This window comes from Chanodichthys erythropterus, chromosome 9 (assembly GCF_024489055.1).
Source record: "Chanodichthys erythropterus isolate Z2021 chromosome 9, ASM2448905v1, whole genome shotgun sequence".
Taxonomy (NCBI): Eukaryota; Metazoa; Chordata; class Actinopteri; order Cypriniformes; family Xenocyprididae; genus Chanodichthys; species Chanodichthys erythropterus.
The window spans coordinates 25,052,236-25,176,838 of NC_090229.1; the positions used below are offsets into that span (position 1 = coordinate 25,052,236).

The 124,603-nt window shown below is 38.4% G+C and overlaps 3 protein-coding genes across 4 annotated transcripts; 2 read left to right on the plus strand and 1 right to left on the minus strand.

Annotated features, from left to right (window-relative positions):
* The first annotated feature begins 55,542 nt into the window (after nucleotides 1–55,542).
* On the plus strand, nucleotides 55,543–105,153 carry si:ch73-138n13.1 (uncharacterized protein KIAA1671). Of its 2 annotated transcripts, none has more exons than XM_067395127.1 (13): nucleotides 55,543–55,682; nucleotides 65,043–65,136; nucleotides 66,153–67,467; nucleotides 68,053–68,131; nucleotides 69,495–72,692; nucleotides 72,957–73,079; nucleotides 97,701–97,816; nucleotides 98,541–98,694; nucleotides 99,267–99,438; nucleotides 99,594–99,733; nucleotides 102,080–102,216; nucleotides 102,340–102,429; nucleotides 103,576–105,153. In XM_067395127.1, exons 3-12 carry the CDS (start codon nucleotides 66,161–66,163, stop codon nucleotides 102,419–102,421), a joined length of 5,508 nt encoding a protein of 1,835 aa, XP_067251228.1. In that variant the 5' UTR covers nucleotides 55,543–55,682; nucleotides 65,043–65,136; nucleotides 66,153–66,160; the 3' UTR covers nucleotides 102,422–102,429; nucleotides 103,576–105,153. The 2 variants fall into 2 exon arrangements, with proteins under 2 accessions (XP_067251228.1, XP_067251229.1); XM_067395128.1 differs by lacking the exon at nucleotides 55,543–55,682 and adding an exon at nucleotides 64,357–64,723.
* A 2,026-nt stretch (nucleotides 105,154–107,179) lies between these two features.
* Nucleotides 107,180–110,072, minus strand: crybb2 (crystallin, beta B2). The gene is made up of 5 exons (XM_067393942.1): nucleotides 110,010–110,072; nucleotides 109,796–109,914; nucleotides 108,052–108,184; nucleotides 107,461–107,603; nucleotides 107,180–107,348 (listed from the first exon to the last, which is right to left on the minus strand). The coding sequence occupies exons 1-5, from the start codon at nucleotides 110,070–110,072 to the stop codon at nucleotides 107,180–107,182; spliced, it is 627 nt and encodes a 208-aa protein (XP_067250043.1).
* A 7,692-nt stretch (nucleotides 110,073–117,764) lies between these two features.
* On the plus strand, nucleotides 117,765–120,314 carry kazald3 (Kazal-type serine peptidase inhibitor domain 3). Its single transcript, XM_067393943.1, has 4 exons — nucleotides 117,765–118,266; nucleotides 119,331–119,491; nucleotides 119,973–120,120; nucleotides 120,220–120,314. Exons 1-4 carry the CDS (start codon nucleotides 117,765–117,767, stop codon nucleotides 120,303–120,305), a joined length of 897 nt encoding a protein of 298 aa, XP_067250044.1. The 3' UTR covers nucleotides 120,306–120,314.
* The last annotated feature ends 4,289 nt before the right edge of the window (nucleotides 120,315–124,603 follow it).

The following is a 124,603-nucleotide window of genomic DNA, read 5'->3' on the forward strand; positions in this document are numbered from 1 at the left end:
GTGTGCACTTGTGAGGGTGAGAGTTAAGTCTAGACTTGAATGACCAGAATTATTTTTAGCCCACCTCAAGCAGTGAGAGACCCCTGGAGAATGGGAACATTCAGAGAGAGCGAGAGAGAGATTTAATTATGGCAGAGGAGGGTGTGTGTATGTGTGAGAAAGAGAGAGAGGGAGAGAGCGAGCAAGCCTGATTTAATCAGCAATACATACAATTAGCTCAAAGGACATTTAAAACTGCGAATTAATTTGAAATCAGACAGGCTTTATTTGCTTTATTTGATCCAATAGTGGATTAGATTGCTTGAAATGTGTAATAGAATACATAATGTTGTGTGTTCAGCTGTGACCGTTATCCCACTTCCAACCAAGATCCATCGCCCATGCTTATAAGCCATTTATGGCACACCTGGTGAAGTATTCTTACTAAAAATAGATACTGTTGACTCAGACATGTACTGTATGTGAACCGACATGCAACTCTATGTATACTACGTGCTGTTTTTTTGTAAAAGGGCCCCCCCTGCTGGTTATACGTTTACACAATTACACAAAACAGGATTTACACAATTTAGTTAGTTTACCCAAAAATGAAACTCCTCATGTCGTTTCACACCCGTAAGACCTTCGTTCATGTTCGGAACACAAGCTTAATGAATCTTTCGTTTCGAATCAGTGGTTCGGAGCGTGTATCAAACTGCTAAAGTCACATCCCCCAGTGGTGAACCATTGAAATTTTGAAACACTTATGACGTGACGAAGCCTTGTTTACTGAAATCACATGACTTTGGCAGTTTGATACACTGTAGTCACATGAGCTGTTTTAAAGGATTAGTTAACTTTCAAATAAAATTTTCCTGATAATTTACTCACCCCATGTCATCCAAGATGTTCATGTCTTTCTTTCTTCAATCGAAAAGAAATGAAGGTTTTTGATGGAAACATTCCAGGATTATTCTCCGTATAGTGGTCAAAATTGAAGGTCAAAATTGCAGTTTCAGTGCAGCTTCAAAGGGCTTTAAATGACACCAGACGAGGAATAAGGGTCTTATCTAGTGAAACGAAATAAATTGATTTGTATATGCTTTATATAAACAAACGATCGCCTTTGTAAGTGCTTCCGCTTTCTGTATTCCTTCCGTAAGTAGAATAGGGAAGGCGAAGGACATACAGCGTAAACTTTTTAAAAAATACAGAAATGCGGTTTTGGCGGAAGCACTTGGAAGGCGATCATTTGTTTACCTCACTGAGCCATCGGATTTTATCAAAAATATCTTACTTTGTGTTCTGAAGATGAACTAAGGTCTTACGGGTGTGGACATGAGGGTGAGTAATAAATGACAGAATTTCAGAATGTATGGCCATTTTATCCACATATTATATAAAGAAAAATGGTATATCAATTAGTTCTGTATATCTTTCATAACATAGTTGAGAATAATCTTTAAACAAAGTTTGGTTAAAAAAATCCTGAAACCTATAAATTGATTGGTGAAAAAAAAAAAAAAAAAAAAAAAAATCCTATTGTTTTTGCATATGCATATCATTTCATGACATTTTATTTTTTAAACACCCGAGTCCCAGTGTCCACTTACGAGTACATAGCCTAACATATGAATAAAATATTATTTTTCAAAAATGTTTTTCCTCATTTGTTTCTCATACTCTAAAATATGTAATGACATGAAAAAAAAAATAATAAATCATGGGTCTTAGGAGGTTACGCATTTTTTTAACATTACTACCATTTGTGTAGCATTAATACTGATGAAGTGTTCTATAAAAATATCTGAACATAAGCCAGTAGCATTGACAGCCATTGTCACAGTCACATGGACTTTCAGTTTGTTTTGTTTGCATTGTCACGTGTTCCTGTTTCCACGTGTTTCCCCGCCACATTCAGTCACCATGGACACTCATTGGACCACGCCCCCTTGTTAACCTGTTAAGCTTGTTTGTGTTAGTGTATTTAAGTTCCTGTCTATGGTCAGTTGTTTGTCGGGTCTCGTTTGTACTTGGATGTTTTTGGTGTATGCTCTACTCTGGATTCTGTGTTTCTCCTTGTGGATCATCTAGTAAAGACTTATTATACGTTACTCTTCCTCGTCGTGTGTTTGATATACCAGCATCTGTAACAGCCATCCATTAACATTTTTAGTTAGGGTTTGAATTGGAAATAATAATCATTATTATTATTAATTAGAAGTAAAAACAAAAAGGTAAGAATAATGGGGTCTTCTGTCCACAAGTCTGCAAAAGAACAGAATTAAGGTAACATTGCCATACACTAGTATTGTATAGGTTACTGCTTATAAACACAAGTTACCTTGAAAAATCCACTTCATTCAAATGAATTGTCATTTTGATGATATAAAACGATGTCCTGCTCTTTCTGGAAAAACAACAACAGACACACACACAGTATAAATTAATAATTCATTACATCAAATCAAGCTTTTTAGCACAATTTAAATGCTAACCAAACAAAAGACAGAGAAAAAATCACTCACTGCTCTTGACTGAAAAACTTTAGTAGCTTTAATAAGAATAAATGTATATTCAATTCATACAGTGAAGACTATACCGTTTTTGTTTTTTTTTTGTTTTTTTTTCAATTTCTATGAAGAGTTTTGTTGCAAAACGAGATAACTCCGTTTTTAACATTGGTCAAAACATGTTTATTATTATGTTATGTTATTATTTTGTTTTATGGTGCTACTTAGCTGTATTTTTTAAGTTATGAAGGTTTAAATCAAAACAAACCAACTGCAATTGAATTGGTATTAATTGGAATGCACAACCAAAAAACAAGATTTTTGAAAAATTAAAAAAACAGAGTTATCTTTTTGCAACAAAACTCTTCATTTCTTCCTTACAATAGGGAAGAAAATACTATATCTACTTCCGTTTCATGACTTTAAATTTATGTGCATTTTCCCCCCTAGACTACTCAATTGATTGCATTTCATATTATGCTTATGCAAATCACATTACCGTAAAAACCCAGCTGCCTCCATATTCGTTCCACTTCCAGTCTCTCCATATCAATAAAATATGGAGCCCACCTCGCCCACTGTTGTTGAGACAGGGCCTTCTCTTTCAGAGCGAGGTCGGGCTTCAGTCCACGCATATAGGGCAGCCACCGTGCCCATATATAATTTTGTTTTGACAGGCCTATCTTTGTTAACATCTCCCACATCTTGTCAGTTTCCTTTTATTTGAAAAACTGCATTAGTTACTGTTGCTACGGAAGTTTTAATGTTCTATTTACATTTGAACAGGATTTATTCTCTGTCTCTGTGTATATTTAGTATGGAAATGAACTAAATCATGTCTAGGGCATTGCGGGGCATTGTGATGCAATGTTTTTCAGTGAAGCACTAGATAGTGGGCTAGCTGCATTTTACGCATCACATAATCAACCCTCAATAAGAATACACACCAAACAACACCTTTTTTAGGTGGTAAACCAATATTCAACTCTTAAAAATACAGTTAATGTAACATGAAAATATTCGTAATTGGTGGAGCCAATAGTTTTTGGCATCACTGACACTGATGTCAAATGTCAGACCAGCAGGTTTGAACATATGCACCCACAAATGAGATCAGAGAACTCCTCTGTCAAGGCAAAAAGGCCCTGGTTATACTTTTTTTTTTTTATACACGTACACTAGTGTACACACACAGTCGAATGCACAGCCTTTGAAAGTTCATTTGACTCATACGCATACACAGGCGTTCGACACATGCACAGTTTTGAGCAATTTCTCGCCACAAGTTGCAACCCATGTAAACATCTTTGTATACTTTCATGCTAGAGTTGTACAAATGAGGGTATTTTCTAACCTCTTCGTACAATCTCTTGTCTATGTAGGCCTCCATTGTAAGAGTACACGTAAAAAGTGAAGTATACTTTGGGCTTTAGCAGTTATAGGCAGCTCTTCCCTAAAAAGCAATCAGAAGCATCAGCAGTCAGTGGTTTGAGTGAGAAAATTCCTCACTAGTTTCAAATCTTTGGCCAGAGGAAGACTAAGCCTTGCCCAGCCTTACACACACTCCACCTATGAATAAAGTCATACAGGTTTGAACGACATGAGAGTTAGTAAATGACAGAAATTTTAATTTTTACCGACTCCAGTTCAGTCAGTGAAGAATTAAAGAAATCAGACAAGACAGAAACAAATAATAAAGAAGTAATGCTATTATTTACAACCCGAATTCCGGAAATGTTGGGACGTTTTTGTAAATTTGAATAAATTGAAAACTAAAAGACTTTCAAATCACATGAGCCAATATTTTACTCATAATAGAACATAGATAACATAACAAATGTTTAAACTGAGAAAACTTACAATTTTATGCACAAAATGAGCTCATTTCAAATTTGATGCCTGCTACAGGTCTCAAAACAGTTGGGACGGGGCCATGTTTACCATGGTGTAGCATCTCCTCTTCTTTTCAAAACAGTTTGAAGACGTATGGGCATTGAGGTTATGAGTTTCTGGAGTTTTGGTGTAGAAACTGATATAGGTTTCCAGTTGCGGAAGAGTTTGTGGTCATATTTGACGTATTTTTCTCTATAGGTGAAAGATCTGGACTGCAGGCAGGCCAATTCAGCACCCAGACTCTTCTATGATGAAGCTATGCTGTTGTAATAGCTGCAGTATGTGATTTTGCATTGTCCTGCTGAAGTACACAAGGCCTTACCTGAAATAGACATCGTCTGGAGGGGAGCATATGTTGCTCTAAAACCTTTACATACCTTTCAGCATTCATAGTGCCTTCCAAGACATGCAAGCTGCCCATACCATATGCACTTATGCACCCCCATACCATCACAGATGCTGGCTTTTGAACTGAACGCTGATAACACGCTGAAAGGTCTCTCTCCTCTTTAGCCCGAAGGACACAGCGTATGTGATTTCCAACAAGAATGTCAAATTTGGACTTGTCTGACCATAGAACACTTTTCCACTTTGAAACAGTCCATTTTAAATGAGCATTGTCCCACAGGACAGAATGGCGCTTCTGGACCATGTTCATATATGGCTTCCTTTTTGCATGATAGAGCTTTAGTTGGCATCTGCAGATGGCACGGCGGATTGTGTTTACCGACAGTGGTTACTGGAAGTATTCCTGGGCCAATTTAGTAATGTCATTGACACAATCATGCCACAATCATTTGATGATGTAATGCAATGTAGATGATGAGATTTGCAAAGCCTTTGCAATTTGACGTTGAGGAACATTGTTTTTAAAGTTTTCTACAATCTTTTTACACACTCTTTCACAGCTCTGCCCATTTTTACTTCTGAGAGACTCTGCCTCTCTAAGACATCCCTTTTATAGCTAATCATGTTACAGACCTGATGTCAATTAACTTAATTTGTTTCTAGATGTTCTCCCAACTGAATCTTTTCAAAATTTCTTGATTTTTTCAGCCAGTTGTTGCCTCCGTGCCAACTTTTTTGAGACCTGTAGCAGGCATCAAATTTGAAATGAGCTCATTTAGTGGATAAAAGTGTAAAATTTCTCAGTTTAAACATTTGTTATGTTATCTATGTTCTATTGTGAATAAAATATTGGCTCATGTGATTTGAAAGTCTTTTCATTTTATTCAAACATTTCCAAACATTTTTGGAATTCGGGTTGGAATTCGGGTTGTAGAAAATGGCCTACCTGAAACAACCTGATGACTCACACTTGGTTTTAATATTAATATTTTGCCATTTCTGCATCCTGCAGAACCAATAAAGTTGTCTCAAAACACCAGGAAAGGATAGCACTTATATTCATCAGAGAATAATGAACAAATCTAGTTTTTACATGTTAGATCAAAGCTCTGGGGAAGTGCACCGGACTGATTCCCAGAGTACAACCATTCATTTATCAAAGTGAGAACAGGATTTAATCCACACAATTATTTCAAAGCTGACATAAACTAATGATTGAACCCTTTAAATGTCAGATTCTTTCATGCAGTGAGTGAGAAGGATTCTCACAGCTAGAAGCCATCATGCATCACAAGGTTCAAAACTCATCAGCTTGAATCCCTCTGACTGCAAATCTGCAAATCACTGAGAGATAAGCAAATTTGATTTTAATGTTGTAAAATGTTCAAAGCATTAGGTGTGCTCAGATTCCCCAGACCAAGAGGAGATGAAAACAGCAACTGTATTTCCCACAGTGTTTTCTTGCAGAGTCATTAATGGTTCATTTCATATTATTAAAAGAAAGTGATGTAGCCTACGTCATCATCACATTGTGCAATTGTCTCAGGAACATAATGACAAAAATGAATAGTGCCAAACATATAGTGTCAAACATATAATGCTTCAAATTGCTTGAAATGAAACTGTCAATAAGGTTGTCATTTCAGCTGAATATTTATTCTAAAACATCATACTTTTGTACTACATTTTAAAACTTTCACGTGCATTTGATTGATAGATAAACCATATGCTCTTATTTGAGTGTGGTTGGTAATCTTGTGAATATTTCACCAAACAGTTTGCTTTGTACATTAATTTTAACAGCATTAAGTTAAGCGAGAGAAATATACCCAGATAGCAAGGTGACATTAATACAATGTTGAGTTTTGATCCAAAACATGTGCGTAAATGTTTAAAATACTGGATCAGCTTTGGATTTCTGATGAAAGTCGATAGCACACATGGGAGGAGACATTGAACAAACAGTGATTTGTAGTTGATGACCGATCATGCAGGAATGAATGCAGAACACTAGTGGGTCCTTCCCTCGCATCCTACAGGGGGTGGAGCTGAAATGTGAGGAAAGGAAACGAGGATGCACAAATAAGAAATGAGAAGCACCCATGATTTTACCAAATCTGTTAAAAAATGGTTGAAAAACACCCATTGTAGTTTGAAAATGCCCACTGATTATTAAACTCCTATTAAATGCCATTTTGGCTTTGCATGTGCACTTCTCAGTGGTCTAATTGATGCTGCTTCTTTAGAGAGAAAACACAGTTGCATCCTACACAGAAGTCTTGTGTATTGAACCACCTGACTTGCATTACTTCAGCACAGCCTGTTGGCTATTTTGTGATATTTAAAGAGATTAAGGTCTACATACAGAAAATCTGCAGCTTTAAAGATATTTTCATTGAAAAAACCTATACCCTTTTATTCGTCAAGATAAACTTGTCACTTGAATACTATGTAGTTTCATGGAAAATGAACTGAGATATACTTTATAGTAATGGCCATAGTTCAGATGTGTTTATTCCTCTTCATGCAATGTTTAACTCCAACACACCTGCCTGGAAGTTTTCATTGATCATAATGACCTTGATTAGCTGCTTCAGGTGTGATTAATTAAGCAGGAGATAAACTCAGCTGGAAAAATTGGACAGTCTGATGAAATCCAGATTTTTAAAACCTAAACCGTTGGTGTCTTGTAGTTACTTGTAGTAATGACATCAGACTTCTGAAACTAATTTTATTTTTAAAGATTGTAATGCTTTTGTTCTTTTTGTCCCATTTTTTAATTTTTTATTGTAAATAATGATCTTTTATTTGTTTACATACCATTGAAGTGTAGTTGAAGTATTAATGTTGTTTCAATCAATCATTGTGTGAATCAATCATAGTGGTTCAATGGCATTACCATTGATTGATTTGTTTATTTTTTAAATCTTACCATCGTTTCAGCGTTAATTGTTGGTGCAAAAGTGATATTGAACCAACATCACTTTATAATTCAATGACATTACCATTGATTTTTGTTGTTGAAATCTTACTGTTGTTTCAACATTAATTGAGGGTGCAAAAGTGATTTAGAACCAACATCACTTTGCAATTTTAAAGGTGCCCAAGAATGCTTTTTCACAATATGTAATATAAGTCTAAGGTGTCCCCTGAATGTGTCTGTGAAGTTTCAGCTCAAAATACTCCATAGATTTTTTTTAATTAATTTTTTTAACTGCCAATTTTGGGGAATCATTAACTATACACTGATTTTGGCAGCGCGCCGCCCCTTTAATTCGCCTGCTCCCTGCCACACGAGCTCTCGACTATATTACAGTGCATTTACAAAGTTCACACAGCTAATATAACCCTCAAATGGATCTTTACAAGATGTTCGTAATGCATGCTATATGCATGCTTCGAATTATGTGAGTAAAGTATTTATTTTGATGTTTACGTTTGGTACTGTATGAGTTTGAGGCTGTGCTCTGTGGCTAATGGCTAATGCTACACTGTTGGAGAGATTTATAAAGAATGAAGTTGTGTTTATGCATTATACAGACTACACATGTTTAAAAATGAAAATAGCGATTGTCTCCGTGAATACTGTAATAAATGATGATAACTTTAACCACATTTAACAGTATATTAGCAACATGCTAACAAAACATTTAGAAAGAAAATTTACAAATATCACTAAAAATATCATGATATCATGGATCATGTCAGTTATTATTGCTCCATCTGCCATTTTTCGCTGTTGTTCTTGCTGGCTTACCTTGTCTGTGCACAGATCCAGACGTTAATACTGCCTTTCCTTGTCTAATGCCTTGAACATGGGCTGGCATGTATGCAAATATTGGGGGCATACATATTAATGATCCCGACTGTTACGTAACAGTCGGTGTGATGTTGAGATCCGCGTGTTTTCCGGAAGTCTTTTAAACAAATGAGATTTACATAAGGAGGAAGCAATGGGGTTTGAAACTCAATGTATGTCTTTTCCATGTACGGAACTCTTGTTATTCAACTATGCCGAGGTAAATTAAAATTTTGATTCTAGAGCATCTTTAACCCTTAAATGCATGACTGTTTCGCCAATCATTCTTACATATTCGGGTCGTTATCGACCCGGATCAATATCTAACATGCAAGGATCTCTACCTGTCGCGATAATATAAAACTCCTCTGATATTAGAGTAACAATTACAGAAGAATAAAATAAATCGTATTTTGTTACCTTTTGGAGCTTGAAAGGGCTCATTCTGAGCAGATGTTTTATGCCATCATCACTGTCCTCATCAGAGCTCATTTCCCAGTACATTCAGCAAATAATGGGCTAGTTTTATGTTTCTGGTCAACGAATATGAGCCCATTCGCGATCTCAAACGTATTCTCAAAACTATTTCATTTTCAACATCTTCAAAATCAATATTTCGATCACTAACAGCTTCACCAGAACCATCCAGTAACAGTTACAGACATATTTGATTGCGTTCAGTACTTGTTTTGCAGTAAATTGCTGAGCCATTTCATGTTTTTCTCATTATTTAGTTTTCTGTCTGAATGAGTCGTCACTTCAGCATTGTGTATCAGACATTGCCACCTTGTGGAATAAAGGTGAATCGCACTTATTCCGTCATCTAAGATTAAATTATTGTTGTGCAGAAAAATATATGTACACTCATACACACCTCGGGTCGTTTGTGACCCTATACAATTTTTACAAAAAATGCATACAAAAATAGGCATTCTTTTATGATTTTATGATTTTTTTCTTATATTCTTTATAATTAATTGATTGAGGAATACCAAGAAAGTTGATGTCTAACTTTAAAAAATGAACGAGGAGGAGGGTAGTGAATGAAGTCCAGGGTCACAAAAGACCCGAGGTATGCATTTAAGGGTTAAATAAATACAATAAATACAATGATGCATCAACATTGACTCAACATATGTAATAGTTATGTGCATATTTCTAGATGCATATATTTTATGTGCATGTAACGTTCATGCATCTTCACTGTGCGTATTGTTAATGAATGAATGAGGCATTTATATAGCACTTTACTACTGTACACTCAAAGAGCTTTATAATCAAAGGGGGTCTCTCTCTCCTCAACCACCACCAGTGTGCAGCATCCACTTTGATGATGTGACGGCAGCCACAGAACAACAGCGCCAGTGCGCTCACCAGCTATAGGTGGAGAGGAGAGAGAATGATAGAGCTAATTCAAAGGAGGCCATGATTGATAAAGGGCAATGGAGGGAATTTGGCCAGGACACCAGGGGTTACACCCCTACTCTTTACGAGAAGTGCAAAGAGTACGCAATGTACACAAGTTGAGTAGGACCCCAAACCACTGGGGATCCCCATTGTTCTCAAAGATGATTTAATACCTAGGACTGTGTTGTTTTGTTCTGTTTTGTTTTTGATTTTGGCTTCCAACTATTATGAAAACACACTGCCGCATTCCTTTCCTTTGCTACAGCAGTGTGCTGTTACCTTTCCAACATACAAATCAGTCCGATCATGTAACGTGACTGTCATAATATACAGTCTCCTGCCAGATGTGCTCGATACTAAAAATAAATAAATAAAAAATAATAATAATATTGAGCTGTGAAAGTGGCTTTCTGTCCACGAGACAAAACACGGACAAGTATTTGCTACTTTGGGCTTTCAAATACGTGCTTAAAGCTGCAGTCCATAACTTTTTTGGTTAATAATGATCCAAAATAAATTTTTGAGCAAGTACATAAACAGCCAGTGTTCAAAACGATCTCCTTATACTGATTTACAACGGTAAGCTTGTAAAAATGTTTTCTAATTCGGGTGGTACTGGTGGGTTTCTGTGGGAAATTCGAGCATGCAGCCGCCTTTGCGTCATTATGTCACGTCTGTTTACATAAAGAAGGAGTCCCAGCTAGTAGGCTATATGGCATGTAAAGATGCTACAGGAAGTGAATAATTTATAGCTTTTTCTCACAGCAGCGGCAATAATTAAATTTATAATTTTGATGGCAGATTGCAATCCAGAAAGGTCCAAATGACAATCATCAGTCACAACTGGACATTCACCCATAGTCAAAAGCAAAAGACTTCGGAGTGGCTACAGAAATTGAAATCTACAGGTGACGCTAATACACATTAAATAGTCACGCAATGCTGATGTTGTTAACATTAACAATTTGAGAACAAAGTATAACAAAATATAAGAATAATAATAATATGCACGGTTTGACGTGATCTGAGCTAAGCGATCGTTAGATTTAATCACCACTGGCAGTGCGATATATTGTAATGCTTTTTTCTCAGTTCTGTCAGTCACCAGCTCTGTCACCTTTCCCGCCCTACGTTTCCCAGCATCCCTCCTGTTCCTCACCTGCACACAATCATCAATCATCTGCACCTGCAAGCCATCACCCTCATTAACACTCATCAGAACTCCCTTTATAAGCAGTCACCATCCTCACCATAGTGTCTGGTCTCATTGATGTGTATCACTATGTCCCTACCAACCACAAAGTCTACCTACTGGCTACTTACCTGAGTCCTCTGTCCTCTGTCCTCTGTCCTCTGTCCTCTGTCATCCATCATCTGTCTGCCATCTGTCCATTCTCCGATCCTGCAAAAGAGACACTGTATCAGTATTCAGCTAAGTCATACTGCAACGTGCTTACTATGATTTACTCGCCTGTTACCTCCTCAACCCAGAACCATGCCTCTGTCCCAATAAAAGACTGTTATTTATTACTTACCTGTCTGTTTACTTCTGTTGCATGACAAGTACTGTATCCACACCGATGTGGTGACTGAAAGCAAACAGATTAATCCACGCTGAGGAGCCTTGCCGATGCGCAACCCACGCAAAGATGATAATTCCCAGAATAACTGCAGTTTCTGTTTTCAAACAGAGATGGCGACAAAGAGGCAAAACTTACGGACTGCAGCTTTAAACAGACACATACACACAAAAATATATCAGAATGTCTGTCTTGAGTTGTTATTCAGTTATGTTGTTGGTAAACAAACAGTAGGGAAGTAATTGAATACTTGTCAGTATATTAGATCTGTGCATTCCGTCTTAAAGTGACAGCAGCCTGATAAACCTGCTGCTGTCTGTCATTTAATGTTTATCAAACAACAAAAGAAAATGAGAGAATCATTCACTGCTCTTCACTGAATAACTTTAGTAAATTTAATAAGAATCAATGAATATTTAATTCATACACTATGCAGTTTTTATTCCAAAACAAGGACAAAATTCACATTTAGAATATAAGCATTCACTTCCGCCAATTTGATGACATCACCTTCCATTTAAGCTTCTCATCAGATTCTATGTCCAATTAAAAGCTCTCTAGAATCTAAATTATCTATGGCAATACGATTTGCTGTATCATAAACCAATGAAATTGGGTGTGAGTGGAGTGGCACCTGTCACCTCATCCAGGCTGCACACTGGAGTACTAGGAGTCTGCAGTTTCAGGACTTCAGGACTGCATTTCTAGGACCCTAGTTTTTTGTGACTGCACCACCTAACGTTAACAAATTCTACTATAATAGAGGAGACCTGATTCAAACTTCAAACAGATGCAAAGACTACAACCATGTAAATTATTCTTTTTATTATTATCTTTTCACCTTATTTTTAACGTGAGAAAGGACGTGACCATTTTAAACTTAAATGTGTTAGGCTTTTGGTGTCAGCAGCCTCCAGATGTTATTTATCTGTGCAAAAACAGTTCATTCTGCTACTGGATGTTGTAAACCGGCATTTGTTTTCAAATTATTTAAAAATATTAACATACTAATAAACAGTGTTTGTTGTGCAATTATTTTAACGTTTACTGCACTTTGTTAAAGGTGCAGTAGGAGATCAAATGCTAACGTTAGCCTTCTAGCTTTGAAAGCATACAATGCCACCCTCATCCCAATGTGCATACTATCCACCCTAAATAGTATTGAATATTAATAATGTCATATACTATTTAGGATAGATAGTATGCACATTGAGACACAGGGATGCTATGCCACACTATATGCAAGTAGGAAATCTGTACTGTTGAAGGACTGGAACTGTGGATGCTTGGACTGTGAGCATATTAACTTGTATATGGACATTGCAGTGAATAACAACAAGGGTGTGCATGTCCATTAACAAGCCCTGGATATACTATGCTGTCAGTTTCCTGAAAAATAAATCTACAGATGTTGTTTTTCCAGCAAATCCAAAGCTATCTACAGTAATTTTTCCAAAGCTATCAACCATATCAGGAAAATGTTTTGGCCAATTTAATTTATTTATTTTATTTTTTATTTGTTTGCTTTTATTATGTCATTCACTATTGACTGTTTTAAATCCAAATGAATTCCTCAAACTTCTATGCAGTGTTAAAAGAGGAATTTGTGTCATTGAGTTTGTGTTGAAAATTGCACTGCATGTAATTAACATGTGTAAAATGTGTGACCCTCAAGTGTAAAAAGCTTCATTTTTTTTCCAAACAGTAATTCAGTGACAGTCACACAGTAAAATCACACATGGTTAATACATTGAATAAATTGTTTAACCATCAAGTGTCTTTCATAGAGCAGCCCTTAATGAGTAGTTCATGGACAAATTTAGGCACAAATGTTTCAGGTGTGATCCCCATTTTGTTTTCTTTTTTTAATAAATGTCATATTACTATCTTTGATAAAATAAAAACTACCAATTTATGTATTTCTTTTGTAATTTTTTAAAAATTATTTTTGATTTTTTTTTTTTTTACCTACCTTAAGTACCGTATTTTTTCATGTTTTCATGTAATGTATATATTTTACTTCAGTAAAATTATTCATTCCAGTAAGTTGAAACAGACAAAATTCGGCATACTTTGGTGACATCTGGTGAGATATGTTGGTATTTGCTGTTTGCTTTGAACTCATATCAAGGGCTAGTTGCTCAAAAGTAATGTGATCAGATTTTAGATATTTGATTGGATAAAATTTTGAAAATTGGTTGTTCAAAAGAAAAAAGGATTCTGAAATCAGATTAGATTACAAAATCCAATCCTGGTTTTGATCTGGATCAAATCATCGGATTGGGTTGTTCAAAACTTTTTTAGTAAGATTGGGATAGCTTTGATGCAATTTATTTAAAAAAAATAAACAAAAAGTAAGTAAATATATAAAAATTCAGGGTTATATAATCCCAATGGAAGGGTAGATTTCAGGAACAAAATTTAATAAAGCTTTAAAACTGGTAAAACAAAACAACAACAAAAAAACAACAAACAAAAAAAACAACATTTGTATCATATATACACAAATATTTTTATTTTGATTAGTTTAATTGTTAAAGTAATAATTAGAAGTAGACATACCTATTAGCCTTTCGGTAGCCTACAGTAAAGTAAAAAAAAAGATTTTGGCACCATAAAATAATCCTCAAACAGGTGTAAATATCAAACAAAAATATTATATTTAATTTAACATGTTTTTTTTTTTTTTTTTACCAGTTTGTAAACTTGGCACAATCAAAAAAGATGAACCAGTCAAAAGTTCTTTGTGAGTGAACATAAAGTTTCACTATGCAAAACTTTTCTGAGAGAATGCAAATGCATTGAATCTCATATTTTTTCCATCACCATGTCCGTAGAGCACCAGTAATCCAGATCTGGCAATCAGAAAAAGTGTGCCTCTGGATCAGAGTGATCCAATCCAATTTTGCTCTGAAAAACCGGGAGAAAAAAAAGTGAGATGGATAACGTCTCGGTTACGTATGTAACCCTCGTTCCCTGAATGAGGGAACGGACACGTACGTCAGTAGTGACCAACGAATTGGGATATCGCTTAGAGAGCCCTATCATCTTCGTGTAAACTAAAACAAGCCAATGGAATTGGCGTGCGATATTTGCATAATGCGCACCGCCCCCGACAGGTGTATATAAATAGGAAGCAGATGCAATCGCACTCTGTTTTTCGCTGAGGAGACAACTGGTGTCCACGCTACAGCGAGGGTACAGAAACTGTGGCGACGGGACGTACGTCTCCGTTCCCTCCTTCAGGGAACGAGGGTTACATACGTAACCGAGACGTTCCCTTTCAGACGAATTGGGATCCCAACTAAAGCGCCACAGTTACGAAACCCCTTCCAGTGCCCAGCGCAAGCTCAGCCGCCCATAGCACCGGCTGGCGGTGAAGGGGGCGAGCTTACACCGAGAGAGTCTACTGCTGTCTAACCACTACCCACTAAGTAAACTAGACACACTGGGGAAGCGAACCCGTAAGGGACGCTGCAGAGACCACTACCTACCCAATGGGGGAGGAGTTTACGTGGGAAATACACACATGGACTGGCCCGGGGGGCAGTACGCATATGGAGTCCCTGGGATGGCTCCACCTGGTAGGGGGAGACTCATCTGACAGGTGACAGCAGAGCTGGCTCTGCTAAGGGAAAGACACGGACTCGGCCCGTAGGGAGTTTTAAACCGTGGAAAATACACATATGGGACCGCTCACGTAGAGGGGTCAGGGCATATGGGCCCCAGCCAACAGACAGCGTCAGCGACGGATGTAGGCCTGGCATCAGACACTCCGCAATGTCCGAGCTGAAGGGGGAGGCGGAGGAACTCGACAGGGTTCGCCAAGCGGGGAACACGACTGGAGTGAAAGTATGCACGTATCCGGCCAGTGGCGGGAATGGCATTGCAAGCCGACACTTAGAGTGGGTACAACACGTCTACCGACTAGTGGATGCGAGTACACGTGAGGATACCGGCTCTACACATAGGCTATAAAACCTAGCGAACGTGTTTGGTGTCGCCCAGCCCGCAGCTCTACAGATATCTGTCAGCGAGGCGCCATGAGCCAGCGCCCAGGAAGAGGCCACCCCTCTGGTGGAGTGGGCTCTCAACCCGAGCGGGCAAGGCACGCCCTGGGATTCGTACGCCAAGGCGATGGCATCCACTATCCAGTGGGCCATCCTCTGCTTGGAGACAGCCTTTCCCTTCTGCTGGCCTCCGTAACAGATGAAGAGCTGATCTGAGGTCCTGAAGCTTCGCGTTCTGTCCACGTAAACGCGCAGAGCGCAGACGGGACAGAGCAAAGCTAGGGCTGGGTCTGCCTCCTCCGAGGGCAGCGCTTGCAGGTTCACTACCTGATCTCTGAAGGGAGTGGTAGGAACCTTGGGCACGTATCCAGGCCGGGGTCTCAGGATGACGTGAGAATCACCGGGCCCGAATTCTAGGCACGTTTCGTCGACCGAAAATGCATGCAGATCCCCTACCCTCTTCAGGGAAGCCAATGCAACCAGAAGAACCGTCTTAAGAGACATTAGTTTCAGGTCGACTGATTGCAAAGGTTCGAAGGGATGACCCCGGAGAGCTGTGAGAACCAGGGTCAAATCCCAAGAGGGTACGGAGGAAGGGCGAGGAGGATTCAGTCTCCTGGCCCCCTCAGGAATCTGACGATCAGATCGTGTTTCCCCAGGGACTTACCCTCAACTGCATGGTGATGTGCGGCAATAGCGGCAACATACACCTTGAGGGTGGAGGGAGACAGCCTTCGCTCCAACCCATCTTGCAGAAAGGAAAGCACGGATCCGACCGAACATGATCGGGGGTCCTCTCGGCGAGAGGCGCACCATTCGACGAACAGGTTCCACTTCAACGCATAGAGATTCCTAGTGGAAGGAGCTCTAGCGGAAGTGATGGTGTCTACGACCGCTTGCGGGAGATCACTCAGAACCTCCGCATCCCGTCCAGGGACCACACGTGGAGGTTCCACAGATCGGGACGCGGGTGCCACAGGGTGCCCCGTCTCTGAGTCAGGGGGTCCTTCCTCAGAGGAATCGGCCAGGGAGGTGCTGTCGCGAGGAGAATGAGGTCTGAGAACCAGGTCCGAGTGGGCCAGTACGGAGCCACTAACAGAACCTGCTCCCCGTCCTCCCTGACCTTGCTCATGAGTTGTGCGAGAAGGCTCACTGGGGGAAACGCATGTTTGCGCAGACCCGGGGGCCAGCTTTGTGCCAGGGCATCCGTGCCGAGCGTGCCGCCGGTCAGGGAATAAAACCACTGGCAGACGGCAGTTTCCGGGGAGGCAAACAGGACTACCTGGGCCTCGCCGAAATGCTGCCAAATCAGCTGGACCGCCTGGGGGTGGAGCCGCCACTCGCCCGCAAGTGGATGCTGCCGTGACAGCTCGTAGGCTGCACGGTTGAGCACACCTGAGACACGAGTGGCCCGAAGGGACCTCAGATCCTTCTGACTCCACAACAAGAGATGGCGGGCGAGTTGCGACATGCGACGGAAGCGTAGACCACCTTGACGGTTGGTGTACGCAACGGCCGCAGTGCTTTGTGAGCGGACTAGAACGTGCTTGCCTGACAACAGCTTCTTGAAGCGGGCCAGCGCAAGACGAACCGCTAGCAACTCGAGGCAATTGGTATGCCAATGCAGCTGAGGCCCCGTCCAAAGACCTGTCACTGCATGCCCGTTGTACGTGGCCCCCCATCCCGTGGCAGAGACATCTGTGGAGACCACAGCGTGCCTGGACACTCGTTCGAGGGGTACTCCGGCCCACAGGAACGAAGGGTCCAACCACCGGACAAGGGTGCGACGGCAGCTCGATGTCACGGGGACACGGAGCGTGCCGCACTGCCACGCCCATCTTGGGACCCGGCCGCGGAGCCAGTGTTGAAGCGGTCTCATATGAAGCAATCCGAGCGGCGTTACCGCGGCTGCAGATGCCATATGCCCCAGGAGCCTCTGAAAATCTTTCAGTGGAGCCGCTGTCCTGCACTTGAGCGAGCTCAGGCAGTTCAACACCGACTGGACGCGCACCTCGGTGAGACGCGCAGTCCGTGCGACCGAGTCTAGCTCGAGACCGAGACAAGAGATCCTCTACCCGGGGGCGAGTTTGCTCTTGTCCCAGTTGACCTGAAGACCCAACCGGCTGGGAGCTACAACCATGTCGGGTAGGACTTTGTACTGACATGCCCGACCCTCGAACGCAGACCGACCTAGGAAGGGTCTGTGTCGAGGCAGAATCGAGACATGAAAGTACGCATCCTTCAGGTCTATTGCTGCAAACCAATCCTGGGGACGGTCCAGGATTGGCCGTAGCCCACCGCCCTTTTACGGTACAATGAAGTAGGGGCTGTAGAACCCCGACTTCACATCGGCTGGAGGGACCGGCTTGATTGTATCCTTCGCCAGGAGGACAGCAATCTCCACCCGGAGAACAGGTGCACTGCCCAACGACACCGGAGTGAAGTGGACAGCCCTGAAGACCGGGGGACGCCGGGCGAACTGAATCGCATAGCCGAGTCTGATAGTACGAATGAACCAACTGGACAGGCTGGGGAGCGTGATCCACGCTTCCAGACACTGAGCCAGCAGGACCAAAGGCACCACAGACGCACCGGGGGTGGGGCAGCAAGGCAGAGAGGGACCCGACCCGGACGGCTTTGGGGCGGCCCGGAGTGGGGTCGGACTCTGCAAAGCAGCAGTGTGCATGGGAGACAGCGCACGGGACGCGGTCTGCACCATCACACTGCCACCTGCTGGCGAATGGGGAGGGAGCTGTCAGCGGCGAGGCGGAGCCTGGCACACTGGCAGACACCCCTTGTTGTGACCTGGAGTTTGAGGAAACTGCTCTTTTTGTGGCAAAGTGGGTACCGCTGGACTCCGGAAAGCCAGCGGCGGTAGATGGACAGCCGCCACAAAATCCCCCCCGGCCCTCCTCCGGGGGTGGGAGAGCAGATGGAATACTCTCCCAAAGGGCAGGAACCTTCCGCTCCAGGTCGCCCGTCTCAGGGCCGAGTTTTCCCCGACCGCTTGCCACCTGGCTTGGCAGAGACGGGCTGGGCACCACGTCCGCGACCGGCACCCTGCTGTTTGGCTGGTGTAGGCTGCTGCTTTGCCGACTTAGCAGGGGCGGAGGAAGACGCAGGCGGGTGCCCTCAGCGACGAACGGGCTGAGGCTGAGCCACGGGCGGCTGGGTGGAGGCAGCAGCGGACCGCCGTGGCTTGACATGTCTGATAGCCTCAGCCTGCTTCTGTGCAGCGGAGAACTGTTGGGCACAGCTCTCCACCGCGTCGCCGAAAAGGCCAACCGGAGACACGGGGGAATCCAGGAACCGATGTTTGTCGGTCTCCCTCATGTCTGCCAAGGTCAGCCAGAGGTGGCGTTGCTGGACTACCAGAGTAGACATCGCATGGCCAACAGAACGCGCTGTCACCTTCGTTGCCCGGAGGGCAAGGTCAGTGGCAGCGCGCAGCTCCCCAAGCAGCTGTTGGTCAGGACCTTCCTGGGGCATCTGCGACAGCGCTTTTGCCTGATAGACCTGCAAAAGGGCCATCGCGTGCAGGGCAGAGGCAGCCTGCCCACAGGCACTGTAAGCTTTCTCAGTCAGACCGGCTGAGAATTAACAGGCCTGGGACGGGAGACGCGGCTCACCGCGCCAGACAGCGGCCGTTGGACACAACTGCATCGCAACAGACCGCTCGACTGGCGGGATCCTCGCGTACCCCCTGGCTACCCCGCCGTCCAGGGAGGTGAAGGCGGACGAGGGACCAGGCCCTGTACGAGCCCCATACGGAGCTTGCCAAGACCTGGTCTCCTCATCGTGTACTTCCGGGAAGAAAGGCATTGGGGCGGGACGCTGGATTTGACCAGCGCGACCCCCCCCCCCCAAGTACCAATCGTCCAACCGAGATGGGCCGGGACAGGGTGGAGGGTTCCACTCAAGCCCGACGCACAAGGCGGCCCGGGAGAGCACAGCCGTAAGCTCGGGATCCGACTCGGGCAACGCTACCGTCCCGGGCGGCAGCGCGTCCGAATCTTCCCCCGAGGACTCAGGCTCGCCTTCCGATGCAGCGATCGACATCCGATCCGCCGCCGGCACACCAAAGGGCCGCCCTCCCTATACAGCGCCGTACCGTCATTCCGGTTCCCGGGGCCGGAAAAAACGGTCGTACGCGGCATAGGAGAGGGGACTCCCGCTTCCTGAGACTTCAGGAAGGAGAGCCTCGACCTCAGCACTGCGATGGTCATGTTCCCGCAATGGGAACATGAACCATCCACAAAAGCTGCTTCAGCGTGCAGAATGCCCAAACACGAGATGCAGCGATTGTGCCCATCAGCAGGGACCAGGGAACGACCGCACCCAGTAACGCACAGACAAAATGACATACTGTCAGGGTTCGTCTTGTAAAGCTCTTTTAGAAGGGGAAGTCAACTCACTCGTGCTGAAGCACCCAGGGAGCGACGCGATGTGTCAGGTACACCACTCCCTGACACACCGAGGAACCGGCCCAAATCGCTACACACACACACTCTTTGTGTTGCTGTGAAAACAGCAGTTTTAGAGCTTATAGCTCAGCTCCTCGGACACTCGCGACCTCGCTGAACGTGCCCTCTTCACCAGCACTGAAGCTTGCTGTAATCCTCTTCTGAGGCAATGTTTTAGAATAAAACAAACGAAGAAAGGAGTCTTCTAAAACAGGACACCAGTGAATGGCTCCGAAGCGAAAGACAGAGTGCGATTGCATCTGCTTCCTATTTATATACACCTGTCGGGGGCGGTGCGCATTATGCAAATATCGCACGCCAATTCCATTGGCTTGTTTTAGTTTACAAGAAGATGATAGGGCTCTCTAAGCGATATCCCAATTCGTCGGTCACTACTGACGTACGTCGAACGTGACCGACTGAAAGGGAACCTCATCCTTGGGGTGCTGATGTACTGTACATTATTATTGTCTCAGGAACATACTAACAAAAAATTAATAGCATTTCATTAAATAAAGGTGCATCAATATGGGGTGGTGCAGTGGGTTCTGTGTACATGTTCAAGTTTATGAAGAGGTTTGATGTGTGTCAAAACATGCATCAAATGCATGGAATAGAACTGTCCGTAAGGTTATCATTTCAGCCGAATCTTCTAAAACACATGACTATCATACATTAACCCCTTAGCATTCTGGTCAAAAATGCCTAAAAAGGCATATTCAAAGTAAACCGCATGCAGTTCTTGAACCATTTAGGCCCCCAGATGTTGACAGCCACGCCATCTATATCTTAGGCTGTCGGCACTGGGAAGCTCTGGGTCTGCGCCATCAGGAACAATCCATCTTCGCTGTCACATCCTGCCACCATCCCTTCACTTCTGCCTCTCAGTATCACTTAGTCATCTCCTCGCCCCCCTCCAAAGCCCGCTCCACCCCTCCCTATATGGTAGTGCCTTGCCGGGGATGTCACAGTCATGTTCAGTTTGTTTAGGTTTCATGGACTTTCTGTAGTCACATGTGTTCCTTTGGTAACTGGTGACTGTGATGAGTGTCAGGTGGAGCTTGTTAATACTCAGGGGAGGGAGTGCATTGTGATTGGGTGATTGATGAGTCTGGCGTGTCTTTGACATAAGTACATTGTACTTATTTTTTTTTTGTAAGTACATAGTAGTTACGGCCACCTAATATAAAGTGGGGACTTATATTATGCAAAATTGCAGGAAAATACAGCGCATTCAATTGGCTGAATGCAATGGAGACATAACAGTGTTACGTGACATCGGTGTAGTAAGGAACAAGGATGAATGAGAATACGTAGAGTAGTCTTTAATTACAAAACAGGCAAGAAGACACAAAACACACTCAACATCAATGAGAACGGACAAGGCATGAATGGAAACAAAGGGTATATATACACTAATCAAACAAAGAAACTAATGAGGGTGATAATGAGACACAGGTGGAAACTAATAACATAATTAACAGACTGACAGACAGAAACTAAGGTCAAACTGAGTAAGACAACAGTGAACGTGTAACAAATGGAAGATGCCTTTTTTTGGGGGTTGGGTTTGGATGGGGGGTAAGTAGCCTATAAGTGTATCCCATGCATACATTTCCTGCATGCATACATTTTCTCACAGTTCATCAAAATTAAATGTTTAATGTGAAATGGTTAGGATGATGTGTTTATGGGTTATGTATTCGAATGTTTATGGGTGGCGCCTCTCTAACCGAGGTCTAGGACGGTGTTACTCAAAAAATTATCTACAGGGAAATTATCTGAACTCAGAGCTAGAGAAAAAGAAATCTGATCATCTAAAAGTTCCCTGTTACTGTTTACTGAGTGAGAAAAAGTTCAGAATGAGTGTGAGTGATATCTGTCTGAATGATTCTGACTGTGAATCACGAACCATACGGATATTTGGGCTGGCACCTAGAGTGGCCAGTCAAATTTAGGGGTGGGCTTGTGTCCATGCTGCTGGTCTTATTTGAAGTTAAAGCAAATGGCCTGAGCCTTTTCTTGAATCATATCCTGAGTCAGTTGAATTGATAGAGCTGATGGAGTTCTTCTTTCCAGGTACTGTGAAGGAAAGGCATTTAGATCAACTTGTTTTTTTTTTTTTTTTTTTATTGCATTAGAATTACACATACTAAACAAAATGCATGAAACCCTGTGAAGTTTGTTTCAGGATGGTGTGGCATCATATTGTATGTTGTCAAGTTATATACACTTTATACTCAGTTACATACATAAATGATGTGTTTTATTGTTATACTTACACATATCAGATGTTCCCTCATCATTTCCTGCACTGTATCTCTCCTGTCTTTGGTTTTCATTTATTTTCTCTGTGTGCAAAATTTTTTTTAAATTATTACAAAAATATTGCTGAATGCAAATTATGCCAGTTATGTTTTTAAAACATGCCTTTTCAACATATCCTCAGATGAAGCACAGTACATTGACTCGCCACACAGAAAACCAACACACTTAGCTTAGCTTAATTATTGTTAATTATTTGATGCTATTGTATTTTACAATGTCATACGCACCACATTCAGATCTTAAACATGAGTCTTCTGACAATCTGGCATCTTTTATTGGCATTGTTGTGTCCTCACCGGAACTGACTAGAAAAGAATTCGAGACACAGGAATGAAGACAAAGAATATTTCACTGTTTTGATTTTATAGTTGTAAATATATACAGGTTTGCTTTTAGGTATTATATGACTCACAGTCTAAAACAGAGTTTTTGCTTTGTCTCTTCTTTTCTGACACAATGATATCACCGTTCTCTGCCATCATGTGACATTTGCTGATTTCTGTTTTGAAACAACATGTATTGTGAAAGGTGCTATACAAATAAATTTGACTTGGCTTGAAATTTTTCAGCTGATTACTAATTTCTCAAATATCATTAGACCATCATGATATATCAGATACTGACATAGTCCCGCAAATATGTCAGTGATGATATGATTATATGTATGCATTTAGTTATGACAATTATGTTTTTAAAATATGCCTGTTCAGCTTATCCTAAGATGAAGGACAGTAGATTGACTCACCACACAGAACCAACACTCTTAGCTAACAATTATAATTATTGTTAAATACTTGATGCTATTGTATTTTAAAATGTCATACGCACCACATTCAGATCTTAAACATGAGTCTTCTGGCAATCTGGCATCTTTTATTGCCATTGATGTGTCCTCATCGGAGCTCACTAGAAAATAATTCAAGACACAGGACTGAAGAAATAGAATATTTCACTATATTTTGATCTTATTGTTGTAAATATATACACGTTTACTTTTATGTATTGTATGACTCACAGTCTAAAAGAGAGTCTTTGCTCTGTCTCTTCTTTTCTGGCACATTGATATCGCTGTTCTCTGCCATCATGTGACATTTGCTGATTTCTGTTTTGAAACAACATGTATTGTGAAAGGTGCTATACAAATAGATTTGACTTGGCTTGCTGATCACTAATTTCTCATCATTTATCATTAGACCATCATGATATATCAGATACTAACAAACATAGTACTGCAAATATTTCACTGATATGATTATATGTATGCATTTACACTGTAGACTCCAAAAGTTTAAATATTATGATACTCTGTGGTACACTTGGCCATGTATAATAATGATGAAATAATTACCTAATAATAACTGTACGTTAGTGCTGAAAGATACTGCACAATGCCAAAAACAGACTTTCTGCTGATCAGTGGTCAAACAGTGGTCGTCAGTGTCAAAATGACTGAGATGGCCAAACAAATTTTAAAAAAGTGGGCATTACCATTACTGTTACAGAACCGAGCAGTCAGAAAGTGAGATGTACGTAGTTAGAAATGTTAAACCAACAGTAACTGGTTTGCAAACATCTTAACCAGAGCCATTTTCAGTGCTGGTATAATGAATGTGAATATTGTGAATGAATAGGATGAACTCATTTACACGCCGCTCAGACCTACACTAGAAAGGGATAGACATACATTACATTATAATTATTAATTTATATTAGACAGCAACTTGTCTTTCTAAAAAAAGACCCTAAATGGTTTAGTTCCTGTGTATTTAACTGATCTTTTATTGCCCTACAATCCATCACGCTCTTTAAGATCACAAAACTCTGGGCTTCTAGTATTACCTAGGATATCAAAATCTTCTAAAGGAGGGAGAGCGTTTTCACATTTGGCTCCAAAACTCTGGAATAGCCTTCCTGATAATGTTTGGGGCTCAGACACTCTCCCAGTTTAAATCTAGATTAAAAACCATTTCTTTTGCCAAGCATTCACATAATTCATCTCATATTCTTGTACTCCAATTATATCAGGTAAAATGCACACGACTATCTTTGCTTAATGTTATGAAAAGCAGATACGCTAATTATTCTCCATTTGCTTTTCTGTTTTATCTCAGGATGCCCGTCCCGAGGTGAAGAGTGAGTACATCAGCTCCAGTTTGGATCCAGGCTTTTATAAAGACTTCAGATACCTCGACACTTGTGAAGACATGACACCAACCCCTGTGGGGACTTCAGATGCAAACTCTGGATCAACATGCACCAATCCAAATTTTGCTATATTTCCTAATCATTGTTCCCATTCAGTCGGTCACGTTCAAAGTACTTTGGACAGACCGAAGAATAGGAATCACGCTAGAGAGGCCAATCTACTTTGAGTGTAACTAAAACGAGCCGGTGCACATTGGCATGCAATTATTTGCAGAAGCTGCTCTACCCTGCTCTGCATCGGTATATAATGAGCAGCAGGTGCATTGCATCTTTTGCTTGTCGCTTTGGAGCTGAGTGGTTCATTTTGTCTCTAATCTGCAAGCAGTGTTTCTAAAAAGAGCCAGTTTTTCAAATAAGAAGTTTTCTCTTCATTGGTGTTTGCGCGGCGGCGCTACGGCAGTGATTGAGTCCTCTCATTTGTGTGTGTGCACCTTCAGTAAGCGCAAAAAAGCTTTTATTAAAGTTGGTAAGAGCTGCGCCTTCAATGACAGTGAATGCACACTATAGGCTGCACTTTCCCTGTCAGTGTTGCTGCAATCTTTTCCCCATGTGCTTCAGCACCAAGAGAGAGCAAGACTCCTAAAAGAGCTTACATGGGTGTGAGTTGCGTCTTCCAAAGATGGCATTCCACCCGTGTGTTTCTGGATGCAGTCGTTTCCTGTCCTCACTGATGCCCACGATCACTGTTTCACATGTCTGAGCATAGCGTGCTGAAACGATGTTCATTGGTGGTTCATGTTTTCGCATGAGAACATGACCACGCCGACACACCAGTCGCGACTCTTCTTTCTCCGGGAAGCTTGAGTCCCCTGTGTTGTTGGCTAGCTGCTGCTTGTGTGTAAAAGCACAGCCGCGGATCTGCCCGACACTCTGGGAGACCATGGAGATCAGCGAGAGCAGACCTCTCGCTCCTCTGCGTGTTATGTGCCGTCAAGCTGTTGGGCTGCAGTACGGGTTGTCTCAGCAACCCAGTGCTTGCTCGGCACTCTAGGTGCGCAGTCTCCTTGCCTGTTCTCCATTGTAGTGCCCTCTCTGGTGACCAACAGAAGAGGTCTACTTTGGTGAAATAGGGTGACTTGAGGTTTGAGGGCTTCTCCTTCAGGGACCCAACCCCCCAGGGCCCCTCCCCCTCTAGTGCATTGCAAGCTGTGCAGCTTCTGGATGGTATTGCTGGTCCTTCTCTTAAGGGAATCTAGCATTTCATTCAGGGCTCCAGCTGAGGATCAGATGTCAACTGCTGCATTGGAGATAAGGCTGTTATGCTCTAGAGATGAGGGTGACTCTGAGCTTCCACTGCAATGGTGTGTGCTTATGCCAACTCAGATTCAGAGCGCACAGCTATGCTTTCCCGGAGTCTTTCCGGATGTTCATGGAAAACTTGGCAGTATGGAACAATATTGGTGCCAAAAATATGGAATGGCCAAAATCTGCATAAAGTTTTTTTCCACTCTCACTACTCTCAACAGTGGGGTGGCTGTGCGCAGACCACACCCTCCCTGCATGTGAGGCCAAGGCACTTTTACTGCACAAGTCACGACGCAGGCCCTTGGACAGACAATGCCCACCTCAGTGGTCCAGAAGTGCCTCTTGGCTTACCATGCAGAGGTGCGAGAGGTCGTCAAGCTAAAAAAAAAAAAAAAAACTTTCCCAATGCTCCCATCTCACAAGGTGAGAACTGAGCCCAGCAGTTCTCTGCAGTTAGTAGCAGACCAGGGAGCTTCCCCGACAAAGCATTTGAGTTCCTCATGGGCAACCCCGCAGTCTGCTCTTCGACAAGGGTGTCATCCCCTGCAAAAAAAAAAAAACTCTGGCACAGCCTGCTCTACTGTGTCTATTACAGGAAGACGATGCCCCCGTCTCTGCTGCTGTTTAAGTGGTTGGTGAAATATCATCCCTGAGACGGGCGACACGGAGATGGGTGGGGCTGCTCTTCCCCTGAGAAGGAGGGCCGGGCAGAGAATCTTTTTTTCAGACTGGAAAACACTCACACTGGAGTTACAGTGGTACCCATATTCTCAAAAAAAAAAAAAAAAAAAGAAAAGAAAAAGAGCAGTTCTTCTATCTCTGGGTCCCCAAGAGGGCATGGAGAGCAGTGGGAGGCCAGAAACCTCACCACGCTCATCCTCACTTTTATCACCAGCGGGCAGCAGCACTCAGTTCAAGAAGGCAACCAAAGCCTCTCCTGAGCCCCCTGCCCAACCGTGGAACCAGGTAAGTGTTGCACAGCACACTCAGACCCCGCAATGGGCCTGGGGCATATGTCAGCCACATCGGCAGCAACCCTGCTCGATTTGCTTCATATGAGATCACTTCAATGCTGGCTTCATGGCCGAGTCCCGAGATGGGCGTGGCATCGTGGCACATACTGAGTAGCAATCACACCAGAATGCCTTCAGCCCATGGTTGAACCCCTTTTTTTCAGGCAGGAGTGCCCCTAGAGCAGGTGTCCTGGGATGCTGTGGTGTTCACAGATGCCTCTGCCACCAGCTGGGGTGCCACGTACAACGGGCATGCAGTGTCAGGGGTGTGGACAGGCCCCCAACTGCATTGGCACATCAATTGCCTCTAGTTGCTAGCAGTACATCTCACTCTGAGCCACCTAAGAAGGCGTTATAGGGCAGACACGTACTGGTCTGTACGAACAACATTGCCATTCAGGTCCCCGGGGTGTCTCAACCGTGTGGCCGATGAGCTTTCAGAAGCTGCCCTCCTGGGAGAGTGGCGACTCCATCCCCCTGGTGGTCCGGCTGATTTGGAAAGAGGTCAGGAGGCTCAGGTAGACCTGTTTGCTTCTCCAGAAACCTCTCACTGCCAGCTGTTTTACTCCCTGTCCAAGGGGACACTCGGCACAGATGCACTGGCACACAGCTGGCCCCAGGCCTTCACAAACATGCATTTTCCCCAGTGAGCCTACTTGAACAGAACCTGTGCAAGGTCAGGGAGTACGAGGAGCGGGTCTTGCTAGTTGCGGCCTATTGGCCCAATCGGACCTGATTCACAGAACTTATGTTCCTCCCGACAGCCCATTCCTGATGCATTCCTCTGAGGAAGGATCTTCTTCTCAGAGACGAGGCACTCTTTGGCACCCGTGTCCAGACCTCTGGAAACTCCATGTCTGGTTCCTGGACAGGCAGACGTTCTAGGTGACTTACCCCCTGAGGTACTTAACACCATCACTTTGGCTCATGCATGGTCTACGAGACGCGCTTACGCCTTGAAGTACAACCTGTTCGTTGAGTGGTGTTCTTCTCGCCAAGAAGACCCCCGAAAATGTCCGATCGGTGTCATGCTTTCCTTCTTGCAGCAAGGACTGGAGCGTAGGCTGTCTCCCTCCACCCTAAAGTTCATGCTGTCGCAATATCTGCATAACACAACCACATAGATGGCAAGTCAGTTGGTAAGCACGACAGGGTCGTCAGGCTCCTTAGGGGGGCGAGGCGGTTAAATCCTCCTCGACCTCCCTCCATACCCTCTTGGGACCTTGCTCTGGTGCTTCGGGCACTCCAGAATCCTCCCTTTGAGCCCTTGCAGTCAGCAGACTTAAAGATTATCTATGAAAATAAAAGATGTCTATGAAGACTTTGCTGCTGGTTGCACTGGCCTCCATCAAGAGGGTAGGGGACCTGCGGGCATTTTCGGTAGATAAATCGTGCCTAGAGTTCGGGCCGTGCAATGGCGGCGTGGTACTCAGACTCCGGCCTGGCTATGTGCCCAAGGTTCCTACCACTCCCTTCAGGGACCAGGTAGTGAGCCTGCAAGCACTGCCCTTGGAGGAGGCAAACCCAGCCCTGGCCTTGTGACTGTACGTAGACAGATCTCAAAGCCTCAGGACCTCAGACCAACTCTTTGTCTGTTATGGAGGCCCGCAGAAGGGAAGGGTTGTCTCCAAGCAGAGAATGGCCCACTGGATAGTGAACACCATCTCCTTGGCTTACCAAGCACAAGGCATGCCTGCCCACTCATGTTGCATGCTTACTCTATGAGAGGTGTTGCATCCTCCTGGGCGCTGGCTCATGGCACCTCGCTGACAGATATTGTAGAGCTGAGGGACACATAACATGTTTGCTAGATTCTATAGCCTTCATGTTGAGCCAGTGTCCTCCTATGTTCTCACTTCAACCGGTCGGTGACACGGAGAGGCCCGGGCTTAGTGACGGCTTGCTGCGCTTACATTCACTTATTGCTCTAGAGAGTCCCTACAAGGCAAACCCTGAAGAGTCCGCAGATTACCCATCGGCAGCCAAATGTGGTGGAGCATCTGGCGCCAGGCCTATACTCTGGTGCATCCTTGAGAACCAGATTTAGGTTGGGTACCATATGTGTGACCCTACGGGGATCCCATATGTGTAGTTCCACGGTTCCTCCTAAACGAAGCCTGTGTCTTTCCCTTTGGGAGAACCCACCCCTTATCAGGTTGGAGTCACCCCAGTAACTTCCATATGTAGTACAGCCCTGCGGGGTTAGTCCATATGTATATCTCCATATAACTCCTTCTAGTACTGTCTTGACTAAGATATTTTACATAACAGATGTTTACATACAATCCACAAGACTGAGTTTATTAAAATGGCCCTGTTTAGTTTACATACCCTTGATTCTTGCCTTAAATTAATATATTAAATCATTGTTTCTGCCTTAAATTAATATATTGATTTAAATTAATACATTGTTAGTTAACTGCATGATTTGTATATCTGAAATTACATCATTTGTACACTTTCACCTCTGAAAACAGATTAAATTGTAATGTTGACATGCATTTTCTGTAAATCTGCTTTGAAATGATATGTTATTGTGAAAAGAGTTATACAAATAAATGTGAACTGAATTGAAGGCACAGGAGGATTCTTCATCTACAAAACAATATAACTATGAATCTATAAGTTTGTTTGTTGAATCTAAAAATTGTGCATAGGCTTTATTGAAATCAGCAAACCAATAGATCTTACAGAGAAACCCATTTTGAGCACAACTAAGGAAATAATTAGGACTCAAGCACACAAATGTCAACGTCATGTTAATAATCTTTTCATTATGTCAGTGCCAAAACACAGAGATGAGCACATCAGTGCCAAAGTTAACCAAGACATAAAACTAGCTGTTACTGTTTTAAACAGGTACTCATTGAAGGAAATTTGTTCAAATAATATTTACTTATTGAACGTATTGAAAGGATTTTGATGTATAAAATGTCTTACCTGACATTTATTGCTCAACCACTCTTCTGTGAGAGGTATCTACTTTCAACGTGTGTCAAGCAAATAGCTAGAAGGAAATGCAAATTAATGCAAAAACCTTTTTTAGTGCATCAAAACAGAAGAATCTATTCAGAAAAAAATAATAAGGTTAGGAAAAAAAATGTTATAAAATTGTGTACACTGTACAAATTTTTCATCAAGTAAACTAATAATTCATACTGTAGGCTAAATAAAAAAAAAAAAAAAAAAAAAAAGAATTATTAACTAAATCAACCTGACAAAGGTCAGATCAGTATAGTAGATCAAATATACAGTAGTTCCTTAATATATTTCATTTTAGCAGTGTACTTTCATGTTTTTAATGTATGGTAGTCTTTCAGAATAAAGATTCAGCTGAAATCACAAATTTATGGACAAAGTTTATATTCTTCTGTACAGGCTGTGTATTTCAGGCATTTTCATGCATTACTGACATCAAACAAGTATATTACTGTCACGTTTTGGTTTAGTTTCTGTTTTCATGGCCTTACAGTTTGTATAAACTTTTGAATGCGTTCAGTTGCTGTTTCCCTGAGTTTCCTTAGTTACTAATTGTTTCTTTCCTTAATGATTATTTTATTCACCTGTCTTGTTTGGTTGCTTGTTTGCTCTGGGAAATATTGCCCTGTGTTTTTAATTTGTCACTTATTGTCTTTGTTTAAACAAAGCTGTTACACTGCATTTTGATTGATTTGCCTATTTTAACTGTCTTTATTTATTAAAACTGCTGCAAAGGATCCTGTACTCAACTCTCCTTTTACCATTCTTGCTGCACCTTGAAAATTATATTAGTGTCTATTCAGTAGAATTATAGAGAGATTGAGCTTTCCCTTAGATACAAACCACAAAATGGGATGACAATTCACCACAAAAATTAAACAAATTAAAAATAAATAAATAAATAGAAAAATAAAAAAATCGAATGTTTGACATTATTCAAGAAGAAAAGTCTCTTTGATATTAAACATGTCTTTCATTGTTTTCTTAGGGGAAATGTACAAAATGTACAAATTTCAATCTTGTATTCAGAAAAACTAAAGTTAAATTTAAACATTACAAAATTATTTGTATTTTACTACGCACTGTATAAAATAAACATGCTGTTCAAATATTGTTTTCTTTTTTCTTTCAAACAAAATCATCAACACTCAAAATCCTTGCTTGGATGATTTTATTCAGTGGACACACACTTATTCACACACACACACACACACACACACACACACACACACACACACACACACACACACACATGCATGCACACACACAATAAACAACAATAACTGAAAAGTTACAGCTTATTTCAAATTCATCCACTCTTGCTCTCATTCTAACACAGCAGGTCTAATGCAGGTCTTTATATTTACAAAAGGGTGTGTGTCTGTGACCTTCAAGTTGTAATATCCTTCAAGCTTTAATGTACTGCAAAAACAGACTTGTTAACTATCAACACAGTGAATTAGTAGTGCACTTAAATTAAATCACTTCCAGAGGTCCTCATTACTTTTTCATTTATGACATCAGTTAATCAAGACATAAAAATAGCTATTACTGTTATTGAAAAGTTATAGACATATCATACCAATGCTCACGCTTAAAACAGTATATTACATATGAAAGGATTTTGTAAGCATTGTAATATAAAATGTCTTACCTAATTTTTATGGCACAATTCCTATAACTCTTCTGAGTTGAAAGGGTAAGCAACAAGCTAACAGAAAATGCAAACAGAAAAAACAAAATTACATCTCATATGACATGCAATACTGGTAATAACAGGATGCACGAACAGTCCAATCATCAGAACAAAAAGATCCATACAAGTATGTAACTGAAATGTAAAATCAAGTAAAAAAAAAAAATGTTTAATCTAAACAACAACAAAAACATTATCACCAAATCAATCTGACTACATTGGCGGTAACACTTTACAATAAGGTTCATTAGTTAAACATTATTGTATTAACTAACACAAACTAACCATGAGCAATACATCTGATACTGTATTTACTAATCTTCGTTAACGTTACACTGAAAAAAAAAGATTTTTTGATGCTGTTCACTTTATTTAAACAACTTATTTTGATTCAACACCATTGTAATAGGTTTCTGGTTCAAATTCAGTTGCTTCATGTTAAATTAAGTTGAAACAATTACTTTTTGACTTACCTTGATGTTTTTATATTAAAATAACAGATTCAATCAAGTAAACTCAACCAGGACTCAATCAAACAGAATTTTCACTTCATGCTTTGCAAAGGGGCTGAACTAGAAATGTTGAAATAAAGTGTTATTTTAAGCAGTTTTTAGGAAGATGAGAAAATGGAAAGACTTTTTAATGTTTACTGTTCTATTATGTTGGTATTTAAAAGTTTCTGTTAATTAGTTTTAGGGTGGTGAATTGTTGCACTCGTGCTTGGGTTGAGGACCTGCTAAAAAACTTTCAAATTACTTTAATAAGAAAGTTATCACTTTCTCTCACATTTCCCAAAAGCATTGATAAGCGTTGATTGTAAAACCATTGCATCAATGGACTTATGATCAATTTAGGCTTTACAATGTTTTTGGTTAAGGCAATTTAGGATGAATCCAGTATCACATCTAGATTTCTAACACAGAACATCACAAAAGTTATGTAAATCACAAAATTAAACAAGAAGAATTAATTGTAAAAATCAATGTATATGAAAACAAATTTTTTATTTATTTATTTATTGCTTTTTATTTTAAATGAACACAATTGATTCTAGTTAATTTAACATGGTTGATTCTATTGGATTTTACTTGTCTCAATCATGTGGAACCACTGTCCATGATTGAATTGAGTAAGTTCGACATAACTATTTTACATGGATACTTCCTTAGTCAGTTGTTTTGTCACAGCTCAAGGATTTTGCATGTTAATAAAAACTAAGAATTTTTGTGTGGAAACACTGTCCATAATTGACTTGAGTTAGTTTAAAGTGTAATTTTTTTGAGTGTATGGTAAAAAGGTTTTAATTTATTAACACTCAAAAGCTATTCTTTGAATTAATGTAATTAAATCATGGAAACGATTTCCGGGTGATTAAATGGCTTTCTTTCAGCATTAAGCACTTTTGTTAGGCTAACTTAAATTGCATAGATTGGATCAACTTAAGTAAATGAGTTGGTCCAAAACATTGCAAATTAGTTGGGCTGAAACTATTAAATTAAGCTGTGCCCAACCATAGTAAATAAGTTGAATCAACCTTAATAAATTAAGTTGACCCAACGTAAGTACATTAAATTGGAATAACAGAATTGCATAATGCTGAAATAAAGCAACTTAATCATGTGGAAATCCTTTCAATGATTTTTTTTATGTTCGTTCAAATGTAGTTAATGAATATTCAGCTGTTCATTGTTTGTTCATGTTAGTTCACATTGCATTAACTAATGTTAACAAGATTTTAATAATGTATTAGTAAATGTTGAAATTAACATTAACAAAGATTAATAAATGCTGTATAAGTGCAGTTCATTATCAGGTCATGTTAACTAATGTAGTTAATTAATGTTAACTAATGAACCTTATTGTAAAGTGTTACCACATTAGCTTACACTTACACAAGTACATTTTAACTACATTTATCTAACTTTTTGTTGTTGTTGTTTAAAATTAACACAATTTAAATAATGAGATTCTTCCAAAACATATTTTTGTCATACCCTGATGCACTAAGCCTATTATAAGTGTTTATATTTTAGACCTAGCGGTTTTTGAGGGGTCCCCCCTCGGTCCATTCGCTGCGTGGTCCGGTGGGGTCGCGTACCATCATACGTGACATTGCACAGTATGTCATTTCCTCTTTCCATATATGTCACCGCTAGTGTTGTCAAAAATATTTTATTCTTCAATATTGATACTGAAATATCTGAAATGATTTCAATACTCATTTCCTGCAGTATCTATACACAAATACCAGCTGCATTTTCTAGTGCTCTGTTCTCTCCGACAACAAGTTGACACACACCAGCTTCCTCTCACTTACTCAGAACGAGGATGGCGTCAAAACCCGAAAGATTAATTCGTCACTAATTTTCTAAATAAATAAGGATTAGCCTATTAATATTCTCTTTTTTTTTAAAACAAAATCTTCAAACTTGGACAATTGCTTGATCAGTTTTATTCAGTGGACAAAAAACGTAGGCCAGTATATAGGCCTATTTACATCACGACATGTTACAACAGGTACTTTTAAATTCATCCACACTTGCACTCATACTAACACAGCAGTAAAAAAAAATAAGGTTGTGATTTTTTACAACAGTATGTTTGTCTGTGACACGCAGTGTGATCTACATTGCACATAGCAATGTTTCATTTCAGTTGCCTGTATGCACTTTCCCCCCCAAGTTTACTTGATTTACTAATTTCTTGACAATGCTAAGGATGTCACAAATTCACAGATCCTGGGAGAAAATGTTTAAGGGTGGTTCCCCTCCAAAACTATAGCTAAGCTAACTGCTTTATTGAAAAACTGAGCAAAACCCAAAGAGAAAGTAGCTAGTTACACTACAAGAACATAACACATATCGCATAACAAATCATTTTCATGAGCTAAGCCTTGACTTTAGTCATAGCAACATACTCCTTTTCATGAATAAGGCCTACTGGATGAATATCACATAACATAAATAATTTTCATGAGCAAAGCCTTGACTTTAAGTAGAACTTGTGAATTACAACTTACAGACTTACAGTACATTTTACAGTTTATATGCTCTTCATCTGTTGACAACTGACAACCCTTTACAACTTTAATAAGTTTAATGAACATTATGCTTAGCAGTTCGTTAGTTAAGATCAATTTAAATATTTGATTCATGGATAATATCATGGATATTTATATTTGAATGTTCAATTAATAACCACATATAATTAAACATTAGTGATCTGCAATGAAATATTGATTAACTAAAAATGTCCCTAGTTTTCATTTCAGAAATCTGATCACTGTAAAGTGTGAGTGATCTGTCTGAATGATTCCAAATCAATCACAAAACAATAAACCCATTTTAGCCCACCGGCAAGTTGCCGCAGTGTATGGTTGTCATTTTCCTTTTGTACGTTTTTTTTCTAGATGTTTTCCATGTTTTATTTCTCAATGACATGCAAGAAAACATCTAAATAAAGGATTTCAAGAACAAAAAAAGGTATTCACTTCCTTCCTGTGATATGAGGCTGTCAATTTCCAACCCCTACTTCCAGGAAGCATAGCGAAGGCAAACCCTCCCAAAGAAAAGTAATTTTCATGTTAATATTAAGAATTTTTTGTTGATATATATATATATATATATATATATATATATATATATATATATATATATATATATATATATATATACATAATCATGAGGGTCTCTAGAATCATCCAAACAAAACAAATCTTACAAGAGATCTATAGTTTTTGTATACTTAGTCAAAAGTCAAAGCGGCAACTGGGCAAATGACTTGTAAGTACATATATCAGGGGAAATGGGGTACACTGTGTTTAATGGGTCAATAAATCAAGGTTATTGGTCTTGTTTAGTGCTTTTTGCTTTCATAATATTTTATATTGTTATATATTACATATTGTTATTTGTTAATTTATTTATTTTTTAATTTATTTATTTTTTGTTTGTTTGTTATATGTGACCCTGGACTACAAAACCATTCATAAGGGTCAATTTTTTTAAATTAAGATTTATACATCATCTGAAAGGTGAATATATATAAGCTTTCCATTGATGTATGGTTTGTTAGGATTGGACATTTGGCCGAGATACAACTATTTGAAAATCTGGAATCTGAAGGTGCAAAAAAAATCAAATAAACAAATTTGAAATATTGAGAAAATTTCCTTAAAGTTGACCAAATCAAGTCCTTAACAATGTATATCCACTCAGAAACATTTTGGCACAAATGGGTTAATATCATATAGTTTAGATATTGATGCTGGTACCTGAAGTGGCCATCAAATTGTAATGGTGAATTTTGTCTGTGATGCTGGTCTTATTTGAAGTTGACATATATTTGCTTGTTCTATAGGCTAGTTGCATGGCCACCATGTGGCCACAGAGACACTTCCGGTTTGACCTAACGCCAGTGCAGAGAGCGGGTGTGGTCACCAGAGAAAGCTGAAAATGATCTGTTTTATCACATAAAATACTACATAGCAAAATCTCCAGTGTTAAATCAACTCTTCTCAGAGTACATATGGTCCCTCTCTAAATAGTGTTAAAATAACACTGAAGCAGAGTTAAAGTTAATGAGATAATTAAGCAATTAATTAAGTGATGGTTGTGCATTAGTGATGAACACCTGCTGTTAACAAGCAGAATCACTGAAGAAAAGAGAAACACAAGAACTACAACTGACTTCAATCAGAGCCTTATAATTGCTTAATTATCTCAATAACTTTAACTCTGCTACAGTGTTACTTTAACACTATTTAGAGAGGGAACATATGTACTCTGAGCAGAGTTGATTTAACTCTGGGGATTTTACTGTGTACTAAGATCTAAATGACTATTACACAGAGGTGTAAAGAGTACATGAAGCGGAATATAAATATAAATAAGCAGAAATAAAAATGCACACACTCGCATCACGGAAGCTCATAGGCGCCATTTTGTTCACCTAGCCCATCCATCATCAAAGGAGTTCAGATTATTATTATTATTTTTTATTTTTTTCATTACAAGTTACAAGCAGGCTGCATAAATGATGTTTCATTGTCAGTTGAATACTCACATATATCATCAGATATTCTCTCATCCCAACTTGCACAGCATTTCTTCTGTTTTTGGTTTTCATTTATATTATCTGTGGAAATTAGTGATTGCAAAAATAATACACCTAATGAATGGAGATTGTGAAAGTATTTATTGCTTGTGTTATTTATTTATTTTGTAATATGCCCTTCAACATTAATTCTGAAACTCAGATAAAGGACTTGAGATTCACTCACCACATTGAACAGTTTATAATAGGCCCATTACTGTTAATTACTTAATGGCATTTGCAAGGTCATACACACCACATTTAGATCTTGAACATGCTGGATGTAAAATCCCAGAGTCACCTGACACACTGGAAACTGGTGATGTCTTCTCAGACAAGACTATAGAAAAAGAGGAAGAGACACAGAACTGATGAAAAATAATATTTCACTATGGTATAATGTTCTGTACTGGCCATACAATGTCAATTACACAAGAAATAGTTTTTTTTTTCTAAGAAACATTTAATCTATTTCTATTGTCTATTATTATTAGTGTTAAAATGAATACTTTAAGATCACAATGCAATTTAGAGTAGCATGACAGAGCACTTAATTTGGTTAAAATACAAAATAATGGTCAAAACATGAAAGCTGCTTATGGTCACTGTCTTTGGTTTTTATTCATATTCTCTGTGTGGAAATTGTAGATTATTATTTGAACTGATGTGTTCTCTGCACTGACTAGAAAAGACGAGACAGGACTGATGAAAGAATATTTCAGTATGATAGGAACTTAATGTTATGATGTAATATGTACAGGGTTACTTTAACATATTGTATGGTGTGACTTACAGTTTTCAAGATACTCCTTGCTCTGTCTGGGATTTCCTGGTACATTAATATCAGTGTTCTCTGCCATCATGTCCACACTCTCCAGCTCTTGTGACCTCTGTGATCAGGTACCTCTGACAACTTCTGTTTTGAAACAACATGTAATGTGAATGGGGCTGCAATAGTGCAGGGAAAAGGGAGATAGGGTGCAGGATGATAACAATGTTCACATTTGGCACAATATTTTACATATGAAATTTTGTATTTGTTAAGCAATGCAATGTAAAACATCTTACCTAGCTTTTATGACAGTTCCCATCACTCTTCGGAGTAGAGAAGGTAAGCAACAAGCTAGAAGAAAATGCAAACGGAAAAAACAAACTACTTCTCATGTGATGTACTGGTTTAGCAAGAAGAATGTGAACATGAAAACAAAAAAGATCTAAATAAGTAGGCCTACATGGTCACACTTCATACTAGGTGTTTTAAACTGTACTTACATAAAAAAAACATTGACATTGTAGTTATGACACTAACTAGGTACTAACCCTGACCCTACCCCTAAACCTTAACGTAACCCACGTAGTTACCTTACACCACTCAATACTTTTGTGGGCAAGTACACTGTAAGTACATTGAAAGTGCATGTACTGTAAAATAAAGTGCAACTGCTATTACTATATACAGGTTCTCCTAGACGGAATGATACCATGTTCAGTGTGAAAGTCATTATCTTGACTATATTGTTTAACATCCCAGTTAGAAATGTTATTGTTCTAAGAATGTTCTGAGGGCATTATGCTATGACTTCAGGGGCAATTTACATTTACACCTGTCACTGAGATATGCATTATACTGTATAATTTAAAGGGAAGACACCAGAAATAGTCTGCATGTTTCTCAACAAACCTCTTACATAAGTAACAATGTACAATCAGTCATGATCAAAGCGGGTGACTGGTAAAATAAAACATATATAAGACAATACAACATCTACTGTAGGTGCCATAAAATTTACTGATGACTTAACTTGAAAAATGTTCTATTTCGCTTCTGGTTTGGTTGTGAAATCGCTGATATGGTCCGGTTGGCATTTTCACCCCAAACTGGTGGCCGTGCTATCGAAGCGCCATCTAGTGGATAAGAGTTTCGCCTCTTGTGTCCTGTACTCTTTGGTGCCCTGGAAGGATTCTGCGATTGAGTCAGCCCTTAAAATGGCTCACTCCCTGATCAGTGCCCTGACTACTGAACTAGGGAGCTGACTGAGACACCCACTGTCATTATTTTTATGCCAGCAATAAGGCGCATGACATTAAAATGTAAATATAGGTCATAATAAGGTGTTTGAAAAAATGACCTATAGGGTCAATTTTTGGAGGAGGACAGTCTCCACGGAAATACTCTCAGATGGATAGAAGTAAACAGAATGGTCTTTATTGACAGCACACAGGTAAATCGTGGGAAGCAGGTAAATTAGCAGTTCAATACTTTGAATGAGTGGTAATAATTTTTGTGTAAAGTTAAATTTAAACATTTAATTCAAGAACATTCTCTTTTTTCAACAAAATCTTCAAACTTGGACAATTGTTTTATTCAGTGGACAAAAACGCATAGTATATAGCCTAGGCCTATTTACATCACAACTGACAAGTTACAACAGGTACTTTTAAATTCATTCACTCTTTTGCCTCATACTAACACAGCAGTGGTTCTTTTATTTATTTATTTATTTACAACAATAGGGTGTTTGTCTGTGACATGCAGTTTGATCTACATTGCACACTCTTGCAATGTTTCATTTCAGTTGCACCCCCCCCCCCCCAATTTCTTTACTAATTTACTAATTTCTTGACGATGCTGAGTGTCACAAATTCACAGATCCCACGACAAAATGACTATGGGTGGTTCCCCTCCAAAAGTATAGCTAAGCTAACTGCTTTAGAGAAAAACTGAGCTAAGCTCAAAGAGAAATGATAAGCCTGGACTTTAGTCATAGCAACATACTCCTTTTCATGAATAAGTTAGACCTTCTGAATGAATATCACATAACATAAATAATTTTCAGGACATACAGTTTGTGCTCTTCATATTATACTGACAACCCTTCACAACTTTAATAACATTAACAAACATTATATTGACTGAATAAAATGTCCCTTTTCATTTCAGAAATCTGATCACTGTAAAGTTCCTTGTTGTTTACTGACTGAGAAACCATTCTACATGTTTCAGTGTGTATGAGTGATCTGTCCGAATGACTCAAATGAATCACAAAACAATTCAAGTCAGAGTTTAGATATTGATGCTGACTCCTGGAGTGGCCATCAAAATTTAGGAGTGGATTATTTGTCTTATTTGAAGTTGACATCAGTTTGCTTGTTCTCTTCATCATTTTCAGAGATGGAGAAAACTTGGGATTGTTTCATTGAACCATATCCAGACTCAAGTGAACGGATAGAGCTGTTAGAGATCTTCTTTTCAAGTACTGTGAAGGAAAGGAGTTCAGATTTACTTTTTTGTCTTTATTACAGATTACGAGTAATACATCTAATGCATGACCTTGTGAAGTTAAGGATGGTGTGGCAGCCTATTGTATGTTATTAAGCCTTTTACATGTTATACTCAGTTACTACATAAGTGATGTGTTTCATGGTCAGTTGAATACTCACACATACCAGATTTTCCCTCATCCCTTCCTGCACTGAATTTCTCCTGTGTTTGGTTTTCATTTATTTTCTCTGTGTAGAAATTGTTGATTACAAAAATATTACTGCATGCAAAATAAACTAGTCATGAAGTTTTTAAAATATGCTTTTTCATCATATTTATTCTGTACTCAGATGAAGGACTTGAGATACAAATTCACTCACCACACTGAACACCAGCACTTTCCGCTCATAATTACTGTAAATTACTTAATGCAGTTGTCATACGCACCACATTCATGTCTTGTACAAAATACCTCAGAGTCTTCTGAGAAACTGTCTTCTCTTTGCACTGATGTGTTATTCACAATGACTAGAAAAGAAGAAGATGCATGGGACTGATGAAAGAATACTTCACTATTTGAGCTTACTTTTATAAATATGTACAGGTTTACTTTCACGTATTGTATTACCCACAGTTAAAAGGATTGTCTATGCTCTGTCTGGGCTTTTTTGGTAGATTAATATCAGTGTTGTCTGCCATCATGTCCACGTTATCCAGCTCCTTTGAGGATTTCTGTTTTGAAACAATTTGTGAAAGATACAAATAAATTTGACTTGAATTGAGATTTTTGAGCTCATCACTGCAGTGCATGAAAGTACAATATGGATATGAAAATATAGATTAATGTAGCCCTAGTTGACTTACATCAACTTCTTTAATCTCTCCAGCTCAATAAGCTAAAATATAGAATACACATCCAATAATTGACAACTATAATCTGTTATGTTTTTACTGTGTTACACTGTATTCTATGAAATATCTAATTTAAGATAGAATAATAAATATTATTATTGTCATTATAATGTCATTATAAACTCTTTTTACAAACTTTTTTATGGGGATATAATTATAATATAAATATAAAAAAATATGATTAAACATAGTTGACTTTTATTTTCTTCATATCAAAAGATTCAGTGTAAGACCTTGAGAAAATTCTGTGCAGTTTGACTGTACATAAACAGATTAATCACAATATTGATTGTAACATACATTATAAAGTGTTATAGCAGTTCTTTACAAAGAACGTATTATACTAAGAACTGAAATTAAAACTTGCTATGCAGGATTAAATCACTACACGTGAACCAGCTTAAGACCAGAAATGAATAAAGACAATTACAAATGCATTACTGAACTTAACAAACTGGGAATAGAAACCAGGAACAACCGTAAACAATGAAGAATGATTAAGGGAAGGTTTAAGACTCAACATTCAAACTTCAACTCATTATTCAGCCTGAATTTCATAGAAAACATATAAAGTTACTGCCGGAACTCACCTAACACGAAATACTGACTCAAAACTGAGGATTAATTTCATACAACAAACTCTTTAGCTCTTCAAAGACAGTTTCTTTCATTAATGTAATACAGCAACAGGCTGTTAACTGCCAACACAGTGAATATGTAGTGCAATTACAAATACATTTCACTTCTAGATGTTCTTATTACATTTTCATTCAAACAGTGTTAATGAAGACATAAAAACTATAGCTATTACTTTAAATAAACAGGTACTCATAGAAGGAATGATACCAGTGTTCACATTTGGCACAGTATTTTACATCTGAAATTTTGTATCTGGTAAGCAATGTAATATAAAATGTCTTACCTGACATTTATGGCACATTTCCCATCACTCTTCCGAGTAGAGAGGGTAAGCAACAAGCTAGAAGGATATACAAACAGGAAAAAAAAATCCTTCTCATGTGATATACTGGTTTAGCAGGAAGAAGAGTGGTTAGGATTAAAAGTGGGTTAAGGTGGAAGGGATGAGTCAACAGTGTAATTATACAGTAGATGTAAATATAGCTGTAAGCAGCGATGGCGGGCCCAAGCCTGGTGGCACCGTCACCCCTTTTTTTTAGGGCAACTGCGCATGGCGGGCAATATGAATTTAAACTGGGTAAATGGAAAATAATTGTGTCAAAGTCTTTTAAATATGCCACATTTACTCCAGCCAGCTGGTGCCACTATGACCGTGTACCACAACAGCTACATTCATGAGAACATTTAAAATTAGATGAATTTCATGTCATTGGATGTCATAGGTCACTTTGAAATGAGTGCAGTTATCTTTTGCAGCTCAAAAGTCCAGTATTTGTGTTAAGTTTTTTTATATATTTTTCTAAACCATTAAAAGTGTTACTGACACCCACCCACACACACAGAGGCAGAGTGAGATTTAAGAACCAGTTGGAGACTGACCAGTTAGTTGAGTCACAATATTAAATAACATTTTAATCAATAAGAATAAAATCTATACTGTGACAGAAATTAGTCTTTGATAATCTCTTAATTTATTCATTCAAATGTAATACTAACTAAAAGCATTTATAGCAAAGTTATCCTTAGCAGTTAAAAATGTTATACGTTCAGATGAATTTAGATTAAGGTCTTTTATTAACCAAATTATTAAACTAATTATATAAAACTATATAGTTAGTGAACTACAAATGAACTGGTTCTATGCCTTTATTTTGTTATACAAATTTATAGAAGAGAAGGGCTAAGAGACTTCCTATCCTATAATGCAGACAAAAGGACACAGCAATGACAGGGCTAAACCTGCAAGACTGTAAAGCAAGTTAAGGCCCCCCAAAAGCCCCAGATGGTGGGAAAAAAATAATTATCCTTAGAAAAACAATAGGGCCCTGTGCCAGCTTGGGCCCTAAATTTAGCTGCAAGTAGCGATGACGGGCCCAGGCCCGGTGGCACCGCCAACCCGGTGGCTTCAGGGCAACTGTGCATGGCTGGCAATAGGCATTTAAAACGGGCAAACATAAAAGGACTATGTCAAAGTCATTTGAATACACCACATTTACTGCAGCAGTTAGTGCCCATATGATCACAAACCACAACTGCAACATCAATGAGATTGTTTAAATTTAGATGAATTTCATGTCATAGAATGTCATAGGTCAATTTCAAATGAGTGCAGAATATCATCCTAATCTGCCATGTATGTGTTTTTGTCTGACAACCTCTATAAAAAATTCATACATACTGTTATTTGCACAAATTAAACAGAACTCTGAGAAATGTAATCCAGTCTTAATGCGAATGTCTGTGATTGCTGATGTTGTATTATCCTAACACTTCTCTTCATGTGTTTTTTGACCCCCCTGAGCTATTGTTTGTGCACCAATCTTATACACCGAAAGCATGCTTTCATTTAATTTCAATATGTGGGGTATATGATGAAAAAAAAAAAAAAAAAATATATATATATATATATATATATATATATATATATATAAAATTAATAAACAGAGCCAAATCACAGAACCTGCAAAGACGATTTTAATATCTGTCTCAGGTAATAGTAAGGTACATGTCTAGATTGTTCTGCTCACTTATGCAAATTTATTTTAAACAGCCACTTTTTTAAAATCATGTGAAATTTACTTAAATACGGGTTTTTACGACATTTTAATTATATAAATAATTAATTTAAAGACATATGTGTCGTACATGATGTTCGCAAACACAGCACATGACCTTCTGTAACCCCATGTCTGTTGCGCAAACACAAACTCTCCTTTGTAAAAAAAACAGAAAAAAAACAGAGATGTTAGTCTTGCATGAATCAGTACATGGAATCACAGGTGTTGGGTAATAATAATTGTAAGTAACTCAAACGACATTTAGAAAACTTGTCCTGTCCAAATAGTGATATAGTGGCATGGTTCAATTTCAAATGAGTGCAAAGTTATCATTTGCAGTTCAGAGAGAGAGAGAGAGAGAGAGAGAGAGAGTGAAAAATCCACGTTCAAACCAAAATATCAGACTTCCTGTTGGTCAGAGCTAATGACTGTAAATAAGAAAGTTGTCCGGCTTAATAAGAACAATATGTGTACCGAGTTTGGTGACTGTAGGTTAAACTAACCCGCCACTTTTGTCAAAAGGTGGCGCTATAGAGGCCTTCCTCCCCTCTCCTTTCCAAGACTTTGCCCATGTCTACTGGATGACAATCCTGACATGTGTGTCGAGTTTCATTCAATTTGAAGCATGCTAAGAGTCTCAAAACCATCCAAAACAAATATTGAAGTTTGATCTGTTGCTATGGCAACAGTGTTTGAAAAATATAAAAAATCTTTTCACAGGTCTTTTGTTGCTGGTTGGTGGCGCTATAACTTTTGACTTTTGACAATAGTCACATCCAAGTGATCGGCCTCCTACAACAAACACAGCTGAAGTTTCATAAAAATCAATCAATGCAGATGTTATAACACACTTTCTCTTTCCCTTTTATCGCCATAAATTCATTGCCTCACCACAGCCAAACCGTTAGAGTATATCCAATTCCAGAGCATGCGTTTTTCAAACAACCCATAATAGCTGACTTCCTGTTGAGCTGGCATATAACTTAGAGCATGAAAGTTATTCGGCCCGATAAGGTCTATACTGAGTTTACTAATACATGCAAGTGTGTTTGATATATAGTTTTCGGACCCCATTCAAGGGGGTACAATGTACAATGTAAAAACATGTATGTACAGTACACAATAAGTGCATTGTATCAAATGTAATGTTATTACATAGTAGTTAAAGGAGTGTAAAGACCAAGTACAAATTTAAAATCAAACGTCAAAAAAATATGGTTTAACACGACCAAATTATCCGCATTAGCTTCCACCAACAAAGGTCAGATCAAGCAGAAATCATTCCTTAAAATAACAACTACATTTACTTTTAAGTGTATACAGTCGTGTTTTTAAAGTCTGAAAATCATAAATATCTAGCTGAATCACAAACAATCATCGTACATGCTCATTCGTGTATTTCAGGCATTTTCATAATTGATACATCAAACAAGTATATGAACTTCCAGGTACAATAGCTCCTTTAGATACAACCAAAAAAAATGTGATGACAACTCACCAGACTCTACAAATCTCAAATATTTTCAAATTTTCAATATTTTCATTCAAAGAAGAAAACAAGGGAAAATCTCTGTGATAAGTTTTTCCTCCCACTGGGCATGTGGATGATTAGTTTGCTCTCAACACACAACACTACATATATATAAATTTGAAATTTATATGGTTGTAAAAGTCATGGAATCATTATGGAAATTCATTAGTCAAAAGGTGAGGGAACATCTGCACTCTCAATCTGACGTTAATACTGGCTTGTGTAATGCCTTGAACATGGGCTGGCATATGCAAATATTGGGGGCGTACATATTAATGATCCTGACTTTTACGTAACAGTCTGTGTTATGTTGAGATTCGCCTGTTCTTCGGAGGTCTTTTAAACAAATGAGATTTACATAAGAAGGAGGAAACAATGGAGTTTGAGACTCACTGAATGTCATTTCCTTGTACTGACCTCTTGTTATTCAACTATGCCGAGGTAAATTCAAGTTTTGATTCTAGGGCACCTTTAAATCACTAACAGATGTTCTCATTACATTTTCATTCATAACAGTGTTAATGAAGACATAACAACTATAGTTATTACTATAAATAAACAGGTACTCATAGAAGGAACCTTACCAATGCTCACATTTGGCACAGTATTTTACATCTGAAATCTTGTATCTGCTAAGCAATGTAATATAAAATGTCTTACCTGACGTTTATGGCACAGTTCCATTCACTCTTCCGAGTAGAGAAGGTAAGCAACAAGCTAGAAGAATACACAAACAGAAAAAAAAAATAAAAAATAAAACGTCCTTCTCATGATATACTGGTTTAGCAGGAAGAGTGGTTAGGTGGGTTAAGGTGGAAGGGATGGGTCAATGGTTTACAGAAATTAATTACAGCTGTAATTACATGCAGCTATTTGTCATATGTAAAAACATGTACAGATCACAATAAGTACATTGTATCAAATGTATTTAAATGTTATTACATAGTAGTTAAAGGAATGCAAAGACCAAGTACAAATTTAAAATCAGGTAACCTAAACATGCTTCATCTAATTTAGAAGTCAAAAATATGGTTCAACATGACCAAATTATCCTACCTGCTTTAGCTTCCACTAACAAACGTCAGATCATGCAGAAATCATTCCTTAAAATAACAACTACATTTACTTTTAAGTGTATACAGTTGTGTTTTTAAAGTGCCCCTATTATGGGAGTGTCCTACAACAGGTTTACATGCATGCAAGGTCAAAAAACACTTTCGTTTTCTCATAACATACATTTAATTTCACCTCAGATCGTAAACGATTCGTTAGAAGCAGTTCAAAGAATCAGTCTCTCTAAACCCCTCCTTTCCATGAGCCTACACTGCTCTGATTGGTCAGATGGCCCAATCTTTTGGATTTGTCTACTGTGCGCACCGCACGCCCATTAAGGAATCCCAAGTGTGCCAAAATTAAAAATAAATAAACACATAAAAAATATACAAAGAAATGAAAAAAAAAAAAAAAAAAAAAAAGAAAATTATATATATAGAAAAGGAAAAAAAAAATAATTATTTATACATTTACTTCCTTATGTATATATTTTTTTTCCACACTTATTTATTTTTTCTTTTCTTTATTTATCCATTTTGATTTTGATTTTTTCCACATTTATTTATTTATTTATTTATTTCCATTTTCGTTCATTTCTACATTTATTAATTTCTACATTTCTTTATTTTTACATTTATGTATTTTTACATTTCTTTGTCTGTAGGGTAATGAGGAGGGTGTGGTTTACCACAGACATAATAGCAATCCAGCTCAGAGTAGGTGAGAGCGAAGCATTGAGGCCACAGTGACACATTGTGGTGTGCCCGATATACAAGAAGTGTAGCTGCTGACGTTGATACTGGGATGAATGAGTGGGTAGTATGGCCAAAATCTTATAAGTCACGGGTTAAGTCATAATATCACCCTAACTGAACTGTGTGACATGGATAGGCTTTATTATAATCACTTTATTCCGGTCATAGCCGTAGAACATCGTCTGGTCTGGATTTGTAAAATGTTCTGTACTGGCAAACAAGAACAGCAACATCTTTAGCAGATCTGATAACAGGGACTCCGAAATGGAAACGCTTGATATTTCCCATTATTGTGTTTGATTGAGATTCGGACACCGTCAGAACATGGAAAGGATCGAACCAGTGCACATATATAGGCTACAGTGAAGTCGACGCAAGCATATTGATCAATGCATTTGAAACGAGACCACATTGCTATGTCTGAGGTATACCACGCCCTCCTCATTACCCTACGGACAAAGAAAAGTAAAAATACATAAATGTAAAAATAAAGAAATGTAGAAACAATGAAATGTAATTTTGGCAGACTTGGGATTCCATAGCCCATTGCCATAACTGAATGACAGCTATCAATTCACAAGACATTATATACAGTGGATAGACAGAAAAGATAGAATAGATTTTACTGTATCAATTTGAGTCCAACGATGAAACGTATGAAGTAGTCGATCAACCCGAAACTGATTCGCAATCACAACTGGAGTACGACGTTTCTACATGTCACCTTAGTTTGTATTATGTATAAGACGTGATAGCAGCGTCACTGTTATACTTTATATAGGTGCACCTGTGGGAACTGCCAAGCGAAGCAGAAAACTCTAACATAAGATAAACATTGCCAGGCCAGATGTGTACACAGACTTTTTCGTCATAACTAGTATTAACAACGTAAAAAATGGCTATATCATTGTTTGACATTAGGTATCTTTAACATCCTATTACATTACAGATAGTGCTCCACTCTGTAATAATAAAAACACAGAGGAAAAACAGGACAAAACAGTTTGTTTTACAGTTATGTAAGTGAACCGGGCCCACGGCTGTGCTGTAAACTCCCACGTTAGTCAATAACAAACGTGAATAGCTGATAATGCATTAGACTCTGTAAACAAAAGTTGTGCTCCATCCTTGATCATTACTCCAAGTAATAAGACAGACAAGCTGCATTAATCAACACATGTAGATAATATTGGACCCACATCTGAATTGCAGAACTACAGACTCAATTGAGTCCTTACACATATCACTGGATGTTCTCTCATCCCACCCTACTCTGTATTTATGTTTTCTGTCAGAAATTAGATGATTGGCATTGGCACGTTTATACACATGATGTTGTCTCAGTATTTCCCCATGCTTTTCTTCTGTCATTATCTCCATATTCTCCAGCTCTGTGGCCTGACTGGCTTCCTCAATTTACTACCTTTGTTTTCATCCACTTTTGTGATTTTATTTATATGCAACATTTTTTTTTGATTTGACATTTATGCCATTAAAAATATATGTCAAACAACAAATCTACAACAAAGGTCAGTGAGCTCTAAATATGCTGCGTTAAAAATGGACAAACCCAGTGAGTTACATGTTTGCCCAAAGTGATAGGCAGTTTTATTCAATGCAACTGTTGTTCTTTTTTTGTTCAAATTACTATATGTCTGGCTTAAAATGAACCCAATTTAGGTTGGAAATTAAAAATCAGACACATAATTACTAGACTGGCTACAATAAAAATCAAAAGGTGAACATTTAATAAGCAATTTAATAATCTTTATTGTTTAATTATTATTCATTAAACATATTAATAAATGCTCATTTACTAAACTTATTAATAAATGTTAATTTCCAGACCACATTGCTATGTAATTTGACCACATTTTAAGTAAACAATAAATTAATTTTTAAACATTACAGTTACAGTTAACATTAGTGTTAATATATTAAATAGTGTTTATATGAATATTCAAGATAATGACTTTTACACTGAAAATTGTATGATATTAAAGTTAAATTTAAACACATTACAAATTTCATTATATTTAAAGTACTATATAAAATACACAAGATGTTCAATATCACTGATAAAAAAAAAAACAGTTTTATTCAGTGGACAAGATGTACAGTAAACAGGGCTGCTTAAATCACAACCGACAAGTTACAACAGGTTTCAAATTCTTCAACACTTGCACTCATACTGTCACATTGTTTGAGATAGTTTCATTTTCATGTACTTTTAGTTTGTTTCTCTTCAGTTACTGGTTTCCTTTGTTCTAGTTTCCCACCAGTCCTTAGTTGCTATGGACAGTTAATCAACACACCTGTTCATCCTTGAGCTTGTTATCATTATATATTTAAGTTTCTCATGTAGACAAAACACTTCCAAGGAACTTACGTGGTAAAGTAAAAAGCCTTTAATGAACCGGGCTTAAATCATTAAAACTACGTGTTTCAGCAATTTCATCTTTGTTTGCAGTTCATTTTCAGGTATTTTTGTGTCTACACACTGTTACGTTGACATTTTCATGTGGATTTACCTGAGTTTTTTTGTTTTTAAACACTTATTTTGGAACCTTTTTTTTGCATCTTCATCTGACCTTAATATTTAATATATGATTTTAAATGTGAGGTAGTTTATGTGCTCGTCATAAAAGTTATACTGACAACCCTTTACAACTTGTTATCAAATATTAAATAGTATTAAGGAACAGTGTGGGAGTGATCTGTCCGAATGATTCTGACTGAATCACAAACCAATTCATGTCTGGTCATAATTTCCATATCGGGGCTGGCACCCCGAGTGGTCATGACATTTTAGGGGTTGATTCTGTCTGTGCTGCTGGTCTTATTTGATGTTGACATAATTTTGTTTGTTCATCTTCAGACATAATTGAATTGACTGAGTTTTTTCTTGAAGCATATCCTGAGTCAATTGAACGGATAGAGCTGAAAGAGTTGTTCCGTCCAGGTGCTGTGAAGCAAATGTGTTCATATTAACTTTTATTACTTCATTACAAATTATGAGTAATAAATCTAATGCATAAAACCCTGTGAAGTTTAATTTCAGGAAGGTGTGGCATACTGTATGTTGTTATATACTTTGTACTGCATTTACATAAGTATTTTTATGGTCAGTTGAATACTCACACATATCCTCAGATGTTCCCATATCCCATGCAACACGGTATATGTCCTGTCTTTGGTTTTCATTTACATTCTCTGTGGAAATTGCTGATTAAAATACAAAATTATGGTTAACATGAAAACTGATTCTTTCGTTTTTATTTATATTCTCTGTGTAGATATTGTCGATTACAAAAATATTACTGAATGCAAATTAAACTTGTCATGAAGTTTTTAAAATATGCTTTTTCATCATATTCATTCTGTAACTCAAATGAAGGACTTGAGATACACATTCACTCACCACACTGAACACCAGCACTCTTCGCTTTTAATTAATGTAAATTACTTAATGCAGTTGTCATACGCACCACATTCATGTCTTGTACAAAATACCTCAGAGCCATCTAAGATACTGGCTTCTCTTATTGGCACTGAAAAAAGAGACACAGATGAAAGAGAATAAGTCACTGTTTTATGAACTTACTGTTATAAATATGTAAAGTGTAGAAAATTCAATTGCCTGTGCATTTTCTTGAAGAATATTTTGAGTCACATGAATGGATAGAGTTCTTCTTTCCAAGTACTGTTAAAAAAAGGCATACAGATTCACTTTTTTTTGTCTTCATTCAAATTACAAGTTATAAATCTTGCATGAAACCTTGTGAAGTTTAGGATGGTGTGGCACCCATATTGTATCTTGTCAAGCCTTTTACACTTTATACTCATGGTGAGTGTTTCATGGTGAGTTGAATACTCAAACATAGACCCCTTCCTGCACTGCATTTCTCCTGTTATTGGTTTATTTCGGTTTTATATTTTCTGTGGAAATTACCAAAAAAATAAAATAAATAAATAAATAAATAACTGAATGCAAATTGTGTGTCAATTATGTTTTTTAAGCTTCCGAACTGGCTATATAATGTCTATAAAACGGTTTGTTCCTGTCCTTGATTCTGATTGGTCAATAGCTGTGATTTATTCACAATATAACCAGAGATTGTATATTATAGGGAGATGAGAGGGTCTGTATCTTTTACCATTGGACAAAGCGTAGTGGCTAACTTAATCACGTGCGGCACCTCTCAGCCTATCATGTAACGGCAGTGACATCAGTCGCAACATTCCCTAGTCTGTTTTCTTCTAAAAATATATTTTTTTATCAAGCTAAAATCTGCATATAGTTCCCAGCGAAAGTATTGTTTAGAGTAAAACATGCTGAAGATTAGGAAACAGGCTGTCCATTAATTAAATGATTAGCTATTTACCCACAAAAGCTGTTTAATCAGCATAGTGAAGCCTCTCATCCATTGACATCCATTTAAAAACAGCCTCTGGTCTCCTTCCCTGCGAACCGTAATAGCTAATAAAAAATTTTTTGGGCTTAAGGTTTGCCGCCATCTAATGGTGTAATAATGTAACTTCTGTTGCTGTTCACGGTCAGGGACAATTTTTTCCGGTGGAAGGAAGGCTTTTAGATAAAGTTTACTTCATGAAAGCTGCATTGATACATATTTTTGGCTTTAATATTTGTATTGTGTGGTAACTGTTTTATAAAATCAATAAGGTACTCGAGGCTAGTGCTGTATCGTGAATAAGTCACGAATGAAGGGGTTGCAGGTACTCCGCTTCGCGTTGTGCCTAACAACACCCTTCAGCCATGACTTATTCACGATACAGCACTAGCCTCGAGTACCTTATTGCTTAGTTACATAAGAAAGAGGTTTGTTCAGAAACATATAAACTACTGTCTATTGACTTTTATTGATTAAAATGTTAAAACAAACACTTATTAAAAACAAAATGTTTTACAGTCCTCAAGAGCACAGTGTAATTAGCATGATTGAGCACTTCATTTATAATGGTTTCTATTGTCACTCCCGTTTTTGGTTTTCATTTAAATTCTCTGTGAAATTAATTGACTACAAAAATATTATTGAATGCAAAATAAACTAGTCATGAAGTTGTTAGAATACGCCTTTTTCATCATATTCATTCTGTAACTCGGATGAAGGACCTGAGATACACATTCACTCACCACACTGAACACCAGCACTCTGAGCTTATAATTAATGTTAATTATTTAATGCAGTTGTCATACGCACCACATTCATGTCTTGTACAGTCATCTGAGATACTGTCTCCTCTTTGCACTGATGTGTTCTCCGCATTGACTGGAAAAGAGGAAGAGGCACAGGACTGATGAAAGAATATTTCACTATTTGAGCTTACGCTTATAAATATGTACAGGTTTACTTTTACATATTGTATGACCCACAGTTAAAAGGATTGTCCTTGCTGTGTCTGTTTTGTTTTAGTACATAATTATCAGTGTTCTCTGCCATCATGACCACATTCTCCAGCTCTGTGACCTCTGTGATCCAGCTCCTTTGATGATTTCTGTTTTGAAACAATATGTGAAAGATAATAAATTTGACGATTTTTGAGCTCATCACTGCAGTGCATGAAAGTACAGTATGGATATAAAAATATAGATAGGCTACATGCAGACCTGTTGATTTAGCAACTTCTTTAACTTCTTCAGCTCAATAATCTATAAAATAGAATACACATCAAATAATTGTCAACTATGATGAGAAAATTCTGTACAGCATGACTGTACATAAACAGATTGATCACAATATTGATTGTAATACACATTATAAAGTGTTTTAGCAGTTCTTTAGAATACAATAGGCGTATAATATTAAGAACAACTTATTAAATCACTACACCTGAACTGGCTTAAGACCAGAAATGAATAAAGAGAATTGTTCACAGGCATTATTGAACTAAACAAACTAGGAATAGAAACCAGGAACAACCGTAAACAATGAAGAATGATTAAGGGACGGTTTAGGACTCCAACATACAAACTTCAACTCATTATTCAGCCTGAATTTCATAGAAAACATATAAAGTTACTGCCGAAACATGAAATGCTGACTCAAAAATGAGGATTAATTTCATACAACAAACTCTTTAGCTCTTCGAAGACTGTTTCTTTCATTAATGTAATACAGCAACAGGCTGTTAATCTGTAGTGCAATTACATTAAATCACTTCTAGATGTTCTCATTACATTTTCATTCATAACAGTGTTAATAAAGACATAAAAACTATAGCTATTTAAAAAAAAAAAAAAAACTGGTACTCATAGAAGGAATGATACCAATGTTCACATTTGGCACAGTATTTTACATCTGAAATCTTGAATCTGTTAAGCAATGTAATATAAAATGTCTTACCTGACGTTTATGGCACAGTTCCCATCACTCTTCCGAGTAGAGAAGGTAAGCAACAAGCTAGGAGAATACAAACAGAAAAGAAAAAAAAACTTCCTTCTCATGTGACATACTGGTTTAGCAGGAAGAAGAGTGCATGACACATGAACGTGAAAAACCAAAAGGTCTAAATAAGTACAAGGACACACTGTATATTAGGTGTTTTTAACTACCATGTACATACTTACATACATAAAAAAATGATTGTTAGGTTCAATGTATTTTGTTTATTTTGTATTGCAAAACACTTTGCTGTTATTGATGGTATGGTTCGGTTTAAAATAGGGTTTAAGGTGTAAACAGTGTAATTATGGATGTAATTACAGAAATTAATTGCAGCTGTAATTACATGCAGGTATTTATGTCAGTATATATATACAATGTAAAAACATGTATGTACAGTTCACAACAAGTAGATTGTATCAAATGTATTTAAATGTTATTATGTAAAGGCATCAAGTACACTGTACAAATGTAAAATCAGGTAACCTAAACACGCTTCATCTAATTTAGAAGTCAAAAATATGGTTTAACATGACCAAATCATCCTGGATGCATTAGCTTCCACTAACAAAGGTCAGATCATGCAGAAATCATTCCTTAAAATAACAATTTACTTTTAAGCGTATACAGTCAAGTTTGAAGTCTGAAAATCATAATGCTTTAGAATAAATATTTAGCTGAAACACAAACGATCAACATTCATGCTCTTTTGTGTATTTCAGGCTTGATACACCAAACAAGTACATGAACTTCCAGGTACAGTAGCTATATTACAGTAGTGTCTGTGTAGTCAGTAGAAAAACACTGAGTTTCCTTAAGATACGTTTGACTTACACTCCAGTAGGTTCTCTGAGCTCAGTTCACTCGTTTGATTTGTTTCATGGTCACTTGAGTCCTTACACATCTAGATCTACATCTAAATGTTCTCTCATCCCACCCTATTTCTGTTTATGTTAGAAATAAGATGGTAAGGTGAGAAACATGATTTCATTTTATGCAACATTTTTAAAGCAGTAATTCCAAAATCCATGGTGATCCTGAGATCTTTATTTGTCATTCGGGATGTTGTGCTGGGACTAGTGATGCTTTTGCACATAGCTTTGAAATCTTGGTGTGATTTAAGAGATCAATGAGCTCCAGTTTTCTTTATAATAATATCTGAACACAGTCATTTTATTAAAATAATAATAAATGCTAAATCAAAAGCTCTCTATTAAGTTTACTTCCCTCTGAATGTAAAGCTTGTCTTTACTTAAAGTCCAACTGCCCCCTCTGCTGGCTACAGGAAACACCTGCATTCACAACATTTGATAAACACCTATTGACGCCACCTTCTGTAACTTCCACAGCAGATACATCTACAAAACAGAACACATTACAAATTAATATACAGATATAAGACGTTACAAAAAGAGACACATCCACTGTATGGAGCATATTTAAAGGTACAGTATGTGTGTGAAACATGCTGTTTATTTTATTTATATAGGCTATGTATTAGACAAACAGAATGCATATTATATAACCAAGTTGTGGCTGATTACTCGTGTGATTATCAGTGGTTGAGCTCATTATAGACAATAGCTAGTGTTGAGATGCTGCATTCCAACCTGAGGAGGTCAGTGTGGCGACAGTGAGATCCCATTGTTACATACTTATCAGGTGATGGTATGCAAAAACTTGCCTTATATCTACTTTTATTAGTCTTCAAACCACTACACACATATACAAGTATATACAGAAGTCTTCAAAACTGAGGACACATTTAGAACAAAAATATACTTTGAGAAATCTGTTTCTCAAAGTATACTCTTGTCAAGAAGTACATCAAAGAAGTACACTAAGTTATAGAGATATGCAGCCTATATAACACGTATATAACAGAGATATTGGTCAATATAATGCAACTAGTATACATCAAGCGTACATTTTTGATAAGATTCTGTTTGTAAAAATGTGTGTTTTGCGTTTGTAAAGTAAATTACTGCAGTTTACCTCACCTGACTAAATATGGGAGTTGCCACCATCGTACTTGAACCACTCGTACTTGGAGGAACTAAAAACTCCGTTCTCGCGTGACCAATAGCGTCTCATTTATCAAGGTTATCTTGGTCTATTTTATCATCACCCACAAGAGGACGCACGGACTCAATCTCCCCCTCCACACTGTCCCAGTCTGGCGCACCAAAACAAATCCTCCATCCTTCCGTGCAATGCGATCCCATACCGCCTTCCGGCTCTCTCAGCAAGTTTGTGTGAGCCAGCCTGTGATAGTGTTCATAGAAACACGGCCGTTTGTGCAGCGGTACAGGTGTGAGGAATGGTGTCCCGGTGCGATTCATGCGGGATAAAGCAACTAAATAACGCGGGACTCACCGGCGGTGGAGCCGAACATTAGCCCGCGATCAACAGGACGGTCAATCCCGACAGACAGCAGCGAGGTTTGGTTGAGCTCAGATCCCAAACGGCTCACACACAGGTGGGACAGACAGACGACTGTTTGAAGTTGACGAAAAGGTGCGTAAAGTGAAATGTTGTGCTTTTATCTCTTCGTATGTGTTTTACCTGCTTTGTCACGCTGCTTCTGTTGGTCTTCAGACTTATGGGAATAATAAAGCAGGCTAGTCAAATCAGCTAACAAAGAAACTCACGCGAGCTATTTACCTTTCTGACCATTATAACAATACCATGGTGACCGTAGTTTACGCCAAAAATACTATGTTTACTGTATACAATTCACTTTAAAGTTTTCATATGAAACTTATAGCTATTGTGATATTAGTTGACACTGTCAACAAAATGGAAATTAAAAATATTATGAAAGCTGTTTGAAGGGGACCATGATCCCATATTAACTTATTTTCAGTAACGTTAGTTACTATGGTATTTGCATTTGTGGGTATGCTGCTGTGTTATTTCTGTGTTTGTGCTTTTATTTCACAATTATATGGATGGATATTTCTATTAAGCTTTATATGCTTTATTGTACAGTGAACAATGTAGTTGAGTCGAGCTTGCTTGTTTGTTTTTTAGTAATAATTTGTATTTATTTTTTTTATCGTGGTTATTGTTTCCAGGATGAACATTGGTTGTTCTTTATTTCTGGTAGTTGTTAATCACGTTTTTCTCCGGTCAGTCAAGCTGTGGATCAGTAGTTATGGCCTGTGATTCTGTGCTTTGTAACATTGTATCACTGTATGCATGTTACAAGTTTCTGCTTTCTTGAAACATTTGCATACAGTACATGAGTTGGTATGTAAAGGGGACTTTTGCACTTCTTTTTAAATGTTTTAGGTCGGTAAGATTTATAGTTTTGTTCAATAAGGATTCATATAATTCATTATGTTGAAGTGACCGTAAATATATTTTACAACAGTTTTCGATTACAAATAAAGGCTGTTTTTTTAAACTTTGTATTCATTAAGGAATCCTGAGAAAAGAAGGTTTCTAAAAATATATTAAAGGGTTAGTTCACCCAAAAATGAAAATTATGTCATTAATGACTCATCCTCATGTTGTTCCAAACCTGTAAGACCTACGTTCATCTTCGGAACACGGTTTAAGATATATTTTAGATTTAGTCCGACAGCTTTCAGTCCCTCCATTGAAAATGTATGTACGGTGTACTGTCCATGTCCAGAAAGGTAATAAAAGCATCACCAAAGTAGTCCATGTGACATCAGTGGGTAAGTTAGAAGTTTTTGAAGCATCGAAAATAAATTTTGGTCCAAAAATAACAAAAACTACTACTTTATTCAGCATTGTATTCTCTTTCGGGTCTGTTGTCAATCCGGGTTCATGACTCCGCAGTGACGCTGCTGACGTAAGATGCTGCTGACATGTTATCTGGTGCGCCCGAGCTTCGTTTACAGTATGAGGGAGACGCACGCTGTATTCAAGCTATTCTATATTGTTTGTATTTTGGTATTGCTATATTTTTTAAAATGGTGCGTAAGTGTGCGTGTCGCGGATGTCCTAATCGCCAAAAAACAACAACGTAAAAGTGCATTACCAACGCCGACAGATGAAAGGATTCAATGGAATCAATTCAATGGAATCAATTCAATGGAATCAATTCAATGGAAAGGATTCCAGAAGAGAAGACAATGCTGAATAAAAAAAATAAATAAAATAAAATATATATATATATATAAATAATTAAAAATATTAAAATAGAAAAATTGTATTTTAAATTGCATTATATTATATTTTTGATCAAATAAATGCAGTCTTTATGAGCATGAGACTTGAACATTACAATCTAAAAGGTGTTGATCAAAGTAACTCAGTTGAATCCAATAATTCAACCAAACACTGGCGTATTTATATACCCTTTCACTCTTTGGAATTCACATTTCTCTTTGTGATTCCAATTTTGCAGTTGTCTTTCCTGGCAGGTAAGTTTGTCAGGTGATTTCGTCACAGATATATGCTGAATGGCGTCAGCTGTATGTTTGTGTGCAGGTGATGGGCTGTACTGTGTGTGTGTGTGTGTGTGTGTGTGTGTGTGTGTACTGAAGCCCTGCCAGTCGTGCTCATTCATTGGTCTTGCTGCTCAGGTCGAGCACGGAAAGTATTTTCCTTCTGCAAAACTGGCTGAACCAGAGTGTCAGTTGTACACACACACACACACACACTGTGAATAAAAGACAGGAAACACAGTGGCGTAAAAGGCTTCAAGGGAATCAGTTGGTCCTCACTGAATTGGGTTCTTGCCAGATTAGTTGAAAGATAGTAAAACTATAGATACACAATACTGAAGAAAACTTCTACATTCCTTCTTAGTCATTCACCTGTGCTGATGACCTTTTTTTTGGATAAGTACTTTTTTACTCGCAAGCAGTTTGTCTTGTTTTTGTTTTTTTTCTCTTTGCAAAATTATCTTGAAAAAGGGAGAGGTTATAAGGGGTTATTCTTGTCCTACAACCTCAAGTTAAAGTATGGATACTCTGTTAGAATTGTACTTCAAACATACAAGTAAAATATGGTGTGTTCACATTTGGCATGTTTGGTTTGATTAAAACGAACACTGGTGGGATTGCTATGATAGAGTGGTTTATTTGAATAACTTTGAACGCTGCCATTCGAACCCTGGTGCGCACAACAAGCAGACCGCTGAGAAGATGGGTCTCGGTCCACTTCCAAACTTTGGTGCGGTTCGATGAAATATGAATGCAACACGGACCAAAGTCATGTAAACGAACCAAAAACATCACATGATGTTACAAGATGTGCCCCCAAAAAGGACAGAAAGCTCTAACATACCTGTTTTTTCACCACAGTTCAGTACTGGCATCAGAACTGCTTTCTCCTCACAGCAGATCTTCATTTGTGTGTGTGATGGAGGGATTCCTGCTGCTGTTTTGACTCCTTTATACATTTTATAAGCTCCTCATGAGTTGTCAGATCCATTCTAGGGGTGTAACGTACACAAACCTGACGATTCGGTATGTACCTCGGTATTGAAGTCACGGTTCGGTACAGTGGGGGAAGAAAACAAAGCAAAAAATTGCTTTAAATAAATTCAATTATAATTAATTTTCTTAAGGTAAAAAATCTATCTCAGCTAATTCTGTAAACTATATACAGGGAGCCCTTTACAATTAACAACAGAGCCCAAATTATTAAATTCAGTTGCTATTTATTTTTAGATATAATAATTAACACTCAAAAACAACAACAACAAAAAAACATGTAAACTGCACATAAGGCATTAACTTCTAAATCTAATTATAAAATTATTATATAAATTTATATATACTTAAAATAATTGTAAGTAGTAAAGCAATACAAACGCAAACAAGTATTTTAAGTTTAGGAACATTTTGAGTCAACCCTCCCTTGCCTCATGTCACACTAGAAGTCCAGCGGCGCCGGCTGGAGAAAACAGTACTTCAGACAGTAACGTTAGTTGGGGATCAGAACCTAAATGATTTAAATAAATGATTTAAATAAATTTATGACATATATTTTGTTACCTAACTTGTCGAACATCCAAAACAATGCTGTGTGCTGGGCTAAATGTGCACGTTTTATGTGAGTGCATATGATGATATATATTAGGGGTGTAACAGTACCAAACCATCACAGTACGGACATCACAGTTTGGTGCAGTCAGATGACAAATACAGTCAGTCACAGGGTAATTCTATGTTAAAAATGACAGTTTGAATGCTAAGCAAATCAGGACTAAATGCATTGTTTTTTTGTTTTTTTTATCTGGACCAAAAGAACTGAGAGAATCGAAGTACAAATGTGAACACCAGAGGCGTTTCTCAAAACCAAGTTTGCAAAGTTCGGACTCGCGTCCTTGGTAGTTAGGACTTGGCAAGTTCGACTCGAACAAACAAACTCGAACGAACTCCTGTGAACGGGAGAACGCAAGTCCGGTGATTCTGCAAATGGAACAGCAGCGTACTTGATAACGTCAGCGCTTTAGTAGTATACAAATGTTAACTAGCCATATATAAAGTTATGAAACGTCACATTGCCCTCAGACAAAACGGAGCCAGCGGCAAATGTCAGAAGGACTAGCCGAGGTAAGGCTGCTCTCAGCTGGGTACATGAGCGCTGAGCGTCCGGTGATCGCCTGGATCTCACAACTCCGACAACGTCAGATTAAATTTTCAGAAAGGCGCTATCTTTATCAATAAACCACAAATTTGAGCTTTAAACCAGCACATTCTCACCCGAAAAACTCTTAAAACGACATATCATGACATAATAACAGTAATATGTTTAAATTATGTGGGTTTTCTCCTTTACTACTGACGCTTGCTGGTTAGTGCAAGATGCATTCTGGGATACCTGGCTGTCTCAAGTCTGCACAAGTCACCTTTCGATGCATCCTTGATAAAAGGGGCGGATCAAGAACAGATTCAGGGATTTGAACTGTACTTGGCTAAATGCAAACTTTGAATTGTGAAATGTTATCAGTCGCTGTCTAAGTACTGTTCCAAGTTCACAAGAACACAAGTACAGACAAGTAGACATATTGAGAAACGGCTTAGGGCTGCCCCCGACTAAAGATTTTTCTAGTCTACTAGTAGTCATTCATTTAAGCCATTATTCACATGTTTATATTAATTTAATTACTTAAATACTGGGGGTGAAATATATGCCTATTCCACGCTCAAGCGCACACACAAAGCTTGACGCAAAGCACTGGCAAAAGTAATGATTATGAATGTGTTGGAAAAAATAGCACATAGACATTGTAGCCACACTAAATTTTAGTTTATTTATGTGACATGCTGCAGTACAGTGAGACCGAGATGGTAGAAAGCTTATCCTGTTTGTTTTCTTTATTTTACAAAAGCACAAAGTTTTGCACAAATAAAAGTAAAGATTTTACAGTTTGGAATGATGTATTACTTTTATCTGTATGACCAAAAATGAGGTAAAGCACACTTCAGCTTTCACACTCCGCACAAACATGCACATAATAATAGTGCACATTTATCTAGGTTAGCGTTAGAGTGAGCGGCCATGTAAAGTAGCTACTACTTGCATGTTTCAAATGATAAGCCGTATTTGAGGTTGATGGATGATAAGAGAGCGTAATTACCACAAGGACCTGGTAAATATTATTATTTTTTATTATGGGTTAAATTATATTTTAAAGTATATTAAAATAGTAAACCATCATTTTAAATTGTAATAACATTTCACAGTATTATTGTTTTTTCTGTATTTATTATGAAATAAATGCAGCCTTAATGAGCATAAGAGACATTGTTCAAAAACATTAAAGGTGCCCTAGAATTAAATATTGAATTTACCTCAGCATAGTTAAATAACAAGTGTTCAGTACATGGAAAAGACATACACTGAGTTTCAAACTCCATTGTTTCCTCCTTCTAATATAAATCTCGTTTGTTTAAACGAGAAGAACAGGCGAGAAGAACAGGCGAATCTCAACATAACACCGACTGTTATGTAACAGTCGGGGTGTACGCCCCCAATATTTGCATATGCCAGCTCATGTTCAAGCCATTAGACAAGGGCAGAACGTCTGGATGTGCACAGCTGAATCATCAGACTAGGTAAGCAAACAAGGAAAACAGCGAAAAATGGCAGAGGAAGCAATAATTACTGACATGATCCATGATAACATGATATTTTAGTGATATTTGTGAATTGTCTTTCTAAATGTTTCGTTAGCATGTTGCTAATGTACTGTTAAATGTGGTTAAAGTTATCATAGTTTATTACTGTATTCACAGAGACAAGAGCCGTTGCTATTTTCATTTTTAAACACTTGCAGTCTGTATAATTCATAAACACAACTTCATTCTTTATAAATCTCTTCAACAGTGTAGCATTAGCCGTTAGCCACGGAGCACTATAAAACTCATTCAGAATCAAATGTAAACATCCAAATAAATACAATACTCACATGATCCGATGTATGCATGACGAACATCTTGTAAAGATCCATTTTGAGGGTGATATTAGCTGTGTGAACTCTGTTTATGCTGTTCAAGGCAAGCGCAAGCTCCGGGGGCGGGGGAGCACGAGAATTAGAGGGGCCGCACACCCTAAATCAGCTCATTTATAATGATGCCCCAAAATAGGCAGTTAAAAAATAATTTAAAAAAAAAATCTATGGGGTATTTTGAGCTGAAACTTCACAGACACATTCAGGGGACACTTCAGACTTATATTACATCTTTTAAAAAGAAGTTCTAGGGCACCTTTAAAAATAGTAATGTTTCCAAACTGTTGACTGGTAGTGTATATGAAATACTGTGTTCACACACAAGTCAAGTTTGTCTTCAGTGATGTTTAATTAACAAAATTACAATGCATTTCTTTAGGTCAAAGACTCTAATTTTTCTTCATTATCTCTCTGTATAGAGGTCCTAAAGCCAATAAATCTTTATGGTTTTGAAGAACTGTAAATCTCATTTGATAACAATAATTATGTGTTACTGTATATCTCTGTGTGAACCCAGTTACTCTTTTATTCTGCCACTCCTACTTGGAGAGCACATTTAACATCCAGCAGAAACACTTTACTGATGATCTGATCTTCATAGAAACTCTGGCAGCTTTTTGCTAAATGACAGTTGTTCATTTATGATCTTTGATGAACAATTATTGCCTGAGGATAGTTTTCTTATTTAACTTTCCTCTGGAATCTGATTTGATCGAGTGATTTTTGCAGCCTTGGTTTAGGTTCCTAGTGCTTTTTTTATTTATTTATTTTTTATAAAGAATTGATTAAATACAAATTTTGAGACCTGAGGCATGTTGCATGAAGCTAGTTGAACAAACTCTGATTCAGAGTAGGTTTAGAGTTGATGAATCCATATAAATCCAACCTGGATTAGTTTAGGTTCAATGGGCTCACAAAGATCGGTATAAATGTTCGTTGTCAATTCAGGTTTAATTCAGAGTTTGTTTCATTTTTCTGCTTGCCTATCACCAATAAAGTATTTGCTTTATAAATAAGTTGATTTTCTCTGTATATAATAATAATTGGGAAAATATCTAGGCCATATTTCACCAAAATCAAAAATCATTTTATTATAAATATATAATATAAACGTTCAGAAACGTCGAGATGCATTCTAAATGTTGTAACTTCTTGTTGTAACACCATTACTGACAATCATAATTTTGACTGTGTGAGATTCTCCAGCTTTGTTGTTGTTGAGCAACTGAAACGCAAGCTGTTAAAGGTCCTCCCTCTTATGGAAAGCACCCCTCGGGAGCAGCAGCTTATTTGCACACACAAAAACGGCGTGTTTTTGCTCACACCCAAATAGGGGCAAATTTGACAAGCTATAATAAATGATCTGTATTTTGAGCTCAAACCTCACAGGCACATTCTGGGAACACCAGAGACTTATATTACATCTTGTAGAAAGGGGCATAATGGGTCCCCTTTAAAATGCATGTATAATTACAATAATGCAATAATAATTGGTTCAAATAAACTATCAAAAACAAGTAATGATATGGTTTTATTGGACAACACTATTAAAATATGTAAGTAATGTACTATAAATAATAATCATCTTCTGTACATTTACGTATTACTAAAAATGCTAGCAGAGGGTGGCAACGGCCTGGTGATTGTTGTTGTTACACTTTACAGCATGATCAAATCCTTGTTTTATTATTGACCAAACAACATTTAATTCAATTGTCCACTTAATCTTTAATATTTTGCCACTCGTCCATAGAATGCGGCACTTTTTTGTATTTTGCTGGTTTAACGACATGGGTAAATTGCAATCGAGGTTTTTGTTTGACAGAGCCATCGAATTTAATCAAGGAATTGTGACAACCTTATCATGTAGCGAATGTCACTTCAGCTCTACTTTCCGAGTATGAGACTCAACTCCTTCATCCTGATGTATCATGAGACAGCTTTCACTTTGACGAGAAATATTACGAGATCTCATGGCACAAGATTTTTGGCCTTATATTTTAAATAGTTAGTTCACCCAAAAATGAAAATAATGTCATTTATTACTCACCCTCATGTCGTTCTTCGGTACACAAATTAAGTTATTTTTGAAAAAATCTGATGGCTCTGTGAGGCCTCTAACCCTAAACCTAACCCAGCAAGTTAATTTACACTTTCAGTGTCCAGAAAGCTACTAAAAACATATTTAAACAGTTCATGTGAATAGAGTGGTATCTAGCAACAATATCTAGCGACGGCCGATTTCAAAACACTTCTTTGAATCTTTTGTTTCGAATCAGTGATTCTGATTGCGTGTCAAACTGCCAAACTGATGAAATATCTTGACTTTGGCACTCTGAACCACTGATGCGAAGCAGTGTTTTGAAATCGCCCATCACTAGATATTGTTGAAAAGTCGTCATTTTGTTTTTTTGGCGCACATCGGATTTCATCAAAAATATCTTAGTTTGTGTTCCGAAGACGAATGAAGGTCTTACAGGTGTGGAACGACATAACGGTGAGTAATAAAATATATTATTTTCCTTTTTGAGTGAAATAACTCTTTAACCTTCCAATTTTATTATTTATATTTATTGTAATTGTCTGTATATTTTTGTTTTTAAAAGCACACTGTGTAACTTTTATCCTTCTGGCTTTGAGGTGTGAGCTTTGCTGTTACCAAGAAGTCTTCAAAGTCTGCCAAGATTAAGATTTGCAGTGTAACTTATGTGAGATAAGTGCTGCTTACTTTAATGCAGAGGTGTAAAGATCTATGTTAATTTTTCTAGGTCAGTGCGAGATCATGTTTGTGTGTAAACGTGTCTCTACGGGATGCCAGAAAAGACTTCCCTAAACATTCTGGTTTTGAAGCTGAAGATATTAAACATTCCAGCTGCAGAGGCGTTTCCTGTCAACAAGCGAATGCCAGTCCATGCACTCTGATGAGGATCCTCCTCCTTTCCTTCCTTCACAGTCGTTCTCCGTCTTTCTGTTCATTGTTGGCCGTCCCCTGCTTCCATGCCACTACTTCTGCACCCCCACCCCTTTTACGCAACCACACAGCTAAGATTTCACTACCGGAGACATATCAAATGTGTTGGTTTGTTTGGTGATCTGTAGATGTAGGTCAGTCGTGCTGGTAAATATCTTCCTTTGATCTATGTGTCTGCTTTCTGTGTATTCATTTGTTTGTGAAAGACACTGATGAAGTCTCTTTGTTGCATGTTGCAAAAAATGCGTAGATTCTGCATATGTGTTTGAGTCCTGTTTCAAAAGTCTTTGCAAACATTCTCACTTGACTTTTCAATTTTTATGATAATATTCAATGATTTCAACAAGCTGTGCCATTGACAACAAGTGTACATGTGCGTGCATATGTGGAAAAAATTACAACAGACACTGATACCTTAACTGTGTAGAAGTAACGGTGTCTGACCATGCTGTATTCCCTGCAACAGAGTCTGGCTCCGCCTCTTCTCCATATGATATGACATCACTCTGCGGTTACCACAGAAACCAGGGCTCCACTGCAGACGGTTGACAGCCAGGCAGGTGAGTTATTATTGTGATGTTAGAAAACTGCAGACAAAGCACAATTTGATAACTGCATGGGGAAGCATGACACATGCATGTGCTTCTACACAGGTATGTGAATGTGTTGTGAATCATGGTTTCATTCTGTGTAAAATGTAAGTGTGTGTATGTTGTAAAAGTCTGCATGGCAATTTAAGTGTGAACACGTGTTTGTATTAGCGCACAGCTTCCAAGAGCGACATGTGTATTGCATTAGCAAATATGGCTCTCTGGATTATCTTTTGGATTCCTTTTGTTTGATGTGTATTTGCCAGTAGTAGCAGGTTTTTTACGCACAGACCTGTCTCAGTCTGGACTCTTAATTCAGCAAATTGATCCCTCCCTCCTGGGTAATGTCCAATCATGCTGATTTAATACACCCGTACACACACACACTCTCTCTCTCACAGCGTGATTAATGATGTGTCAGTAAAGCGTTCTTTGTGCTCTTGTGAGCTCTGCATCTGCCAAGGCAAAGTCCACAGTGGTGGAGAGGAAGAGGGTTAGATAACGTTTTTCTTCAGGTTCATAGACACCCCACCATAACAACATTTCTGAGAACACTAACACTGTATTTCTTTTGTTCTACAAAATGATAGTGCAATGATTTTGCTCGGCATGTGGGATGACTCCAGCCCTAAAGGAAGGTCTACACACTCACAGTAATTACCTGCAAAAAAGAGACCGGATATCATTCTCATTTTCAGTGAGAGCCTGTGATTTCTGGTGACACGAGTGAGAGTTGGCATTGAGACAGTGTTGAGCAAAGCTTAACTTTATGCAAATGAGCAGTGAAGATATTTGGAAATTACCAAAAGGAATGCAGAAAGTGATTTGTGGCTAGATACAGTTGAAAACTGTGACAAATTGACAGACTAGGGACTGTGCAATCTCCAGTGATTTAATCACTGTCCATGTGAACACAGCTTAACATACAAAATGATTAATTTAAATGATTGTCAGCTAAAGATTTTTTTTTTTTTTTCTTGTTTCAGGTGGTGCAATGGCTGCCCAGGTTGAGGTTGATGCTGGGCGGCCATGTGTGGTTGGGAGTCGTCTGCACCTTAACCCTCTCATAGACTCTAGCAACAAGAGCTTGATGGAGAGTTCAGGTGGCCCCCAGGGGCCACTTATTATTCCTTCAGAGCCTAACAAACCTGTCCCAGGCCCCAAGCCCAGACTCACCCCAAAACCTTACACTGTGGAGAAAAATCCTACTATACGCCCCATTCTTGCTCCCAAACCACAGCCAAAACCTAGACCTGAATCCAGTCGACCAGTTTCCTACAGGCCAGACCTGCCCTGCACACCTAAACCACAGCCAGCCAGTAAACTCAGTCTACCATCTGCCTTTAAATCAGGCCAGAAGCCCAGCGGACAGACAAACAAACCTGTGGCACAACCTTTTAAACCAGCACCTACCATTGCCTCTACTGACTCCAACAAGTTTAGAACGACTCAAACTGGGGACGTGCTGAAAAGAACAAGCATTGGAGCCACACCAGCCCCACTCAAAATCGATGGTCAGGCCTCCACTCCAGGTGCTGAATGGCCTTTTGCTTCTCGGAAAAAACAACCTGGCCCTTCGATCACTCGTGCTAAATCATTGGGCTTCCTTTCAGAGGTAGGACTGAATTATGAGGACAGTAAAGAGGATTCTGGTGCCAAGGAAGAGTGTTCTCCTACTGTTCTTCGGCCCCAGTCTAAAGGTTCAAGGCCCAGGCCTGTGTCAGCTGTGTTCCTCCAAAACCCCAATCAGTCTGAGCCTCAGGTTGTATCGCCTACACCTGCCCCTCGTTGGGCAAAAGGACGACCCCTTTCATCTGACCTTACTTCAAAGTTTGAGTCAATTGGGCTGTCCCTAAACCGGCGACCTCCCAAGGAGGACAGCAAAGAAAACACTCCTGAAACACCAGAGCGTGTTGGAGCTGTGACTGAAGAGAAAGAACGTGGTGCTGAAAGGGAAGAAGGGCCAAATAAGGCCCCCGTGCTTGATAAAAGTACTCAGAGGATGGAATTGAAAGATGAGGACTCCAAGAAAGACTCTAAGCCTGAGGATACAGGAGGTACCAGTATAAAGAGACGCATCAGCCTGCTGTTGGACTCTTCATCCTCAGCATTCTCAGTGGCACGTGTGGATACTCCAGGAACGGAGCCTCGCTCACCGGGGCTGTCTATCTCTGATACTGATGGAGCGGTGGGGGTAAAACAGCGCATCAAAGAACTGACTGAAGAAGTGCCTTCTACGCTATCACCAACACAGAAGCCGCAATATAAGCCACGAAACATAGTTTCTGACCGTACTAAAAAGTAAGATCCAGTGATTTTCAGCATTCATTACTGAAGTCTACAATGTTAGTGCTCTAACTCAGTAAATTGCAGTTGTACATGTTAATCAGTTATCAATTTCATATTCATCAGTTAATTAGTTATCAGTTTCAACAATATGCACAGTTCTGCTGTAGTTTTACTGCCTTCGGGTCCTCCTGAAAAGTTTTTCTGAATGAGTTTCATAAGTTGCAATTACTGCAGCAAAATGAATATTAAAGGATCTATATTATGTGCATAAGTAATTTTTTTGTATATGTGTTGGCACAGAGAATTCTGAAAAGTGTAATTATGTCTCACAAACATGTTGGCTCGTAAACTGGCTAAAGTACAACAGTACACACAACAAAATCTATACTACATGTTTACAACTAAATGGTACAGAAATCACAATTAACACTTTGCTTTCATCATGATTTACATTCTCTACTCTGAAAATCAAGGCTGAAAGAAAATATAGCTTCACACTGGTAATAATGTGGCATTCATTCAAATGGTTCTTAAGATCATTCTGATGAGAACAGAAAGCAGTATTTGTTTCTACTAATTAAACTGATTTATTTACAGATTTGAACCAGAGCTTGACGGCTTCTGTTCCAATGAGTCCAAAGTCCCCCAGCAGGTTGAGGAAGATCTCAGCAAAAAGGTATGTGAATATGAACCACTGCTATTAGTCATACTGCTGCAAATCAAGCATCTTTACAAGGTGCAGTAAGGCACACCTCGTTTTTTCAAAGTCCATAAGAAAAAAATGTAACATTTTATTTGATTTGAACTTTATTATTTTTTTTTTTTTACAAATGACACCACAACAGCATACTCAGTTGACTATTACATAATAGTCATAAATCACAATTTTGCTGAACTAATTGATAGTCACAAATTTTTATTGTATTTCAGCATTCCTACACTAATAAAATTATACTGTGACAGTCATGTGTTTGATAAATTAAAACAATATTTAAAATATTTATGTAATTAAAATATTTATGTAATATTTTTAAATTAATAGAAAAATCCTTTATGGCCTTTATGACATTTGAGACATTAACTGCCTAATTGTGGTCTCGGCCTCAAAATGAACGTCTTTTAAAAAAGAAAAAGAGATTTCACATTGAGGGAGAGAGGAATAAAAAATGAGGTTAAAAAGGCACTTCTGATGTCACAGAAGGTGCGGCACTCCAAAGACGTGTAACCTGAGTCGTAGCGTGTAATCATATTGTGATTATGAAACATGCACGCTTCGAAGGGAGGGGGGTGGGAAAGGTCAGTTTGTGAGAGAAGAGGATTCTTTGATTATGGCCCCTTCATGCCCCACCCTGCTTTATGAGCTTTGACAAAGAGCATACAGATCCCATTACACTATTCTCAGTCACACGTGTCAAGCTCCTCTCCCTTTTCGTGTGCTCCCAGTGTTTGCTTCTGTCTAAATCCCCTCTTTTCAGGACTTTCTGTTTAGCAAAAATTTCCTAATACAATCCTTCACAAATTAATTGTTTCAATCTGTTTCGTTATCTTGTACTTCCTCATTTGTGTTATCTTTTTTTATATCATTCTCTGTGAAAGAATATCTTAGATAAGCAATTTGCAAGATTTGATAATCTCTTGTTTATTCAAATGAGACTCCATCATTGCATTCTTTCTGTAGCTGATTTGTAGAGTAGAAATATATTCCTTTCACTCTCGTACTGTACACAGTAATGATACTGTGCACTCCACTGTAATGATAGCTTATAACTAAGCAAAGAAAATGTTACCTCTAAATGCCATATCTGTCATGGTATGGGGTTGTCAAAGGCTGTTTCTTTAGGGATCACAGTTGTAGACAGAGCTCATCTTGTCTGACTGAAAGTCAAACCAAACTCCAGGTTCTTGCTTAATCATGAAACTTTTCAGGAGATGAGGCAAAAAACATGCAAATGATTCCCCAATTTTTTTTGCTTAACAAAACCAATGGCAAATTAAAATGTAAAAAATATCCTTAATTTCATCTTTATTTTAATTTTTAGTTTGATTACTCCACGATTGAAGGACAGTTCAACAAACAGGAGGACAGAAAAGTATCATCACTTGGTGTTCATGACTTTCCTACCCACTCTGCTTTTAATAGTGATGGAGTGCAAACAGTACGGGCATCTATGTTTGAACATGTGGTGGAGAGGCATAATGTTCAAGTGATGGAGGACAGCATTTCACATGGCCCAAGAGCACAACAGGAAAGCACAATTAAGCCCATGCCCAGGCGGAGCCACTCTTTGCGAATTCAGGACAACATCTTTAAAGCTCCTCAAGATGATGATCCTGGAAGTTTGGTGAAAGCGACCTATAGAGAGCAAGTTTCTCCTTCCAGCCCTGTACGCGTGGAGCATGTATTTGATACTGTAGCTTTGTTTGGAGAGAGCCGTGCTATTAGTGAGGCTTTGCCAACTGCTCAGCTTGAGGACAGAGCTCTCACTCTGCGTTCACGGCGATCAGCTCCTCAAGGTGAAGAGGACAGACCAACCTATGATATAAGTAACCTGCAAAAGGATGAAGCAGCCAGTCCGCGCTATCTCAGAGTAGGGGCACTACAGAAATGGACTGCCACAGAGGCAGACCAAGGGACTGAAACTGAGAGGGAGCGACAGAAAGAGATGGTGAGAAAGATGGAAGAAGAGATACAGAGGCAAATAGAAGTGCACATGGCTGCAGCAGCAGCATTGGAGGAGGAGGAGGAAGAAGAGAGTGAAGCAGAAAGTAAGAAACGTTCAGAAGCACAAAGAGACCGGGAAAAGGAACGAGAGGAAGCTGCAGCACCCAAACGGCCTAAGATGCTAGATGCTGAAGAGCAAATGAACAAACCTAGAGCCACTTACTTTGCTCTGACTGGTCAGATTCAAGAGCCTGTGCATCAGGGTGAGAGAGCGAATGATGAAGTAAACATTGGGAGAGGTAAACGCAGTTCACAAGATGACAGAGGGATAAAGGATGTTCCATTTGAGGATTTCACTATTAGATCAGGGCAGTGGAGTCCTCAGAACCCAACTGCTCAGTTTAGACGAAATCCTTCATTGGAAGCTGCAATGCACAGAGATTTGCAAGAGGAACTGTATAAAAACGACACTGCACCAAGAACAGATCATAGATTACAAGAAATTGAACTGCAAAAAGCATTCAGGGAGGAAATAGAGAGACAAAACCTTGCAGAGTTTGAAAAGATGAAGGAATTGGAAAGGCAGCGAGAAATGATGAAACAGAGAGCCTTGGAGGTTGAGAAACAAAACAAAATTGAAAGGGAGAAAAGAAGAGAAGTTGAGATGCAGAAAGAGAAAGAGAGACAAAAAGAGCTGGAAAGACAGAGAGAGCTAGAGAGGGAGAAACTTAGGGAGTTGGAGAAACAAAGGGAAGCAGAACGACAGAAACGAGAAAAGGAGCGACAGAAACAAATTGAATATGAGCGAATGAAGGCTGCCGAAAGAGAACTTGAGCAGCAGAGAGAGTTTGAGAGGCAACGACAAAAAGAGTTTGAGCGAGAGAAAGAGAGAATGCTCGACCAAGAGAGGCTTAGGCTTAGAGAATTTGAAAAACAGAAAGAGATCGAGAGAGAAAGAGAGAGACAGCTGGAGTTGGACAGACAGAGGGAAATTGAAAGACAGAAGCAGAGAGAACTTGAAAAACAAAGAGAGATGGAGAAGCTAAAGGAGTTAGAAAGACAGAGAGAATTGGAGAGGCAACGAGAGGTGGAGAAACTAAAAGAGCAGGAGAGGGAAAGACAGAGACAGTTGGAAAGGCAGAGAGAACTGGACAGGCAAAGGGAACTTGAGAGACAAAGAGAGTTAGAGAGACAACAGGAGATTGAAAGACAGAGGGCGATTGAAAGGCAGAAAGAACTTGAAAGACAGAAGCAGAGAGAGCTAGAGATTGAGAGATGGAAGCTGCAGAAAGCAGAGGAGAGAGAGACCAAGAGAGAGCTGGAAGAACTTGAGAGGGTCAAGGAGCTTGAGAGACGACAGCTTCTTGATTTTGAGTTGCAGAGACAGCGGGAAAGGCCACTCCAGCAAGAGAAACCGAAACCGAGATCAAAAAAAGAACGAGAAGAGAGACAACTGCAGCCTGAATGGCAGAGAGGAACAGAACGACATTGGACAGAGACAGAGCAAGAGAAGGCAACACCTACATCTCCACTTAGGCCTAAAGTTCTAGATCTAGACGCAGTGTCTCTGGGTGTTAGGACTGGTCGAGATAGCCATGAGAATAGCCCCACAGCTCGATGGAAGCAGCCCTCACTTCATCCAGATGAGGTTTACAAACCAGCCATCTTAGACATTGACTCATTTAGGAGTCAAACCCAACCTGATACTTTCCCTTCAACTGGATTTGGAGGTTTAGAATCAGGAGGTGTTAGTTCAATGACTCAAGTTCGTCCACAGGCCATACAAACAAATGTTCTCCAGCCCCAAACAGCATCTCAACTTCAGTCTCCTTCTCATCCCCAGTTCCACCCTCAGTCCCAGGCTTTCTTCCAGCCCCCCCCAGCAGAACGTATGAGAACTCAACTCCCGCCACCTTTGCAACCTCAAATTCTGCACCAAACCCAGCCTCATTCACAGCCATTTGATACAGAAAGACCTAGGCCACAACCTCACTCATTGTTTGAGACCTCAGATTGGGCCTTTGGCTCTCAACAGCCTATCTCAACTTTGCCATCTGTGCAAACTAATGTTTGGGGACATAATCAAGCAGAGTTGACTGTAGATGAGCCCCTTTGGGTATCAGCCATGGAGGGATCCAGAAGACCAATTAGCACCAGACTTGGCGGTCTTGAGCAGCAAACCTTGCGCCAAGAGGATAGAGGTTTAAGTAACATTGTGACACCCATTTCGACCTCTTCCATGACTCCTGTCTTTACTCCGGTACAGCATCAATATATTTCACCACCCATGGTTCCAATTCAAACTCCTATGCGGACTACACAAACAAGCGTTGGTCCCTCTTCAGCCCCTATACTGACCCCAGAGAGATGCTGGACCTCAGTACCTTGGAATGCGGGGTCAAGTGGAGCTGTGGTTCCTGCTCCCGCAACATCATTAGCTAGGAAAGAGACACAGGTACCCACTAGTCATGTTGCAACCTTCTCTGTCACTGATCCTATATCAAGTCCAAATTGGGAGCTGGCATCCCAGGGGCTGAGAGAGAACCGTCCCTCGCACAGGGACAAAGTACAACAGGTGAGGAAGAACTCACTCTTGCATACATATTTGCACACATTCACTCTATATATGTATTTTTTTGTGTTGTGTTTAGCAGTGCACAAATGTAAACAGTAATGATGCGCACCATCTGAAATTGGTCACTTTAATTGCAGAACCACCCACCTATCTGTATTGGAAAATGTACTCCAGAGTGATCAAATAACCGTGTCAGCATATCCCTAGTTGTGTTGCATTGCATTTTCCTTGAATGAACTAAAGAAGCTTCCTATGTTTGTGTAGAAACGCTCAAGGAGTATGTGTCGAAGATCTGCCCCCACGGAAAGCTCTGCTGATGGTCCGGTTGCCCACGTGAGAACTCGTAGAAGTCGCAGTGCACACAAAGAAAGGGCTGGAGAAAGCTCGGTAAGTAAAAGCATGCTCAGAATTTTGTTTTGTGTATTTTTCCTTGTCATTAATTTTCTTATACACATGCTCACATACACAAACCTATTTATGATTACTTTGCACTAGGGCTGGGTAATTAATATTTACTAAGGTATGCACTTAGATCCCTTTTGGATTGTTTTGTTTGTAAATCAGCATAATTAATTTAAAGAGCCCTACAAAGGGGTAAATAAGTTTACATAAGTCTACATTATAAGATTTGAAAAAAGTAGATATTCTAATATGACAACTTTTCATAGTGGTTGTCATGTTTTTATTTTTTATATGTATTTATGAACAATAAATAGTGTACAACTGTTTTACCAATTGTGATTTCAAAGTACTTGTTATAATGTAAACTTGTTACTTGCCAGTTAAAGGGTTAGTTCACCCAAAAATGAAAATAATGTTATTTACTACTCACCCTCATGTCGTTCTACACCCCTAAGACCTTCGTTCATCTTCAGAACATAAATTAAGATAGTGAGGCCACTATTGAGAGCAATGCCACCAAACCTCTCAAGATCTACTAAAAACATATTTAAAACTGTTCATGTGAGTTCAGTGGTTCTATTATAAAGCGACAAGAATACTTTTTGAATACTTCTGAGCTTTACAAATCTGTTGTTTCAAATTAGTGATTCGGATCTCCTATCAAATGGCTAAACTGCTGAAATCATGGGACTTTGGCGCTCCGAACCACTGATTAGATTCATAAAGCTCCGAAGCAGTGATTTGAAATCGGCCATCACTAGATATTGTTGAAAAGTCATTATTATTATTATTATTATTATTATTATTTATTTTTTATTTTTTGGTGCACAAAAAGTATTCTTGTCGCTTTATAATATTAAGGTAGAACCACCGTACTAACATGAACTGTTTTCAATATGATCTTGAGAGGTTCAGTGGCTTTGCTCTCAATAGAGGCCTCAGAACGACATGAGGGCGAGTAATTAAGGACTTTTGGGTGAACTAACTCTTAAAGGTGCAAGCTTCTGCAAGATGGTGCAAGATTCAGCTTGTTAATTTTTCTTCAGAGCTAATTTTTCATCAGTCATCAATTCTCTCACTCCATGATATAGTTTGTTACATTTATGCAATGGAACAATTACTTTTTTTTGTCAGTATCTAACCTAAAACATTGTATGGATTTAGAAGACTTGTAATGTAGCACAGAAATTGTTTGAAATGAGTAAATGATGACAGAATTTTAAATTTTTCAGTGCACAGTTCCTAATCCACTACATAATTATATTTAGATATATTTCAGATATTGTCAAAAGGCTGAAAAATATTGATGTAATTGCCCAGCCCTACATTGCACATGGATAAGCATGCATCTTACATAAGAGTTGAGTTCCTCACCATGTTCTAATGGAAAGTGTACAAAAACAAAGGATGGAGAAATTGCTTGTTGGCTTCTGATGATGTCACCAAACTTTAGAGACCAGATGTTGGAGGAGTTCCTCGGCAATGTGAATAACAGCTGTCATATGACCCTTTCTGGCATGCGGTCCTTGGCTAATAATGTTTGCCCATATCTGATGGACTTGTTAAAGCGCATATTGAAATGGTTATTTTTGCTGAGGGTCATTAAAGCTGAATGTTTATATTTATATGCATGTTTGTTGGGTATGGAGGCTAACTCAAGCTTGTGTTTTTGTGTGTGTGTGTGTGTGTGTGTGTGTGTGTGTGTGTGTGTGCTTTTGTTTATATTACATTGTGGGGACCAAATGTCCCCATGATGTAATATAAACCTGAGTTCACCTACATCGTGGGGACCAGCCAGCGGTCCCCACAATGTAAATGGGTTTATAAATCATATAGAATGAGTTTTTGTGAAAAAGTAAAAGTTTGCACAGTTTCCTGTGAGGGTTAGGTTTAGGGGTAGGGGCAGGGTAGGGGGATAGAATGTACAGTTTGTTCAGTGTAAAATGCATTGAAGTCTATGGAAAGTCCCCACAATTCACAAAAACAAACATGTGTGTGTGTGTGTGTGTGTGTGTGTGTGTGTTTGAGTGGGTGGTGCAGGAATGCAGTCTGATGACAGAAAGAAGTAGTGTCTTGAAGTTTATCGTGTAATAAAAGAGCATTTTCTAACAAAGATACACTGCTAGTAGCGAGTAAGATTGTGTAAATCAAGGTAAAACTGATTTAATCATGATCATGTAACGTGTGGAAAAGTATGAACACATGTATGAGCAATGCTAACTTGTGTTAAAGAGCTTAAGATCGCTTTCTTGTTTTTGATTGACAGGTTAATTGAAATTTCATACCAATTTCTGTGTGTTTTCAGAAAGAGTCCTTTTTACTGAGAGACTTATTCCACAAGGCAGTTGTTGTCTTTTTTTTTGCAGGGGTCGTCTGAGTGTATACATATCGCCATCTGCTGTATGAATCAAGTTATTACAGTGTTGATTTTTATGATTAACAGTGGCTATAAATTGTTGCTTATCTGACAGCCAAGAATATCCTCTTAACCTTTAATTTAATTTGAAATGGAAAGCTTCCCACGGCCGATAGTGTGTTTCTTATTTTAATGTTTTGGGTTTATTGTTGTGAACCTGTCATGTGGGTGTCTGTACGTGGCTTTAAAGAGGAAGCTCTCGCTCTTGCTCTCTCTCATATCTTTTCTCAGTATTGGTCATCATAGGAAGAGTCATTTTTGCATCATTGTGTGCTCACGGGCACAGGCGAGTTAAAGACATAGAGAGGGGTTCAGAAGTAATGAACACTCAAATAAGCTTCACAAAAGTAAAGACTGTAGAACATTCTTTTGGGGTAAATAGAAGGATTTGCTTCATAGAAAGATGGCCTATTGCTTCTGTTCTTCCTGCTGTTGGTGGCTATGGGTAAGCTTACTTTATTTTACTGTTCAGACGGTAATACAACTACACATACTACAGCACAACCACAACACTTCATGCTACCTGAGACAAGGAGTCAAATCTAAATGTAGGTCTGATAACATTACATAACACACAGGTTGACTGATGTTTGATCGTTGGATGAAGTCCTGATGCTCTTGCTGATACTTGCTCACTTATTTTTTTCAGCATAGAAATGTTCATAATCTTTATAGCACATTGATTTGTGAAGTTGTTTGTTTGATGTTGTTAGAAATATAGCAGTAGTTTCTTCTGTATTGTGTTGATACAAGCTTCGTACCCATGCTCAGTATTAGAAACATGAAATATATTCATATATAATATGATATCATATATTAGGGCTTGCAAAGCCATAGATTCGATATTTTTAAATTGACTGGCTGCGTGTATCCTTCAGCTAGACTGAAACATCTGCCTCTGTAGCATTTTTATTAGTCTTGTCACTTATGAATCAATTTAGTTTGCAATGCATAGCGCCTGTATGAATTAGTTATTTTAATGTAAATGCCCAAGCTAATCTTAAACAGTGCACAGTAAACTTATTCAAGCAACCAGGTCCAGTTCCCTTCTGTATCATCTGTGCATTGAATGTCACGTGACTGATTATAGGAACAGATTAATATAAATAAGCTTCCTTATTATAAAAGTCAATTCATCTGCACCATGAGCCTCTAAATATGCATTTTGAGCTACTTTACAGTTGTGTTTATGAAAGAAGTGATTTCTATGGGCCAAGATTTCTTAGACTGATGTAACTGGTATCAACATAGCATTAAAATAGTTTTTGTTGAGGGGAAAAATAATTCCCAAAACCAAAAATAAAAGCCAAAAATAAAATCTCTTGCTTCAACTCTTAAAAGGTGTTATTTGCTGTGTCAGAGAGGAACTGTTCACTTTCACTGAGTCATAACACTGGGTTCAAATGAAATGGCTTTTTCACTGTCATTTTTGGTCATCGTTTTTCTTACAAATTTTGTTAAATATGTGCATGGTTTGAAATATAAAAAGCCAACTATCTGTGTATGCTGTAATTTTCAGCATTGATGTGTACACTTGTTGAGACAAAGGAAGTCGCATCACCCAGAATTACCTTTCCTGTATGAGGCCACATGTGGTTTAAAGAGGAACATTAAACTATTTAGAACACTTTTTCTGTTTGGACTTTCGAATTACCCTGTTATCTTGATATAGTCAGTGTAAGAGGATGTGACATGCCTATTATTACCTATAAATGCAGATTACATCAACCTTAATTGTAGTATGTTGTTTAACCCTTTAAAATGTGACTGAGGTATTGGAACAGGCGACCCAGACTGATGGAACTGAAAATGGGGCCATGGCATTTCATATGAAATATACACAAACACCCACAAAGTGTACACACATACACAGTATTGTTATATTGGGGACATATTTATTTGATGACATTTAAGTTACACTACATCAGTTAGAAAATTATATAAAATTATATTTGTAGCTTGACAGGATTTTGAAACACATTTTCTATTAGAGTTTGGTTTGCCTTTTATCTAGTTGTCCTAAACTAAAGTGATAACTTTGGTAACGGGCCTTTTGGTCTATTAATTGTCATGAGGTTTCCAAAACTAGGCTTGAATAAGTATCCTTCTTTCTATCATATAAGGTTCTGTACAGTATACATTCTCTAAGAAGATATTTCTCTATCAAAGTAGTATTTTCAGAAAAGAAGAGATTCTTGTTTTTTGGGTGGTTTTACCATCAGGCAGATGACTGAATCATGAGCAGTGACTCATTCCAATACCAGGATGACATTTCTAGTGATTGTGAAATTCATAAAAGTATGGTCAGCAATTTACCACTCAGCACTATGGCTGATGTATGCACTTAATCAATATTTGGATATTAGCAACTAGCCAGATCCTCCTAATGTCAGTTTATATCGTAGCTGTACTTTTTTTAAATCTTTGCATGTATGCTGTTTGTCTTGTAATAAGATGTGTGGTGTGCCGATTGTCATAAAGAAAGGAAAGCAGATTCCATCTACATAACTATTGTGGTCTCTATAAAAGGAACAAAAACTCATTGCCATTGATTAGCTTTTGTCATGTATAAGACTCTCTTGTCTTGCTGGTTCTTAATCTAATCTTAATGATTTGTGTCTCTTTTGTACCAGCTGTACCTCTGGAACTGGAGTCTAGTTTTTAATTTAAACAGTAATTATGGTTTAAAATCTTTGTGATTTTAAATAAGTTCACATGCAAGTTTTTCAGATTAGTGATTTAAAGGGTTAGTTCACCCAAAAATAATAATTACTCACCCTCATGTCGTTCCACACCCGTAAGACCTTTGTTCATCTTCGGAACACAAATTAAGTTATTTTTGATAAAATCTGATGGCTCAGTGAGACCTGCATTGAGAGCAAGTTAAAGGTGCTAAAGAGGATGTTTTGTTTTATACATTTTTGCAATATTACTTGAAACTGTCTTTACTAACTGATAAAAGACTATTTATTAGGTGCACTGAAAGGAATAATATTAATATACATCATCTGTGCACGAGGTAGGGCCTTAAAAACTGTTCTTACTCATGCGCTCATTTCAAAAACTCATTAACAGTCTTTGGTTTCTCAGTCGACGAAAATATCCTCTGTAGCACCTTTAACTTACACTTTCAAACACCCAGAAAGGTACTAAAAACACATTTTAAAACAATTCATGTGAGTACAGTGGTTTAACATTATGAAGCGATAAGAATACTGTTTGTGTGTCGATAAAACAAAACAAACAAACAAACAAACAAAAATAACGACTTTATTCAACAACATCTAGCACTCGTCACTGAACTAAACACTGCTTCATGAAGCGTTGAAGCTTTACAAATCTTTTGTTTCGAATCAGTGGTTTGGAGCACTGCCAAAGTCACGTGAAATGTTGAAACGCTTATGACGCAACAAAGCCTCGTTTACTGAAATTATTGGACTTTGGCAGTTTGAGATCGTTTAATACACGCTCAAACAGATTCAAAACAAAAATTCGTAAAGCTTTGAAGCTTCATGGAGCAGTGTTTAGTTCAGTGACGAGTACTAGATGTTGTTGAATAAAGTCATTATTATTATTTTAGCGCGCAAAAAGTATTCTCGTTGCTACATAACATTAAGGTTGAACCATTGTAGTCACATGAACTGATTTAAATATGTTTTTAGTAGTGATCGACCGATATATATTATATTTTCCCGATATTTAAGCATTTTTCCATAATCGGGTATCGGTTTTGTAATATCGGATTCGCCGATTTTACGGCGCCATCTTGTGGCCGTTTTGAGATTTCCGCCATTGCAGCCCGGGCGTCTGAGGAGATCAGTCAACAACAACTAAAGTATATGTTCTACTTGGTTTACTTTAATTAATCAACTTTATTTAACATAACAGATATGCACAAATGAGATCTGAGACATAAATTCCTGATATAGTTAATTTATGCAGCATGTTTCTAAACAATTGAGACAAACTCATTGAGTAACGTAGTGTAATTCGTCATGTCCTGCCCCAATAAAGACGTAACTTTACATGAATTAAATAAAACAGACATGAATGAGTGCATGTTGAAAATAAAAGCGCTGAATTTAATTCTCTATCTGTTGTATTTGGTCACCATTAGTCTAGAAGAAAACGTTCGTTCATATTGCTTAGCAACTGACGGATGATCAGGAGGCTTAAGCACGGCCACTGAATGAAACTTTTGACAAGATTATCTTGTTTAAACACCCTAGATTATATTATCATTTACTACATAATTTTTTTGCTAATACACATATAAATATAGCCTACCGCTTTGTGGAAATTAATTATTTATTATCTACATGCGCGATCGCGGTTGATTAAGTTATAGTCAAACAGCATTTGTCAGTTGGCATTTCATGATTTAATGTTAGATTAAATTTAGATCATAAAATGCCAACTGACAAGTGCTGTTTAACTTTATATAGTCTCGGAAAAAAAAGTTTGTTCATATTGCTCAGCACCTGAATGGGTTGATGATCAGGAAGCCTCAAGCACGGCCACTGCATGAAATTTTTGACAAGATTATCTAGTTTAAACACCCTAGATTATATAATCAATTGATTTACTACATAAACATTATTTAGTTAATTGCACTTTAATTTTTTGGACTCAGACCCCTCTATTTATTTGTGTATAAATATAAAGATTTTTTTTGTATGCAAGGAGGGAGTGATTGTTATAAATAAAATGGTTTGTTCAGCTCATTTTTGTTGTAATAATTGTCAAAAACAGAAGTATAACAGTAAATAAATATCGGTTCTGCATATCGGTTATCGGGTACATAAACATGCAAATAATCGGTATCGGTTATAAAAAAATCAATATCGGTCGATCACTAGTTTTTAGTACCTTTCTGGGCGTTTGAAAGTCTAAGTTAACTTGCTTTCAATGCAGGCCTCACTGAGCCATCGGATTTTATCAAAAATATCTTATATTCTGTTCTGAAGATTAACGAAGGTCTTACAGGTGTGGAACAATATGAGGGTGAGTAATTAATGACAGAATTTTCATTTTTGGGTGAACTAACCCTTTAAATAGTGCAGAATTTTCATATTTCATATTAATTTTACCTCACAATATTTTAAACATTCAAAATTATGTGTGAAAGAAGTCAACTGACTTAAGCTATAAATAATTTGACAAAGTGCTTTAATAGTTTAGTGTTGTGGTTATTATTATTATTATTATTATTATTATTATTATATTTATATAATAATTCTCCATTAACATCATAGTGTAACTCACTCTCTGCCCACTAGTGGGTGCTGATATACCCTCTTATCCCCAACATTTCACCCCCATTTTTCTTTTTCTTTTTCTGTATTGCTTTGAAAAAATGACTTGAGAATTTGCAATCTGAATCTAAGCAGATATGGAAATAAATACCAGGTCAAAAATGGACAGCGAGTTTTGGTTGGTCTTCAGTGGTGTTTGCATGACAGATGGGTCAATTTGCAAAACAAACTAACTCATTGTACCATGTGCTTTAAACTATTCATAAGCCGGACTGATTTACTCTGTATAAAGTGCTCAGGTATATGCTATCAATCCTATTTATTTGTTTCCATTGACCATTTCTCAATTTTTTTTTTTTTGTTTCTTTTTATCAAGCATTCTCTAAGCAAAATTAGCTGCTGACAATATTGCATAACCAATGCACCTTGCTCCATCTGTCTCTCTCTCCTTCTCTCTAAGCTGGAACAGTGGCAGGGAATACTGCAGTACATATATCTCCCCCCCCCCCTCTCTCTCTCTCTCTCTCTCTCTCTTTCTCATGCTCATATTGCTGGCTTCCCTTACCCCTCCCTCTCTGTCTATGCTCTCATTTTCCTCCTCCCTCTGTTTTCTCCTTGAGCACTAGTCCTGTAACACAGGGGGACGGAGGCAGGAAAGCTGACGCATTTCTGTTCTACCTGCCAGTACCTGCAGGGACACATTTAAGGACACCAGAGGAAGAGACCTCCTCGAAACAGTATATGTATTTTCCTGCCAACGCCTGTGAAACCACATGGACACCTCTGACTCGTAACTTCCATGTTTTACGGACAGACTTTCATCCTGGACCTTTGTGTACTGAGCTTTCTAGCAACAAAGAAATAAGGAAACACTCGTCTTGGTCTCCAGCTTTCCATTTGACCCTACATTGAGAGTTGCAGATATTCTCAGAATTGACAGGTGGACAGTTTTGATGCTTTTTAGGAGATAAAGTTGTGTTGAAGCATGCAGCGTGCGCTGCCTGACAGGTTTGAGACGTGACTGGGAAAGTGTGTGTGTGTGTTTGACAGCTCTGATTCATGAGTTGACTAGCATTTGTTTGAGTATGTGACTCTGCTGACAGATCCACTCAAAAGACTTTCAAACATTCATGTAGGAGTGGTGCACTGCTCGTTTCAAACCTTCTCTAATGACGCAGCTCAAAGCAAAATGATGTTTCTCTGTAAAATGTGAATGTCATTGTTATTCGTTCATTGATGCATTGATTGATTAAAATGTAACTATTCTAAAGTGTCGCTGAGAACAGTAAGTAAGAAAGGCGTATTGAATTGGCTTCCATTACATCACTTACTCTATTTTATGTTTACGGACGTAATTGCAGGTGCCTCTGTGGTTACATAATAACTATAACTTTGTTTTGTCACTGAGCATGAGGGATTGCAGAACTGTTGTGATCTCTTGGACAATCCAGTGTCCTGTATTCCAGCTCTTTCTGTGATGTCTCAGGTCACAGAAAACTGCATTGTAGAACTCGTATTAGCCTAACTGATCCATCTAATTTTGAACAATATCGTTGAGCATCTTAATTTGGGAGTACCTGAGTGACTTAATGTTACTATATATCTTTGTCTCGCAGTTGAAGACGTAGGCATTAAATTAAAGTATGCTACTGAAAATGGTTCGCAAACATCAGTCAAGCATGGTGGGAAGTTAGATCGCAATCGACTGCTTGGTGGCAGTTTGAAGTTTGTTTCATACTGCAGTGCAGAGTAGAACACAATCTGTCCTGGCCTTGCTCTGGAAACACCGTGTACCCGAACAACGCTTGAGTTGATGGACTGGGCTAAAGTTGAAGGTCCTTTGTGTCATAAAATGTTACTCACCATGGAGTTTAAACACAGATTCACTTTCAACTTGACCTGACTGGGCTGGACTGGATTCTCATGTAAACCTATGCCATTTCCCTGAAGGTGGGATTGAACTACCATCAACAGACCTTAGATACTCCGTTTGAAAGTCTTGATTGGATGTCTGCTGTTTCCCCAGTTAAAGAACCTCACTGAAAAAGCTCATCTTGACATTGAGCTCCATAAGTTTGCCAACCTCTTGGGACTCTCTCTGAATCTGTGAATAGAGATGGAGTACCTCGGAGACAAGTTGTCGGTGGCCCATTCTCAAATGTCGGGCTGGATGGGGAATGTACGCCGTTCCCTTCAAGGTGCCCTCAATTTGGTGTCCAGTAGTGTGGAGAGAAGATCTGGAGGAGGAGGTGGAGAGGACGGAGGTGGCTTTAAGAGGGCCGCATCTCTACGTAGCCTGGCCAGTCGCAGCCGTGAATCCTTCCGCAGATTCAGCCTGCGCAGCCAACAACGCTTGTCTCTGCGCAGACGAACCACCTCATTGGCTTCACCGAGCACTCCCTCTTCTGTAAGAGAAACTATTTGCAATTTCTATCTCTGCATTACTCCAACATCATTATCTCTCAAACCATCTATCACCCATCACAAATACAGAGTAGTGCACATGCTATTTGAACAATATTGGTTAATTGCTTTTATCATTGTCTTAATCTGAAACTGAACTTTCTTCTCTAGTTGTCTCAAGTTGTATGGCCGGGTTGGGCAACTCCAGTCCTGGAGGGCCACTGTTCTGCAGAGTTTAGCTACATTCGTAATCAAACACACACCTGAAAAATCTAACCGAAGTCATCAAGATTGCTTGAAAATGGGAGGCAGGTGCAAGTGATAGATTAGAACTAAACTTTGAAGGACAGTGGGTCCTTTAGGACAGAAGTTGCCCTTCCCTGCTGCACGAAGCCCCTAAAGCTGCTCAATCCTGTTTCTGGATATCTACCCTTCTGCAAAGTTACACAATACACAACTCTACATATTTTCCAACTTTCCTAATCAAACACACCTGATTCCACTCATCAGCACATTAGTAAAGAACTCCAATGGTGTGTCCAAAATTGCATAGTAGGTTCTAAACTGGAGTAGGAACAAAACTTGTGAGTCCATTAACCCCTTAGCGTTCCTGTAAAATTTGCCTAAAACTCCTAAAAAAAAAAAAAAAAAAAAAAAAAAAAAAAGCATACCCAAAGTAAATTGCATGCTGTTTTTGAACCATTTGGAGTATATGCATGGATTTGGTCTCTTTTGAAAGCTATGTGTACTGCGGGTGGTACGGTGGAACGCTAACAGGTTAAACAGTTACAGGTATATTATAAATATGTGTAGTATGAATGTAATCCAGATGTACCAAATCTGCCATGTTGTCATTGTCATGTGAATTAGCTGTCAGTTGCATCGCTTCATCTCCATTAACAAATCCTCGTCAATTTATTCAAGTGTCCAAATTGTATGCACACATCAGATTCTTATCAAAAGTAACAGGTCATCTAGGGACTTTTTGCCTATTTTATGAATACTATGAATTCAGACATACTACACTGTTCACATACTGTTTAGTACGGAAGTAGGCGTATTTGAATGCAGGGTAAAACCTGAAATGGTTGGGTCAGATAAGGGAGAAATCCAAAATACCTATTGCTGATGTGCATACAGGAACAAGGTTGGGGAAACACTGGGCTATAGCAATGGAGTTTTATAGGAGATGAATTTAGAGACCTCCTGTATGTCATTTTGTCTGGATAACTTTTAGAGCTCCAACAACTGCTCATTTTTATATGATCTGTTCCTATGTGTTGTATACATTTTTCTCTCTTTTGTGCCTAGTAACTCTCCTTCTCCCAATATCTATTTGTTTGCATTTGTTGGTGGCTTGACCTTTGCAGTGGTATGAGAGAAGCTTTGAGATGCACAGTGAGCCCAGAAGGGCATTCTGGGAAAGCTAGGTCAGCATGATTGACACAAAATGTAGGCAACGTCTGCATGGGTAGAGTTTCATGAATGCCAAAGCCTAGTACACAAGAGGTAAACTCGCAGTACATTGCAATGGCAGTTTGCATATACTTCCTGGACATTTACATGCATTTTCTCAGCAGATACTAGCTTTCAACAAAAGATCACATACATTTTTTTAAGTATTTTTGCTGCTGTTTGAGTTATACCTCATAATCAATGGCTGCTGATAAATTGGTATGTATAAGTTAAGGTTAAAGGGTTATTTTCCATGCGTGCCAATCAAAACAGTGATTGATCTCAAAAGCAAGAAGCTGCTGTTTGTTTTAAACAGTGAGGTGGAGTAAATTAGGCAATGCTAGTGGGCATTCAGGTTTTCAACTAGATTATAATACCCCCTGATAGCTGTGTTTCAGTCATGTCACATCTCATAATGCTCATTCACTCGGCTCTGTCAGTCAAGGGCTATTTCTCCATCACTCAGAATGAGTGAACAAAAGGAAGAACTGTACTGTACATTGTTGTGTTTAGTGTCACAGGAAACAGTCAAAACAGGTACATAATCATTGTAACAAAATTAACTAACCATAAGGACACATTTCCTGTGTCCTTCAGTCGTCAGCACTCTCCCTGTGACACACAGGCAGAGTGCTCCATTTCCCCTTCAGGCGTACTATATATTATCACACATGAACAAGCTAAGATATGAACACTTTGCCTGGAATAGTTTGAACTTTGTAACAGTAGCTTAGGGTTACAGGCTCAGAATTATGCGTTTTGAAAGTAAATGTGTAGGAACACTTTAAGCATATTATCTGAGGCAAAAATCTTCAGTGAATATCTCTGTGAGAGATATAAATACAACCATTCATGATGTACAATTTAATTTGTAAATTTAATTTATTTTTAATAAACAAAAAATTTGTAGAAAGTTTCATCTGCTGATCAGTTGGCCCCCTGGTGCTTAACGGTACAATAGAGTAAGAGTATTTTGTCTGATAATGTAAATTAAAGGGTTAGTTCACCCAAAAAAGAAAATTCAGTCATTAGTTAGTCCTCCTCATGTCGTTCCAAACCTGTAAGTCTTTCGTTCATCTTCGGAATACAAATAAAGATCTTTTTGATCAAATCTGAGCGCTTCCTGTCCGTCCACTGACAGCATACGCAAGTACCATTTTCAAGCTCCAGAAAGGTAGTAAAGACATCATAAAAGTAATCCATTTGTTTCCAGTGGTTTGACCACAATTTTATGAAGCGAAGCAAGTGTTTTATTAGCACAAAAAACCCCCCCATAAAAACATAATTTAACAACTTTATTTACAAAATATTTTTGCTCCAACGTGCGTTCATGCAACTTTGTGTTGCGCAAAAAAGTGTGCGCCTTGGTGCTCTCGTGAACACGCGTTGGAGATGTAACAACATGAGGGTGAGTGATGACGACATTTTAGTTTTTGGGTGAACTAACCCTTTATGGTATTTATTTTGACTAAGGTCCATTCAGGTTAGGGCTGGGCGATGTATCGAATGCTTTTGTCACGCGCGTTTCTTCAGTAAAGCCGGTTCCCTGATTACCGCTAAATCGCCATCACCTGCTTTCAAATGGAGCGGCATTTAATAGACCGAGCCGTAGATCACTGATAAGACACGCAATATCGCGTTCAATATCGATATGTATCGCCGTCGATATTGAACGCGATATTGCGTGTTTTATCAGTGATCTATGGCTCGGTCTATTAAATGCCGCTCCATTTGAAAGCAGGTGATGGCGATTTAGCGGTAATCAGGGAACCAGCTTTACTGACGAAATGCGCGTGACAAAAGCATTCGATACATCGCTCAGCCCTAATTCAGGTAGGGGATTCATAGTGATACCTGTTTTTTTTAGGCTACATATTCCAGAGAAAGGCCTTGTCTTACTGGGCTGACATATTTAAATTCAGTCCAGCTTCAAAGTCATCTTGCACTGCTCCTTCATAACACAGGAAACTCAGCTGTTAATGTTTGATGTTCCCTGAGGTAAATGCCGCCACACCTTTGGTGGGAATGTTTTGTGAGAATGCCAGGAGATGAAAATGAGTCTGTAAGCAAATACACACACCTAGAAACACGTCCATACACTACTGGGAATGAAGAAAGGTTTAAAAATTGCTTGTGTTGAATATGAAGAGACACAAAAGAGGAGATACAGATTTGGAGTTGAGGCTCTGACAAGTGCAAATAAATAGAAAATCAAATGCATCTTTTTTAACTCCCTATAACAGGCCATACATTATGGTGTTGGATGTTGAAGTGACGACTACCCTTTCTCTCATCTTTTCTTTCCATCCGTTCATTGTTTCTTTGCTTCCCCTGACGCACTCTTCCTGTTCATGTAGTGAGATGGTGAGAGGCTTTCGAGTTCTCTCTCTCTCTTTCTGCTGTGTATTTGTTATTTTCACACTGAAAGGTACAGATAAGAGCGTTCTTATCCAGGGCTTTGCCCTTTAAAATAAGATATTGTTCTATCTAGAGACTACACCCTTATATTGTCAATGTGGTCCTTTAGGCCATTACAACTAATGTTAGTTCTAAGTACCACTCCCTTTCAGTGTGTGTGTGTGCGTTTATTCATGAGTGATCGGTTGGCACAGAATATCAGTCGCTTTCCAAGGTGTGTCTTCATTCGAAGTGCATAGCTGTTATTAGTGGGCTTTATATGAAACTTGGAAGATCTACCTGCCGTAAATAAACTCAAATTGTTTGGATAGCCAAAAATGAAAGCATTTGTAACCAAACACACCCATTTCATAATCTTTGAGGGTAGATATATGCAAAGATGCGCAAAAGTTAACACAGACATTCTGCTGATACATTGTGTTTATAGCCGATGCTAATGAATTAGCTCTGCAATGCATGCTAAAAGCTTTAGGTTAATCAACCACCAGCTGCTAAGACATTCCTCTTGGCTTTTCTGGTCAAGTGATTAACATAAACTGTAATTCCAGTCTGTATTTTGGATTTGGATTAGTTTTTCAGAAAATACTATATATATGGCAACATATTCTCGTGACTCTTATCAGTGAGTATCATAAAGTTGTCTGAAAAATTGTGCTTTTGTTTTTGAGCTTATCATACAGACATATGTTTCTTTGTTTGCTAAAGCATGTGTTTATGACTAGTGGTCAAACTAAATTGATTTTTCAATAGCCAGTGCTGGTACTGATATCTACAGACCAGAGCATAAGAAGTCAAACTTAGAACATTTTTATAGCAACAAATTTAAGTTTGACTGACTGTCTGACTGATGTTAAGTCCTTATTTAGATAGCTAGGGGTAGTGTAGGGGGATAGAATATAGAGTTTGTACAGTATAAAAACCATTACGTCTATGGAGAGTCCCCGTAAACCGTGTGTGTGTGTCTGAAAGAGAGAGAGATGAGCTGTTTGTCAGGTGGTAGCACTGCTCGGATGTTGTCCGGTCTGATTCTCACTGCTCTGTTGCCTGTTACTCTTCCTGACGGGAAAGGCAGAGCTGATGAATGACATCCTGTGCTGTTTTCTCTAACGCAAACACCCTCAATACACACTCTCCCTCTCATTCAGTCACTTACACATATACTCTCTCTTTCATTATTATTAATCACTTGATGCTCAGGTCGATACCCGTCATCTTGAATTCTGAATTTTGCTCTCGTGACTGTTTAATAGTTGGCTCATTTTTAGTTCCATTTTCCATTCATGAGTGAATGTGAATTTGAAGTGATTTTTGCCACGCCCCACAGAATACGAATGACAGGAATAGGAATTTATTGAATGGACTCACTCTTTGCGATTTTGTTTTCAGATAACTCTGCTCTTGTGGGTTTAATAAATCAAAGTTGTGACTTGGCCTATAGAAGAGAGATTGAATTATTTGTAAAATGTTGTGATTTAAAAAAAAAATTAAATGTGAAAAAGACCAAGGAGTTGATTTATCACTCGCTTAGCCATTGTATAACACCCTCGCAGCAGGTGTTAGTTTGTTTTTTTGTAATTTACTGCCAAGGTAATATAGCACAAAGTTTAGAGTTATAAATATGTGTTATATTTTTAAAGAATTAAAATATGAAAAACATTACTAGATTTGCTATGGTAATAACTTGTCGTCACAGTCTGTAAAAAGGTCCATTGTGATTCAAAGAAAGTCATGCATCAGAGAAACTTTATTAGTTCAAATTGACAGGTCACTTGTTGTGTTAAAAGTGTCCGTCATGTAAACCTGTTTCATGTTGTTTTGCAACATTCAGAGAAATTCTGTTCTTTCACCTTGGTTGATATGAATATATCTGAAATGTCTTTATGCAAATATTTAATCCAAAAATTGTATAGATAGCATTTCAATTCAAACATTAATTATTAACATAAACTTATGCGTCTAGAAATAAGATTTAATAAGTAACATTACATACTGCAGTGTCGTTATTGTTAACTAAAACAATTAAAAAAATAGTTTTTGTTCATTGAAATAAAGCTAAAATAAATATTAGATACATTTATGTTATTCCTTTTTTAAGTTTGTTGAAGTAAAATTATTAACGGAAAATGAAATAAAAATAGCTAAATAGAAAAATAAAATTTCAAAAGCACATAAAATTACTGAAACTTTTTTCCCATTTGTGCCCAAAGCCTAATTCGGAATTGGTAAAGACACGGAAAATGAATAACGCATTCTACGGAGCCCCTAAAGAGACATGGTTAGGCTTGATGCTGTAGTCGGTTACATTACAATACATCAGATTTCACTTATCACGTGAAGATAGTAAGAGATGACTGACAGGTCGATGTTGAAGGATTTGGTGTCCCTATTACTCCCTGTGTCCTCTCGCATTACTTACAAAATCCTTCTGCTTACTTTTAAATCAATCAATGGCCTCGCTCCTCCTCATCTCTCTGATCTACTGTCTCCTTACATTCCGCCTCGATCCCTTCGATCTTCAGGGTGTGTACTTCTTACAGTACCTAGATTCCGTCTATCTTCAATGGGCGGCAGGTCATTTTCTGTCATTGCACCAACACTATGGAACTCGATACCACAAGCACTATGGACAATAACCTCATTCTCTGTATTTAAATCACAACTCAATACCTACTTGTTCACCCAATATTTCCAGTCATTACATGATCTTTAGCCACTCTCCTCTTCTGTACAACCAGCTGTAATTCTCTGTGAGTATTTTTGTCTGTGTATTTATGAATCTATTATTCTTTGTTTTTCATTTATTACCACTATCCTTTTCTGTTGTCACTTTTACTATGTCACATATCTCTGTTTTATGTATGGAATTGTACAATGATATGCAACTGCGTTGATCTCTATCCTAGGACTGGACAACTGTCTATGTAAAGCGTCCTTGAGCTTGGGAAAGGCGCTATATAAATTAAACATAATAATAATAATAATTAGGGGCCAAGCACCGAAGGTGCTTAGGCACCTATTGTTATTGTTGGCGTTCCGTACGCTTATTAGGGGCCAAGCACCGAAGGTGCTTAGGCACCTATTGTTATTGTTGGCGTTCCGTACGCTTATTAGGGGCCAAGCACCGAAGGTGCTTAGGCACCTATTGTTATTGTTGGCGTTCCGTACGCTTATTATTATTCTTCTTCTTCTTCCGCTCTTGAAGTCTATGGCAGCCCATAGAACCGCTTGCGGGAAAGTTGTGAAATTTGGCACACAGTCAGAGGACAGTCTGACCTTTGTCCATTGCAAATTTGGAGTCTCTAACTCAATCCCTCTAGCGCCACCAGCTGTCCAAAGTTGCACTTATGTTTATGTTAATAACTTTTGAACCATAAGGGCTAGAAACACAATTCTTTTTCCTCTTATTCCTTGGCTCAAGACGAATCGAACGCACCATAGGACGTCATTTTCCGTCATGAAAATTTTTCCGCCATTTTGAATTTTCTGAAAAACTTACTTTTTCGAACTCCTCCTAGGCCGTTACTCCGATTTTCATGAAAATTGAATCAGATCATCTTCAGACCATGCTGACAAAAAGTTATGGAATTCAAGTTGATTCCTCAAACCGTTTTCGAAAAACTCATGAACGAATTGTACGTAGTGCTTGCGAAAACAGAAGTAAGGCTGTATCTCCGCAACGCTTTATCGTATTCAGACCAAACTTGGTACATGTCATCACAAGCATGACCTGAGGTACCATGCAGTGTTTCGGCGCAGCGCCACCTACTGGTGCGGAGATATGAAAAATGGGTATTTTTGCTTATAACTTCTGATGGGTTTGTCCAAAAATCATAAATTTGGTCTCGTTGGATTCGGGGAATCATGCCGAGTCGAATGATATCCAATTTTCCCAATTCGGCCATTTTGGCCGTCGGCCATTTTGAATTTTGTGCTAAAATGCTGTATTTTACGAACGCATTAACGTATCTTTACAAAACTTGGTATGGGTCATCAGCACAATGCCCTGAAGGAGCCTGAGAAGTTTCGGCACAGCGCCGCCTTGTGGTCAAAAGTTATAACAAAATTTACAAAAATGCTAATAACTTTTGACTGTATTCACCAATTGTAATGAAACTGGTCTCAGTAGATTCCTTGGGTCATGCTGAGAACAAAGATATCAAATTTGCCATAGTCAGCTAAACTTCCTGTCCGCCATATTGTTTTTCTTTAAAAACCTACTTTTTCGAATTCCTCCTAGACCGTTGCTCCGATTTTCACCAAAATTGAACCGTGTCATCGTCAGACCATGCCGACAAAAAGTTATGGATTTCAAGTCGATATGTCAAACCGTTTTCGTATACCAGAGCAAAGAATTTGAGGCATGATTCAAAAATGACTCTTGAAGCTGTATCTCTTCAGTGCTTTGACATATTCAGACCAAACTTGGTATGTGTCTTCACAAGCATGACCTGAGGCAGCATACTCTGTTTCGGCGCAGCGCCACCTACTGGAGTGGAGATATTAAAAATGCCATTTTTGCTTATAACTTCTGATGGGTTTGACCAAAATTCATAAATTTGGTATGGGTCATCAGGACAATGCACTGAAGGAGCCTGAGAAGTTTCGGACCAGCGCCAGCTTGTGGTCAAAAGATATAACAAAATTGACAAAAATGCTAATAACTTTTTTTCTAATTGCTCACTACTGCTGGTCTGATGCTCCCAGCCATGTTGGCTTGCTTCTTGTGCCATTTTTGTGCTTGGCCCCGTAATTGCTGCTTGCAGCTATATTTAGGGGCCAAGCACCGAAGGTGCTTAGGCACCTATTGTTATTGTTGGCGTTCCGTACGCTTATTATTATTCTTCTTCTTCTTCTTCCGCTCTTGAAGTCTATGGCAGCCCATAGAACCGCTTGCGGGAAAGTTGTGAAATTTGGCACACAGTCAGAGGACAGTCTGACCTTTGTCCATAGCAAATTTGGAGTCTCTAACTCAATCCCTCTAGCGCCACCAGCTGTCCAAATTTGCACTTATATTTATGTTAATAACTTTTGAACCATAAGGGCTAGAAACACAATTCTTTTTTCCTCTTATTCCTTGCCTCAAGACGAATCGAACGCACCATATGACGTCATTTTCCGTCATGAAAATTTTTCCGCCATTTTGAATTTTCTGAAAAACTTACTTTTTCGAACTCCTCCTAGGCCGTTACTCCGATTTTCATGAAAATTGAATCAGATCATCTTCAGACCATGCTGACAAAAAGTTATGGAATTCAAGTTGATTCCTCAAACCGTTTTCGAAAAACTAACGAACGAATTGTACGTAGTGCTTGCGAAAACAGAAGTAAGGCTGTATCTCCGCAACGCTTTATTGTATTCAGACCAAACTTGGTACATGTCATCACAAGCATGACCTGAGGTACCATGCAGTGTTTCGGCGCAGCGCCACCTACTGGTGCGGAGATATGAAAAATGGGTATTTTTGCTTATAACTTCTGATGGGTTTGTCCAAAAATCATAAATTTGGTCTCGTTGGATTCGGGGAATCATGCCGAGTCGAATGATATCCAATTTTCCCAATTCGGCCATTTTGGCCGTCGGCCATTTTGAATTTTGTGCTAAAATGCTGTATTTTACGAACGTATTAACGTATCTTTACAAAACTTGGTATGGGTCATCAGCACAATGCCCTGAAGGAGCCTGAGAAGTTTCGGCACAGCGCCGCCTTGTGGTCAAAAGTTATAACAAAATTTACAAAAATGCTAATAACTTTTGACTGTATTCACCAATTGTAATGAAACTGGTCTCAGTAGATTCCTTGGGTCATGCTGAGAACAAAGATATCAAATTTGCCATAGTCAGCTAAACTTCCTGTCCGCCATATTGTTTTTCTTTAAAAACCTACTTTTTCGAATTCCTCCTAGACCGTTGCTCCGATTTTCACCAAAATTGAACCGTGTCATCGTCAGACCATGCCGACAAAAAGTTATGGATTTCAAGTCGATATGTCAAACCGTTTTCGTATACCAGAGCAAAGAATTTGAGATGTGATGCAAAAATTACCCTTGAAGCTGTATCTCTACAATGCTTTGACATATTTAGACCAAACTTGGTACATGTCATCACAAGCATGACCTGAGGCATTATACAGTGTTTCGGTGCAGCGCCACCTACTGGAGTGGAGATATGAAAAATTGTTATTTTGCTCATAACTTCTGATGAGTTGGACCAAAATTCATAAATTTGGTATGGGTCATCAGGACAATGCCCTGAAGGAGCCTGAGAAGTTTCAGACCAGCGCCACCTCGTGGTCAAAAGTTATAACATAATTTACAAAAATGCTAATAACTTTTGACTGTATTCACCAATTGTAATGAAACTGGTCTCAGTAGATTCCTTGGGTCATGCTGAGAACATAGATATCACATTTGCTATAGTCAGCTAAACTTCCTGTCCGCCATATTGTTTTTCTTCAAAAACCTACTTTTTCGAACTCCTCCTAGACGGTTGCTCCAATTTTCACCAAAATTGAACCGTGTCATCTTCAGACCATGCCGACAAAAAGTTATGGATTTCAAGTCGATAAGTCAAACCGTTTTCGTATACCGGAGCAAAGAATTTGAGATGTGATGCAAAAATTACCCTTGAAGCTGTATCTCTACAATGCTTTGACATATTTAGACCAAACTTGGTACATGTCATCACAAGCATGACCTGAGGCATTATACAGTGTTTCGGTGCAGCGCCACCTACTGGAGTGGAGATATGAAAAATTGTTATTTTGCTCATAACTTCTGATGAGTTTGACCAAAATTCATAAATTTGGTATGGGTCATCAGGACAATGCCCTGAAGGAGCCTGAGAAGTTTCGGACCAGCACCACCTCGTGGTCAAAAGTTATAACAAAATTTACAAAAATGCTAATAACTTTTGTCTATATTAACCAATTGTAATGAAACTGGTCTCTGTAGATTCCTTGGGTTATGCTGAGAACATAGATATCAAATTTGCCATAGTCAGCTAAACGTCCTGTCCGCCATATTGTTTTTCTTTAAAAACCTACTTTTTCGAACTCCTCCTAGACCTTTGCTCCGATTTTCACCAAAATTGAACCGTGTCATCTTCAGACCATGCCGACAAAAAGTTATGGATTTCAAGTCCATATGTCAAACCGTTTTTGTATACCAGAGCAAAGAATTTGAGGCATGATTCAAAAATGACTCTTGAAGCTGTATCTCTTCAGTGCTTTGACATATTGACACCAAACTTTGGAAGTGTCATTGTCACCTCACTCTGACCATACCACAACAATTTGGACACAGCGCCACCTATTGGTCGAAAGTTATGAACCAGTAAATCCTCATTTTTGATAATTTTTCAGCTCTTATGCCTAAAATGATCTTAATACGTCTTTAATTGTTCACTGTTGCAGTTGGTCTGATGCTCCCAGCCGTGTTGGCTGGTTTCTTGTGCCGTTTTTGTGCTTGGCCCCGTAATTGCTGCTTGCAGCTATATTTATTCTTCTTCTTCTTCTTCCGCTCTTGAAGTCTATGGCAGCCCATAGAACCGCTTGCGGGAAAGTTGTGAAATTTGGCACACAGTCAGAGGACAGTCTGACCTTTGTCCATAGCAAATTTGGAGTCTCTAACTCAATCCCTCTAGCGCCACCAGCTGTCCAAATTTGCACTTATATTTATGTTAATAACTTTTGAACCATAAGGGCTAGAAACACAATTCTTTTTTCCTCTTATTCCTTGCCTCAAGACGAATCGAACGCACCATATGACGTCATTTTCCGTCATGAAAATTTTTCCGCCATTTTGAATTTTCTGAAAAACTTACTTTTTCGAACTCCTCCTAGGCCGTTACTCCGATTTTCATGAAAATTGAATCAGATCATCTTCAGACCATGCTGACAAAAAGTTATGGAATTCAAGTTGATTCCTCAAACCGTTTTCGAAAAACTAACGAACGAATTGTACGTAGTGCTTGCGAAAACAGAAGTAAGGCTGTATCTCCGCAACGCTTTATTGTATTCAGACCAAACTTGGTACATGTCATCACAAGCATGACCTGAGGTACCATGCAGTGTTTCGGCGCAGCGCCACCTACTGGTGCGGAGATATGAAAAATGGGTATTTTTGCTTATAACTTCTGATGGGTTTGTCCAAAAATCATAAATTTGGTCTCGTTGGATTCGGGGAATCATGCCGAGTCGAATTATATCCAATTTTCCCAATTCGGCCATTTTGGCCGTCGGCCATTTTGAATTTTGTGCTAAAATGCTGTATTTTACGAACGTATTAACGTATCTTTACAAAACTTGGTATGGGTCATCAGCACAATGCCCTGAAGGAGCCTGAGAAGTTTCGGCACAGCGCCGCCTTGTGGTCAAAAGTTATAACAAAATTTACAAAAATGCTAATAACTTTTGACTGTATTCACCAATTGTAATGAAACTGGTCTCGGTAGATTCCTTGGGTCATGCTGAGAACAAAGATATCAAATTTGCCATAGTCAGCTAAACTTCCTGTCCGCCATATTGTTTTTCTTTAAAAACCTACTTTTTCGAATTCCTCCTAGACCGTTGCTCCGATTTTCACCAAAATTGAACCGTGTCATCGTCAGACCATGCCGACAAAAAGTTATGGATTTCAAGTCGATATGTCAAACCGTTTTCGTATACCAGAGCAAAGAATTTGAGGCATGATGCAAAAACGACTCTTGAAGCTGTATCTCTTCAGTGCTTTGACATATTCAAACCAAACTTGGTATGTGTCTTCACAAGCATGACCTGAGGCAGCATACTCTGTTTCGGCGCAGCGCCACCTACTGGAGTGGAGATATTAAAAATGCCATTTTTGCTTATAACTTCTGATGGGTTTGACCAAAATTCATAAATTTGGTATGGGTCATCAGGACAATGCACTGAAGGAGCCTGAGAAGTTTCGGACCAGCGCCAGCTTGTGGTCAAAAGATATAACAAAATTGACAAAAATGCTAATAACTTTTTTTCTAATTGCTCACTACTGCTGGTCTGATGCTCCCAGCCATGTTGGCTTGCTTCTTGTGCCATTTTTGTGCTTGGCCCCGTAATTGCTGCTTGCAGCTATATTATTATTATTATTATTATTTTTACCCAACTATATAATTGCGAGAGAACACAAAAGAATTAGAAGAAATATATTTTTTCCGCCCATCTTTTTTTTTTTTCTCTCTCCCCCATCACCATGTCCCTGTAGGGGCTCTGTAGAATGCATAATTTCCTTTTTCTAAATGTAGTCTAAGTAAATTTATTATAAAGTTATACCTAAAACCTTGGTATAATTTATCTTATATCTTATTCTAAAACCTTCTTAAACTTCTATTTAGGAATCGATTTGAAATTCTCCAGACATTTTCAATTCAATTCTGATTGGCGCAAACCCCTTGCAGTCACATAGACAGTGATCACACTCCGTTCTGCTTGTGATCAAGGAGCTGATGACTCAGTTTGTGTGTGTGTTAGATACACTGTACCCTCTGTAGTCTCCTCATTAAAAGAGGCACGGTTGAATAGACACTCACCAGTTCAACCAGTATATTTCTATGAGGTCATTGCACTACTTTCATGGGAGTCTCACCAGTATCTTCATGTTCTGTTTTTCCTTGTCATTCATTTTCACTAGGTTTTTGTGACTCTGCTTTAGGTTATTTGCCTGGTATTACATTACTTCCCTGGAAATATCAGCAGCTGCCCAGCTATGACACAATGGTGCTTCTGAATACTTTGTTACAGGATGGTGAACTGGTGCCAGTGGGGTTTGTAGCTGAAATGTGGTCGGGGTTAATAGTCCTACTGTTCTGTTTTGTGATACACACAAGATGGTTTTATGCCCTGCTGGTCCGATTTCATCTCTTCACTCAGTGATTGGCTAATGTCCAGCTCTGGTGCTGTGATGTCACTCCCAAGTGCATGAGTTTTTATGACTGGTTTGTTGAGCATGAGATTGAGCTTCACCTTGTGGTTGTTTGCAATGCTGCAGCATGATTGAATTCCTTCTCCATCTTCATTCATGCTTTTACACAATTAGAAGCCCATCATGCCCATTCAAAACTGCCTTTCAAATGTTTGGGGTCAGTAAGATTTAATTATTTATTGAAAGAAATTTAATACTTAAAAAGAATCTGGTTTCCACAAAAATTTAAGCTGTACAACCATTTTCAACATTGGTAAAAAAATAAATGTTTTCTGAGCAGCAAATCAGCATATTAGAATGATTTCTGAAGGATCATGTGACACTGAAGACTGGAGTAATGATGCTGAAAATTCAGCTTTGACATCACAGGAATAAATTCAATTTTAAAATATATTAAAATTTTAAACAGTTATTTTAAATTGCAATAATATTTCACAAAATTACTGTTTGTATTGTATTTTAATCAAATAAATGAAGCCTTGGTGAGCATAAGAGACTTCTCTCAAAAACATTAAAAAATGTTAATTAAATGATCATTAAGTTGTTAAAAGGTGTTTTTGTTTCTTTTTGGTAGTTCATCTGGCTCGACCAGACAGCCAGTGGTGCCCTCAAAAATAAAAAAAATAAAATAAATAGTTTTTTTTTACTTCCCTGTGTAGAATCTTATTAATTTGTTAGCTTTTTAGTTTAAAACATCCTCTTTTCTTCCTTCTCTCTACAGGAGTTGTTAAAGCAGAGTGTTAGTGGACGGGAGGAGAGTAAAGACACAGACAATCTGGTGCAGGAGACCGACAGTCAGTATGGTACATGGGAGACAGGACTTCGCACAGATGAGAGGTGAACACACACGCCTCATTTAATTCCCAAAAGAGCCATTTTTTTGTCCTAAAACTTACATATACACTGTGTACCTGAATGACTCAAAAAACTGACATCAGCCACTGTTTGTAAATCAACACCAGGATCAATTGCATCTATTGAGTGGGTCATCTGTAACAGAGCTATAATGCTATAATGATCTCATAGACGGACAGACAGGCACATCTTTATTACCGAGCAGACTGGGCTTGTCAGAGAGGTTTGGTTACATTAGTGACTAAGAGGGATTCAATTGAAATATGTTGATCATTGGGTGGGATGTGTTGTATCTGTCTTTTGAAATGGCCTTTGGATGGGTGGACATTGTGGGATGTCGCAAAGGCATTGTATCCGTCTTTAACATAAGTGAGTTACTCATCATAGTTAGCCGGTAACTTTATTAGGAACTGCAAAATTAAATCAAATTATATGAACGGGAGTCTGACCGTCATTCAGGCCTAAGTGATGTGTGCAAATCAAATTACAAACCATCTGTTACTAAAATTGTGATGTAACAGAAGTAGCGACAAATCATTTCTTCCATATTGTTAACATTGTGGCAGCGAGTTTTACATGATCAAACACCACTTAGATTTTCTTAATATTAACTAGTCATGTTTCTTGCTTTCTCTAAGTATATTCTGCACAGATTAAACATGACAACATGTAATTGTGTTCAAATATCCCTTTTCCTCCTCCTCAGCCTCACTCCAGCTACACCTTCATCTGAAGGCAACCTCACCCCGTCTCCACGGAAGTCAACCCCACCCCAATCGGCTGAACCATCCTTTCTCATCGACACACCCGATGGCTCGATCACGTCTCCTCACAAGCAGACAGAGCTCCCATTCCCAGAGGTCAGTCTTCATCCTTATACCATAAAGAGGTAGTTCATCCAAAAATGAAAAATGTCATCATTTACTCACCCTCATTCTGTTCCAAACTCACATGACTAATTCATCTTCGAAACACAAAACAGATATTTTTAATGAAAATTAAGAGATTTCTGTCAATACACTGAAAATCTAAACAAGACTGACACTTGAATAGTTTTAACCTTTTTTCATATAAAAACATTGACAAACACAGTGTAGATCAAATATGGTAATCGGAAGCTCAAACGTGCTTCCTTGATGCTCTTCAGAAAACTTTATCAAAACGCTCAATTTATATGAATTTCTTTTACAATGCCTTTTAAGTGTCAAAGTTTTAAAATGGACTTTCAGTGGGTTGACAAATCTCTCAGGTCTCATTAAAAATCTTGTCATTTGTGTTTTAAAGATGAACCAAAGTTGTATATGTCTGGAACAACATGAGGGTAAATAAACTATGACAAAATTTTCATTTTTAGGGGGAACTATCTCCTATATAAAACTTAGAAGGCAAACACACTGAACTCTACATTTTGTTGGTATTTGTTTATCTGTAGACAACCACAACACTGTTAGACTCTAGTGCGCTACGGGCCAGGGTCAACTTAAACAAGAAGAGCACTCGCAGAGCCCCTCCCTCACGAGCTGCCCGTCACAGCGCCCTCTTATCACAAGTACCCGAGGGAACCGGAGAAGGAGATGATGAATGGCGCTATAAGGACTCAACAGGTACTTACACACATCTTAGCAGCTCGACACGTGTACCTGTACATCTCATCCCATGAGTTTGGATTTAAGTAGGTTGCAGGTCCTCTGTAGTGTAACGAAGCCTATAAAATCATATACTCATCGACACTCACTTCAATCTTTCTCTCTGTCTGTAGAGGAGAAGAGTGACTCTTCTAAGAAGGGGGAGGAGTCAGACTCTGAGGAGCAGGCCAAGGGAATCGACTCCCGCACTTCCTCCATGTCTCAGCCTCAGAGAGTGGCTCTCTTCCCGGGCATGGACCCATCTGCTCTGAAGGTAAGAGGCCTTTTGCCCACAAACCCCCCCACCAGGCTTTTATAGCTTATATAGTATGATATAGGAGAATATGAAGCTCATAGTCTGAGAAAAAAAAAAACGGCCCCACTTTATATTAAGTGGCCTTAACTACTATGTACTTACATTTAAATTAATCATTTGATACAATGCACTTATTGTGTACAAACATGTTTTTACATTGTACTTATATTTTAAAAACACCTGCATGTAATTACATCTGTAATTAATTTCTGTAATTACATTTATAATTACACTGTTGACCCATCCCTTAACCCTTAACCCTACCCTTAAACCTACCCATACCACCAAAGCTTTCCCTAACCTTACCCGTACCCCACCTCAATAGCTGCAAATGTGATTTGCAATTCAATATGAACCCAATAAGTACATTGTACTTATTTTTTTAAGTACATAGTAGTTAAGGCCACTTAATATAAAGTGGGACCAAAAAAAACAGAGGCCCAAAATGAGTAAAAATATGCAATTTGGTGGAGCTGCTGATATTTAGATAAAAAGTGAGTAAAAAGTAAGATGAAATTCTGATAGCTTGCAATGTAAATCAATGAGATCTTTATAACAGTTTAACAGACTACTTGCATAAACTGAATAGAAATATCAGTTATACCTAATATCTATACCTAAGCATATCTTTTAAAGGGTTAGTTCACCCAAAAATGAAAATTTTGTCATTAATTACTCACCCTTAGAGTTGTCAAAAGTACCGACTTAGTTGGTACTGAAATTTTAAAAATGTGATCAATGCTTCAGTGATCACTGCTGTAAAAACGTTGTAAATAGTCATCAATGACGCTTTTCACCGAGCGCTTACACAGATACACACAGGAGCATTTGAAACTCTCCCACTCCTGCTTTCAAAACACTAAAATGCTTTCAAATTCAAACACTTCTGTGTGCTTTCAAACGGTCCTGTGCGTTGATCATTGTAGCCAATCACAGACATATACGATGAGCATGTGGCCAATCAGGTGTTTATGAATCCGCTCAACAGCGCTCAAAGCATCACATTTTTAAAATTTCAGTACCGATTGGTCTACTTACCCTTATGTTGTTCCAAACCCGTAAGACCTTTGTTCATCTTCGGAACACAAATTAAGATATTTTTGATGAAATCCGTAGTTTTCTAGCTTCCGATAGACTGCAACGTTATTACCACTTTCAAGGCCTAGAAAGGTAGTAAAGACTAGGGCTGGGCGATATATCGCATGCGATTGTCACGCGCATTTCGTCAGTAAAGCCGGTTCCCTGATTAATATCGCGTTCATTATTGCAGATGAATCGCCTTCAATAATGAACGTGATATTGCATAGCTTGTCAGTGAACTACGGCTCTGTCTATTAAATGCCGCTCCATTTGAAAGCAGGTGATGCCGATTTAGCGGTAATCAGGGAACCGGCTTTACTGACGAAATGCGCGTGACAATCACATGCGATATATCGCCCAGCCCTAGTAAAGACATTGTTAAAATAGTCCATGTGACTACAGTGGGTCAACCTTGATGTTATGAAGTGATGAGAATATTTTTTGTGCTCAAAAATAACAACTTTATTCAAAGTCAAATTATTTCAAATTATTGGCCAGCTCCTGCGTCAGCATCACGCGCATTCACATGAACAGCTTCGGCCAATACTGAGCCGGCAATCTGACGTAGAACCCGGAAGCTCTGCACTGTGTTTACTACGTGAACAGCGTAGGAGACTGACATGGAAGAGAGAAACTTGTGGAATATAAAGTCATTATTTTTGTTTTTTGCGCACAAAAATACTCTTGCTGCTTCATAACATTAATGTTGGACCACTGTAGTCACATGGACTATTTTAACGATGTCTGTAGTAAATTTCTGGTCCTTGAAAGTGGTAATAATGTTGCAGTCTGTCGGAGTTCATGGATTTAATCAGAAAGATCTTAATTTATGTTCTGAAGATGAACGAATGTCTTACGGTGTGGAACAACATGAGTAATTAATGACAGAAATTTTATTTTTGGATGAACTAACCCTTTAAGTTGACAATTTAGAGGCCTTTATCAATTCTACTGTGCGTTAAGTTGCGAAATGTAGTTTGTAGACCAGAGAGAGTTGTCTGCGATTCTTCCTATTAAAATGTTGTGTAACGTCGGATCGCTGATCTGTCATGTAATGTGCACACAACAGCAACTAAATGGTATCCCGGACAGTAGTGTGAGAAGAACAGCCACCCAATGACTTTTGAAAAATGTGCAGTTTGTATCCGGCATAACAATTTCATAAGGAAGCTTACAAAAGAAGCTTGCAGCTTGTGTGACATGAGGTGCATTTGTTCATTTCAGGCTCAGCTAAAGAAGAGAGGAGAGTCAGACAATCAGACAGACGGCCCCTCACCCTCTCAGCTCTCACGCTCACCGAAATCTCCATTCTTGCCTCGAGCTTCCCGTGTGCTGCCTCCTGCTGGTGGCAAAGAGAATGGGTGAGTGCTTTTTTTAAGATAATGGACATCATAAAGTTTCAGAATTGTCTTTTGCCCAGCAGTCTTGACCAGTATGACTGTGCATTTTTGTATCTGATTTGTTCTGTCTCTGTCCTCTCTTAGAGAAGAGTCCTCACCTCAATGGCTGAAAGAACTAAAGACTAAAAAACGCTTGAGTCAGTATGAAAGCGACAGTACAGCCTGAACAAGCAGGTAAACTGTCTTAAATGCCTTTTATGCATAATCTCACTACTGTATAATTAGACTTGTCACAATTCTAAACCATTTGTATTAAATGGAAACAGAACTAGTTGGTTTTTTAGTTGGATACCACAGCAAAAAAACTGATATTTTTAAAATTTATTTATTATTTACATCCCTAATCATAATGCATTTTACTTATATAAAGTACAGTCCAAAAGTTTGGAACCACTAAGATTTTTAATGTTTTTAAAAGAAGTTTCGTCTGCTCACCAAGGCTGCATTTATTTAATTAAAAATACAGCAAAAAAACAGTAATATTGTGAAATATTATTTCAATTTAAAAAAACTGTGTACTATTTAAATATATTTGACAAAGTAATTTATTCCTTTGATGCAAAGCTGAATTTTCAGCATCATTACTCCAGTCTTCAGTGTCACATGATCCTTCAGAAATCATTCTAATATGCTGATTTGCTGCTCAAGAAACATTTATGATTATTTTCAATGTTAAAAACAGTTGTGTACTTTTTTTTCAGGATTCCTTGATGAATAGAAAGTTCAAAAGAACAGCATTTATCTGAAATACAAAGCTTCTGTAGCATTATACACTACCGTTCAAAAGTTTGGGGTCAGTAAGAATTTTTATTTTTATTTTTTTGAAAAGAAATTAAAGAAATGAATACTTTTATTCAGCAAGGATGCATTAAATCAATCAAAAGTGGCAATAAAGACATTTATAATGTTACAAAAGATTAGATTTCACATAAACACTGTTCTTTTGAACTTTCTATTCATCAAATAATCCTGAAAAAAATATTGTACACAAATATTTTGTACAATTGTACACATTAAATGTTTCTTGAGCATCAAATCAGCATATTAGAATGATTTCTGAAAGATCATGTGACACTGAAGTATATATATATACATATATATATATATATGAAATATATTCAAATAGAAAACAGTTATTTTAAATTGTAATAATATTTCACAATATTTCTGTTTTTACTGTATTTTTAATTAAATAAATGTAGCCTTGATGAGCAGACCAAACTTCTTTTAAAAACATAAAAAATCTTAGTGGTTCCAAACTTTTGGACTGTACTGTGTGTATAATTTTATTTATTTATTTATTTATTTTATTTTTTTCAGGATGCCTTATAACTGCAGTATCTGTAGCTGTAAACTCATGACAGAAGCCTTAATCTTTGACCTGGAGTTGACGGAAATTCTGCTGCTGCTGCTGACTGACATCATTCTGTTTCGTTGTTTTTCTGGCCTTCCTCTCCAGCCTGAGTCGTGTACATGTGCATGGTGCCTTTCTAAAAGATTTCTGACTGACATAAAGGGCGAAGCAGAGATCTGTGTGTGAAGCGTGTGTCCATGTATGTGTTGTCGAGTTTCTCTTGAGCTCTTCGTCATATGAGAGAGAATTATTTTTGCATAAAGCCACTTTAACCTCTAGTGAGCGAGCGATCATCCTATATAGTGGAACTGTGGGACCACACGCACCTACAAGTAACCTGAAGTGCTTCATATATGGAGTATGATGTTGGTTTCTTTTTACCCTTTATGTTCATATTAGCAAAGCTTTCATGCTTTTTTTCCCATTCATTTGATATAGGTTGCACATGCATTTCCATAGACATCACGATTTTATTTCTAAACTTTAATAGTCAACAAATCATTGCAGAGCTGTCTGTATAGAAAGTGTATTTAGACAAATGTTCATGTAATCACAAAATGTTATATTTGTATTAATGTCAGTTTGAAAGAGGAAAATGGTGAATGCTTATTGATCAAAAAAGGAGTCTGAATTCTTCATTTAAGAAGAACTGCAGCCCTCTGAACTGTATGCGTGTTGATGTGCGGGCGGGAACCTGTTTGAATGGGCCACTGAATGAATTTAGTTCATCATTTGTTTGCACACATCTTCACTCCTAATAGCCCATATTTTGTGTTTTGATTTGGGACGTTCAGTCTGTGTGCTGCCGTATAAAGTGTAATTTTAGTTTCACCATTCCATCGTGTTCTCATTTGAATCCATAATAATATCATGATTGGAAAAATTGCGCATGTACAATCAGTCATTCCCTTTATTTCACTTTATTTGTATCCCAATACTTTACTTGCTTTAATGATGGGCCAAAAACAATGGTAGGAAATTGCACAATCAGCATATTACATCTAATTTCTTCCCTTACAATGTAATAATGAATGAACACAAAGGGAAAAGGTTTCATTTTCAAATGTGTCCCTCACTGTAGGTTACACACATCTTACGTTTGTTTCTTTTGTTTACTAGTTCGCTTAAGGGAAGTTTGAAATGTCAAAGTACTGTAAACATTGTTCACATTACATTGCACACTAGTTGTTAACCGTATCTTTGAAAGAAAAAAAAAAAAGCTGGGCCATTGTGCCACTCCCACTTAACAAGCACTTTTCACCTGTTAATGAACAGCGGTTCTGACCAATTGTCACTTTTGTAACGCATGAGTCTTCGTTGATGTCAATGTTGTGATGTTGGTATGCTGACGGTATGTGAGTAATGTGTACTAAGATTCTTCTTCTTTCTTTTTTTAATATTAGCTTCCTTTCTTTGTCTGCCTACAGTTGTTATAGTCTGTTTAAGGGTAATTTGTCCTTTTTATTTTAGACTTGACTGTAAAGATGTTTATTGCACTGTTGTAATGCCAGTGTCCAATACTGTAAATTCGTAATAAAATTTACTATAAATTGATTTTTTTTCCCCTTCTTTGACCTAAAATTGTACTTTTCAGAACTTACAAAGGTAACATGCACTACGCCTCACTGCTGAGGATTTTACCGCTAGGCAATAAGGCCTTATGGGAAGAGCTCCTCTATTGTACACTACCATTCAGTTGTTTTGGGGTCAGTATGAGTTTTGGAATAACATGACCACCTTTCTAATATTGTGTTGGTCCCACTTTTGCTGCCAAAACAGCCCGTCGAGGCATGGACTCCATTAGACCCCTGAAGGTGTGCTGTGGTATCTGGCACCAAGATGTTAGCAGCAGATCCTTGAAGTCCTGTAAGTTGTGAGGTGGGGCCTGCATGGATCGGACTTGTTTGTTCAGCACATCCCACAGATGCTTAACTGGATTGAGATCTGGGGAATATGGAGGCCAAGTCAACACCTCAAACTCGTTGTGCTCCTCAAACCTTTCCTGAACCATTTTTGCTTTGTGGCAGGGCGCATTATCCTGCTGAAAGACACCACAGCCACCAGGGAATACTGTTTCCATGAAAGGGCATACATGGTCTGCACCAATGCTTAGGTAGGTGGTATGTGTCAAAGTAACATCCACATGGATGGCAGGACCCAAGGTTTCCCAGCAGAACATTGCTTAAAGCATCACACTGCCTTCCCAGAGTGCATCCTGGTGCCATGTGTTCCCAAGGTAAGCAACGCATATGCACCCGGCCATCCATGTGATGTAAAAGAAAACGTGAATCACCAGACCAGGCCATCTTCTTCCATTGCTCCGTGGTCCAGTTCTGATGCTCACGTGCCCACTGTTGGCACTTTCGGGGGTGGATAGGGGTCAGCATGGGCACCCTGACTGATCTGTGGCTATGCAGCCCCATACGCAACAAACTGTGATGCACTGTGTATTCTGATACCTTTCTATCAGAACCAGCATTAACTTCTTGAGCAATTTGAGCTACAGCAGCTCGTCTGTTGGCCAGCCTTCGCTCCCCATGTGCATCAGTGAGCCTTGGCCGCCCATGACCCTGTCGCCGGTTCACCACTGTTCCTTCCTTGGATCACTTTTGATAGATACTGACCACTGCAGACCAGGAACACCCCACAAGAGCTGCAGTTTTGGAGATGCTCTGACGCAGTCATCTAGCCATCACAGTTTTGTCCTTGTCAAACTCACTCCTATCCTTACGCTTGCCCATTTTTTCTGCTTCTAACACATCAACTCTGAGGACAAAATGTTCACTTACTGCCAAATATATCCCACCCACTAACAGGTGCCAAGATGAAGAGATAATCAGTGTTATTCACTTCACCTGTCAGTGCTCATAATGTTATGCATGATCGGTGTATGTTAAAATAGTAAAATAATAGTTAAATTGTAATATTACACAACAGGAATAAATTACATTTTAAATTAAATTTTATTCAAAAAAACAAAATCTCACAAATATTAGGTGGTCACAAGAAACTAAAGGAGTGCAATACAACTACTGTGTGTAGGACTTTTGTACTATTTGTTTTCTACTATTTTCTAATAATATGGTGTCTATTAGTGATATTCCATTAATATATTTCTCTGAGGCAGAATTAAACCTTAGCTAAAGTCTTTTCAAGATGCTTATTTTTTTGTTGTTGTTGTTTTTTGGCTTTTTTTCAGTAAGCAAAATTGTGATTATTATTATTTTTTTTTTTTTCTTTGATATGATGAAAAAGTTACTGTTTATATTACAACATTTAGGCCGGGAGGCTTGTATGACACTTTTCAAAGAGACTGAATTTAATTCATTCATTATAAATCAATTAATACACTGAAACAACTATGGATTTTTAAAAAAGTCCAATCAGTGAATGGCCAAATAAAAGCTCCAAAACATTCATAACGCAAAATCACTTATTTATTTCTCAGCAGTAGCAAATGGAATCACTGACACAATTGAAAGGATCAAAGATAAGCATTCAAAGGTGAAGATTGGGGAAAGAAGGGGGTGTTTCAGAAGCTTTGGGGGTTTGAGGGGGAGTGCTGGGTATTTAGTTAGAGGGTTGGAAGGCCCCTTTTGGGTGATATTGCATGTCACGGATGCGCCTCACGGACTGGATCTGAGGCAGCACAGCCCCAAACTCAGAACACTCCTTAAACTCTCCTTTCTCGAACAAATACTGGTAGCCTCTGTATCCTGGGTACTGATAGCCCACCCAGCTGAAAAGGAGATTAAAACAAGAAATGAAGCAAAACTGTTATTATACAGGAGGACATGTCCGAGACGTGAGATCAGTGTACTCATGTCAGCGATTTTTGAGGTTATACTTACGTGCCACTCTGCACGCGAACTGAAGAGACTTTCTCATGGTATCCATGAGCGTGGAAGCTAGGAACATCATCATCTACGATCTCAATCTTCTTCCCAGCAAAGCTTGGGTTTTCATAGAGTACGATCTTGTGTTCTTGGCTGTCCTGTGGGGACATAAAAAGTGTAGAACATTGTATTGAAAGAACCCTTTAGGGACAAATGAATATACACATTTGGACATGCTTGAAATGTTTAGAAATCATAAATATTGTTTGATCTAAGGGCGTATGCACTTTGAAATTAGACTTGTAAATTCTTTCCAAAATATAATGAAAACTTTCATTTATTTTAAATATAGTGTAAAAGCACCCCAAGATATACTTAAAGAACCTAAAATTTTACTTAGCATAGACTTGTTTAAAATGTTTAGTCGCATAATTTCATAATTTAATGGCATGATTTCCATTATTCAATTGTTTATGTTTTATGATGACCTTACTGTTATTCTAAAATGTGTAAACTACCCATAATGATTGAATGTACAAACTTTTGATTGGTACTGTATATAAAGGACAATGACATGTTATAACCCTGCAGTTATTTATTATTTACCACTTTGATGGGGCGGAAGGCTGCGATGCAGTCACTGCGTCTGCTGTTGGTCCAGGCGTCCCAGCGAGGATACTCACCCTTCTCAAACACATACTGTTCCCCCTTACAGCTGGGCTGCTCATATCCCACCCACCTAAAACAAAAAGTCAACTTCTTTGTTATGCATTCTTGCTCAGTCATTTTTCTACAACAATTCTCGCTTCTGATTGGTCAAGCAGTGTTCCTAGAGTGCTGATTTACAGCACTGGGAACATTTCACTGTTTGTATCACTGCGCTTGTCTGTGTTCGTAACGTTCCAGAATAGAGTATGTGAGAGATAAAGAGATATTTCATTATGTCTGGAGCAGGGTTGCCAGATCTGTGCAACAAAACCAGCCCACTGGCCAATGAAATCTATTCTAATGACTATTTAAACTAATCCAAATACCACAACTCAAAATATTCTACTCCTACCTAAAATATATATTTTACAGTCACAATTATGCATTTTACAGCTATAAAATCAATCATAAACAGTCTGATTTCATAACTGAAATCGTCTTACATTAAAGGGTTAGTTCACCCAAAAATGAAAATTATGTCATTAATTACTCACCCTCATGTCGTTCCACACCCGTAAGACCTTCGTTCATTTTCGGAACACAAATTAAGATATTTTTGATGAAATCCGATGGCTCAGTGAGGCCTCTATTGCCAACAAGTTAATTTACACTTTCAGTGCCCAGGAAGCTACTAAAAACATGTTTAAAACAGTTCATGTGACTACAGTGGTTGTACCTTTTTTTGTGCGCCAAAAAAAAACAAAAATGACTTTTCAACAATATCTAGCGACGGCCGATTTCAAAACACTTCTTTGAATGTTTTGTTTCGAATCAGGCAATTTCAATTTTGCAGCGCCAAAGTCACATGATTTCAGCAGTTTGGCAGTTTGACACGTGATCCAAATCACTGATTCGAAACAAAAGATTCAAAGCAGTGTTTTGAAATCGCCCATCAATAGATACTGTTAAAAAAGTTGTTATTTTGTTTTTTTGGCGCACAAAAAGTATTCTTGTCACTGTAAATGAACTTGCCTCACTGAGCCATCGGATTTTATGAACAAAGGTCTTACGGGTGTAGAACGGCATGAGGGTGAGTAATAAATTACATTATTTTCATTTTTGGGTGAACTAACCTTTTAAGTCTGACAGCTGGTGAACAACATCCTTTGGTGGGGCTGGTAATCAGTGTTGCCAAGTCTGTGGTTTTCCCGTAGAATTGGGATACTTTTACACTTTTGCTGCGGGATGTTTTTAGCCCGTGGGTTAAAGTGACACCCTCTCTGCTCCCAATCTTTAACAATCCCCCACCTGACCCCCAAATGCAATTTTTTACCAGGGAACCCCTCAACCTACCAACCTACCAGCTCCCTACCAGTGCCACTCCCTCAAAAAATCCCCCTACTCAAACACATAGAGAGTTGTGTTATTTAAGTTGAATTCAATACAAGTATTCCTTTCAAAATCTAGTGTATGCAATATGTCAAGCCCAATTTCGCTATAAAACTGCAACATTTTCTCTTAACTCCAGGACCACTTAGTGTGCCATTTCTCTCACTAGTGAAATTGAAAAAACGGTGTGGAATATTTGAGCTGTTTTTTTATTAGTTTAAAACATAAGTTGCTCAATATTAACTTCTTGCTTATTTGATTTAACGCAATATTACACTTGCATTCAGCTGTTTTCTCTCACACACAAACTCACGGTCCACAGAGCACCAGTATTGAGCCCACTTTCTCCATGTCCGCCTCCTGGAGGTTGTTACAGGGCCCAGTCAGCTCATGACAGCGGCCTTGAAAGTTTTCCTGTTCGTAGATCACCAACTTTAAAGGGGGAGAGAGCATAAAGGAAGATAAGTAGTAGTAATGGAAAAGTAACATACACTGCAGGTACTCTGAGTCTGACGACATGTTTGTACCTTAAAGGCACTGGCAACTGGTTGTTTTTGCTTGGTTGCAGGGTTCTGGTGATCAGTTGCCATAGTGAACCAGGATGGGTGTGATGAGCTTTTTTCAGAAATAAAATTAGAAATAGAGTAGGAAGCAAACAATAATTATATGTGTCGATTAAGAAAATAATTGAATATTGCAAAAGCATAACGGTCTGCATGAATGACAAGGATGAGTTGTTATATTCCGTACTTAAATAGATAAATTGGTGGAGATGAAAATAACACAATATCAATAACAATAATAAAGCAAGCAATGATATGTTTGTCTTACCAGCTCCGGGGTGTGCCAGTCGCTGTGTGGTGGCATCAGCGGCTCAATATATATTGCAAGCTCAGGGGTGGAAACACTGCCAAAACATGTCTCTGTCTAGAACGCGCTCATAGTCAGGTCCTAATAGGCTGACTGGCTGGCACTGGGAGGGCTGAAGAAGTACCAGCCAAACATCCTCACCCTCGCCATACTACCCTCCCTTTTCTTTTGATACCCCACAAAGTTATTTCATTAGTTGTCAGTTTTCGCCCAGCCACGCTTTGTTCCATATCCCATGATTCAGCACAACCTGTGCCAAGAGTCCAGGACCTACAACAAGAGTGACCAACTCTGGACGTGGTACTGAAAGAGAGAGACAGATGCATCTTTGCTATTTAGAATTACTGTGAATCCTGTGAAATTTCAGAAACATCTTAGTTTGTCACTAAATGTGTTTCAGGTAATATTATGTTTTTCATCAATGGCGTATTGTTTGAATCCACCTTGCTGTTAATATAGGTGCTGCATTACATATAAACCCTTCTGTTGCTTCACGTGATAATCACAAAAGAAAAAAAGAAAAACAATGACATAAAATAGTAAAAAATATAGCCCAAGTTAAGAAATTAAGAGGTCAATAAAAAAAAGACAGATTCAATATTGATAAATGCAAGTATTTAAATGGGTTATTAAATAAGGCTTAAAGGGATAGTTCACCCAAAAACGAAAATTTGATGTTTATCTGCTTACCCCCAGTGCATCCAAGATGTAGGGGACTTTGTTTCTTCAGTCGAACGCAAATGATGATTTTTAACTGCAACCGCTGCCGTCTGTCAGTCAAATAATAGCAGTGATTGGGAACTTCAACTATAACAGTAAATAAAACTTGCTTAGACAAATCAAAATTAAACCCTGCGGCTCATGACGGCACATTGATGTCCTAAGACACGAAACGATCGGTTTGTGCGAGAAACCGAACATTATTTATATAATTTTTACCTCTAATACACCACTATGTCCAACTTCGTTCAGCTTCCTGTTAGTGAGGTCAAAAAACGCATTGTGATGACGGAAGTGATGTCTCGCCCATATACTTCAATGAGCACGAGACATCACTTCCGTTGTCAGAGCGCGATCAGACCTCACTAGCCGGAAGCTGAACGCAGTTGGACATAGTGGCGTATTAGAGGTAAAAAATGATATAAATACTGTTCGGTTTCTCGCACAAATCGATCGTTTCGTGTCTTAGGACATCAATGTGTCATCACGAGCCGCAGGGTTTAATTTGAATTTGTCTATGGAAGTTTTTTCGACTCTTATTGTTCAAGTTCCCAATCACTGCTATTATTTGACTGACAGACAGCAGTGGTTGCAGTTAAAAATCATAATTTGCGTTCGACTGAAGAAAAAAAGTCCTCCACATCTTGGATGCCCTGGGGGTAAGCAGATAAACATCAAATTTTCATTTTTGGGTGAACTATCCCTTTAAAAAGAGAAATAGACTTAGCAGATATGATATCCCAGTGGACCCTCAGACAAGCCTTTACTGCACAGACAAGCCTTTACTGCATAGGCTCTATAGCAGTGGTTCTTTGTCAGGGGGACAGGGCCCACTAGGGCCTCAAGTGTAATGATACTGGAGGAGAGCAGTCTTTTAAAGGATTAGTTCACTTTCAAATAAAATTTTCCTGAAAATTGACTCACCCCCATGTCATCCAAGATGTTCATGTCTTTCTATCTTCAGTCGAAAAATTTTCCTGAAAATTGACTCACCCCCATGTCATCCAAGATGTTCATGTCTTTCTATCTTCAGTCGAATAGAAATTATGGTTTTTGATGAAAACATTCCAGGATTATTAATGGACTGTCTAGCGAAACGATTGGTCATTTTCGAAAAAAAATTATATGCTTTATATAATCAAATGATCGCCTTCCAAGCGCTTCCGCCAAAACCGCACTTCCGTATTCTTCAAAAAGCTTACGCTGTACTTCCTACGCCTTCCCTATTCTACTTGCAGAAAAAATGGAACTGGGGCTGTGTTCATTCCTTAAGTAGAATAGGGAAGGCGTGGGGCATACAGCATAAGCTTTTTGAAGAATACGAATGTGCAGTTTTGGCGGAAGCACTTGGAAGGCGATCATTTGTTTATATAAAGCATATACATTTACATTTTTTTTAGAAAATAACCGATCGTTTCGCTAGATAAGACCCTAATTCCTCGTCTGGTATAATTTATAGCCCTTTAAGGCACACTGAAACTGTAATTTTGACCTTGAACCGTTTGGAGGCCATTGAAGTCAATTATAAGGAGAATAATCCTGGAATGTTTTCATCAAAAACCTTAATTTCTTTTCAACTGAAGAAAGAAAGACATGGACATTTTGGATAACATGGGGGTGAGTAAATTATCAGGACAATTTTATTTGAAAATGAACTAATCCTTTAAGTGTGGCATCAAACCTAACATCTGCATTCAAAGGAGAATATTCAACTCAAACATAACTCAGGTTTACATTCACATGAAAAATCCATAGTTTCCAGTTCAAGATAAATCTTTTCATTTTAGTACTGGAGCTGCTAGATTACTTAATTTCAAATAATTTCTAAACAGTAAGCACTAACTATGCAAAAGAGGTAGCCCTTCCAGCATACTTAGTGTCTGATTTCAAGGACAGGAAAGGAGAGTAAAGGACACTGGCTCACTACACATTGGGACACTTATGACTCTATTCCCAGTGACGTGACAACGTCCTCATTGTACAACATCACATTTACAACTGATATTTATGAACAACAGCAAAAAAATCTCTCTCTGACATTACTTCTAATGTTATTTAAAGTACATTATGATAAATACTTTTCTTGTTACATATATACTTGCAACATTTCAGCCGTAAGTAAATTATAAATGTTATGTTATCTAGATTACCAGTCTAGCAATGTATGTTTATGCTCAAATATAATAAAATAATGGTTTGTATTTTAAAAAACATCTATTGTGTGTCTTTATGAGTAGTGAGTTGGCTCACATGATTTTAATTTCACGCTTCAGCAGAACTTCCATTAAGGGAACATAGTGAGAATCGATGCCCCCTGGTGAATTGTGGGACTTTTTAAGGAGCAAACATCTCAGTGCCCTGGAAGGTTTTTGTGATTGAGACAGCCCTTAAAATGGTGACAGCCCTGATCAGTGCCCTGACGACTGAACTATGGAGCTGATTGAGACGCAACCTAAGTCTCACATGCAGAGTTTATAAAGAGCACCAAACGCTCCTTTAATGAGTGTCAGGTGTGGCTCGTTATTGCTCAAGTGGAAGTGCAAGCGGGGGCAAAAATGACGTGGACAAGTCAAGACTACAAGTGAACTTTGAGGAGTGGATTCCAGATGCTCCAAAACATTTTCTATAATCCATAGGGGAATTGAGGGAGGGAGCATCCAGGGAATAACCCCAGGATGCAGGCTCACAGGGGGCATAAGGGAGAAAGGAGCCATGGGGAAATCTTGGCCGCTATACCCTAGGACAGGGATGGACAACTCCGGTCCTGGAGGGCCAGTGTCCTGCAGAGTTTATCTCCATCCCTGATAAAAACTCACTTGTCTATAACTTTCTACTAATCCTAAAGACCTTGATTAGCTGGTTCAGGTGTGTTTGATTAGGGTTGGAGCTAAACTCTGCTGGACACTGGCCCTCCAGGACCGGAGTTGTCCATCCCTGCCCTAGGAGATGACTGACAGAGATGGAGATGTCAGTGAGATCCCAGCGGAGCCATGGGACTGCAGGGACCTGGGAATGACGCTGTTTCTGGAGTGCAGGGTGTAGCCGGAGTGATGGATCCCTGGCAGCAGAGCGACTGAGGACCACGGTGGAACCAGAGAGAAGGAGAAGCCCAACTCAGGCAAAGGGATGGAGGGATGAGGCGCATGTAAAGGACTGGAAGTCTGTGGCGCAGGCAGAGCGAAGAATGATCAAGGTAGAGCGGAAGGGCTGAGGAAGCCCGGGGGAGCCGACAGGATGACAGTCCCAGGTGAAGCTGAGAGAGGGAGGAGCCACAGTGGACCCAACTGCTTGACAGGTCTAAGAGGAGAGGCGGGCATGCCTAGGCGGAACTATGGAGTCGACATCCCATGGCGGAGCTGGTGAGCATGAAGCCCAATGCAGATCTATATTGCATAGCAACACACTCGTAGGAGGAGCATAGGGCTGACTGGAGCCAGTGGGAACAGGGCTGAATAACTGGATTTCTTAGATATTGGTTCACAAGTCTCCTTGGACAGAATGAAGGGACTTTTTCTTTGTCAAACATGCGACAGGTAGTGAAGGTGGAAGAGGGAGAGCGGGTGGGAGCATCAACAATGGAGACTTGGATCTCCTTGACAGAAGAGAATTGTGACTAACCGGGATCAGCGGAGGTGGAAGGGCTTGGGGACAGAAGGAAATCCAGGCATCCAGAATATCTGACTGGAAAACACTTGAGCTTGTAGATATTGACGGATGGTGATGATCGTTGACTTCCTCATCTAGCTCCACCAATCTTTCCACTGGTATGGAAGTACAACCCGGCTCACACACCTTGTCGGATGGCTCAAACAGGACATATCAGAAGTCATAAACTCTCACGGGGTCCGTGGCAGTCATCACCACTGGCTCTGGGTCTGCAGTGGCCACAGGTTCTGGGTCTGTGGTGGGGGTGGGCTCAGAGTAGATGATTGTGGATGTCATCATGGAAGCAGACTGGGAGGACAGTAGCTGAGTGGCATCAAAGTAGCCGTCACCTCACTGACTGTATATGATGAGCTTCAAGATCCAAAGTTTGTGCTAGTATTACAAAGATGTTTTCTGCTGGCAACAGTTGGCAGATGTCATCATCCATTCCATTTCTGAAATATCCTGCCATCCTCCTGCCATCCTGAAATAGCCTCAGGTTCAAAGAAAGCTCCCACTGAATTCATCACGTACTATCTGGCCATTCTATATGATACTGGAGGAGAGCAGGTATGTGTTACATCCACCAGCTGGAGTGCCCTTGATTTCCACCAGAGGGCACTCCTTCCGTCTAGGTTATCTCACCATGGACTACATTTCCCACAACCCATTGCCTGGACTCATTATGTCTGATTACATCCACCAGTGTCTCATTATTCTTGTTAACAATGCTTATATAAATTATATGTTTTCTGTCTTTCATTGTGAAGTCTTGTAAGTGTCATACTGCATTTCTGAGCACTCTCTCCGGTTTCCTGTGTAATGGTTCTGACTTTCTGCCTGGTTTCCTGGATTTCCCTGTTTGCCTGTGTGTTCTGCCCTGTTATTGTTTGGATTGTTGCCCCATGGTTTTGTCCCTTTGCTTGTATTTTGGACTACAATTCTGGATTACCCGAATAAAGCTGAATTTGGATCCTCATCCTTATCTGGTAGAATCAAGTTGATTGACTGATTGATTAATTGATTGATTGATTGATTGATTGATTTATTGATTGAAAATCCAGTAAATCATGAACAACTGGAAGTTTCATGCAAATGTATTGGTTTAAAAGAGTAGGAGCCTATACAAAAACAACTGCTCTATTTTTAGATTTAGGTTTACAGTACATCTATTGTATGATTAGGCTGCAGGACAGTGAACCTCAAGGGCCAGAGATGCCCACGTGAAGCAACAATCAACTCATTTGTCTTTTATAGGCTACTCAGGATCTTCTGGTGACCTCAGCTGTAACGGTGATAGGATGTCCAAGATGTTCTTTTCAAGGTATCTCCCATGCAACTTCCATTTCTTACACCCTTAAACATCAATTAAACTTAAAAAAAAAAAAAAGTCTTCATTTGGTCATATTCTTAAACACACACACACACACACACACACACACACACAAACAGTTACATCTTTACTACTACTACTACTACTAATAGCCTGGAACCATGTCATGCAATAGGCCAGTGGTTTTCAAACTGAGGTAGCGTACCCCTGGGGGTACAGTACGTGAGGTGACAACAGGGGGTATGCGAACCTTAAAATATTATTAAAATAGAGCATTTTTTCTAACTGCCAAAATGCTGTAAATCCAGTACATTTAATCAAATCACCTCATCATTTGGAATAAAAAATGACTATATCCACACAAGCAGCATCCCAGACAGCAACATAGTGACGGGCCAGGTCCGGCCCACATCTGGTCCGCGTGTAATCCCAATGTACCAGATGTGGGCCGGATCTGGGCCACACTATGTTGCTGTCTGGGATGCATATGATAGATTGCGTGCAGAATCTGCTGCCTTAAATCGCGCTAAATTACTCGACAATGCACCTTTGTAAAAGTGGGGATTTATCACGTACTCGCATGAAGAACAAATATAGACACAGATAATGGATTAATTTTGATTTAAGACTCAAACTTTATCTGATACAAAAACATACCTTGTGTAAGTTCTTGTATTTAATGATGATAACGAGCAAGAATGCAGTTGTTCCCAAATATCCACATGACTGCAAACGTGACATTATTATACAACAGGTCAAAAAACAAAACGTACATTTTAAAAACAGTACAGTCAGTATTTACTCTATTCTGCAATGAAATAATAGTTCTAACGAAAACCACAGCAGAACTACAACACACGTCTCTGTTTCGCGAACAGTTCTGCGGCTTTGAACGAATCGAGAGAGTCATTGATTCAATGATTCATTCCCAGCCACTTTGCTTCGTTACTGAATGAATGACTCATAAAAACAGTGACTTGCTGCCATCTACTGGCGGTTTTAGTTTAATATTTAAAAGTTTTACTTAGTTTTACCATCATTGCATATTTCTCTATTGAGCATTTTTATATATTATTTTATGACATTATTTATTTTATAAAGTTATTCATAAAGGTAAAAATAAGCACTGGAAAATCAATTTAGGGGCAAAGATTATATGTATGTATGTATGTATATATATATATATATATATATATATATATATATATATATATATATATATATATATATATATATATATATTAGTGAACTTGAAAACCAATTCATATATATATATATATATATATATATATATATATATATATATATATATATATCAATTAGTTTTCAAGTTCACTAAAATTTAGGTATGTTATGTAATTAGAATTCACTTTGAAGTTAAAGTTTAGAGATATACCACCACCTAGTGGTCGTTAGCTTTCGCACGCTGTAAATACACTCCTTTAAACTCAATGTATCGTTTCGTAAAATTCTAATAAACCACAAAAATTCACCATGATTTTTCCCCCTGCATCTCTGGCATCCAATAGGACGAAGCTGTAAGTTCGCGGTAGTGGGGGAGGATAGCTGTGTTTATTTTCTTTCAGCCACAGATGGTTTCAGAGGCTGTGAGACAGAGGTAGAGGAGAACGACAGTCGGGGATGAAGCCGCAGCTTTGGGGGAAAGTTGCATTTATTGCATGCATAGCTGGGGCACGAGACATAAACTCTCACGATGTTAATGAACATAGTTATGTTTGCTGTTTTGGTTCTGAGCGTCAGACCTGGAGAAGGTTTCCCCAATTACAAAGATGACTATATGGACGAGGACTTGGCCACTTTCGACTATTACAAAGGGACGGATGTGTTTGATGAGGGGAACAGGACGCAGGAGTGTGAGGAGTGTGTGCCGGAGCTGTGCCCGCTCGCGCAGGGCTGTAGAGCAGGGCTGGTGCAGGACAGTTGCGGCTGCTGCTTTCAATGCGCCAACCTGGAGGGACAGACCTGTGATCTCGGCCAGAGAAATGTCTATTATGGATTGTGTGGAGAGGACATGGAGTGCAAACTGGACAGGTCGGATGGAGTAGACGGAGAGGAGCCAGAAGCTCAGTGTGTGTGTTTGTCTCAGAAACCTCTGTGTGGCTCAGACGGACAGACCTACATGAATGTCTGCAAATATAAAGAAGCGGCTTATTCAAATCCTGGACTCAATGTGAGCGACGGGCCGTGCAGGACAGGTATGAACAACACAAACAATAGACACAGCCTTTTCCAACCATTTATTTAGGCTATTTACATTCTTTATTTAATGCATGGAATGGTTTTTATTTTTCTTTCTTTATTTCTTTCATGTGGTACAGATGTCTCAAGAGTTTTCCTAACCCTATTTATTTGTTTATTTATTTATTTTTTAATCTTATTATTTATGTATTTTTGTTCCAGATGCATTTAAATTAATTAAATTAAAAAAATTTTACCACCAGTATTTCATTTAATTTATTTTTTATCTCTTTCTTTCTATATGGAATAGATGTTCTTCAGTGTTTTTTTAATCTAAATTTATTTATATGTTTATTTTCTTTCTTTAATAAATATAATAGATGTCTTTTTAAAAACATTTATTTATTTTCTTTTTTTCTTTCTTTCTACAAATGTTGTGCAGATGGGGTACAGATGTTTCAAGAGGTTTTCCAACCCCATTTATTTATTTGTTTATTTATTTTTTAAAAATATTTCTTTATTTTTGTTTCAATAAAGTAGATATATTTCAAAATTGTTTTATTATTATTATTATTATTTTACCACCAATATTTAATTTAATTTATCTTTAATCCCCTTCTTTCTACATGGAATAGATAAGTTTCAGTAGTGTTTTTCTAACGAAAATTCATTTATATATTTATTTTCTTTCTTTTATAAATAGAGCAGAAACGTGTATTTTACAACCTCTATTTATTTATTTATGTTATTTCTTTAATAAATAAGGTATAAATGTATTTCTGTATTTTTCTATTAATATTTTATTTTATTAATTTTTGTATTATTATTTAGCTCTTGCTTATTTTCTCACACACATGGAACTGAAGTGTTATCTCAAGAGTGTTTTTCTCTCTGAGCTGCCAGCACTTGGGAATTTTGGACCTGGCCCCTATAATTTTCCCAGTAATTTTAAAGAGGGGCTTTATGACCTTTAAACTGCTCTTCAAGTCAGGCTGACATAGGAAGTCGTTTTTTTTTTTTTAATGTGATCCCTGATGTGACCTCTTTCCTTCTTTCTGTTTCTCTGTCTATTTCTGGTAAGTCCCCGTCATCAAAGTGCCACCACATAATCTGGTAAATGTAACAGGCAGCAGTATAGCATTTCTCTGCGAGGTGTTTGCATTTCCCATGGCACTAGTGGAATGGAGGAAAGATGGAAAAGAGGTCATTTTACCGGGTGATGATCCGCACATATCTGTTCAGGTAAAGTATTTCCAAAATGTAAGAGCACTGTTTTAAACAGAAACTCTGTGAAGTAATAGTTATAGCCTTGACTTATGTGTAGGTCCATACATCTGCAGCCACAGAACTTTACAAGCTCTACAGATTCCACATGTCATTCATAAAAGTCTACTCATCTCATTCCATGTGTCTGTTTATTTAATATTTTGGCTAATGATACCATGTTAAAATTATTTAAATATCATTATATCCAGTTTTTCCCACAAAACGACTGCAGAAAATGTGAATAAAGCCAGCAGTTTTATTGGAATATTGATGTCTAACTGCAGGTGTTTATGGCTTCAAGATTTAGGACATTTTGGGCGTTCCTGATTATATGCCTTAATGAACTTGTCAAGAAATACAAAAGTTATATATGGATCTCCTTCCCTGGCCTATACAGGAAAAGTTGAGTATTTCGGGATCCACCTCAACCTTTCCATTTTCCCTATTTTTCCTGTAGTCACGAGGTGGCCCTCAAAAATATGAACTTTCCAGTTGGCTGCAGATCGAAGAGGCCAGTCAGACGGATTCTGGAACATACAGGTGCATTGCTCGGAATGAGCTTGGGCAAATCTCAGCCACGGCAATTTTAGGAATCCTGCCGCCAGGTAAAAGATATACCCTGAACTGTAATGACAATAATACTTCCTGTTCCATTACCATTAAGTATAATCTGTTTTATTCTGTCTTTTTTTTTTTCTTCTCAGATGAGATGTCTGTCTATTTGGAACAAAACATGAATGAAATGAGGGGCTATGACCAATTACAGGACTATGACAGGGATTATTACTAAACTTCAGACCCTCAAGAAAACCTTTTTTTTTTACTCATAGACATTAAATTTGAGACATGGCAAGAAGAAGACACTCAGGCTGTAAACGACTGTAAAAAAGTAAAAACATCCACCCCAAAGCTTTTTCTGGATAATCATAACATAACAGGGAAGTGGTGGGGAAGAAGCTTCAATAAATTCCCAATGGCACAGGCCTCTAAATTTAATGAAAAACACACAATGATATGAGTGGAGGAGTGATTGGAGTAGTTTGGGAGCTGCTAGAAGCTCTAAAATTAAGTACAGAGAGTCAGAGAGTAGCTACTTGAGCTGAATGTCTCTTTTGTTTCTCCAACAATCTACCCAGACAGCAACATAATGTGGCCCAGATCTGGCCCACATCTGGTACATGTGGATTACACGCGGACCAGATGTAGGCCGGATCTGGGCTGACACTATGTTGCTGTCTGGGTACTTCAGAGTGACAAATTGAATAACAAAACTATACCAGTAAATTGACTAGCACAAACATTAGTAAATCACGTTGCATGATTCATTTAAGGGGTTAGTTCACCGAAAAATGAAAATTACGTCATTAATTACACACTCTCATGTCGTTCCACACCCGTAAGATCTTCGGAACACAAATTATGATATTTTTGATGAAATCCGATGGCTCAGTGAGGCCTGCATCGCCAGCAATAACACTCCCTTTTTCAATGCCCAGAAAGCTACTAAAAACACATTTAAATCAGTTCATGTGACTACAGTGGTTCAACCTTAACCGAAAATACTGTTTGTGTGCCAAAAATAACAAAATAGTGACTTTATTCAACAATATCTAGTGATTACAAAACACTGCTTCATGAAGCTTTGAAGCTTTGTGAATCTTTTGTTTCGAATCAGTGGTTCGGAGCATGAATCAAACTGCCAAAGTCATGTGAACTACTGAAGTTTAAAAACCTTATGACGTAACGAAGCCTCGTTTACTGAAATCGTGATTTTGGTGCTCTGAACCACTGATTCGAAACAAATGATTCGTAAAGCTTCAAAGTTTCATGAAGCAGTGTTCTGAAATCGCCCATCACTAGATATCGTGGAATAAAGTCGTTATTTTGTTACTTTTGGCACACAAAAAGTATTCTCATTGCTTCAATGATTCACTAATAAAGCTAGTTTGTTAGTTTTACCACACAAAAAGTATTCTCGTCGATTCAATGATTCACTTATAAAGACAATCACTTGTCACCACTAAAATGTATAGACTTAGAGCCTTTAAAAGGGCAATGCTGTTCGAGTACTTGCTGCTGTGTGCTTAGCTTTTACGCCAACTCAGTTCTTCACAAACCATCCTTTTCTACTCAAAGCAGAATGTGTATCAGCCTCTGAGTTTATGTGTTTCCATATGTGGCATCCCTCTTTTACTAGCCTTTCCTTTGAGTGTGTGTGTGTGTCAGATCTGGGTGAGCCAGTTGAGCACACAGCTGGCTTTAATATACCTTTATATGATCTCCTGTCTTAGGACATAAACGCAGAGATCCTATTCTACAGGACATGTGAATACAGGTTGCACTCATGGGACGTTTTTTGATGAAAATACTACAAACAACATCAGGCTACTTATTGATATACAGCAGACATCTCTTAACCCTCTAATTTCACCTCTTAGTGGATAACACCTGTATTTAACAGAACAGCCATGGATACCAGAGCTTTTTAACCCCCATTCTCTCTGCTGCCTTTAACTCAGAGTAATTATGGTAACAGCTATGCATGTAATGTTAGGTTATGGTTTTGGTGCTTTAATAAAATATTCCCATTTTGACACTATGTTGTTTCAGACCTCTGTTAAGAGGACTGGGAAACTTTTGATGAAGTTTTACATAAATGTATTGTACTGTAATTTTACTGTAAAAATACTAATGCAGAGTTATACACTAGACTTTCTTTTCAAAAACAGTAAGTGTAATAAACCAAATGTAACAACATGTGGTTAAGGCTCCATTTGCATTGACTTCCACCCAACAGTCAACTGTTAAAGCAATTAGCCTGCAAGGTCTAAATCACTTCAAACTGAGAGCACCCTGGGACATGCTCGTTTCCTCTAGCCTTAAACAACCAAACATTCTGCAAACACTATGGAAGCTTATGTCTGCCACATAAGAAAAATATATATATGCGTAAAAAAGGTATTGCGACTTTTTATCTCACAATTTTGACTTTTTTTCAACAATTGAAGTTATATCTTACAGTTCAGACTTCTTTTATACAATTGTGAGATTATATTTCGCAATTGCAAGTTATTAACTCAAAATTCTGAGTTTACATCTCACAATTCTGACTTTTTTTTTTTTTTTTTTTTTTGGAATTCTGAGTTTACATTGTGCAATTTTTCCACAGAATTCTGAGTTTACATATCAGAAGAATTGTCATGCAGAATTCTGAGGGGAAAAAAGTCAGAATTTCGGAGTTTAAATTTCTTTCTGAGTTTACATCTTGCAATTCTGACTTCTAAGGGAAAAAAAAGTCCAAGTTGTGAGATAAAAATATAACTTTATACCAATGTACAGTATAGATTTACCAATGTATCAACTTTATGGGTAGGCTATATCTTTATGGGTCCCCTTGTCACAGGGTTTAGGATTACATTCCTAGTTTTACCCCCAATATTGGCTCTGATTACAGGTTAAGTGTTTGACCTCCTGATGCATTGTGATTTTTGTCACAATGGCAGTTCTCCTCAACACAAATGTGCACATTTAGTTGTTACAAGCAGTCGATGGTTCCTGTTTCATTGGCATCAGTTATTTTTCTTTCCACAAATTCTATGGAAAAACTGAAAAAATATTCAGGGGATTGCGTGAACCTCCAGAGCCAGAAGTGAGGGGCTTCCCATCTCTGCCCAAGAATCCACTAATATCCTGTGTCCTGAAAAGACATTACTGGCACAGGGATGGAGACCAAAAACAGACTGAGCTAAAAGCCTGAAATTCAAACAAACAGCTTTGGGAAATGCAGTAGACAACCAAAAATATGTGCAGAAGTATTCATATAGATTGGTTGGAAAAGAATAGTTTCTGATGCTAAGAACAAAAATAACAAAAGCATTGTCATTCATTATTGTCTTTTTGGTTTCCATCAACTACAATCACCACAGGCACTCAAATCCCCTTCACGCCTAATGCTAAACCATGACAGCCACTTAGAAATGTCTCTCTGCTTTCCAAAATAGCGGCCTCTATCTGATTTTAATAAAGGAAAACAGTTCCAGACTCTTAAACAAGACATTCCCATGCTTTTGTTTTCCTTCCAGTTTTGTGGTAAATGAGATCCATGTGCTTTGTGAAAGGTCATCAATCTTCTGAGTGGATTTATTGTAATCAATAAAGTGAGAGTCGAAGACAACAGGAAGAGTTCATGTTCATTACTGAGGAACAATAACAGAAAAATGAGGAACAACATAGGCAGTAAAACTAAAAACAAGCAGTCAGATGAACTTTCTGTCTTAGTTTTGGCAGTGGTTTATTATTAATCTTTTACCATTTAAGCCTTTCGGCGTTCTCAAATTATATATATGTAAGAAATTAGCGATTATGTATACCGTCAATCATATTTTTGTGTGACAAGCGATCAAAGAGAAACGTGTGTGGGCCCGTGGTGCGTGACAGATGATGTGCAGTTCTGATTTCAGGCCCTAGAGGGCAGTAAGAAGATACTGCTTACAGTCAATGCTTTGCAGCTAGAACGAAGTCTTCCATACTGATGATTAGCCTAGTCTTATTTATGATTAGAGGTTCAAACGAACCCTTAAGCATTAAACATGGGCATATATTTAATCCCACACTGTTTATAAATGATAACAGACAGTTATTACACCTCAAATTGTGTGGCTTGTTAAGCACAGAGCCGTTAAATATCAAATTTCAACAACTCTCGTTAAGCAGAGGTGAGCAAAGCGATCTGCCCTATTTAATGATAAACCAAGCAACTTAAACTTGCACTGACGGATAAATTTGAATATCATAGAGACTAATTTCAGCTTACTTCATTTGTACTATAGTAAGAAACCACACGTGAATAGTAACTACATAGCAACGTCCTAAAATCTTCTTTAAAACATGTTCATATAGCTCGACGGAAAATACAAACAGCATTACGTTGTCATCATTATGGCAACTTTTACACAGGCAAGTATCCATTTTTCTTTAGAATATCTTTTTCTTTAGAAAAATCTGTTTGATTTTGGTCAACTAAATACAAACAATCCTTGAGAAAAGGATTTTGTTTGTATGTCTGACAGCTGTGTTGTATTAATGTTG

Coding starts and splice junctions, on each gene's coding strand:
- kazald3 (XM_067393943.1), top strand. CDS start 117,765: ATGTTAATGAACATAGTTATGTTTGCTGTTTTGGTTCTGAGCGTCAGA. Junction 118,267..119,330: donor CGACGGGCCGTGCAGGACAG/GTATGAACAACA, acceptor ATTTCTGGTAAG/TCCCCGTCATCAAAGTGCCA. Junction 119,492..119,972: donor ATCCGCACATATCTGTTCAG/GTAAAGTATTTC, acceptor TTTTTCCTGTAG/TCACGAGGTGGCCCTCAAAA.
- crybb2 (XM_067393942.1), bottom strand. CDS start 110,072: ATGGCAACTGATCACCAGAACCCTGCAACCAAGCAAAAACAACCAGTT. Junction 109,915..110,009: donor CAGTTGCCAGTGCCTTTAAG/GTACAAACATGT, acceptor CCCCCTTTAAAG/TTGGTGATCTACGAACAGGA. Junction 108,185..109,795: donor ATACTGGTGCTCTGTGGACC/GTGAGTTTGTGT, acceptor TTTTTGTTTTAG/GTGGGTGGGATATGAGCAGC.
- si:ch73-138n13.1 (XM_067395127.1), top strand. CDS start 66,161: ATGGCTGCCCAGGTTGAGGTTGATGCTGGGCGGCCATGTGTGGTTGGG. Junction 68,132..69,494: donor AGGAAGATCTCAGCAAAAAG/GTATGTGAATAT, acceptor TTTAATTTTTAG/TTTGATTACTCCACGATTGA. Junction 102,217..102,339: donor GCTGGTGGCAAAGAGAATGG/GTGAGTGCTTTT, acceptor GTCCTCTCTTAG/AGAAGAGTCCTCACCTCAAT.